Consider the following 139,140-nt stretch of genomic DNA (forward strand, 5'->3'; position numbering starts at 1 on the left):
GAAGATAAAGACACATCCGCCTCATCCAATCCCAAAAAATATAAATCAAAATCTCTTTACTTGATCCTACTCTGCTCAAATCATTCATACGTTGTCTGATATCGTTAGATTTTTTTCATGACTTGCAGATATCTCTCCAGGCACAGCGAAAGAATCATAATAATTGTTTAGCAAACCGGAATTTTATGTCCTCACTTATTTGTGTTGAGGGGTACTATAAATCATGTTAGGTCGTTTTACCATTATCTTAAGATTTTATATGAACTGGTTCTGACGTAAAATTTTGAATCGATTCGTGTTTGGGTTATAAAATCATGTTATGTCCATTCCATGACGACGACTTCCTCGGTTTTATGATGTAGTTTGTTTGATTTTTTTTTTTACATGTACTTTTAAGTCTTTTGATTGTATAATTAAAATTATTATTTTAAAAAAAAAATTCAAATAAAAATATGTGATTAATATTTATAATTCTAAAAAAATTAATAATATTAACTTTTTGGTCAAAAGACTTCTAAATGTGTGTCAAAAAGTCAAGTAAACTATATTTCAAAACGGAGAGAGTACCCCCTCTGTCTGAAATATGAGTCGTTTAACTTTTTGGCACACATTTCTAATTTTTTTGACAGCATAGGTTAAATCATTATTTTTAAAAAGTTTCTTTATTTAAATATAAAAATATATGATTAATATTATATTTTGAAAAAAGAAAATTTAAAAATAATGATATTAGCTATGTAGTCAAATTTTAGAAATATGTGTCAAAAAATCAAACAATTTATATTTCAAAATGGAGGGAGTAAAGTGGAAGGCTGATTTTGACATGAAATATTCGGATAATATTGTTAATAGACAACATTTGTGACTTGTACCGGAAAATCACAAATTTAGACACTATTTATGGGAAGAAAATATTATTGTTTTCAAAGTCCTCTAAATTGCAACAAAGTAGCTAGTGCCTGCATTTCTTTATTTTTGGTTTCCATGTGAACTCACCAACCCACATTGTGAATCTTGATTGTACTGGATAGGAAACAAAGTGAAGTTGCTTGGATTCTGGTAATCTTTAGAGTGGAAAATCTCCGTCATTATGTCCAATTTGCAATGCAGTATCCAAAAGTTGACTTAACATGTTTATGTTCCTCAAACAACTACCACCAGTACATATTATTGTTTCTCCATGCCCTCCTGTTTTCGGCATCGTTTTCATTTATCTTTGGGATTTTTCAACGCTTCTATTCAATTGGGCCCTCATTCTTTTGACCAAGTCTACTGAATCGGTGTACGGTGAACATAACCCTTCCATCCCGCGTAACCTAACCCAGACTAACCTTCATTTGGGCTGAATAAACCGAGCCCAATTTAAATTGATGGTTAAATGGGACGGGTGCTAAGAAACCGGTTAGTGATAGGGATTGAGATAGTTGGATAATTATTTCGTGACCCCTGGACAAGATGGCCCGAACAGTAAAGGCCCAAATACTAAATAAATCTGTAGTGATTCGGTCTTGGCCTAATAAAGGCCCGAACCTCACATATGGATTGCAAGGAAAGACTTAATTGAATCGGAGACCCACTTAAGGGTCCAATTACGAATACAGGTTCTATTATACTTACGATTCTAGCTAATGAACATTCGAGAGTTCGGATGAACATTGACAACGTAAATAAGAGTTATATGTCTCCTGCTCCGAAGCATACTTCGATAAGAAGTCTGATACATGAAATCATACTACCAGCTTCAAACTCCGAAACATCTATATAAAAGGCTCTGCCCCTCTAAACTAAAACTACGTCGAATCCCGAGAAACACGACGCTCCACCATCATTTTTAGATCTATAACAGTTAGAATTGAGTTGAACTAAATTTTAACATATTTTAAATTTTAATCAATCCAACAAAACCCTTTTGTAGTATTTATATTTAAAAATTAGTGATTATATGTTTGGTTATATATAATTAGTTTTAGCACTGTTATATTTGTTGAGAAGAAAGAGTTTGATTATATGCTATTTTTCCAATTGCAACGACTGTGTACTTGATTTTTCTTAGTAATGAAAATAATTTTTAGTTTAGAAAAAAGATTTAAGAATTGAACAATGTGAATATTAAGAATTGACAAAGTTATATTTTTATTATGGATTGTGTCTGAAGAAATTTTAAATTTAACACTCCCTAAACCATCCCAACCAACACTACAACAATTTTCACATACCGTAACAAAATTTTTTGTTGACAATTCATAAATTATTTCGGTATTCAAGAGTAGCAACAGAAGTTGCTGATTCTGCTGCAAAAATCCGTATAAGGAATGTATTGGACCCGTAAGACGTTCAGCCCAGCAAGAGGGAGAAGCCCAAGACAGAAGCCAAGATTAAACACAAACCCAAGATAAATGCTGTTAAATAAAGGGAAAGAGATTTAGAAATGGGCCGGAAAATATGAATTGCATTTCTCTTATAAGTTATAAAACTGTTGTTTTACATTTTGTTTAATTTTAATAAACTAATAAAAACAACTGTTTATATGCGTTTTAGAATAATTTTAACCAACATTATTTTGAAACATCTTTTAAAAATCTGAAATTTTAGGCGTTACTCATAAAATTTTGATGTCGTAGGTTTTGTCTGGTATGTGTCCATAGACACATATTAAGCGCATGATTTGATATGTTTGAGAGGTTTTTACTGGTGTGGTGGTTGTATACTCCATTATTAAGATATGAGATCCAATAAAAATGAGTCATATTTATAAAATTCAGCGCATAGTGCCCATGAACATACACTACAAAAACTGAATTATAAATCACAAAAACCGAATTATAAATCACTAAATTATGCGTTATAAAGATGGTCGGAGTCAAACGAGGCCGGCTGCGGCTGGCCAGCTACGCACAAGTAAGCGAACTTACGCGTGCAAAACATTAAAAATGCAACTTCTCCTCTTCGAATGCACACGTCATGCAATCGGTCAACCGAGTCGCGCCGAGTTGACCCATCCGGTTCGCAAAATAAACAGCCAGTATAAAAATAAAGAATAGAATCTGAAAATATCCAAAACGACATAACAGTTTCCGATTCCCAACGCTCCCCACTCCTCTAGTCAGACCAGAACTTAGAAGAGTATATATAACATAACCCACTTTGTTTGTATTGATCTACACATATTTGCAGTGAGGATAGAATTGGAGTGATGGGTTTTGACATGGAATCAGTGGCAGAAGCAACATCAGGGGCAATAGGAGCTTTGGTTAGCACCACCATTTTATACCCATTAGACACTTGCAAAACCAAGTATCAAGCTGAAGTCACTGGCCCAAATCCTAAATACAGGTACCCCTTTGCTCTTTCTTGATCAGTTTTCTATTAAAAATTGGATCTTTATGGGGTTTTCTTTGTTTTGTTTTTCTGGCTTTTAAGGTTGATTATGGTGAAGGTTTTGTTGTATGTTGTTTTTTATTTTTGGTGGTTGTGTATAAATTGGTTTGTAGGTTTAAGTTATTATGTGATCAGTACATTTTAGACATGATTAGATAATGGAATTTAATAGATAAATAAATGGATTATCAAATATTGAGTACAAGTTTTTTTAGGTAAGAAATCGGTTCTACTGAGATGATAGGGAAAAGAGGACAGGGGGAGACGGTTACGAGATTGGTTTTGTGTGTTTGTCGTTCTGTATTGGAATGCGAAGGCTACTAGTATATATGATTGTGTTTGTAATGAGTTTGCAATAAGGCTATTCGAAGCTACATATGGACAGGGTCTTTTAATTATACTCAGCTCCCCCGCCCTATTTGGGAGCTGCGATCATTTTATGATTAATACTGATAATAAGCTATTATAAATAACAAGTATGTTAAGACAAGCAGATGTCGAGTGTTATCATATTCTTTGATGTGTTTGAGCAAATTTACACACCTCAGTCCCCCAAGTATGTACACACTTAATACATTCCTTCAACTTTTGTCAGTGATGTTAGGTGTTATGTGCATTTGATGTGTGTCGTGGTAGTGCTTGATGTAATTGAAATGTTTGATATATTGACTTTTTTATTTGCTGTTCTCATTGTACTTTATGCTGACTTATGGACTTTGCCAGAAAGCGGTGAGATAATTACCATCTGCATAAGGCTTAACTCTTTTAGGAAGTGTAATGATAAGTCATGACTTTAAAGATGATTCTGTGACAGGCTTGGATGAGCCAAATTGTTGCATCTGAGATGCGAGTAGACTTCTTACAGTTTTAGTTTGTACAAAAAAGCTGCACTTCAGACAAGCAGAATATGCCTTAGATTTGTATTTGGGACTGGCCTAGGAAATCTTATCATCTCTGCGTTTTATGCAGGAATCTTTCTGATGTTCTCTGGGAGGCAATCTCTAAAGGTCAGGTTCTGTCTTTGTACCAAGGGCTTGGGACAAAGAACCTGCAGTCTTTTATCTCACAGTTTGTATACTTCTATGGATACAGCTTCTTTAAGAGGCTGTACCTGGAGAAAACTGGATTTAAATCTGTTGGAACGAGAGCTAATTTGATTGTTGCTGCTGCTGCTGGAGCTTGTACTGTCGTTATAACCCAGGTTTATTTTATTTAATGAAAAGCTTATAGATTGCATTTATTCAATGTGATCTTTGCAGGACATCTTTTTTACTTGTTTGACAGTGCTAAGAAAGTACTAACAATGAATATTTCTAACCTGAATTTATTATTACAGCCCCTCGATACAGCTTCGTCCAGGATGCAAACATGTGCGTTTGGAAAGTCAAAAGGCCTCTGGAAGACTCTTGCAGAGGGAAGTTGGAAAGAGGCATTTGATGGTTTAGGCATCTCTCTTCTTCTAACTGCAAATCCTTCAATTCAGGTATATCCGCGTGCTCACTGGAGATTTATATCTATATTGAGAAAACTATGCTCTAAAGATAATTACAACTGGAACTCTGTCTTACGCAGTACACTGTGTTTGATCAACTGAAACTGAGAGCCCTTAAAGGACAGCAGACCCGCACCCAAGGTATAGAATCATCTCAGCAAGCTCTTTCTGCGTTTTCTGCTTTTGTGTTGGGTGCTGTCTCGAAATGTGTTGCGACTTGCTTAACATACCCGGCAATCAGGTCATTATATTCGCCTCTCTTCCCTTTTCTTTTGAAGTCTACTTTTTTTAACAATAAATCATCTCTAGAACATCTAGAATTACTTTCATACTTTTTTATTTGCTTTCAACATAGATGTTAATATCTGTACATTCTTTCTGTTGTATTGAAAAACTAATTATGTGTTCATCGAATATTCAAAACTTGAACAGATGCAAGGTTATGGTGCAATCTGCTGAATCTGATGACGAAGAAACAGATGAGGGTAAAAAGAAACCCAAGAAAACATTTTTTGGTGCACTTAATACCATATGGAAAACAGAAGGCCTACTAGGATTTTTTAAAGGTCTGGATGCCCAGATCCTGAAGACAGTGCTGAGCTCTGCATTGCTCCTAATGATCAAGGAGAAGATAACGAAAACCACATGGGTCTTGCTACTAGCAGTCCGGAGGACTTTGTTCTTAACCCGGACCAAGTTGAAGAGCTCGTAACATGAAATGTACAAGTATAGCTCATGGATTTACTTATACATAAGGATAACCTACCATAATGTCGGGGAGTTCCTTTTGGTGATGTTTCAATTATTTTGTGAAGGATGGTAGAAGATATTCTTTGTATCATTTATAAACTTCTTACCATATATGTTTTCCCCTTCACAGGGTTGATTTCATTCTTCCCTCCCTGTTGAAGTTTTCGCAGGGTCTAATAAATGACATAAATTTGTTCCCTGGCTGGTTCTTTAATCATTTTCAAGCTCTAGCTTTGATTCATTACTCATTGTGAAGCCGTATCGATTTACTATATATGCAATTACGCATATGATTTGTGCTTGATTTATTGTTTTAATTTCGATACTCATTCAATTACTTATCTTCCATGACATGGAACTAGCAAATCTTAAGCAAGTATGAAGATATGATTAGAGAAAGAGATGTATATACTATACATTAAAAATATGTCAGGCCAGACATCAAATGTATTCAAGAAAGAGGAACCACAAAACAAGAAACAACTCCGTATGGAATTCTGCTGCTTTCGGGTTGGTGGCACTACGAGGCAGACAAAGAGCTCTGAGTTCATATCGCCGCGATAGCCTTATCCTGCTAAATGACTTATTCAGCCGCATCTGGAAACGTATATCACCATAAAGACCATTAGATTTCAGCAATAGTTGGTTTTCTGGCCTCTACTGGAACACTTCAGAACTCCACTCCCTTAGTATGCACCAATAAGGTAGAAGATTCCTATTACTATGCATAGCATTGGTTGAATTGGACTCAGCTTGGCTGCAAAGTTATCAGGAACCGAGGAACCAGTAGCAAAATTCCCAGTTGGTGTTCCTGTGGTCAAGATGACAACGATCCAGTCCTCATCGGAGCCAATCCCAATTCCAGTGTATTTAGTATCATTTAGAAAGGCAGCATACTGAGACTGTGTATAGTTGGAGAGCACGACATCCTGAACAAGGTTAGGAACACAAGCAGGCATGATGGTGCCATCCCTTGTAGTGGTGACATTCAACTTGCATTTGTTTAGAAGGGCTGGGAAGTCTGAAAATTGAGGCTCAGTTCCAGGTACTGTGTTGGCTCCAGTGGTGTTTGAACATGGCGTATTCTTAAACTGCTCTGCAATTTCCTCTGCAAGGCACTCGGCCTTGTCATTGTCAGTTAGTGTTGGCAACTTTAACGTAGCCCTATAGCTGTTGATACCTAGAAGAAGACTCTCTTCCTCATCTGCATAATACAGTAACCATCAATATTTGAATGAAACAGTGAAGAAAAATTAATACCAATCACATAATGAACAATCGTCGAGACCAGACGTTTTCATCACATCTGTCACATAAGTCCTCTTTCGACTTACTTCAATCAGCCTGATCCAAGATGTAGGCACTAGTTTCTTGAGGTAATGGTCAATTACATAAATTAGGCTGCCCTCTTATTATGAGTAGAGGGGTATTTCCCATATCCAGATCAATCTTTCATCATATATCATCTTCAAGATTTTTAATAAACTCAAACTGAATACATTCATTACTAAACAGGAAAAACAGAACTTAAACTCAAATTGAGATGGCTGAAATCCTATAATTAAAACATATAATGCAGATCCAAGTCCAACCAACTATCCCCAGTTAAATCAAAGATCACCCTTTTATAAGTCATTCACAACCTTCATTTATCACATATTTATATTTTAACAGCAATCCCAAGTACGCAAAAGTCTAAAGTAAAGAGAGGCAACCAGTTCATTCATATTATATGAAAACAAAAACATAGTTAATCAACAGCAGTAAAGTGCAAGATGAAGAAAACATAATATCATTACCATCACATTTGGCAGTGTGATGAATGGAGAGATATGAGAAAATAACAAGAGAGAGCAATAGATAATGCTGAAACCACACCATAACTGCTGCTATTGGAAGCTTGAAAATGGAGCTACTACACAAAAGAGTCGGTTGGTAACATGTAATATATACAAGCTCTGTCTTGCAAAAAGGAAAATTGCCTTTCAACAACTGTACTTATGTTATATAAAGTGCAATCCTTTTGTTTGTTTGGTTGCAGGGTGGACAAGTATCTATTTGTCCAAATTTGCATGCCTTATTATTTTTAAAAATTGAAAAAGAACAAATATATAAAAAGAGATGATCTATTTGTAAGCCTGTTTAATAATTATAATAAAACAATTGTTCGTTCAATATAAGTTTTCCTTAACATATATCTTTACTGATCGTAGGTTTATATTTTTTGTTACTACGGATGGTTTACTCATGTAAGATCTAAACGAAATAAGTACGGTATAAATTTTAAAAAAGTGCATATAAATGAAATTTAAAAGTCATAAATGATTCATTTATGTAATCGTGTCACTAATTGAATCATATACAAGTTAGGTAAAAAGGAGCCGTACATGAGTTGTTTATGTAATCATGTCAATAATTGAATCATCTGCAAATTACGTGAAAAGGAATTGTATGAAATTGTCCGTGTGATCGTTAAACATGAACTGAGCGTCCTAAGTTCCAACTTGAAGATTTTATAATACTATGAAACTGTAATAATCTCATATAATGTATTGGATAGTAGCAGTTCCAGATTTTGGATTCTCTTAACTAGCATCATTGCACTTCAGTTTTTTGGACAAAGGATTTGATCAACCACACAACGCAGAGTAGCAGAGTAGCAAAGAGCAGTCCATGTTTCAAATATCATCCAATTATTTATCTTCCATGACATAAAAACCAACAAACCTTAAAAGTATTCATGTAAATTCTATATCCTTCTGCAGAATCATCAAGAAATTTGTTGGTTTTGTTGTTTCTGTTTAAAGAGGTGCATTAGAAACACCATGTTCAGCTTAGAGCGCAGACAGCAATCAGGTTCAGCCTCAAGTGTTTTCGTGATTGATCACATATGACATATTTAAATACAATGTAAATCTATTGGAAATTATCGTTTCAAGTGTCTGCTGTTAGTATTTCACAGACAAAATTGGTGTTAAGATTTGAATGCTTGTGTTAGAATATAGGAGTATATGATTCGGGCCTTCTCCCAACACGCACGTCAAGATTCTAGGGCAATTGGTTATTTTACATGGTATCAGAGCTCAATCTCGCAATATTTCTCATATTTAATTATGAACACGAATGCAAAGTTATGCTCCAAAACATTGGCGCCCATGATCCACTCTCGATAAAATATAATATGATCCAGGCGCCCGTGATCCACTCTCGATAAAATATAATATGATCCTGGTGAAACCTCATCCCAACATCTCGAGTTTTTATGAGAATTGATTGCTTAACAACCAGATTAGTTGAATGTGGCCCCTACTTAAGTTGTTTCCTCCCATAGTTTTCATTAGTCAGTCAACCCCTCCTCATCTTGCCTGAAGTTAATAGTGATCAAGAATTGTTTCTAATAATATTTTCATCTTGCTAGATTTGTTGTCGAATATATTTTTGAAGATTGCTTTACTGAATGAGCTTATCTCTTGTACTGAGGTTAGTTTTTCTGATTTGTACTCTAATCCCAATCAGTTATCCCTCGTTATTAGTCTAGCAGATAAATTAAGAACCGGTTTCTCCATTAATTTCCCTCTGCAATGAAAAAGAATTCGAATGGGGTGGTGATTCTCATCACTTTATTGAATATCTTGGTATATAAGCTCCACAAACTTCAAGAAGCACAGCAAAAAAAGCGCTTACCATTGTCTATTCGAAAATTATGCCGTCATTTTTCCCTTGGAGACATCAAGTCAGCAACTAACAACTTTAAGGAAGAAATGGTGATCGGAAAGGGTGGTTTTGGAATTGTTTATAAAGGTCTCATTGACTCCAAAGAGAGAATTGTGGCCATAAAGCGGGCGAAATCTATGTCCAAGCAAGGAAGCAAGGAGTTTCTTACTGAGATTGAGATGCTTTCGAAGTCTCAGCATAGCCATGTGGTCTCTCTAGTTGGTTATTGCGATGACGATGATGAGATGATACTGGTTTATGAGTACATGCCTTCTGGAACCCTTGCTGATCATCTGTATAAAAGGGTCAGAAAAGGTGAGACTTCATTGCCTTCTTTGACGTGGGTGCAGCGCCTCAAGATTTGCATTGGGACAGCACATGGACTAAATTACCTTCACACGGGCACAAACATTGAGACCAGAGTCATACATAGAGATGTCAAGACTTCAAACATTCTGCTCAATGAAAATTTTGCAGCTAAAATTTCGGACTTTGGATTGTCCAAAACGGGTCCTGCAAATCAGACTTGTACGTATGTAAGCACTCGAGTCAAGGGCACACCTGGTTATCTAGATCCATACTATGTTGAAACACGCAGACTGACTAGGAAATCTGATGTCTATGCATTTGGTGTAGTGTTATTTGAGGTCTTGTGTGGAAGACCAGCAGTGGACAGGAGTCTGGATGAAGAGCAAATAGGTTTAGCTGGATGGGTACAACACTGCTTTAAAGAGGGACACTTGGACCAGATAATTGATCCCAATGTTAAGGCAAACATTTCTTCTGATTCCTTAAATGCATATGTTGATGTTGCTATCAAGTGCTTAGATATTCGACCAAAGCTCCGTCCTACTATGGCTGAGATTGTGGTTGGTCTTGAGTCTGCATTGACATTGCAAGAAAAGAGTACACATTATACTTTACCTGAGATAATACCTGACGATTTTACCCAAGAAGATTTGAAATTCTCAAAACCTGAGGTGGTTTCTACTATCCGCAACCCCAAATTATGCACGGGAGAAGGGAATAAGAAGTCCTCTGATGGAATGACATTCCCAAAAAGGGTTAGTGCCTTTGTGTCTCTTACAACTCGGGTGTTCTCAGGTAAACAAACTCTTCATATATCAACAATATGCACACAGGGTACCTGGAAAAAGCTGTATTACTGGTTTGTGTCAATTAGCCTGTGAACCTATCTTCCATTTGGATTCTTGAATATCTTAAATATGAGGATTTATAGGATATAAATAGTAGAAATTAAATGATTAGCCTCTTTATAGTTACACCTGAAGAGCCATGGATGTTTCAAAAAATCAGTGTGGTTATTAATGGTGAATAAGATGATTTAGAATTTTGAGACTTATCTTGTAACACTCTCCAAACTATTTAAAGCTAGAAACCAAATTTTACATTTTTATGTGTACCTGATCCTAATAACTAAATGGCTCCACAAGTTTTGAAGTCATGAAATTGAGTAATTTTAGCATGAGGAAATTGTTATTAAGAGTATTTACTTCTGTCTATGACAAGAAGTTGGTTCTGGTTTTCTTCTTCTTGTCATTGTAATTTTTCTAGCAGTCATTTGTGATTTTGATTGGGAAATTTAATATTCATCTCTCAGGCAATAGAAATGCAAAGAGATCAAGATACAGTTTTAGTGTACTTTCAGTTAATAGTCATAAAGTACAAGCTGCCGGTAGTCAGACCTTCACACCAGTATATCAACCGGAGCCACCAACACCTAGGAAAGAGGAAGAAGCTCTGAAATCACCAAAATATAAGATTTTTACATTCAATGATCTTGCAGTAGCTACCAGAAAATTCCATCATCACAGTCTTTTAGGGGAAGGTGGTTTTGGTTGTGTTTATAAGGGTTGGATTGATCAAAACACACTTGCTGCTACGAAATGGGGTACTGGTCTGGCTATTGCAGTAAAGAGATTAAATGTAGAAGGATTTCAAGGTTGCGCGGAGTGGATGGTAAGCATCAACTTGTCTCCAAATCTATTACTCTCTCCGTCCCTCCCATTTCTTATCGTTTGGATTGGGCACGGAGGTTAAGAAATATGTATAAAGTAGTGGAAAAGAGAAAGAAAAGTGGGTGAAGTGGTGAGACCCATTGATTTTTAATGTATAAAAAGAAGATAGTGGAGTAAAAGTAGTGTGAAAAGGAAAGAAAAGTGAAGAAGTTGTGGGACCCATTGACTATTTTGGGTAAGTTTTGAAATGTGAAGAATTGGATGGGACATCCAAAAAAGGAAAGTGTAAAGAAATGGGAGGGACGGAGGGAGTACTATTTTTTTCAACTTTCTTTCAAGTTGTTTTAACTTTTCTTGTTAAAAGTTGAGTAAGCTGGCTGAATAACTCTGACACCTCTTTGACTACAGACAGAAATCAATCATCTGGATACACTTTGTCATCCTAATATTATAAAATTGATTGGGTACTGCTCCGAAGAGGAGCATCGGCTTCTAGTATATGAGTTCATGCCTCAGGGCAGCGTGGAAAAGCTTCTATTTAGGAGTGAGTTTCTCAATACTATAAATGTGTAAATGTGAAAGCACAATATGATGTTGCAAAGGAACCACTCTAATTTGCATCCCAGAAGATCTTTTTGTTAGGAAAGTGAAATTTAATCAAGGAAAACCTGTATATCCCAAAGCTTAAGTATTTCTTTTTGTTTATCTTAATCCATCATGCACCAGGGTTACAGTGTGTTTTAAAACTGGGATATATATATCTGGCTAGTTCAAGTTCTTCTCAAGTGCCGTTGTCTTTTATATTTATATCCAGTATGGGAACTGAATTGTATATGCTAATATATGTTTGTGTAGATTACTTGATTAATTATGAGGTTCCTATATGATTCGACTGAAACAGGGGATTCAAACTTTAAACCGCTCACTTGGAAGCTTCGTATGAGTATTGCACTTGGTGTAGCAAAAGGGCTTGCATATCTTCACAGTTCAGAAGCAAGAGTGATCTACCGCGATCTCAAAGCATCCAATATACTGATTGATTCTGTAAGTGTAACAATATGGATGTTAAAATTTATTGTGAACTTGTGTTGCCATTAATTATATACTTTTGCCTTACAAGATTATATGTGACTAAACAGAATTACAATGCAAAGATCTCTGATTCTGAGTTGGCAACAAACGGTCCAGATGCTGGAGAAAGCCATGTCTCCACCAGAGTTATGGGAACATACGGTTATGCAGCTCCGGAATATATAACTACAGGTAAAGTTGATCATGCTTTCTATGTGAGGTAACTAGCAGATAAGAAGAAAGCAAATATGCAACTTATGTATAGATTCTTGATATTATATCTCTGCAAGAATCTATACATATGTTGCATATTTATATATTAATTCATAAAGGATCGGGAACATAGGCATATGTCTTGTCCGCCTACTGTCAGAGGCCTCAAGGTCACCCCTGCATATCAGGAAGCACAGACTCCTTGCTTCTGTGTAAATTAGATGCATTTATATAATTCCATCCTCATATGCAGCTCTTCTAATTGTAAGCTAATTTCTTCTTATGAAGGTCATCTGTATTTGAAAAGCGATGTCTTCAGCTTTGGAGTTCTTCTCCTAGAACTTTTGGCAGGACGAAGAGTAATTGATTTGACCCTTCCAACAACAGAACATAACCTTGTTAATTGGGCTAAGCCTTGCCTTACCAGCAAGCGTAAGATTTTGCATGTCATAGATGCAAGCATGGAAGGCCAATATACAGTTGGAGCAGCTTTAGCAGCTTCTTTACTCGCACTTCAATGCCTCTCAGAGGATCACAACTTAAGACCTGATGCGAACCAGGTTGTAAAAGCACTAGAGCAGCTTCAGGAATTTGTGAACTCAGGATAATATCACAAGTGCAGCCCTTGACAAGGTCTAGAAGCATCCCTGTTCTTGAACTAGAAGCTCACATACAGGTAAAAACACTTCAATCATCGACATCAGGACTTGCAGACGGAGAGTTTATAGAACTGAACGTGTACCAGGGGTACTTCACTTTAAATTTGAAATTGCTCGTAAATTTTATGGTTGGATGGCTACATGGTGTGTAAAAATTACAGTACTTGCTGAATAAATCTATAACATAATGCAATATATGAAAATGAAAGACTACATATTTGATACTCTTTTCCCAAATTTTATTTTATTATTGAAGAGAGAAAATAAAATACTATTTCCCGGTTCCCATATGTTATTTACTTTGGAAGACGGGAACTTGACACTCTTAGAATATAAGATCTTGGAAATGACCATTCTCTAACACCTTAAGATTTTAGAGTAACTGGTTCCTTGACATGGTATCAGAGCCAGGAATATTCTCACAATTTATAGTGGCACGAATGGCAAATTAATGCTCCAAAGATGGGGAATCTTAGAATATAAGATCTTGGAAAAGACCATTCTCTAACTCTCGAGTGAGGAGGAATGTTAGAATATAAGATCTTAAAAAGCGCCATTCTTAAAATCATCTTAGAATATAAGATCTTGGAAAAGACCATTCTCTAACTCTCGAGTGAGGGGGAATGACACATTTCAAGATTCCTATAAAATGCAAAATGCAGTTTCACAAATACCGACAATTTCGTTGACACAAGGTGCTCTTGAAAAAAGGATTATTTTAACTTAAAATAATTTAAATATAAGCTTAGCCAAGTCAACCCGCGATTTTCCAGAAACATAACTAGTCAAGGCATTTGTATTGCATCTGTTCCTTTGATTAAATCCTCTCATCTTGTTATTACTGTTGTTGAATTTGAGTTCTTGTAGATTGCTTTAGTTAGCTTCATCCTAACTCTTACATCAATAGTCTACTTGATAATTTAGTCCAATGACAGAGAACTCCAATGGGGTAGTTATTCTTATCACTTTATTGAATATCTTGCTTTACAAGCTCCAGAAACTCCAAGAAGCTAAGCAAAAAACCCACTTACCCCTGTCTGTTCGACAGATATGTCGGCGTTTTTCGATTGGTGATATGAAATCAGCAACAAACAACTTCAAGGAAGAATTGGTAATCGGAAAAGGTGGGTTTGGAATTGTTTATAAAGGTATCATTGACTTTAAAGACAAGATTGTTGCTATCAAGCGGTCAAAATCTATGTCCCAGCAAGGAAGCAAGGAGTTTCTTACAGAGATTGAGATGCTCTCTCAGTTTCAACACAGCCATTTAGTCTCTCTCGTTGGTTATTGTGATGACGGGGAAGAGATGATCCTAGTTTATGATTATCTGCCTTCTGGAAGTCTATCTGACCATCTGTATAAAAGGGTCAGAAATGGTGATCATCTAGGAAGCATGAGTGCGGGTGCGGGTACGGGGGTGCGCGGTACGGGGATACGGGAATTCGGCAAATTTAAAAATATGGGGATTCGGGTGCGGGGGATTCGGCAAATATTAATATATTAAAAATATATTTTATACATGTATTTGAAGAGTTATACTCATATCTAAACTAAATAACTGAATAAATAAGTTCAATATCCTTAACAATATACAATATAATTATTTAATAACACAATTATCACATTATAAGGTAATTAAGTGATAAGAGTATTCAACTAATCACAAAATTAATCATTAAAAAGAATCCCCAAGAATCCCCGAGTATCGAAGAATCCCCAAGAATCGAGTGCGCAGTGCGGCGGGTGGGTGAAGTATCCCTGCTTTCTAGGTGATCATTCATTGCCTTCTTTGACATGGGTGCAGCGCCTCAAGATTTGCATCGGGGCTGCACATGGACTGAACTACCTTCACACGGGTACGAGCACTAAGACCAGAGTCATACACAGAGATGTCAAGACTTCAAACATTCTGTTGGATGAGAATTTGGCAGCTAAAATTTCAGACTTTGGATTGTCCAAAACAGGTCCTGCAAATCAAACATGTACATATGTGAGCACGCGGGTCAAAGGGACACACGGTTATCTAGATCCTTACTATGTGGCAACTCGTAGACTAACTAGGAAATCTGATGTCTATGCATTTGGTGTGGTGTTATTTGAGGTGTTGTGTGGAAGACCAGCTGTGGATGCAAGTCTTGATGAAGAGCAGATTAGCTTAGCTGGATGGGCACAGCAATGCTTCAAAGAGGGACTCTTGGACCAGATAACAGATTCCTGCATCAAGGAGAGCATATCATCTGATTCCTTAAAAGCTTATGTTGATGTTGCTATCAAGTGTTTAAATAATCAACCCAAGCTCCGTCCTACTATGGCTGAGGTTGTAGTCAGTCTTGAGTCTGCATTGGTATTGCAAGAAAAGAGCACACATTATTCTTTGGTTGAGATAATGCCTGATGATTCTACCCAAGAAGATGCAGATTCTTCTATACTTAAATTGAAAAGCACTATGCCCAACCGTGGACATGAATATACAGGAAAAAGAATTGTGAATGCTTCTAATAGCTCGCATCACAATAAGTAATCTTCTGCTAGGTTGACATTCACCAGAAGGTTCAGTGCTCTACTTTCAGTTACAAGTCGGGTGTTCTCAGGTAAACTTAAACTCTTCATTTATCAATATTTACACATGTTACCTGGACAAATTCGATCCATGAACAATAGTAATCTTAGCGTGAGGATATTTTGCTAGACTGTTTTGTTCTCTCCATTCCTATGACAAGATTTGTTTACAGAAATGGTTTCGTCTTCCTTCTACTTGTCATTCTAATTTCTAGGAATGTAATATCTGATTTATGTCTTAAGAGCTCATTTTCATCTGTCAGTTAATAAAGATGCAAAGAAATTCAAATACAGTAATGGTCTGCTGTCAGTTAATAGTAACAAATCACAGAATCCATCAATGCCACTAAAACCTTGGAGACAGGAAGAAGTTCTGCAGTCATCAAATTTAAAGAGGTTCGATTATGATGATCTTAAAAAAGCTACCAAGAACTTCCGTCCTGACAGTATAGTAGGCGAAGGTGGTTTTGGTTGTGTTTTTAAGGGTTGGATTGATGAGAACACATTTGCTGCTACAAGATATGGTACTGGTCTGGGTATTGCAGTAAAGGAATTAAATCTTCACGGATTGCAAGGACGCCAAGAGTGGTTGGTAAGCATTACTATATATTCATCCGCGTTTCTAGATCATTCTTCTTCCAATTCAAGTAAGCTGGCTCAGTACTCTCTCCCACCTCTTTGACTACAGGCAGAAATCAATTATCTTGGGACGCTCTGTCATCCAAATCTTGTGAAGCTGATTGGGTACTGTGTAAAAGAAGAGCAGCGACTTCTAGTTTACGAGTTCATGTCACAGGGCAGCTTGGAAAACCATCTGTTTAGGAGTAAGTTTCTCTATCCATTCAAATGTACCCTAATTGTATACTGGTGAAATTCGAACTAGGGATATCATATTATGAAACCTGTATCCTTGCAAGTATCGATCTTCTAGACACATTTTCTACTATGTGATTCCAAGTTAGATTATCTATCATGACAGAAGGCTACAGCAAGAATAGGACCAATGTTAACTATCTATTAGGCTAGTTCAAGTTATTCTTGAATAAATATTTTATTTGGCTAGTTCAGGTTATTCTATTTTTGATGTGAATACTTGAATTGAAACAGGGAGATCGTACTCCAAACTGCTTTCTTGGAATCTTCGTATAAGTATTGCTCTTGGTGCGGCAAAGGGGCTTGCATATCTTCACAGTTCAGAACCAATAGTGATATACCGTGATTTCAAAGCATCCAATATATTGATTGATTCCGTATGTTTTGTGGATTTAAATTTTCTGCCACCTACCTACCTTTCCCATGAAGCTCTAATTTTTCCTTACAAACTTCATATTTCTAATTGACAGAATTACAATGCAAAGCTCTCTGATTTCGGGTTGGCAAGATACGGACCAGATTATGGAATGACCCATGTGAGTACAAGAGTTGTGGGAACATATGGTTATGCAGCTCCGGAATATATGGCTACAGGTTATTATTCTACGTACCTGAATGTCAATAGCAGTTCAACATAATGCAAACCGGCATAACTAGTTGGCTAGTTGCACGGCAACCAGAATTTCATTTGAAATTCTGGATTTGATCAAATAACTTGTTTGAGAATTTGGATTTGGATTTCATTTGGATTGAAATGACAACTCAAATCCTGTTATTTGAAATCTATCAATTTGAAATGAAATCTATATTTCCAAACGGCCTCTAATAGACTTTAAGATGAAGCCTATGCTAGAATGCTAGAACGGAATGAAAATGGGTAGGAACGGAATGACAGAAGGTTACAGCAAGCATAGGACCAATTTCTAAATTGAAGCCAATTTCTTGCTATGCAGGTCATCTGACAATCAAAAGCGATATCTACAGCTTTGGAGTCGTTCTCCTGGAAATTTTAGCAGGGCGAAGAGCCTATGACCCTAATCTTCCAGAAACAGAAAAAGACCTTGTTAAATGGGCAGGGCCTTACCTTACCAACAAGCGTAAGATTCTGCATGTCATGGATGAGCGCATCAAAGGCCAATATACAGTCCGAGCAGCATTAAAAGCTTCTTCCCTAGCACTTAAATGCCTGTCAGAAGATCGCAAATCAAGACCTGGCTCAGACCAGTTGGTGATAGAATTAGAGCAGCTACTCAAGATGTGTAAAACACAGTAATATTAGAAGTGAGTGAGGTCTCTCCAGGAGGTCCAGCTCTGTTGACAGAGTGCCTCTCGTCTGCAGCATCCGGGGGTTTATCCACCGAGTTAAATTATTCAACTGGGTTTAAAATTAATTGGTATTTATTTATTTATTTTCAATTTTTTAAGTCCTGTGAAAATAATAAATTAGCAAAATTATTAAACCTATGGAAAATAGTAAACAAGTTAAATAAATCTAGCTGAATCGGTCAATCGGGTCGATTTGAAAGGGATAAATATCACGTAGGTCACTCGTTTCGTTCAAATGTATCAATTGAGTGACTGATTTCCAAATTGACTCAAATGAGACACTCATTAGAAAAATTTGTATCAAAAATATCACTCCATTGTAAGTCGAAATTTTGAAAATATCATATATTGAGTTTCGCACATTTTTTATGAATGGTATTACATCCAAATGAAAGATTCCGAATTCTACTATTTTCGCTAATATTTTTAGATTTTTAAAATTTTATCAACCATTTATTTTTAATTTTTTGGTTGTTTTATTTGATTTAAATAAAAATAAACAGGAGATAAATTTTTAAAAATCTAAAAATATAATCTAAAATACTAGAATTCAGAATCTTTCCTTTAGATGTAATATCATTCATAAAAAAATGTACGAAACTCAATATATAATACTTTCAAAATTTTGACTAACGATAGAGTGATATTTTTGATACATATTTTTCTAATGAGTGTCTCATTTAGTCAATTTGGAATCAGTCACTCAATTGATACATTTGAACGAAACGAGTGACGTACTTGATATTTATCCCGATTTGAAAGTGATATTTAATACTAATGTGTTCTTAGAGAAACTATGCGTAAAAAACTATTGTTGTAGAAATCAAATATTCCTTGATAATTCTTTTCAGAAAGTAAGAGAATATAAAAATATAATATTTTTCATTATGCCTATCATAAAAAAAATAATATTTTTTTATTTAATTTATAAAATATCATAAAACATATATACATACCAATCAGAGTATATTATTTTCTAAAAATATATATTTATTTCGCTTACGAAATATCGTAGAATATAAATACATACCGATCATCAGAGCGTCCCTGTGAACCTACATGGCACAAACACAAATATGGAATGAGTGAGAAACCACCAAACCAAGCCTCCTATCACTGGGTGTCATAGTTGAATCTTATCTCTATCAGTCAAAACAATTTAAGTCAACCCCGCGTATTTCAAGAAGCAAAACTCATCCAAAATTGTCATTCTATTATTTTTGAGTTGGTGTTCTTGTTTTGTTTCTAACTTCTTTCTCACCGTTTCTTAAAAAGTACTTCTTCTTTCTTCACACAAACCGGTGAAAACGGATCAAGAAAAACTGAAGCGAGAACTAATTTCTGCTCCTCTCTTCCAGACAGGGGCATTGTCTTTCTATTATTGTTGAGTTTGTGCTCTGTTTTAGTTCATGAAGTAAGCTTAATTGTCACCCACTCTTTCAAATTGTCAACTAAGCTATCTAATATTCTAATGTCCATAAGCCTAACACCAACTCACAATTGCATTTTTGGCACCATCACAAACTTGTATCTCGATGACAGAGACCTCAAACGGGGTAACCATTCTCATTTTCTTACTGAATTGTCTAGTCTACAAGCTCCAGAAACTCCAAGAAGCTCACCACAAAAAGAGCTTATCACCATTGTCTGCAGTTCCTCAATTATGTCGTCGTTTCTCACTTCTCGACATCAAATCAGCAACAAACAACTTCGATGAGAAACTAGTCATCGGGAAAGGCGGCTTCGGAATTGTTTATAAAGGCATCATCGATTTCGGACAGAGACACGTGGCAATAAAGCGCGCGAAATCCACTTCTAAGCAAAGAAGCAGAGAGTTTCAGACAGAGATTGAGATGCTTTCCAAGTCTCAGCATAGCCATGTTGTCTCTCTAGTTGGTTATTGCGAAGACGAGGAGGAGATGATATTGGTTTATGAGTACATGCCTTCTGGAAGCCTGGCTGATCATCTGCACAAAAGGGTCAGAAAAGGTGATACTTCATTGCCTTGTTTGACGTGGGTGCAGCGCCTCAAGATCTGCATAGGCGCGGCTCATGGACTAGACTACCTTCACACTGGGACGGGGATTGAGAACAGAGTTATACACAGAGATGTCAAGACTTCGAATATTCTGTTGGATGAGAATTTGGCGGCCAAGATTTCAGACTTTGGATTGTCCAAAACAGGTCCTGCAAATCAGACTTGTACTTATGTGAGCACGCGGGTTAGAGGAACTCATGGTTATTTAGATCCCTACTATGTGGCGACTGATAGGGTAACTAGTAAGTCTGATGTCTATGCGTTTGGAGTGGTGTTATTTGAGGCCTTGTGTGGGAGACCTGCAGTTGATGCCAGTCTCGACGAAGAGGAGATTAGTTTAGCTGGATGGGCACAACACTGCTCCAAAGAGGGAGTCTTGGAACGGATAATTGATCACAATATTAAGGAAATCATTTCCTCTGATTCCTTAAACGCGTATGTTGACATTGCTGTAAAGTGTTTGCATAATCAACCCAAACTCCGTCCTACAATGGCTGAGGTTGTTGTTGGTCTTCAGTCTGCATTGGCGTTACAAGAAAAGAGTACACATTATTCTTTAGTTGAGATAATGCCTGATGATTTTACCCAAGAAGATTGGGATCCTACAACAATTGACATGAAAAATACTATTCACAAACGAGAAGATGATTCCAAGACAGACAAGACTTTAAAAGTTTCTAATGACTGGCATCGCAATAATCAGTCTTCTCCTAGAATGACATTCACAAAAAGGTTCAGTGCTCTTCTTTCAGTTACAGCCCGGGCGTTCTCAGGTAGGCCTAAACTCTTTATATATCTATGCATACACATTTTACCTGAATATCGTTTTCTTCTTAAGTATAAGATCTTAAAGGATTTTAACCACGTAAACTACATTGCTTGGCTTCTTATAGTTATAGAGGAGGATAATGTCTGTGTACAGTGATTGTATGCCATGGCTACTTCTGAAAAAGCAATCGCCTTTCCAGTAAATAAGACATTTTATTCATTAGTATTTTAGGACTATACCCTCTTCAACCTATTTATAACCGGAAAATACTTTCTCCTGCTATATTACCCATAGAAAAGACTGAGGAAATTATGCTAGTGTATCTTCATCTCTCTATGATGAGTACTTGTTATATAATGGTTTAGCTCTCCTTCTACTAGTTCTAATATCAAAAAAGCGTGCTGATTTATGTTTTAAATGTTTATTTTCATCTGTCAGTCAATAAAGATGCAAAGACGTCCAGGTACAGTAGTGGTGTACTGCCAGAGAATAGTAACAAATCACAGACCTCCAATCGTCTATCATCAGTACATAAACCTGTGCCACTACCTCATCGGGGAGAGGAACTTCTTCAATCATCAAAGTTGAAGAGGTTTGAATTCAATGATCTTAAACGAGCTACCAGGAACTTCAGATCAGACAGTGTGTTAGGGGAAGGTGGTTTTGGTAGTGTTTTCAAGGGCTATATTGATGAGAACACATTTACTCCTTCCAAATGGGGTACTGGTCTGGTAATTGCAGTGAAGAGATTAAATCTTGATGGATCACAAGGTCACCAGGAGTGGTTGGTAAGCATCAAATTTGTTTAAAGCTGCATTATTCTTTCAGTATAGAGATTACTTCTATTCAAAAAAAAAAAACTTGTTCAAATCATAAACAAGCCTCTAAATAGCTCTTTGCCAAATAATTTCACTACAGGCGGAAATCAATTTTTTGGGGACACTCACTCATCCTAATCTTGTAAAATGTATCGGGTACTGCTTAAAAGAGGAGCACCGGCTTCTGGTCTATGAGTTTGTGCCTCGGGGAAGCTTGGAAGTCCATCTATTCAGGAGTGAGTTTCTCGGTCCTATCCAGTCATAAAATTCCCTACTAGAGGACTATTATGCATTTGTTAAATTCCAAAGCATACTATAATGTAGCAAATATACTGTGATCAGCCCAGAAGATAATGTAAGAGAAGACGCTTAATATAGGATATTACTTTCATGTGGCCCAAATCTTTTTTAGTTGAAATCTTAGATATACAGTTACTCTATTACAACAACAGGGTAACCAAATGACCAATGTTAAATATATCTATGGCTAGTTCAACTTCAAAATTGCATAAAATAATATCTGGATTGTTGATGAACTGATTTGGGCTGTAGCTTACTTGATTCATCTGAAACAGGGGATCCTAAGTGTCCACCGCTCTCTTGGACCTTCCGTATAAGGGTAGCTCTTGGTGCCGCAAGGGGGCTTGCATATCTTCACAGTTCATTAGCAGGAGTGATACATCGTGATTTCAAAACATCCAATATACTGATTGATTCTGTAAGTCGAACAAGGTTTAAGATTTATTGTCAACTATTCCCCTGTAAAGTTATGTATTGGCCTTACAAACTTTCTCTTACTGATTCACAGAACTATGATGCAAAGCTCTCTGATTTTGGGATTGCAAAAGACGGACCAGATCACGGAAATACCCACGTGTCCACAATGATTTTGGGAACACGCGGTTATGCAGCTCCAGAATATGTGGCTACAGGTTATTATCTGCTTATCAAATGCCAATAACAGTTAAACATAGTGCAAATGTGTTGGAATTTTTCATGTGAAAGTTGATCACATTTTATAATCCTGATCCAATGTCTTCTTATATAGGTCATCTAACTTATAAAAGCGATATCTATGGCTTTGGAGTGGTTCTCCTGGAAATTATAACTGGACGACGCATAGTTGACAGAAAACGTCCTCCAGAAGAACGTAGCCTTGTAGATTGGGCTAAGCCTTACCTGACCAGCAAGCACAAGGTTTTGCATGTCATGGATCCAGACATCAAAGGCCAATATACTGTCAAAGAAGCATTCAGAGCCTCTTCCCTTGCTCTTAAATGCCTCTCAGGAGCTACCAGATCAAGACCTGACGCAAACCAGTTGGTAAAAGAATTAGAGCAGCTCCAGGATGTGTAATTTTCGGGGAACAATTGCAAGTGAATCCTTTCGAAACCCCCCCAAAGAACCGCGTTTTTTTTGTAGTTCAATTGTGACAGGTTTTGCAGATTTGAGGTGTAACAGAGTCACCAGACTCACCAGTCAGCAGCCATCATTGTCTATTTTACTGAGAGAGAACATGTACAAGGGTTCAGGTGGACATGCACCTGGAGATTCTGTGTATCCATACTATATTTAGGCCATACTATATTTAGAAAGGATGTGTTACATATGGATACACAGTCGCGGATGTAGGAAATTTTATGTTAGGAGGCACAAAAAATTTTAACATGCAAATTAATGCAAGAAGATGAAATCAAATGTACCCACTCATTAACAAACAAGTGCTCATTAACAAACAAGCAGTTTATATCTTAAACTTTTAGTTATTATAACGAGATATTTTCGAAATATCTAAATAATGGATCTCGACAGGTACACCGAGAAGGAAATAGTAGAGATCAGCCGCTCTTCAAAAATATTTTATGAGATATATCATATATTTATATATAAAAAAAAGTAAAAAAGCCAATTAATATGGGTCCTGTGCCCAGGGGCATCACCTCTGTCGACACGGCTATTGTTTTATTGGAGATGCGGATATAGGATATATATGTTTTGCAGCTAATGGAGTTATAATTCAAATAAATAAAATACATAAATTTTATTGAATTAAAATAAAACATTGATTAAATTTAAATAATTGATAATACAAAATTATTATAAATATATTTATTTTTCATAAATATGTAAGCTTTTTATATTATATATACATAATTTCTGGTAACTCGAATTCAACCAGAAAATAACCCGTTTTTCCATATTAATTTTTGATTAACCCGAATTCGACTTGAACCGGAAATTTTAACCAATATTCAATTTTACGGATCAGTTTCATGTCGAGCTACCGGGTTCCACATTCCCGGTCGGAAACTCATACTTTATACATGTGAGATAAGGATTTCAAATTTTATTTTCCAATCACCGGAAACATTAGATTTTAAATTTTTTTTTTCCGGCCCAATATCATGTATGAGTTTGGAACTAGTAAAATCCTTAATTCAAAAATGTCTGGGACCAAATTACCCTTAACTCTGTGCATATATTATCAAAGTAATAACATGCTACATTCTTGGCAATAAATTCTGGGTAGAAAAATGCTAAATGTCCCGAAAGATGTTTTCAATATTTTTCATAAATTTTTTGCTCACAAAAAAAAATATTTTTAATAAATTTAATGGACAACGTATGGCTTATTTGGAACTTGTTATATGCACATTAACCACTACAATAAGCCATATGTCTGCCGCTTAATTTGAACTACATCATCCTAAATAAATGATAAGATCCAATTATGATCTGAATAAATATTTTAAAGTGATTCCCTAATATGAAATTAGGCTACCTACTAAAAGAATAATTATGAACTTTAAAGTGTGTTTGATTTATGGTTTTGAGTTTGATGGAGCCATGGAGGTGCATGTCGAAACCAAAACACAGTCTTTTTTATGGTGGTGACTGGTGAGTAGTAGGAACAAATCATTCAATCTGCATATTTTGTTTGAAACAATCAATGAAAAATGAGTTTTAGCCTGAAGATATATGAATTGTATGCCATACTCACAATCAGTTTTTTGATTTCACAGAAAATTTGTGTAAAGAATTTGGGTTCTTGATTGCTTCAAAGTAAGAATCCCCACAGAGGTAACTAGGGCTGAGCATTCGGTCGGTTCGGTCCAGAACCGGACCGAACCGAAAGGACCGAAGACCGAAGTTCTTAAATTTTCTGGACCGGACCGGACCGAAGTTTGTATATGGACCGAACCGGAACCGAACCAAAATAATTCGGTCCGGTCCGGCAGAACCGAAATTTTCTGAAGTGTTTGTAATGCAGTAAAATCACACAAGTACATATACGTCTGAAGCCTCTCTCTTGTTATTTCATAATGATTAAACAGTGCAACTACTAGGAAACTGATCACTACTAAACTCCTAGACATTCTCCACTACTTTTATTTGATCCACGATCATGCATAACCGCAAGTCCTTAGCAGGTTTCATGTTCAACTCAAACAACTAATCTACTGCTACTCTCAAAATAAATAGATTAGGAGTCAGGACATTAGGTATAGGAATAGGATAGTGATAGTATAATATTTTATTTAATATATAAAATAAAAATATTAATTATATATATAAAAGTTCGGTCCATTCGGTCCAGAACCGAAATTTTTCAATGGAGACCGGACCGGACCGTATTTTATTTCGGTCCCGACCGAAATACCCGAACGGACCGAAATTTCAGAAAAATAGGACCGAACCGATCCGGTTTTTCGGTTTCGGTTCGGTTTTGCTCAGGTAACCCTGCTTTTGTAGTAGGGTCAGAGCTGAATGTTATCTGTTGTCGTCAATTAATATCAGGTAACCCTACTTTTACTTTATCAATTATTGCCTTTCATTTTTTTTTATTTTTTTTGAGAATGTCCTTTCATCTGTTCTTTACATGATTAATTCCACTCAGGGCCGGCTCCAACATAAGGCGAACTAAGCAGGGGCTTAGGGCCCCCAAACGAAAAAAGGGCTCCCAAATTTTTAAAACTCTTTTATATATATTTGCATACATAAATATTAATATTTGTTTTATCAAAAATTTGTTGAAAACAAACTTTTACCAAATAATTTTAATTTTTTAAATATATTAATTAATATTAAAAAATCTGATTTATTATTTAAAAATGAGAATAATTAAGTAAAGTATCATTCTTTTTGAAAGATTTTTGAAATATAATTTATTTTTATTATGTTTCTATTAATAATATTTATCATATTTATATGAATATTTGTTCAAAATAAATTTAAAAAATATATATATATATATATATATCACGAATAATTATGATGAAATTAGTGTTTGAGCTTGTCTTTTCAGTTTTCACTCTTGTGTGTACATGACTCGCTACTGAATCATTATATATTTTTTTTTTGGTATCTTTCTCATGTTCATCGTTCAACATCCAATATTGAGGTAGGGCCTCATTTTCAACTTTTGCTTAGGCCCCAAATTTGGTTGAGCCGGCCCTGATTCCACTCATCTTGTTACTGAAAGCTAGTCTATCTTTTCTAAATATATTATTTTTGAATTTCACACTAATCTGTTGAAGAAGTTCTTGTATAACATTGATTTAACTCGGGTCCAATGACGGAGAAGTCGAATGGGGTGGTGATTCTCATCACTCTATTGAATATCTTGCTCTATAAGCTCCAGAAACTCCAAGAAGCTCAACAAAAAAGGCGCTTACCGTTGTCTGTTCGACAATTGTGTCGTCGTTTCTCATTTGCAGACATCAAGTCGGCAACAGAGAACTTTAAGGAAGATTTGGTGATTGGAAAAGGTGGATTTGGAATTGTGTATAAAGGTTTTTTGGACTTCAAAGAGAGGATTGTTGCTATAAAGAGATCGAAAGCCATGTCAAAGCAAGGATGCAAGGAGTTTCTTACAGAGATTAAGATGCTTTCACAGTTTCAACACAGTCATTTAGTCTCTCTCATTGGTTATTGTGATGACTTTGAGGAGATGATTCTAGTTTATGATTTTATGCCTTCTGGGAGCCTTGCTGATCATCTGCATAAAAGGACCAGAAAGGGCAATTCTTCTTTGCCTTCTTTGTCGTGGGTGCAGCGCCTCAAGATCTGCATTGGGGCAGCCCATGGACTAGACTACCTTCACACTGGTACAGGCATAGATGATAGAGTTATACACAGAGATGTCAAGACTTCAAACATTCTTCTGGATGACAATTTGGCAGCTAAAATTTCAGACTTTGGATTGTCCAGAACAGGTCCAGCAAATCAGACTTGTACATATGTAAGCACTCGGGTCAAAGGGACACACGGTTATCTAGATCCTTACTATGTTGCAACGCACAGACTAACTAGGAAATCTGATGTCTATGCATTTGGTGTAGTGTTATTTGAGGTCTTGTGTGGAAGACCAGCAGTTGATACAGGTCTGGACGAAGAGCAAATTGGTTTAGCGGGATGGGCACAACACTGCTTCAAAGAGGGACTCTTGGAACAAATTATTGATCCCAGTATTAAGGCGGACATTTCTTCTGATTCCCAAACCACATTTGTTGACATTGCTATCAAGTGTTTACATAATCAACCCAAATTGCGTCCAACTATGGCTGAGGTTGTGGTTGGTCTTGAGTCTGCACTTGCATTGCAAGAAAAGAGTACATATTATATCTTACAGGAGATAATGCCTCCTGATTATGCAACCCAAGAAGATGAAGATTCTTCGACACTTGAGGTTAAAAATACTAATCACAAGCGAGAACATGAATTTGCAGGAGGAGAAGTTGTAAATGTTTCTAAAGATTGGCATCACGATAAGCAGTCTTTTCCTAGAATGAAATTCACAAAAAGATTAAGTGGTCTTCTTTCAGTTACAGCTCGGGTGTTCTCAGGTAAACCCAAACTCTTCACATGTCTAGATGTACACACATTTCGCCTGGAGAAAGCAAAATTAGTGGTTTGTGTCGATTAGCCTGTCAAGCCATCTTCCAGAAATTATATGAGTATAACATAAATATCTTAATTATAAGAATTTGTAGGATTTTAACATGGAAATCAAAGATTCATGTCTTTGTATACCACCAAGTTTTTCGAGAGACCAACATGTCATTAATAGTGACTAAGATGATCGGATTTTCTAGTGTGCGCGCATGGAAACACACTAACAACCACTTTTTAGGTAAGTGGTGGATTTTCTATTGGCTATAATCTACCCCTGCATGCACAAAAATCTCCACCAATACAATTCCTCCACCTAAACAAAAAGTAGTTGTTAGTGTGTGCCCTAAAAAGACCCTAATGTTGTCTTTGGTTGGGGTGAATGGAATGGAACGGAATGGTATGAGTAAAAATAAAAGAAAATAATAGAGTGTGGGAGAGAGGACTTTGAAAAAAAAATGAGCGAGTGCAAATTTTGTATGATATGATTTGGGTAGAAAATAGGTATGATAAAGAATGGAGCATTCCTTCACAAAATGAAGGGTTTGAGCTCTAATTAAGGATGATAGGAATGAAATGGTGGAAGGAATGAAATTATTATACATTGAACTAAATTATAGTTCAAATCTCATTGCATTCCCTCCATTTTCATTCACCCCAACCAAACACAACATAAGATGATTTACTAATCAGCACTATAGCACTATCTTGTATCACTATCCAAACAATTTAAAACCTGTCCAGTTTCTCTTTACTCACGTGTAAATGTATAAATCAAGACTTCAATCCCCTAACATACGTTTTCTTCTCTATATGGTAAGGACTTTTTAAAAATAAAGTTTTCATCCTTATTCCTTGTCATTATAATGTTTCTATCATTTATATATGATTTATGTATTTAGATTTTATTTCTAGGGTATGTGTCAGGCAATAGACCTGCAAAGACATCAAAATACAGGACTGGCATACTATCAGTTGTAAGAAACAAATTTCGGTCCGTCAATACTAAGACCTTTGTGCCAGTATATCCAGCGATGCCACCACCACCTCGGAGAGAGACACAATTTCTGCAATCACTAGAGTTGAAGTGTTTTACTTTCAATGATCTTGAGAAAGCTACTAGGGCTTTCCGTCCTGACAGTATCTTAGGAGAAGGTGGGTTTGGTCGTGTTTATAAGGGTTGGATTGATGAGAACACATTTGCAGCTGCAAATCCCGGTTCTGGTCTGGTCGTTGCAGTAAAGAGATTAAATTCAGAAGGACTTCAAGGTCACCGTGAGTGGTTGGTAAGTATGTTTAACATTCTATCTTGTTTACCTGATACCTGCAAAAAAAAAAAAAAAATCTTGGGTTTTTTTTTTGGTTAAGCTGTTTGAAGAACTCTCTGCCAATTCTTTCACTGCAGGCAGAAATCAATTATCTAGGGTCACTTTGTCATCCTAATCTTACGAAACTGATCGGGTACTGCGTAGAAGATGACCACCGACTTATAGTATATGAGTTCATGCCTAAAGGCAGCTTGGAAAATCATCTATTTAGAAGTGAGTTTCTAAATTGCATCAGCTCTGATCAAGTCAGAAGCTTCCTATTAGAGGACTGTTATGAAATTTGCAAATGAATTACTTTGATCAGCATTCCAGAAGGTCTTTTAATTGAAGCGATAGATATGAATATAGGACACTGATCACATGATACATGTTTGGTTTTAGTTATTTCAAAACTAGATTACTGCATCATGACGGTGACATAGCCATCTTTGTGGGACTAAGGACAAATTACCCCATTTATTAAATCTTGACCCAGCAAAATTCATTTATTGATCACGTTTAGTTTTTTTTAATCCTAACAGCAACAATTTCTGCCAATTAACAACAGGGTAACATATAACCAAAGTTATAGATCTATTTGGCTAGTTCAAACTTATTCTCGAGTGCTATGTCTCATGAATCTCTGAATCGGAATATAAGTTTGTAGGTTACTTTATTTATTTGAAACAGGGGGTCCTCACATACAACCGCTCTCTTGGAATATTCGTTTGAGGATAGCTCTTGATGCAGCAAAGGGACTTGCATATCTTCACAGTCCAGAAGCAAGAGTGATATATCGTGATTTCAAGACATCTAATATATTGCTTGATTCTGTAAGTGAGAACACAAAACTGTTTATAAGATTGCAACTAGTGTTGCCCTTGAGCTTATATTTTAGCCCTTCAAAGTTTCTGTTCCTAAATGACAGGAATACAATGCAAAGCTCTCAGATTTCGGTTTGGCAAAAGACCAACCACAACATGACACCCACGTGTCCACAAGAGTCATGGGAACATATGGTTATGCAGCTCCGGAATATGTGGCTACAGGTTATTTTTCTGCATAACCAAATGTCTGAAAGGGTTGTACATGATGCAACTGTGCTATTATTTTCCTTGATAAATTTGATTAAACTTCGTCTATGGCCGTTGCAAGCGGGAAAAAAGAGTAGTCACTTCTTCCCACTCTTTCTTAAGGATGAGAGGGAAGTCATCATATTTCATAATAGTATTAGGTTTGCTTCCTTGCATCAGTGTCATAGGTTGAGAAATCATAATACGTTTTAAGGATTATTACGGAAATCTCCATGTCCATGATGTACATTTTTCATATTTTCTCAACTTACGACTATTAGAGAGTTGACAAAATAGAAACGATAAATCCTTGCTTTTGTCTAATCTATATGCATCTAGGTGTGCCCATTCTCTTTTTGTAGCTCTTCTAATCCCATTCCAATCTCTTCTTATGAAGGTCATCTATCAACGAAAAGCGATGTATATGGCTTTGGAGTCGTTCTCCTGGAAATTTTGACAGGACGAAGAGTAATAAACAAGAACCTTCCACAACCTCAACATAACCTTGTTGATTGGGCTAAGCCTTATCTTACCAGCAAGGATAAGGTTTTGCATGTCATGGATGCGAAAATTAAAGGCCAATATACTGTTAGTGCAGCTTTAGGTGTTTCTTCCCTCGCATTTAAATGCCTGTGTACAGAGCCTAGGTTCAGACCTGACGCAAACCAGGTGGTGATAGCATTAGAAGAGCAGATTCTGAATCTCAAACTTTCAAAGAGAAGGCCACGAAAAGGTTTATAAGCATGAGTACCGTTCTTTCAAGACTTTTAAAAGCAGCTCTTTGGCTCTATAGGGATTGGGGAGCAAAGGGAGAAAAGGAGAAACAGAAACTGTATTGAATTTTCAGATGAATACATCTGAATGTGAAGCTCTATATGTTACGTGTAAAAATCTGTCAACCGAACACGAAAACAGAGCAATAGACTACTTAATTATAGAGATTCATAGTGCAAGTATATGGACACTGTTCTTAGCTAAAGATTGTGGCAGAATATCCGGAAAATAAAATTTTGAAAAAATATCTGGAATTTTTTCATTTATAGTATTTTAATATATTAATTCTAAAATATTTGAAAATGAAAGACTACATATTAGATACTCTTTTCCCAAACTTTATTTTATTATTAAAGATCTGTCACCTTGGGTTGTTTACTTGGTGGACGGCGACTTGATACATATTTTAGAACTCTTATAAAATGTGATTTCACATATACCAACAATTTCGTTAACACTTGCTTTTTGGGAAAAAAAAGGTCTATTTTAACTTAAAATTGAAAATAATTTTAAGTTTGAATATAAGCTTAGCCCAAGTCAACCCGCGAGATTCCAGAAACATAACTAGTCGAGGCATTTCTCTCATCTTGTTATTATTGTTGTTGAATTTGAGTTCTTGTACATTGCGTAAGTAAGCTTGATCCTAACTCTTACATCAATAGTCTACTTAATAATTTAGTCCAATGACAGAGAACTCAAATGGAGTGGTGATCCTCATCACTTTATTGAATATCTTGGTTTATAAGCTCCAGCTAAGAAGCATGAGTGCGGGTGCGGGTACGGAGGTGCGCGGTACGGGGATACGGGAATTCGGCAAATCTAAAATTATGGGGATTCGGGTGCGGGGGGATTCGGCAAATATTAATATACTAAAAATATATTTTATACATGTATTTGAAGAGTTATATTCATATTTAAACCAAATAATTGAATAAATAAGTTCAATATCCTTAACAATATACAATATAATTATTTAATAATACAATCATCACATTATAATGTAGTTAAGTGATAGATTATTCAACTAATCACAGAATTAATCATATAAAAAGAATCCCCAAGAATCTCCGAGTATCGAAGAATCCCCAAGAATCGAGTGCGCGGTGCGGCGGGTGAGTGAAGTATCTCTGCTTTCTAGAGCTCCAGAAACTCCAAGAAGCTAAGCAAAAAACCCACTTACCCTTGTCTGTTAGACAGTTATGTCGTCGTTTTTCAATTCATGATATAAAATCAGCAACAAACAACTTCAAGGAAGAATGGGTGATCGGAAAAGGCGGGTTTGGAATTGTTTATAAAGGAATGATTGATTTTAAAGAGAAGATGGTTGCTGTAAAGCGGGCAAAATCCATGTCCAAGCAAGGAAGCAAGGAGTTTCTCACAGAAATTAAGATGCTTTCCCAGTTTCAACACAGTCACTTGGTCTCTCTCGTTGGTTATTGCGATGACTGTGAGGAGATGATTCTAGTTTATGATTATCTGCCCTCTGGAACCCTTGCTGATCGCCTGTATAAGAAGATGAGGAATGGTGATTCTTCATTGCCTTGTTTGACATGGGTGCAGCGCCTCAAGATTTGCATTGGCGCAGCACGTGGACTAGACTACCTTCACACGGGTACAGGCATAGATGACAGAGTCATACACAGAGATGTCAAGACTTCAAACATTTTGTTGGATGAGAATTTGGCAGCTAAAATTTCAGACTTTGGATTGTCTAAAACAGGTCCTGCAAATCAGACTTGTACGTATGTAAGCACTCGGGTCAAAGGAACACGCGGTTATCTGGATCCATACTATATGGCAACTCGTAGACTAACTAGGAAATCTGATGTCTATTCGTTTGGTGTGGTGTTATTTGAGGTCTTGTGTGGAAGACCAGCAGTGGATTCGACTCTGGAGGGAGAGCAAATTAGTCTAGCTGAATGGGGACAACACTGCTTCAAAGAGGGAGTCTTGGAACAGATAATTGATCCCAGCATCAAAATGGACCTTTCTTCTGATTCCTTGAACACATATGTTGACGTGGCTATCAAGTGTTTACATATTCAACCCAAGCTCCGTCCTACTATGACTGAGGTTCTAGTTGCTCTCGAGTCAGCATTGGCATTGCAAGAAAAGAGTACATACTATACTCTAGTTGAGATACAACCTAGTGATTATACTACTGAAAAAGATGTAGATTCTTTAACACTCAATGTAAGAAATACTTACTACAAGCAGGAGCATAAACACACAGAAGATTTAATTGTGAATACACCTGATGATTGGCATCACAATAAGAAATATTCTGCGAGGATGACTTTTACAAAAAGGGTCAGTGTTCTTTTTTCCGTTACAGCTCGGGCATTCTCAGGTAAACTTAAACTCTCTTATTTATCAGCACGTACACACATCTCACTTGGAGAAAGCAACATTACTGGCTTATATCTATCAGCTTGTCATGACATCTCCGAGAAATCATATGAGTTTTAAATGCTGATCAGTTTTATAGGACATCAACCACTGAAATTGAATGATCTGGCTCTTCATAATTAAACAAGGAGATGCTATATGCATCAATTTGGTCATGTGGCATTGATATTTTCGAGTAGTTACTGTTAGCTCACTATTTTTTGGGAAAAATGATTTAAGGAACCCTTTTTCCCTTTCAGCGGCTTTCACCATGTATAACTGATCTTAAATCGAGATTTCAGGGAATAGAAGTAATTTTACCATGAGGAAATAGTTCTAGATTATATTCTTCTCTCTATGACAAGAACTTGATACAGTAATAGTTTTGTTCTTTTTGTCATTCTAATGGTATTAACATTTGATTGTGATTTTATTTTAAACTTTTACTCCAATCTTTCAGGCAATAGAGATGCAAAGAAATCAAGACTGAGGAACAGTCTACTCTCAGCTAATATTGTTAAATCACAGGCAGCCAAGACTCAGACCTTCATACCAGTATACACATCGGTGCCAATAAAACCTTGGATACCGGAAGAAGTTCTACAGTCTTCAGCATTAAAGAATTTCAAATTCAATGATCTTAATTTAGCTACCAGGATGTTCCATCCAGAGAGTATTATAGGTCAAGGTGGTTTTGGTCATGTTTACAAGGGTTGGATTGATCAAAACACATTTGCTGCTGCAAAATGGGGTACTGGTCTGGTTATTGCAGTAAAGAGGTTAAGTCCAGAAGCAGCACAAGGTCACCATGAGTGGTTGGTAAATATTTCCTTTAACTCGTTTCTCTCGGAAAACTTTGTCATCCCAATATTATAAAAATGATAGGTTACTGCGCAGAAGAGGAACATCGACTTCTAGTATATGAGTTCATATCTCAGGGCAGCTTGGATAAGCAACTATGGAGCAGTAAGTTTCTCACTTTTATTAGTTCTAATATAATCCAGTCAAATGTTCCCTACTAAAGCACTGTCATGTTTGTGATACATTCGAAAGCGTTCTATGATGCAAATGAAACTCTCATTGATATCATTAATATGAAACCAAATTTTTTTGGGTTCAAATCTTAATTATAGAGTTACATTTTTTGGTTTTGTAATTCCGAAATTAGATTAAATCATGGACATATTATCCATGATGATGCTAATTCTGAAATCAGATTATATCTATCTGGCCACTTCAAAGTTGTTCTCAAGTGCTTGTCTTTTAAGTGCATCTCCAGTACTGGGAATGTAGTTGTATAAAATAATTCAACTGATTTTGAATGTTGCCACTTGATTTAAATTTAAATTGAAACAGAGGATTCATACTTGCAACCGCTATCTTGGAATCTTCGTATAAATATTGCTCTGGGTGCAGCAAAGGGGCTTGCATATCTTCACAGTCCAGAAACAAGTGTGATACATCGTGATTTCAAAGCATCTAACATATTAATTGATTCCGTAAGCAAAACAATCTAATTGTTACATATATCTAGCGTTCCCATTAGGATTATATTTTCACAATATAAATTTTCTACTTGTAATTTACAGGAATACAATGCAAAGCTCTCTGATTTTGGGTTGGCAAAAATCAATGGAGAAAATGAAGACACCCACATATCCACACTTATTGTGGGAACATATGGTTATCTGGCTCCAGAGTATTGTACTACAGGTTATTATTCATTTAATCCACATAATTAATGTCAGAAGTGGTTCAAGATAATGCAAATGTAATTACATTCTGCTTGAGAAGGCTGATCACACTTTTTGTGTGGCTAATTACATTCTGTTCTACCGAAGGTCATCTTTCAACGAAATGTGATGTCTACGGCTTTGGAGTTGTTCTCCTTGAAATGTTGACAGGACGAAGAGCATATGACCAAAGGCGTCCAGAAAATGAATATCACCTTGTTGATTGGGCTAAGCCTTACCTTACCAGCAAGCGGAAGAGTTTGCATGTCATGGATCCGCACATCAAAGGCCAATATATTGTCAAAGCAGCATCAAGTGCTATTTCCCTCGCACTTGAATGCGTCTCAAGTGACCCTAAATTAAGACCTGATGCGAACTATGTGGTAAAAGCATTAGAACAGCTTCAGGATTTGAAAAACTAGAGAAAATGTCAGCAGTGAAGCCTTACAGGTGATCGAGATGCATCACAATACTTGCTCCTATTTGATTTGTGACAACAAAATCAAACAGGAGCAGGCCAGTAGCTTATGAATGTCACTAACTTTGGCGCCAAAACCGGTGATTATGTAGTTGAAAATCGTAGATTTATGAATATTTATCTTGCAAGTTTATTGATCTGCACCAAATTACCAGGTTTAATTTGTTAGAATATAATGATTCCCAATAAAAAATATTTTCCTAAAATCTTAGAAAAATTGATCATTTAATATGATATCAGTTCAAACTTGCGGGAGACTCGAGCTCGACATGAATAATCCATTGATTCATTCTCTAAATAGTCTAATATACTCATTTCCTCGCACACTTGCCTCTATTTCAGCAACGTAATTTCTCCATCCAACTCTCAAAGACAAAGAATAGGTAGTACTTGTGACACTCCCATTCTATTCTATCCAAATGAACTCAGGATTGGAAGATCAGAAACTGCGGGTTACAGCTAGAAGCTGCCAGGTCTACCCTACTTGACTTTGCTCTCCTTTAATACATGGACTTGGTCAGTCAACCCAGGCCGTGGAGAATAGCATGCTCAACGAGTCTAATGTCTCAACGCTCTGTTCTAAAATTCGATGATTAATTATACTCCCTCTGTCCCATTTTAACTGATATTTGACTTTTTAACACGTACATTGAGGTGTAAAAAATCAATATCTACACTCAATAAAATAATTCAATACTTATATCAAATAAAAGTTTAGATTCTGAACTTTTATTTGATATAAATTATATAAAAAAATATTATGTTTAGATGTGATTTTTTTAACACCTTAGAATACGTGTAAAAAAGTCAAAAGCAGTTAAAATGGGACGGAGGGAGTAATTAATTTTTATTTTGAAATTCGTGAAATTGATTAAATATCTGATTATTTTATTAATTATTTGATTAATTTTTGATCAATTCAATTAATACTCGATTAATCCTTGTTCCGTCCGATGTTTGTTTTTTTGCAACATTGAATTATTTAGAGGTCTCTAATTTTTAAACTCATAATATTTATATTTTATGCAATTAATTATATGATGATTAATATTTGTAATTTATATTTTTATGTATTTGATCAATTGTAACTAATATTATCATTAAATTGATATTATATATTATTATGTTAGTATTTTTAAAAACTTATTTATTATTTATTATAAAAATTAGTTATTTATATATATATTTGTCAGGTATTTTTAGTGGATAATTATTATATAATTTAATATTTTATCATAAATTATATATTTTACGTATTTTTTCTATATTATTAATATATTTAAAGTCAATACTTCCTCCGTCACCACCCAAAATTTGGGCACGGAGGTTAAGAAATATGTATAAAATATTGGAAAAAAAAAGTAGGTGAAGTGGCGGGACCCATTGATTTTTAATATATAAGAGAGGTAGTATAATAAAGGAAGTGTTCTAAAAATCGCCGAGTTGACCGAGTACTCGTTTTTAACTGAGTTCCGAGTAATCGGGTTCAAAACCGATTTATCAAAAATTCAGTCAAAACTCGGTTTGACTCCGAGTACTAGAGGTCAAATCCGAGTTTGACTTCTCATATTTTTTATTGTTTTATTTGAATATTATTTCAAAAAAGACTTAACGTAATTTATATATATTTTGGTATTTTTTTCAAAGTATTTACATTAATTAGAAAGTATATATATTTTATCATTAAAACTTGTGAATGATTATTATGTCAAAAATTATCAAACAAGTAACTTTTATTTGAACTTCATTATTTTAAACGTGTTATTAAAATATTAATAATATTAGATAGTTTTATTATTAATAGGTATATAACTATATATGAGAGAGAAAACTAATTTCAAAAAATACCTGATTAGTTATCCGATAACTCGTTCCGAGTACCCTCCCGAATTTCAAGTACTTATTTTTCCAGAACCAAACAGAGTTGAACCGAGTTCCGATTTTTACAACCGTGAATGAATGGGGAAGAATCTGGTGGGGGAGGGAGTAGTTTAATTTTGTACAGGACGTTACACATTATTGAGCCCGCCTGAGTCAACCAAGTCAGTCAAGCCTGCACTCAAGAATGAATTTTGTAAGAATTGGGTATCACCCATTATTTTCATGAACAAATTTAGTTATCTTGTTGTGATCTTTTCGTTGTGAAGATCAGCCAACTGAGAGCGGTTCTCTTCTAAACTCTACTCCAGTTATTTATTTTATACTCAGTCTGCAATGTTATACATCATTTGTCTTATTCACAGACTGCTAGTTTTATAGGTTTTTTCCATTGGCAGTTTTTTTTTTTTTGACAAAAATTGCTCTCTATTAAGCCTGATAGATCGTCTTTGGAGCTGTTAATTTTTTGTCGAAAACTTGGAGCTAGACTTGTGTTATTTTCTGGAAATAATTTGTGCATGTAGTTTTTTGGTGTAGTCACTAGTTCAAGCCCCGGCCGATTCTTGATAGCTCTGTCCCCGTGTAGTTTATCTTGAGAGACGGGGTTTAACAAGCATTTTAAAACTTCTGCAAAATTTAGTTTCATAAATTATTCTAAAAAATAAGTTGCTTAAATTTTTTTTAAAGAAATGAGTCGGCCATAAAGAGGACTTGTTATTTTAATTCCTTTCTCTGAAAATTATTATAACAAACTTAGTGTTGCGTGTTCAAATTAAGACACTACTAAAGGTAGTTAACCTTCTGGTAATCACAACACAGTTACACATAAGTCATGGCGTCCCATCCAACTTTGTAGCATAAGGTCTTCTAGAACATAGATATTTTGGCTGCACTCTTAGTGCAATGATGCAAAATTGGACATTTCAGTTTGGATTTACAGATGTCATAGTAAATGAACTGATTATTCTTATCATAATCTTGAATATCGTTGTTTATAAGTTCCGACAACGCCAAGAGGCTGAACTTGTGGAGCAAAACAACCGGCTCTTATTATTGTCTACTCAAGGGTTGTGTTGTCGCTTCTCACTTCATCAAATGCAGCGAGCGACATCCAATTTCCTGGATGAATTGATTATCGGAAAAGGCGGGTTTGGGAAGGTTTACAAGGGTACTTTTGAACCTGGACCGACTGTAGTTGCTATAAAACGGTTACAATCTATGTCCAGTCAAGGATCAACAGAATTCAAGACAGAGATTGATATGCTTTCAAAAATTCGACACAGCCATCTAGTTTCTTTGATTGGTTACTGTGACGATGGTAAGGAGATGATTCTGGTTTATGAATATATGCGAGGGGGGTCACTAGCTGATCATCTGCATAAAAGGGTTAGACAAGGCTATAAATCTCTGCCAACTTTGTCATGGGTTCAACGGCTCAAGATTTGCATTGGAGCAGCACGTGGACTAGAGTACCTTCACACTGGGACAGGCATTCAGCAAAGAGTTATACATCGTGATGTAAAGACTACTAACATTCTCCTGGACGAGAATTTAGCAGCAAAGATTTCAGACTTTGGATTATCTAAATTAAGTCCAGCAAATCAGGCAACTACATATGTAAGCACTCGTGTCAAAGGTACTCCTGGTTATTTGGATCCACATTATTTCCTAACTCATAGATTGACAAGGAAATCCGATGTGTATTCCTTTGGTATAGTGTTACTTGAGGTCTTGTGTGGAAGACCAGCAGTGGATAGGAGTCTGGATAAAGAGCAAATAGGTTTAGCTGGATGGGCAGAACATTGCTTCAGAGAGGGACTCATGACCCAGATTATTGATGCCGGAATAAAAGGGGAGGTTTTTCCTGATTCCCTAGAGGTTTTCGTGAAAGTTGCAATCCAGTGCTTGCATATTGGACCAAAACGCCGCCCCACTATAGCGGAGGTTGTGGTCTATCTTGAGTCTGCTTTGGCGTTGCAAGAAAAGAGCACAGAATATCATTTAGCTGAGGTAATAACCAGTGATTACTTCCAGGAAGACATAGAATTTTCTAAACCTGAAGTAGAGAATGAAAATTCTGAAGAGGGGGTGGTTGGTGTTTTGAACAGGGTGCATCCCAAAAAGCAGTCCTCTGGTAGAATTACATATATAAAAAGAATTGGTGTTTTTGTATCACTTAAAGCTCAGGCTTTATCAGGTAAACCTAGATATAGTTTCATAAATCTATATGAATGTATTTTGTTTTTTATGCTGGATCTCCAGTAATGTGATATAATCTTTTTTCTTTCCTTTAGTCAGAAGACATGTGAAGACATCGAACAGTAACAGTATCCTGTCAGTGCCTGCAAATTTGAAGAAGATCAAATCAACTGATTTGGCAACAATGTCAGCGACAACAAACTTGAAAATCTTCAAATTAATTGATCTGATAAAAGCAACTAGCAACTTTGAAGAAGTGTTAGGCAAAGGAGGGTCTATAGATGTTTTCAAAGGTTGGGTCCATGAGAAGTCTTATGACCCCTCTACTCCTGATATTGGACTCCCCGTAGCTGTTAAAAGATTCATCCCGGAGCGCGAACCAGGACATAAAAAGTGGCAGGTAATTCCACTTCCATGTTATAAATACCTAATCTTCTATATTCATAGAGATAGACCATTACTGTTTGCCACAATCAAGAAATAATGCCTTGGTTAAAATGATTAGGGTTCCTCAATTGTAATCCTAACCAGACAAATGATAGTTTTGTGATTTTTTTATCAGAATTGCCTACCCAGAGCTCCACAAGTCTTACTAGGCTACTACAATTAATTTATTTCTTTTGTGCGTCCATAATACACGGTATTTCCTGAAAATTGACCAACTTGTGAATTTGTTCTTTGCTTATCATAGATCCTTCAGATATTTGCCTACTCACTGTCTGCAATATTGTCCACTTTCTATGTCATGATAAATATTTTCATATCACACTCGAAAGAAACTTAAGTAATGTTCATCATAGATATGTGTCATATCCGTAGCATCTCTTGGACTATGCCATATAACTTTGTTAGTACTGATGTTTATCTTTTGGTGCAGATGGAGTTGGACCTCTCGAGAGAGTATAGTCATCCTAATTTTGTTAAGCTTGTGGGATATTGCTGTGAAGCCCAAGAACATCTCCTTGTTTACGAGTACATGCAAAATAGTGGCTTGGATACTCATATATTCAGTAAGCAACACTTCCTTAATTTGTCGTAGTATCAATATCATATCAAATGCATCTCTGCCTTTTAAATCACCAGAATAAAATTGATCATTTTTGGCTGAACTCGATTAGAACTTGGATGAATCGGGCAAGTTCTCAACTATATAAATTAAAATAATTTCATGTATGAATTCCTTTTTTTTTTTATTTTAAATGTAATGTAGAATGTAGGAGATATTTCTGCTTTCACCCAATTTTTAATAATACATTATATTGTTCTAATTCTTATCCAATTGAATAAAACTAGGAAAAGGTTATTAAAAAAAATAATTATTTGTACAGTCTTATTTTGTGGAGGTGTTTGTTTATGTACTGTATCTGTATTCAAGGTTTCTCTGCACCCTTTCACATGATTAAACCTCTAAATTTTAACTATGAAAAAATAATTGAAAGGAAAAACTCATGCGAGTCATCACTTAGGCTGGCTTTACGGTGGCTCCGCCCCTAACTCCCAAGGATAAACTCCGATAAGCTATAATTTTAGCTAGATGGTCTTTTATATCTGTTGATTATAAACCTATCATTTAAATACATTTATCTCGTATCTCCTTCAAAATTTCATCTCTCCTCGTATATTTAAATTTAAAGATAATAATAAAATATTATTTTGGACATATAACTAATTCCATTGGAATGGATAAACAAAAAAATACAATTACCATCATTAACACATATTAATATTTAAAAAATCATTTCCATATAGATGATAAAAATATATATTATTTTTTACTATTCATTTATAATATAAAAGAAATATCGTAAAAGTTCAATCTCTAATTGAAAATATAATAATTACTTATTAACATCAGTAATCAAGATTTAATATTTTATCATTGAATTCCTTGCTTAAAGAAAATATGGGACATCTAACAATACTACTATTAATAAAATGATACTAAAAATGTAGACAACCATTATATTTGGACACTATATTGCTTCTTATTTGCATGTCTAAGGAGTACCTATACTATACTATTAATAACTATTTTTAGATAATGATTGTTTTATATTATTTTAACTAATTATTAATAGTTAATTTAAATAATAATTATATTATATTATTTTAACTAATGCACTTGAAGATGCTCTTGTACGTCATTGTGTTGTTTTTGTGTTTTCTCCTTGTGTAAAACACAATAAGATGTTGTCTGTGTTACTGTGGGAATTGTGTTATTGCCTTGATAATGTAGTTGTGGAAGTGCAGAATCGGCAAGTCAGACAATGAAAACTGCGAGAATAGCACTTCCCTTGCAGGCTCGGCTAAAAATTATCATGGGAGCAGCTAGATGCTTAGCTTTCCTCCACACATCAGAACAGAGTGTCATATATGGCGATTTCAAGACATCTCGTATATTACTTGACGGGGTACTTAGCATTGTTTTCGGCTGATTATTGTGCTCCTCTCACATCCACGGTTATTCTGTATTAGTCATCTAATTTCACGTATCTTACCATAATGTATTTTTACAGAAATTTATTGCAAAACTCTCACCCCAAGGATTGACAAGATTAGCCCCATCGGATAGCAATACAGAACGCTATGATGGTGCTCTTCATGATGCAGCTTCCGAATCATCAAAGCCTTGTAAGTAATTTTGAACATCGAATATTTTAAGTTTGCAAGTGCCATTGGTGTCTACTGATACGAGAGGTACACAAAGTGCACCTAGGGCTAGTACATAATGTGAACTGCACGAACTGTCAAACATGTCTTTTTAAACATTTGTCATGTACTTGATCTCAATCTCCTCTCGCCTGGTAGTCAGGGAAGGTTCAGTGAACCTACAGATCCCATTTGTTCAACTGATGGCTCGAAATTATGCAGGAAAGGCTCATGAACCTATAGACCCCAGGTTTTTAGTATCTGATCGGATGACAGGAAAATCAGTTTGCCTTGACAGTTCAGGACAAACTTTCTCTAAACCAGCTTCTATAGTTTAATAGAAGTGTCGTCTTATAATGGTAATACAATAATATATTTTCTATTATCAATGATGACTTCAACATGTCAATCAATTCTCAGGTGATCTCAGCTTAAAGACAGACGTATATGCTTTTGGCATGGTTTTGCTAGAACTAATGACAGGTATACAGGCAAATAGCAAAGAGGAGCTCTTGCTAGATCATGCAAATTTTCTTGATACTACTTATTTGGATCCTTGGTTGGAAGATAGTTTTCCGGGACCACTGCTTCGTACCTTGACTTCACTTATTACTGGATGTATAGACAACGATCCCAACGAACGACCCTCAATGTTACAAGTAGTGGAAAACCTAGAAATTATCTCCAATTCTTGTGAGAAATATTTTAAGAATGTCCAAATACAAGTGTAAGTCTTTAATAGATTGTTCTACCACTCATTAGGCAAACGGAGGATCGTATCCAGTCCACGAGACTCCGTCAGAAGTTTATCTATCCTTATCCATATATAAATAGACTGTTTCGAGGGGTTTATATATTTCTGAGTTGGTTCAAATGTTGAATCAGCGTTTCTGTACAAGAGTTGGTTCTTTAGTTTGATCCTAGGTGAGGGGGAGCCACAAAGCTTTTCCTCTGCATCATTTATAAATTATTGATCAGTCGGTGTTTGAATATCGTACACGTGAACAGCTGTCTGTCCGAGTGACAAAGTACTAATCACATTCATTAATATGTTCACCGTTAATCAAGTAATCAATGTATTCTTATCTTAATCACTGTAAAGCCCAACAGAGGCGATTAGTTGGAAAGTGATTAACTAACGGTTGCATTAGTAAAGTTAAATCTTGTAATCATACTTGTTGGTGATGACATAATGGTGCCCAGTTCATATTACTGTACAACTTTTAGGTTGGCTTACAACTTGCAATTCCCTTCACATGGGATGGGAGCTTTTCTATTTATTCCTGGAAGAAATTTCAATTTTGTTGCCCCTCCAAGTGGAGATTATACATACCAAACTGCTGGCCCAGCCAATAGACACTTTCATCTTCACCTAGAAGAAACATCTTAAAGTTTTCAGACACAAGTACTATGACAGCACTGACAATTTTCTTTAGTGAGTTCATAAATTTTCATTAATTTAAGTCGCATGTTTTCGGATTTCATAGAAACCCGAAAACTTTGTAGATAAATAATTGTTCAGTTTCAATACATTAGGTACCAACGAAATCTTGGTTCGATGATATCTCTCTCGCTCCCTTTACGGGATATTGAGGGTTCAAACCTTAATAGACTCTTGGTTTAATGATATCTCTCTCCGTTTATGGGATGTTAAGGGTTCAGACCTTAACGGACTCTTGGTTCAATGATATCTCCCACGCTCTCTTTACGGGATGTTGAGGGTTCAGACATTCTGATGTCTGCAAAAATTCGAAATATGATTTACATCAATAAAGTAACAAAGGCAGTGGTCAATTGGACAGAGATACTACTTTGGACAATTGCAGATAGATTAAGATAGATAGTCCATGTCAAAAACTTGAAAATTTTGCGGAAAAGAACAGAAGGAAGCTTGAAAGAAACAGGTGTCCACTAATTAATTTACTGAATTAAGGAAATAATGTATCAATGTATTAACATCAAAATTACATAATTAAACAAACTTAATACCATAAATCAATCATACAATGCTATCACAAGAATGAAGCTAGCTCCAAACTTTTTATAAAAACTTCCCACCAAAAACTACTAATTCTATATTCGGCTGGCATTGATCTACTTGATCGCCATGTAATCTCTTACATTTATCCTTTAATGTAGAGAATTATTTGGCTACACACTGCTTGAACATATTTTACACATAGTACTTGAGGCCTTGAATATACAAAATTTATTCAACTTCTTTTGTGGTTAAAGGAATAGTAATTGTTGGAAGCCAAGCCTTGTGGAAGCCTTCTTGAGTTATCATCAGAATGCTTCTGAAACTTGCCGTTTGATGCTGCACTAGTAAACCTTCCTTGCTTGTTCTTTCTTCTTGGTTGAGTGGAAAGAGGGATGAAAACGCCAGTTCCTTTGCTCTGTTCATTTTGGCGAATGTGGTCATGAAACATTTGTGGTTGTGTCGTTGGCCTTGGATGAACAACTCGAGAAAATGGCTGAGCATTATAAAATTCAAATACTTTGTCAGGTGAAATCTTGAACGAGACACTTATATCATGTTAAGTTACCAGTTCTCCCGATGTGAATCATGCTTGCGTATTAGTAACCTTTTACCTCATGCATGAAGTGAAAATGTAAGAGAAATAAAAGACACAGAAAATAGTGTGAACCTGAAAAGAAGCAGAGGGATGTGGATAGCCTGAGACAGGGAGATGAATATCGTCGTCGTCCTCCATTATAAGCAGAGAAATCTGCTTGTTCAGGTCTGCAAAGAAGATATCATCATGATCCAACACTTCCATGGAGACAAACTTTGACAAGTAAAAAGAGAGAAGTGTCTGTATTATTTTTGGCTCTGAGGTTGAGTACTAATCTGTTATTTGGTTGGAATTGATAGATTGGGTATAAATAAGGAAGTAGTCATTATTAAAGAAAGCAGGGATGGGCTGAGGGAGTTGGAGTACATGTGGGGTGGTAGGCCATGTTTGCCAATCTGTCTAACAAAGTCCCCACAAAGATTGAGAATCATGAATTGTGATGTTAAGATTCTATCCAAACTTAAAGAGATGAGGAGGAAACAAACAGCCCCTACTCCCAGATATCTGATCCAAGAATAAGATAGATTGATTCATATCTTCACCATATTATTGGTTGTGACTTATGAGCCTATTCTTCCCTTTTTCTCCACCACAGAAGACTTGTGTGACACTTGCCCACACTCACAAGTTTTAAGCTCACTGCAGGTCCTGGCTTATGGATCATGAATATTATTAACCCGAGCTGTCGTGCAGGACCATTTAAACTTGGAGGATAACTAAAAATAATACTCTCCTTTCTGAATTTAACAAGGGAAGATGTGGTGCTCATGTTTCCAGCAAGCTTTACAAAACCACCACCAGTCCACCACTTAAATTGTAACTGAACAAATGTTTCGAGACATAATGACACATGTATACCCGACCCAATTTTCCGTTTCAGCCAAACTGTTTTCCGACATAGGGTAGCATGCACGGTTTTGTTTTTAAGCACCTCTTAGAAAGTATCATACTATTGGAGACTTGGAGTTATTCTGACTACTTAAAATTTAGCTATCTAACCCTCTCACGATCAATGTGGAGCGACTCTAACAAACAAATGTGCGATGCTACAGCCTACTTGATATCATCGCCCATCAACTTCCCTTCTTAAATATCTAATTTAGCCGCGCTAATTATACGATGTCAATATTTCGATTAGGCTGTGTTGTGTTTAAAAGTAAGCAGATGGGCCTTGGCCTATTTTCACAGTATGTTGCCTCTTCAGGAATGTCGTATTTCTGCATCACACTGACCTAGTGAAATGTGGTAGCTGGTCGACACTCCTCCCTTCAGCATAAATGCAATTGCAGACACAAATTTACGTACTAGTGGCCAGGAGTGGCGACTTGATGCATATATTTCATTTCAGATTTTTATTGCCAAAAATTACAAAACGATACTTCAGCCGTTGTTTTGTAAAAAAACAAACAAACTTACTTCAGCCGCTGCTTGCCTAAATCTAGTGATCTAACAATTTGTGTAGTGTAGTAATCTAATAACTTGTGTAGTGTGTTTTTTAAGAGCTGTTTTTTAAGAGCAAACCAAACATAGAATTTGTCACACACTAAAAACGCATTCAATCGCTAAGAATTGGTTATTCTAATTGGAACCCCGTCACCAAAAAACCGATTCTAATTAACAGGATAGATGATACTGACACCACAACTTAAAATTCATATGTTATTATATTTTTAATTGACTTATAAATTATAAAGATAATTTAAATTAAGAATTTATTACATTAGATTTATATCGACCCGGATTCTTTGTATTTTGCAAGTATGGTTATCATATTTGTGGTCTATTCTCATATTTTCATTTTCTCTTTCAACGTGTTCCATTATCAAAATGGTAATAACACAAACAAATTATGACCATAAGCATAACACATGTGATTGCTTAAAATGTGTGTGTGATCACAAATACAATGAGAAATTCTTATTGTTATAGTTCAATGTATATACGCAAAAAAATCAATAAGGGTCGAAAGGTATAATAAAAGAAAATTGTCTCTTTCTTTTTTTTCTATCTTTTGTGTGCGGCCAAGAATAAGCCTCTAAAACCTACCCAAAGACTTGTTATTTACATTTTACAGATAAATTATATGTTCATATTTCACTTATACAATGTAGATGAATTTGCAGAATGAGCTGCTTGGCGCTTCATAAAGAGCGTATAAAGCAGCTCATTCCAAGTATCTGGAACCCCTGGAAGACACCAATGGCTGCAGTCCTGCCTATTGAGAGCAGACGGAGGATTACTCTGATATATAGATGAATGCCCATCTTTTCTTCTTGATGTCATGCTAGTTATATATAATACCTCTATAGTATTTTCATTTGATGTGTTTGAATGAGCTGATAATGCATCAACAAGCGCGCTGTAGCTGCTATTTATGTCTGATGGATTCAGTGCAGCATCTAGTTCCGGTAATGTCTCCATGTGACAGCCTCCGCCAGTTTTCCAATTCCCACCTCTGTATTTTTACCATAATATGTTTGTTAAAGTTCATTAAATACTAAGTGTCTACAAAGGAAGATTGAACAAACCTGTAATGCACAGGGGCAGATGTGCGAAAAAAGACCTGAGTCTTGGTTGTATTAACTTCATGATGTATATAGTCCACAACAGTGATTAAGGCTTTGTGATAAGCAGTGTCAACTTGCATATCCATTTTCACCTCTGATCCTTCTTGGAAGTAGGAACCTCTGAGATGATAAACAATAAAAGGCGATACATTTAATGAGAGCAAGAGATAACATGAAATAAAACTACAGGACAGCAAATTCTGAATCAATTGAATTCATAACAAATAGATTAAAAATTATGCAAAATCTGCAACTTACGCTCTAATAGTCTTCTCATAATTCCACCAGTGTCCCGTGTTTAGTATCAGAATATCTGCATTTCTCCATTGTAAACAACTCCAATCAACTATGTCTAACTTAAGGGTCATTCTTACACCTGAAGGAGAGTTGGCAGCAGGTCTGCCCTGTGATACAAGAAATGGAGCGCGATAGTACTCCACAGTGCAGTTATAATCGACAAATTTGAAGATCAGAAACCCTTTATGTTTTGTAATGGGGTTGCCATTCACTTCGTATACATTACTCTTGTTGGAAACTGCAGAAGATAGCATGCAAAGAAGGGATTCCCACTGATTTCTTCCAATCGAGTCTCCAACAAAAGCCAGCCTTTTGTTCCGCAGTTTCTCCAACATTAATTTTGCATCAAACCTAGTTTACAATCATTTGAGATATGCACCAAATTAATACATTATATATTCATAATAACCAATTATATAAGAAAATTCAAGATAACTAGGGTATCATCAACTAATCCAAGATAATATTCTGCATATATTTATCTGTAATAGAAGAAAGAAATTTGAGGAATTCCTATGGTAAAGTATTTATATCTGAAAAAATTCTAGACTCGTGAAAATATGTTAATAAACAACAGTAAACTCAATTGCAGTTATTTGCAGCAAGTTTTTTCTTTGTTGTTTGGCATGATACATGATTTTTTCAGGTAAAAACACTTAAAAGAACAAGAAATCTAACAATTGCAAATAGAACCAAAAAGAGAAAACAAAGGCCACCAGGAATGACAGAGGAAAACTTGTGATTATTCTGTTTCTAACATGTGGTAGCAATCAATACATAAGCAGATGAAACAATGCATAGTCCAGACGAATTTCACGAGCCACTACAATCAACCTGAAGAAGCAATTTTACTGGCAGAATATTTTGAAAAACATATCGAAGATATCAAAGATGAAACTCAAGAACACTGAATCCACATATTTCTGTTATCATTTTAAATTATCAGACTCTACAAAAACCGTTCTTGGGAAACCTGATAGCTTAAGATATCAATCCCAAACAGCAAATCACTTCAACTAACTAGAGTAATTGCACCAAGATTGATCAAAACATGGCAAAAAAGTTAGCAGCAAGAAAAATACTAATCTGCAAGTAAATTTACCTGGGCAAGTTACAAGCTTTAGGTTGCCACCGCCATTTTGTGTACGACAAATCAGGCCTTCCATTTTCAGAACACCTAAACCCTCCATCCAAAAAACTACAATCTCTAGACTCATACAATGGATAGCTTTCATCCCATACCCAATCACCTTCGAAAACATCACAAGAACCACCATTTTCACTTAGAAACTCAACCTTCTCTTCAACTCCTCTGCTCGAACCATTAAAGTTTAAGCCCAGAAACGTCCCAGACTGAACCGAAACCCGAAAACCTCTCCCTAAATCTCCATAATCAAAGTAGAGAAAGCTGCATGTAACCAAAATTGTAAGAAACACAAAACCAAGAATCCTGAAAGATGGTTCAAATAGTTGAAGACCCTTTATTTTCTTTATAGTCTCTGCATATGACAGTTTATGTAACTCTACTTGAGATTGATTCTCAGACATTCTTGTCTAGCTATAGCTCATCCACAAAAAATGTACATGTAAATGCAACCAAGCAACTAATGCAGCTAGCTATATTTGTACATATGTTAAATGTACATGTTATGCTTATCCATGACAGCAACATGCAATTAAGTAGTACTAAGATATGTACAATAATTCCAAACAAATCAGAAGCGAAATGAAACGGTCTTAGTATTTAAAAAAATAAACACGGAAAAAATTAAATAAAATATATATCCCGAAGATATGAAGAATATGGTTGAATAATTCCAACAAGAATGATTAAACAGGTGTGAGGTGGAAGCAAAGTCACATAAATGAGAGATGGGGGCTTGGTTTATGTTCTTTACTTGATGAGTGAGTAAACTTTACTGCATTTTTGGACCTTTTTAATGGGTTCTACGTGAGATACAAGAGATGGGTGGTATTCATGAAAGAAGGTTTAAGTCTGTGAAAAGAGAGCAAGCTCTGATTAACAAAAGAAGAGAGATGAGTAATTATTTACCACAGTGTAATATTGTCTAACTTTAAGCAATTTGTATTAGGACACATTTAGCTTAAACAAATTTGTGTTAGAACACAAATGTTCTTTCTACTTATCTGAGATGTTGAACTGAACCGATTCTTAAAAGAGTAATATATGAGATAACGTATGTAATCCTAATTAAATGACAAGATTTGAAGTTAATTTAAATTCTTAACTATTAGTTAGATATTTTAAGATTTTAAAAGATTTTTTAGATCTTAATTTTTTATAATATTATTTAAAATTCAAATTAAATATCCTAGAAATTATAGATTTAGAAAAATTCTTTAATATATACACCCCATATATATAATTTTATATATTATGTAAATATTCATATCTTAAAAATACTTAAATATGTATTTTTCATGAAAATAAATCTTATTTTAGAAAAACAATTTTACTTAGAGATGTTAATCCAATCCACCAAATAATTTTTTAATACTACCAAATAATTTTTATTACTATATAACGGTGAAAATTTTAAAAAATAAAAATAAATAAATTCCTTTCGCCGTAGTATAGGAAGCAACTAAACAATTTTAAAATCATTATTCAACTGAAAAATATTATTAACATATTTTCTCAAATATGATAATCAAATTATAAAAATAGTTATTATCGTGTTTCGAAACAAATCCCATCAGCAATCACACTTACTAATTAGATACTTGTACTTAACAAAATCGGATAATAATTTGTATAAAAAGAATTACGAATGAGTCTAATCCAATAAAAGAATCCTCTCATAGTCTCATATGCTTGAATTATTATATGTATCAAGTAAACTCTCAAAAACTAATCATATTATTACGTAGTCTAATGATAATAAAAAGATAACTTGCACAAATCATCAATATACTTGTATAAAGAGGGCGTGTATGTGGCGCCTCTCACATCGCTCCATTCTATTTTTTTAATTTTCTAATTTTCTGGAATTTTCAGATGAAAAATATTAAAAATAGAACTACCTTTTTTAGTTTTTGGTATATTAGAAGCAAGTTTCAGAATCAGATTTTGTTTCAGATTATTTATGGAATATAGTAGCTTAAAAGTTTTAATCTGATTTTGTTTCAGATTATTTAATTATGGGAAAGAGTAGCACACAAGTCTCTCTGCACCTATAAATACCGCTGTAGATTGTAGGGTTTTTAATCATCTAAACACAACCTCCTTTCTCTCAATACCACAAACCTACCTCTTGGTGGTGCCGTTCTTCTGCAACGATAAGTGAATGCTGTTTATACAATATTAAAAAAACAAAGACTCTCTATGGTGATAGTTCTCTTGCTCGATTTCTAACTCGGTGGTGCCATTCTTCTGCAACGATAAGTGAAGGCTGTTTATACAGTATTAAAAAAAATAAAAGTTGTTGTAAGCAAAAACTGTTAGTGATGTATGTTTGTTGGTTATTATTTTATAATATTTATTTTATTGTTCGGACATGTTTGTTGTTGTTAATTTTTATATGATTTACTTTGTAAACAGGAAAAAAATTATTCATGCATTATTTGTTTACTCCGTTCAAACAATTTTAAGTGAAGGTTGTTTATACAGTATTAAAATATATGAGGTGCTACAAGCAGACCGCTATTATCTCACAGATTTAAGTTAGATGTTTTTGTGCACAATCAATCCAAAAAAATTGGAGTAAGGTGACAATGTAAGAACATGATTACTTTTCAAAAAAAACACAAATAAAATTAAGATTCGTCATGTTTTAAATTGTTAATTATGTGTATAAATTTATTTTTAATTTTTCAGCATGAATTATAGTCCAATTTTGCAATTTTATATATTAGTATTGGTATTACATCAAGATTTTTATAATATAAAATTTATTTTATCCTACAAATATTGATTTTGAAACATTAATATACTTTTTATAGATAGCCACACAATTATTTTATTCTACAAATATCAATATTAAATCATTAATATAATTTTTATAGGCCGCCAACGCGCGGCTTCTCAACTAGTCAATAGATATGATTCTATATTTTTTATATTGTGACGCGTAACAGTTCTCAACCCACAGTAATCAAAAATAAGAATAAAATATTGCTAGAATTAATAGACTGTAATCATGATATCATAAACTAATACTACGTGTTTAAGTTAGCTATGGAAGCCGTGTTCGATACTCGTTGCCTGCACAAGACAACGAAGAGAATGAGAATCCCACTACATCGACATCATTGTTTGAATTCCAGCCTGTTAAATAATTTATATAGAATTTGCTAAATTATTATGGTGGTCAGATGTTAACAACAGTGACGTGCGCTAGCCTGCGCTCACAACTGAGTCAAAATAAATTGATAGCTCAAGAGTCGACTATGTGTGAATTCATTGATCCAATAAACATATTCAATACTTTGTGTGGAAAACATTAAAAATGTTAGAAATTTACAAAAACAATTTTTTTCCTCAGAAACTAAATAATTTTTGACTTGTTCCACTTATATAAATAATAGTGAGACTCCATATATTATCGTAAATCATCCAATTAAAATCAATGAAGCATCAGTGAAGAAAATATATTTTAATTTTTTGAACATTACATTGTAGAAAGCAAAAAAAATAATTTATGATATGTACCTCATGCAATCCAAAATATAACTATTTTGATTTTTAAGAAAGTGAATTTGCAATTGATCTTTTGTCTTTATAGTTGTAATCCCAATTAACTCTAAAATCAATTTCAAAAATATAAAATTAGAGTATATTTGAATTGTGAAAGTTACAAATCATGTATTTCTAAGAAAATAAGTCTGAAAATTTTGAGAAGTAATTATCCATTACATGTATTTTTGAAAAAGAAAAACCTTCACAATTTTCTATACTTAAAAAGTGTTGTATTTTATGGCCCTGTTTGTTTACCAGCTTCTGCTTCTGGGTTTCTGCTTTTCTTGACCCGTTTGTGTAAAGAAGCAGAAACACTTTTAAAAGTTGGGAATCCTAACTTCTCTCTGGTTTCTGCTTTTCTTGACCTGTTTGTGTAAAGAAGCAGAAACACTTTTAAAAGCTGGGAATCCTAACTTCTCTCTCACAGGTTCTGCTTCTTTTCCAAACATTTTATTTACTTATTTACTTCTCACTCCTGCTCCACTTCTTTAGTTTAAGCAAGAAGTCACTTCTTTTAAACTTGTCCAAACGGCCCCTATGTTTACATGCGGTTTAGAATAATTGAGATCTTAAGTCATATTTCATATAAAAGAAACGTATAGACTATAGTTTTATCATTCTTACGTCATTATCAATTGTCAACGAGCATCTGGTAGCAACTACTCTCTTTAAAATTTTGAAAAATATCTATGGTCGTTTTTGGAATTCAGAGGGTTGGACAAAGAAAATTTGTATAATGTCAGAAGTTTGGTCATGCAACTGATTTGAATACTGAAAAAAACTAATTTTAAAAAAACTGATATTTTCTAAAAAAACACTTATAATAACTTTTCCAATTAAAATATGTCTAATTAATTAAAATACTGAAAACTAATCAAGCATTTATTTATTAAATAATATCATACGAAATCGCTAATCCAATCCGCTACCAACTCCTTCGCCTCAATTCAATTAGTCAAAACAGCTAGTTCAATTTGTTAATGGCTAAAACCTACTTCAACTCAATGAGTCAAAACAGCTAATTCAGTCCGTTAACTGCTAGCAGCTACTTCAGCTCAATCAGTTAATCAAAACAGCTAATTCAATTCATTGAATTAGCTAAACATACACGGGCAAAATTATCATTATATGACACCAAAAAAAAAAATTAAAAAAAGAGTTTCTGAAATTGAAACGTATCACAGTGGTTCTTCGGAGTTTAAAATAGAAACGTATCACAGTGGTTCTTCAGAGTTTAATTCCCCACTTGCTTATTACACAAATGATCAAGCAGTTACCATTATTAGCACAAGTCCTAATTCTACGGTGATAAGAAAGCCTTAGTTTGTTAGAGCATCTCCAACCGCGTTGGCTATAATCGTTGGCTAAATTGGACCTGTAAGATATTATGTAAAATTTGCTGAACCTGTAATACATTTTGCTTCAATGGTACTGGCTATATTAGTTGGCTATAATTTAAAAATAGTATGTTATTAATATTTTAAATTGTTAAAATAGAATATATCAGTTCAATATGGTAATAAATAATGTACAATCTTCCTACAGATTTTCTTACAGACCTGCAGATGTTCGACAAATTTAGCCATCCATAGGAGGTTGGCTAAATTTATAGACAACAGGTGAGCATGGTTGGAGTTGAGTTTTTGGAGCTGTTGGCTAAATTTTTTTATTTTAAGTAAGCCAACTCACCTTTTAGCCAAAGGCTTTAGATGGTTGGAGATGCTCTTATAGTTATCTTATCCTGGTTTATTAACCAATTCTGTTGGAGATGATATGTTTGTAAACTACTATAAATATACACAACACCACAACCTGTTTGGTGCGGAAAATCCAAATTTGACTAGCATAACCATCAGCATAAAAAAATATATAGCATAATATTAGTTGAATGAATGAAATACTCATACTTCTACACAAATCCATTAGTATGTCATTCCATCCTCATACGTGACTCGTGAGTTGATCAAAAGATTTAGCTATCTATGAAAATTGAAATCAAAATAAGTACGAAAATATTAAAATTATAAAATAGATGATTATATTTCAAAGTTAGCATCAACACAGGTTTCATAGAAAAGTCATGAGGGTGAAGAAACTGAGTAGTAATCAAATAATAAGTGGACGAAGTAGCATGCATACCAGTAAGATTGTAACAAGCACTAGCTATAGTGCTGAGTTCAAATATTCTACGTCCCCATCATACCTCGTTCCCACTAGTTTATATATGAAATATATCTGTATTATTTATTACATATCTTAAACATATAATTAGATGCTAAATGTTAAACCACTAATTCCTCATCATTACATAACTTATATTTCAGAGTCGACATCACTTGCTATCCAGGTGCTCTCTTATGAACTTAATACAGCAAAAATAGTTGACATTGTAGGTTGTGGCATTTGTCGTAGAACGAAAATGGTCGACATTGTAGGTTGTAGCATTCTGTAGTTTTTGAGTACCACTTATTCCAACTAAATGTCTTAAAGATAGTCATGAGTGTTGGGAAGATCAGAGGATCCAAGTAGTGCAGCCACAGGGATCTCAAAATGCCCGAAACTAAAATGTCTAGTTATAAAAAGTACACTTAATTTTTTTTTGATAGCCGGTATAAGCAATAGATAATTTAGATTTACCTTAGGAGGTCAGGCAGAGCTTAAGACCACCTTGCTCGCAGTTCTTCCCTCGGATTCCTGTCTTTAACTTTGTACTGTATTCGGGGTGTGTGCTGTTATATATTATAAGAGGGACGAGAACACGAGCGGCCAACATGCACATGTATGAATTACTGGCAGAACCGAAATTCCAAAGGACCTGGGGCTAGGATTTTAAATGTTAATACACAAGAAATTAAGTGGGAGCTCAAATTATCTTCCGTTGTTTTTTGAATATCAACGGGGACTAGGATTGTGTCCAGTTCTTCATTGGGTAAAATAAACTGCAAACAGACATTCCTATAGTTCGGTTTGAGAGGTTTGACAAACAAGATAGAGCCGTTAAACAAATCAAAGCAAAATGTTGATCACATGTCCAAAGTTCCACTCGATCTTGGCGATCTGTTGTATCCAGAATCCTAGTAGGAAGACATGACATGGTATAATTAGTTATATAAAACAAGTAAGAACTATATAATCAGTCAGCCAGGCGCCAGCTCTTTGTTCTGAACTAGCCAAGCTTAAGAAGATGCAGTATATTATCCTATAGACCACAGAACAACTTAAATTCTCAATTACTAATACTTGTTACTGTCAGCTTCAGAGGGAAAATGCATGCTAGAATACATGCGAGTTATGCAAGTTCTGCTGGTTTCCAAGTCCACTCCATTATTTTGCAAATGAGTAGAAGGAAACCCACTGGAGATATCGTAGGGCTATTTGATTCCATAAAGATGCAATTTATACATTTTTGTGCCACTACGAAACTATACCCAAGGATTTCAAGTCTACAGGGCAAGTGAGCTCATCTTATTCATGTAAATTAACTTCACATACCACTCTGCCTATTAAGTACACAGTTGATCCACTTATGCCCCATTTGGCTGGGGAAAAACTGAATGATGAAATTGTGAATAAAGCTGTAAGTAAAAGAAATAATAATGAAAGATAGTATAGTGAAAAAAATGGGAGTTCAAATTTTCTATGACGATGATTGTAAAGAAAATAAGTGGGAAGAAGAATAGAGAATCCGTCCATAAATGAGCTCTAGTTTAATTTTGGTAGGAATAATTTAAATTAGGGATTGAGAACCAAAGATGTTAACCCACAAGATAGCACAGATTTCATTCTAATTCCTCCTAATTTCATTCTCTCCAACCTAACAGCGCATCAAATACATGGAGCAACCCTAAGCTATCTTGACCAGAAACACTTTTTCCCTTTGAAGATAGCAGGCTTGCCTCTCTCAGTATTAACTAATCCCCCTTTTTTGTGATTTCAGAACAAATCTCGATCTAAGAAAAATTTCCAAGTTAAATGTCAAAAAATATTATAATAATTATTCCAAGTTCCCCCAAATATAATTTAACCCCTTCTACCTAACAAACAAAAAAAAAACATGGAAGAAGGCCAGCTTATACACCCTCTGTTACAGTGGCACTGCCAGGTTTAGCAGGGCACACCCCGGCCTTGGGCAAGACAATCAGTAACATTTGCAGCTTCTAGGCCTTTTTCTAGAAAGAAATTGATGAATAATGCCCAACAATTCCATACATGAACACAACAAAAAGTTTCAACTGCTTGGGCAAGTCATACTTGATCCAAATATTTAAAGTGATCTCAAAAATTATCTTATTTATATAATCAACAAACACACAGCCCCACCCATATACATCAATCAGAAGTAACTTCTTCGAAGTTTTTGGATAGACAATAAATAATCCAAGTTGTGACAGACTGGCAGTATTGAGATATTTAAAAGACAGCAGTTTGTTGATCTATCATTTTCGATTAATCTTAAAAAGCTTCAAAATTAAAGTCCTACACACTAATAAATATTCATACTGTTGTCGGCGGCAAGGATAGCCACCTCCAATATATCTACTAAAAGAGTGCTAGACCTATGACAATAAGAGATTGTTGTAATTTGTTTTCAACTGTGAGTATATCGAGTTTTATTTTAGTGTAGGTCTAAAAGGTAGACTGATCATAGAAAGTACTGAACAATAAAACCTGCCTACTTAGATCTGTGTGTATAAAAAAAACTACACAATATACACAGCAGAACTTAAGTAGCATAGAACCCAAGAAAAGAAACAAAACCACCATAATCCGCTTCTAATTCACTCTGTATTTTAGCAAGTTAGTCATAACATAACATAACATATCTCCCAGCTGAGGGTCATCAAAAAACCATCAAGGTCAGAGCAACACATATATTAAAATTACTCTGTGCATAAACTAGCTATCACTGTAGACTGTACAACCCCAAGAAACCACTCGGATTGTTCAAAAGTGTTCAGAAGATTAAAGTCCTAAACTTGTTACTCTTTCTTTACCACTACTTTATATCACTTTTATGTCCTTCAGCATATAACTTAAAAATTGTTGCACCAAGATTATAGCGTGCAAATCCTCTATCAGTCAATTCTTTATAAAGATGGCCCTTCACATCAGACATGACTAAAAATTGAAACAGACACCTCCCAATTGGTTCTCTTCTATACACCATATTGACACTAGAACTTCTAACCAACTCATTTCTGACTGACATAAAACCTGTTTACATTCTTTTCTATTGCACTAGGTGAGTTTCTTATAACAAAACTAGCAAACACTCAAGTACATCAGTTACTAATTTTTAACGGCTCAATCCGTTTTCTAATCACCCCTTCCAAAACATTTAGACAATAAAGGGCACCCCAATAGCCAACCAAGGCTAACACAAGAAGTTTAAAGCAGCTAGAAAAAGAAATGGTGTTCGATACCAACAGGGGCGAACACATTAAGCATGCTATGATCGACCCTGTTGAGGGTGAACACGAACACAGCAACAAAAAACAACCACAAAATTTTGAGCATGTGTTCGACTCGAACACAGGCGAACACATAAGAGTAAGAGGGTAACGCATGTCCAACATGCGCAACAGTGTTTGCCTATATAAAAAACCCACCCAACACACCCGACATTGCAGCTAAACAAAAAAACAAACAACCCTAAAAAGTAAAAGTTGCCGCACCTCACTCCCATCTCCTCCCTTTCCCCATATTGTGAAGAGATGTATCTCAAAATGAGGAAAAGGAGATGGGAGGTGAGGCTGATTTTAGTTTTCAGGGTTGATTTCTGTAGTGTCGAGTGTGTTGGGTGGGGTTTTCTTAAATAAACAAAGTTGCACATGTTGGACATGTGTTACCCCACAAATTTGTGTTTGTTTTTTTTGCTGTGCCCTCAACAGAATCGAACATAGCATGATCAATGTGTTCACCCCTATTGGGATCGGGATGGAAGACCTTTTTTTTTCCTAGCATCTATGAACTTCTTGTGTGCACCTTGGTTGGCTCTTAGAGCATATCCAATAGCTTCTTTATAGTGCCTCTTAAATTGAAATTTGATGAGAATGTCATTTTTGCTTGCTCCAATAGACTCTTAGTTGCTCTTAAATTTACTAAATTTCTACTCTCTCTCCTCACTTTTAAGAGCTACTAGTCACTCTTAACTATTATCTTATAATAATAAACTTGTAAGCACACATTCTCTCTCCATCCACTTTCTTTTGTACTTTTATGTACATAACTTACTTTTAATAATATAAAACAAAGGAGCGAATATAAGGAGTATTGTTAGAGTTGAACCCACTTTAAATCATTAAGAGCCAATAATTTATATTATATTTAAGAGTGTGGTAGGAGACTATCGGAGATGCTCTTAGGGTGCCCTTCTTTCGTCCAAAACAAAAGAGGGTGCCCTGTTTTGTCTAAATGTTTTGGAAGGTGATTAGAATATGGACACAGCCAATTTTTAACAATCATTTTCTAGGCTCAGTGCCCTGCGCGTCTCCTCCCTCATAATCATAAAAGACAAGCTTAAAATTCATATTCTGTCTAAGCACCAACAATTCATTTCACTTCCTTGATAGAACAAACAAGACACATGATTAAGATCTTTATAGTCTCCAACAAAAAAGATGCCTTCACAAAACTCATATTCCAAACCCTAAAATGTCCCTATTTCTAAATTGACTAGCATTACTCAAACCCTCCCAACCACAAACTCTTGAATACCTCAAATCTGACTCAATATACACAGATACATAATTAACTACAAACATAAGTAAACTAAAAAGATTCAAACTTTAAAGAAACAACACAAAAGGAACATTAGTACACATTATTGTATAAAACACGTACTTGGGTAGTCAAGAATCATCAAGATTAGTGAAACCCTCATCAGACATTAGTATATGGGTATCATCAAACTGCTCATCATTTGACTCGGATGATTCAGATGACTGGGGTTCTTGATTTTGCAGAGCTTCCATTTGTTGTTGTGTTTTTTCAAGATAAGGCTTAAAAGCAAGCTGTAAAGTCAAGTGACCAAAAGCTAAAGCTCCAATAACCACTACTGCTGATCTCAAAGCATTTTTCACTGATTCTTTCATTCTCCTCTTCTCTGCCCCTTTTTTCTCCTCACCTTTCTTTATGCCCTGTTTGGCAAAATGACCAGCTACTTAAAATTTAGGAAATTTATAGTAAATACTAAATATTTCTTCTTTTCTTTTTGTAATATTACTATTTTTATTTTTTCAATAATATATTTAAAAATATTATACGCAACTAATAATACTATATATAATTTTTATTTTTTTATATTTGCAATCAAATATAATCCTTATTATTTCGGATGGGAATAAGTTGATTAAATTTTTTTGCAGCTTTATATTAAAAAGATAGTTATAATTTGTATTGAATGTGGTTCAGTGGTTCAATTTAGTTGCTGCACAATAAATTTGCAAAAACATTTCAAAATAATATTTTACCACAATTTTTTAAGAAATTTAAGTATTTCTATATATTGAAAAAAAGATCGAAAATATTTTTCGGAAAAACTCTACTCCCTCCGTCCCAGCCATTTGTATACAAATGGTTGGGACACGGAGACCAAAAAATTGTGTAAAAAATGAGTAAAGTTAGATGAAAAGTGGGTATAGTGGTGGATCCATTTATATTTAATAATAGATTTGAGATAGTGAAGAAAAGTAGTAGGTGTAAGAGCAAGTCCAATGGTGAGCTAAAAATAGATGTAGTTATTGGCTATTGCTATAATATAGCACCAAAAAGTGGTTTTTGGTGCTAAAATAATATCATATCTCTAATGGTTGGTGCTATATCTTGTGCCAAATTCAACTACCCTTGTGCCAAAAAATGGTTGGAGCATTCATGTACTTGAATAGGTTGAGATATCAATCTATTTTTTATTCATTTCTCTCCACTTTTTTACTTTTTGATGAGGTGACAATTATAACTATTGTTATAGTTTGTGATAAATATAGCACCAACTATAACAATATGCTATTTTAGCACCAAGTTCAGCACACTATTGGAGTTGAAATTTTTTGATTTTGAGCTATAATATAGATATAGCACAAGATATAACTCACCGTTGGACTTGCTCTAATAGTGTTTATATTATTATAGAATGGAGATAGTGGAAGAATGTAGTTGGTGTAATGAAATTTTATATTACAACTTTTGGAATGTATACAATTGATGGGACGTCAAAAAGAAAACTGTATACAATTTATTGGGAGGGAGGGACTGAGGGAGTACAATATATCGGGTATTGGGGACAGATAAATTCTTCTTTTTATACGTGGCGGGTTAAATGGTTTGACACGTCTACAACTAAATAGACACGTCAGATAGGTAAAATTACAGTGCACCTCAGAGCAGCAGATTGGAAACTTCAAGATTGAAGGGCATTCTTAAACACAGCTAAACTACACCTTTTCAACATCTGTTATAGTTTCTTTCTCATCAAGTTCAACTGTAAGTACCCTTTTCAGCAGTATATATGTGTGTTTAGTTGTGTTTAATAATAATTGAGATTTTATGCAATTGTTAATATTTATGTATGATTATTAGTACATATAGACTATAGTAAATGGGATTAAATAAAGTTTGAGACTTTGTGAAAATTTCAGAGAATTGAATGGATGCTGGGTTTTTCATCTGTAACTAGAAGGCAACAACACTTGATTAGGTGTTTGGGAGGTTGTAATAACCACTATAGATACACAACAATTCTACATAATCACAATCAGCAGCAGAAAAAAATGCAGTCTGTGACACCTATTTTAGAAGCTGATGCTGTCAGTATAATTAAGTCAATTACTCCAGCTCTTGATCATTCTAGGCACAAGGGCCAAGCAGGTTAGCTTTCGGATCGAAGACCCTTTTACGTTGTCCCTGGATTTCATTTTTTATTGTTTGAATATTGTATGGTTCTTGATTAATGGTGTATGCAATGTCAGTTTATTAAGTTTAATGTTTTAGATGTTTTAACAAAAAATTGTAATATGATAAGAAGATTCAAATTAGGTTTGCATATATATACACATATATATATATACATTAACTATGTTTGTGTAAATCAATGTGTGAATGAAGGTTTCACTGAATGTTTAAGACTTTCTTGACTGTAGGATTTCTGATCATGTAAATTGAAGAAAACATATATTTAAATAAATGCATATTCTTATGCTAATAGCTACTTTGTACTCATGCTTCTATTTTTTAGGTTGGGCCTAAAAATAATTGATGTTTGAGGTCTGTTAGTTGACATTTTAACTTGACAGCTGACACCAGTGTTGAGTTAGAGTTCTCCTACTCATTTTTTTTCACGAATATAAATGTAAACTGTTTGGAAATTCAATGGTGGTTTGTAATTTGTACTAAACCATACTTTAGCAATATGACTAAACTATTTCGTGTTTCATGTGTTCTATTCACATATAGTCAATTGCAAGAATAGCTGATAATCACTTGCTATACAAACTTATTATTGTGTCCCTCAAAATTAGTAGTAAACTCCCTATTAAGTGGATTACTTTGTACGTGTTTTCAACATAGTAATTTTGATTCCTTTGTAAGCAATTAATAATGGTTTCAAATATCTTCACCTTGATACGTGATTACTTTATCTATCAGGAAAGATAGCTGTTGTAGGTGGATGCCGCGAATATACAGGTGCCCCATACTTCTCTGCTATTTCGGCTCTGAAAATTGTTAGTTCTCTCACTTCCATGTGTTCTTACTTGAATTTATAATTTGTTTAGATTTCTCATCAATTTATTTGTACTTCTCTTACAAGGATAACCTTCTTTTTTTTCACATTAATAACTACCTAGTTCAAGTGCATATATGGAGGCACTGAATTCATAATTATTTTTCACTCTACCTTAGGGTGCAGATTTGTCACACGTCTTCTGTACTAAAGATGCAGCCCCTGTTATAAAATGTTACAGCCCTGAGTTGATAGTACACCCTGTTTTAGAAGAATCATACAGTGTCAGGTCACAACACTCTTTATCTTCATATTATGGATTCCAGTTTTTCTAAGATGCTTAATTATGTGAGAATATGATTTCAGTGATGATGAAAAAAGCTCAAGAGCAGACAAGGTTCTCGCTGAGGTTGATAAGTGGATGGAAAGGTTTGACTGCCTTGTTATTGGCCCGGGTCTTGGAAGAGATCCATATCTTCTGGTGTGTATTTTTACTTTCTAGTCCTGTTGCTTGTACCGATTAACTTAAAAATACTTTCAGATGCCTTAACATTAAAAGACTGTTCCAGATTCTTTTCCATTTAAAGCTACTTCCTCCATCCCTCAGCCGCTAACTGGAAAGTGAAAAAATATATAAGTTGTGTATTATCTGCAGGATTGTGTTAGTGATATCATTAAGCATGCAAGGCAGTCCAAAGTTCCAATGGTCATAGATGGGGTATGCAACCACATAATAAAAAAATCATTATTTTTCTGCACATTTATGTCATTTTGCGACTGATCATTTGATATTTTGTTCCCAGGACGGACTATTTCTTGTTACAAACTGTCCTGATCTTGTAAGTGGGTATCCCTTAGCAGTCCTGACTCCAAACGTGAATGAATACAAACGACTGGTTCAGAAAGTACTAAATGGTGAAGTAAATGATCAAAATGGACCTCAACAGTTAATTAATCTTTCCAAGGGGTAATTCTCTATGCTGTTCACTCATCAGTAATATTATATGATAGTATTTTATGAAAAAGAAAAGAACTGGAAGCATCTTGATCATCAGATTGCATCATCAATAATTTAGTGTTACCACAATATAAAACCCTTACTTCTGATAAAACTCGGTCTTTCTTAGCTGGGGCATTCGGTTCGTGACGGGTGATTGGAAGCACTACCAAGTCTGTAGTGGGTACAGTAAGATAGCAGTTGGTGCCTGTGATTTTAGGTGGATTAGTGCTGTCATATAGAGTTTTCAGTGCTATAACCTCGTATAAATCAGTAAAAATATTTTTTTTTTTTGGTGCAGCAAAAGATGCATATCATAATACAAATAGATCGGTAGGGTTAGTAGAGAGTAGGCTCTCAAATGTGAAATGTGAGCAATCTGTTTCACTCGTGATGCGTCTCCGAGTAGTTGGGTGACGAATATGACATTGTCAAAAGCTGTTTCTTCTTTTTGTTTAATAAAGGATGACATGTGAAGAATTCTTTTTCTCAACTTTAGTACTTTAGCCCAGTCTTAGGCACGTAAACTTGTAAAAACATTTGTAATTATTGGTGACCATGTTTTATAAGACTATATGCTATTAATAACCAGTTTATCCAACAAAATCTTTGTATACAATATCAAAGCATCATGTTATTTACAAGACAGGTCTGTTACAAGGACATGGATATATTCATCATTGTAGTCACCGCTAAATTATCTTTTATATTAAAATGCATCGTCCGGATGCATAGTTACATGTCTGCATGTATCCCAGCATTCTTGCTGCAGTGTAGTGCATAACACTAAGTTTTCTTGATCAGCATGGGTGGTGTAACTATACTAAGGAAAGGAAAATCTGATCTCATCAGTGATGGTGAAACAGGTATCTTTAAATTTATTTCATTATTATTTGTCTTGTGTGTAAAACTTAAAAGTTTTGTTTGTGAAGAATTTTGGTACATGACTTCATTATGAATTTATTATATTAAAAAAAAATGAATTATACTGCTAAGTGGCATCCTATTAATATTCTTTAATATTTTGCATTTACATTAATTTCTACAATTTTATCCTGAGGTGTTTCATGTTTGTTTGTGCATCCAACTCCAATTGGTGATGATTAATATATTTGGCAAGCTTTCATGATGTAGGAATGTGGAAGAATGACAGAAGTTCTATCAACTAGATAGCATAAATAGCATCCATTCTGTATTTTGTTCATCATTATGCAATGGTTTAATTTTATGCAATCTATCTTCTAACATTCCGAACATATTATAATTTTGTTAACTCCAGAGAGTGAACTTCACTAATTGTTTACTGCCATTTCAGCTTAAATTAAGCCCAGCAATACACCCTTTCATGCAATCACTTCGAACCTCGTCTAATTACTGGATCATTGAACTTGAAGTTCATTTGATGATCGCATTTGGTGCATTTTATCAAATGTGCCTTGCCAGTTCTGTGTGACTATACTAAAACTAATTTACTTCTTTCTGGTGTATGCAGTGAGATCAGTAAGCATCTATGGTTCTCCAAGGCGATGTGGTGGTCAGGGTGATATACTTTCTGGAAGGTAGCAATAAAGTTTTATATGTTTTTATTAGTTTCTTTTTGTAATGTGTTAAAAATGTTTTTTTGAAACTGAATCATTTCCATTTACCATGACTTCTAATATATCCCAAAAAGCAAGATTAAAACAAAACACAAAAATGCATATCCAGTTTGTATTAATTAAATTGAAATGTAGTACCTTGTTATCGTTTTCTTGTTGAAATTAAAACATAAAGGTTCCTTGATGGATATCTCGGTAGAAGTAGAAGTTAAACAAGATGGAAAAGATTAACTAAAACAAATTCACTACTATCTTATCCTGAGTGGTTCAATAGGTCTAAGAATCTGGGTTTTGAATCTGGCAAGTATGAGGCCAATCTTTGCTTTAAAAGTGTGAGCATGCTTCCTTTTGTTTGTTTTGCCCAGTTCTAATTTGGGTGAATGGTCAATATGTATTTTTGCGTAAAGAAACTCCGCCTCCCTAAATTTAATGATTTTTTTTCATTAATATGTAGTGTTGCATTATTTCTTTCCTGGGCTCGTCAACAAGATGGGGAATCTAAACTAAACATGAATCCTACAATGTTGGGTTGCATTGCTGGGTCAATCTTAATGCGGAAGGCAGCATCATTTGCTTTTGAACACAAAAAAAGGTCAACACTTACCAGTGATATCATTGAGTGCTTAGGAAGAAGGTAAATAATATCTCCCTTTTTAATAGTCTTCATCCGAAAATACACATATACTAACAACACTTGTCTTACTTATTTGCAGTATGGAAGATATTTCCCCAGTTAACTGATCGTTCAGCAGCGTAACAGTACTAGTTAAACCACTGCTCTATATGTCATTACCTTCTACAGTTATAATTTCTTTTGCTGTATGTGCTTCTTTCTCCTTTGGTATGTGTTGTTTTAGACCTTAAATGTTCGAAAGCTTAAAAGATTATACATCTTGAGCAATGTTACACACACCAGATGGATTTATATGTCTTTACTTTTTGACAGTAAAGTTTGGATGTTGGGAAAATCCACTTTTTCATAATACGAAGTACTTTGAACTTACAAAAGTGCAAGCTCTATAAAATTCACGAAACAATGATTAAGACTGATCACGAATGAAGACAGACAGAATACTTTGCACCGTCTAAGCTTCGGACATGAGCCTGTAGTTTGAGCATGTTGTTTGTCTAAACAGAAGTGAAGAACTGAACCCAAGCTTTGATTTCACAAGATCAAACGTCAATAGATTATCCTCAAGTTGATGTCCTCCGATCACTATGGAGGTAATAAAAGTAGGTTCACCTCCGTCCACAAACCCTAAACATAAAACATCCTTGTTTACCCTCACCATTGTATTCGCACCAAACATCCTCCACACAACATCCTTCTCCAGCACAAGATCAATACTCGGCACGGCCGGACCGACGCGACTACTGCCAATGTTCTTTGAATTGAAGCATGCTCCGAAAGGTGCCACAGCCGGAACTCTAGTCACATTTTTAAGCTCAGTCACGAAAGCTTTAATCACCGCATTATAGATGGAAGTTTCCAAGACCGTGTACGGATTCACAGTACTAAGTCTAGTTCCACCGAATCCTCTATTGTCGATCTGCAACAATGTGGTGTTGAGATTCACAATTTTGTTGTTGATCTTTATTGATTTTACTCCAATGAAGTACTCGGGCGAAGCTTCGCCTCGAAGAACTTGAACTTGAGTGTTCACTTTGTTGACGATGAGTGATGTGTACTTGAGTATGTTAGAGTCATCAAAATTATACGGTCCATCTCCAAAGATCACGACACCGTTTGTTGTTGTCGAAGAACTCAGACAAAGTCCAAAGTTTCGTTTAAGGTTTAAAGCAGAGGCTAACTGAACAGGAAGCGATATCTTCGTCCTTCCGAGGCCAGCCATGCCAGTAACTCCCTCAGCAAGACCATCAGCATTCATTGTCCTCGCGCAAAAAAACACGAACTGAGGCACATTGAACACCTTGCCACGGCCTTTTCCATCTGTGGAATTGATCGCGATAACATCAGTAGCTACCTCAGCGCCAGCAGCGAGGCGTATGACGGTGTTCTCAGCAAATCTCCAACATGTGTCTGATTGAGTGCAGCCAGGCCCGTACAGCGTCCAGGAGCAGGGTTCGCAGCTTTTAGAGGCCTGCGCGAGCTGGCATTGAGTGGTGTTGCAGCCGCCTGAGCGAATGGTGGTAGAAATGTAACCAGTTTCGCAGACGGTCCATAAGGCCCGGCCTCCGAGATCGATAGTTAGGTGAACCGGAACCAGGGGAGTTCTCTGTTTTATTTGAATGAGGTATTGGAGAGTAGATGAGTCTTTGTATATTGGAAGAACAATTTGATTGGGCTCGGCAGAAGAGGATAATAGAGGGAGCGAGCAGAGTAGAAATAAAAGCAATGAACTAGGTAAAGCCATGGTGAGACTTCAAGATCTTTGGTGTTGATTCTTATTTATAGAACTGGGAAATGTAATTTGATTCTACGGATTTTCTAATATGTGCTTATGGACATACTAACAATTATTTTTTAGTTAGGCGTCAAATTTTTATCGACTTCAATTCCATCAATAATAATCATCCCTGCATACATAAAATTTGCACTATTAAAAAAATTTCACCTAAATAAAAATAATTATTAATGTGTGTTTATAGACATGCACTAACACAGGTTCGGCTACACACACTAACACGGTTCAGTTTATCTAAGTCAATTCATTTAAAGCATCTCCAAAGATAAGAATGACGGGTGTGAGAGCAATCCCAGTGAAAACGGAGTTTTGCGTTGATCCAAAGGATTACTGGCTCGAATTCACCAGCTTCCGGGCTTTTGCAGTTCGAACCCTAGTTGAACTAGGTCTTATCGATGGGTTGGCTATGCAGTTAGTCAACAGGTTTTCAGGGAAATACGCCTTTTGAAGAAGATAAGAATGATTATTTTTTTTAAGTTTAACTTGACTGCACTACTGTGCTAAATGATCAAGTCAAGAACAGCGTACAAAAACACCGACTGGGCTAATAAATTTAATTCAACTTGCACCTGGCACACATTCAGAGAACAGCATCCGATGTGCAGCAGATCTTTCAGCATTTAGCCCACGTTTCTCTGTCCAGCGGTTTTCAAATTATTCAAACTTACCTCAGCTTTGATAACCCAAGTCCTGCCGAGACTGGGCACGTTTCGGTTTGGTTCGTTTCCATTATAACTGTAATAGTTAGTTATTCACCGGCATGATTAAACTAAGATAATGAAAATTCTAGAAATCAAATCAAATCAAGCTGCACCAAGATGATGAAAATAGCAGTCCTTTATTAAACACAAATAAGATAAGCATACAAAAAACTTGGTCATGGCTTAGGCCTATACTTCGAGCATGTCGTTCTTTTAGACAAAAGCGAAGAACTAAACCCAAGCCTCAACTTCTCCAGATCAAAGCTCAACAAATTTTCCTCAACTTGGTGTCCTCCGATCAGTATCGACGCAATAAAAGTAGGTTCACCTCCATCCACAAACCCTAAACACAAAACATCCTTGTTCACCTTCACCATTGAGTTCGCACCAAACACCCTCCACACCACACCATTCTTCATCACAAGATCAATAGTCGGAACAGCCGGACCAACCCGAGTAATGCCTATGTTTTTTGAGCTAAAGCATGCCCCGAAAGGCGCCACAGGCGCAACTCTAGTCACATTCTTGAGCTCATTCACGAAAGCTTTGATCACCGCTTTGTAGATGGAAGTTTCCAGAAGCGTGTATGGATGCACGGTGCTTATCTTGGTTCCGCCGAATCCTCTGTCGTTGAGCTGCAACAATGTGGAATTGAGTTCAACAGTTTTGTTGTTGATTTTAATTGACTTCACTTCAATGAAATATTCGGCTGAGGATTCGGTTCGAAGAACTTCGTCTTCGGTGTTCTGTTTATTCAAAATAAGCGGTGTGTACTTAAGTGAGCTCGAGATGTTGCCTTGTAGATCATACTCATACGGTTCTTCACCGAATATAACAACGCCATCATTTTTCGATGACGTTGAGGAACTCAAACAAAGTGCGAAACTTCTTTTGAGATTCAGTGTTGAGGCTAATTGAGCGGGTAATGATATTCGAGTCCTTCCTAGACCGGCCATACCAGCCACTCCCTTAGCAAGACCGCCCACATTTGCGGTACTTGCACAAATAAAAACAAATTGAGGCACGGTGACAATTTTGCCTGCACGGCCTTCTGGGCCGACGGCATTGATTGCAACAATATCCGAAGCTAGCTCGCTAGGGGCAGTGCCGCGAGTCACGCTGTTGAGAGGAAATCTCCAGCATGTTGGCGCATTGGTGCACCCGGGTCCGAACGGACCCCAGGAGCACGTTAAGCAGTTGCTAGACGCCTCGGCTAAGCGGCATTGTGTGGTGTTACAGCCGGCTGTGCGGATGGTGGAGGAAATGTAGCCGTGTTCGCAGACGGTCCATAAGGCCCGGCCTCCGAGATCAAGGACTAGGCGGATGGGGACGAGGGGAGTTCTTTGTTTAATTTGTGTGACATATTGAAGTGTAGATGCGTCTTTGTGGATTGGGAGGAAAAATTGTTTGGGGGGTGATGTGGTTTTGGCTAATGAGGAGGATTGGAAAAGGACTAGGCAGAGTAGAAACAGAAGCTTAGAGCTACAAGGGAAAGCCATGAAAGTTTAGTTGGTCAGAAAATATGTTGAGGTGTGAGCTTGGATGTATTGGTGTCCGGTTTTTAAAGACTTCAAATTTAACACTGCACATGCTTCATAAATCATACATTAACAAAAGTCATGTGGTTCATATAATAATTCCATGTGCCAAATGCATGTTAATTTATTTTATTTTTGGTCGGGAAAATGCATGTTAATTTGGAAATATTAAAAAAGGTAAATGAATCTCGCATAGCATAGCTTATACGAATTGGAATTGCTGTGAGGGTTTCGTTAATTGAACCCCTGGCACGTGATAATTAATGAGAATCCCTAGCTCCTCGACATCGTTAAATCTCTTATATATGCTCCCACCTTCATCACTGACATCACATCTTATATTTGCATCAACGTCCTGCTACCAAATTCAATAATTTAATGGCATTCGTTTTATTTCGTAAACTTGTAACGCCATCCTTACAATTTTACAAGTCGTCTTTCTTAGCCTGAAGCTTTAAATATGATTTTTGAATTAACCTGCTGATTGCTAAGTGTTAAGTTCGTTACAACAAATACTTGTTCTAATTTTTTGGCAGAACAGCCACAGTCTAATTTGTTCATTCAAGTAATCGCAATCACATCATTGTGTACAAACGGATATTCAATCTCTCTGAACTTCTGTCCAAACTCTTCTAAATTTGGTGTAAGACTGTAGGAGCATTCACAGGGCCATCCTATTTACTGTATCCAGATCATTTCTTTGTTCCAGCGCTGCACCAATTGATAGAATCCGGCCATATTACCAACTTTCCCAGTGATAGTATACGAATATCTGAATCCTCCGGTCTTTTGGAAGGAGTCGCTTTCAGGCTCCGGACAGCTCGCCTCCGGGCCTGTAATTTTCAAGCCCTTCGGCCCCCTCTGAAGGACCGGTGAGCCGTTACAAAAATATAAGATGACAATTGTTCGCTTGTCCATGACATGTCTTAAAATAACTAGATACGTGCAACTCCTCCTATCCCTTGTCATCTCAAGAAATTGGGATCAGCCTATCCCCTGTCATCTCATGAAATTGTGATCACGTCATATTTAGACCCAATATCCTATCCTCGCACCGGCATCTCATGAAATCGGGATCACGACACATCTATACCCAATATCCAATCCACCCACCAACGGGCCTAGCTTAGACTAACATGCACCCAAAAAGTCTGTCTGTACAAACGATCTATAGAGACTGGTCATGTATTAAAAAGAAAAAAATAATGAGGCCGTTTGGGTTAGCTTAAAAGAAGTGACTTCTAGCTTATAGTAAAGTGGAGTAGAAGTTAGAAGTAAATAAGTTAATAAAGTGTTTGGAAAAAAAGCAGAAGTTGTGAGAGAGAAGCTAGCATTCCCAGCTTCTTAAAAATACTTCTACTTTTTTAGACAAACGAGTCAAGAGAAGTAGAAGCCACAAGCAGCTTCTGCTTCTCTCAACCAAACACGCCCTATATAAAGAGTTCATTCAGGAATAATCTCATACGGGAGACAGAGAAAAGATCACCATGATAGTTACGGATCATAACTAAGATCCCTACCACCATCACTCGGACTAAATCTATTTTTGCTATTTGTCTTTTCTTATTCTTGATTTCTATTTTCCTTTGACCCAGTTCAATAACAAAGAGTGGTACTGGTATATACTCCTCCGTCCCAATTCTTTTGGCTTGTTTAACTTTTTATGGTCAAATTGACCAAACTTTGACTGAAATTTACATTTATTAAATAATTGAAAAAGATTATAAAAAATATATTATTAAAATCTACATTTGTTCTACTTTAAGATGTATGTTTCGGATTTTAAAAATCATGTAAGAACAATTAGTTATTACCGGTCAAATCACAAAAAGTCAAACAAGACAAAAAAATTGGAACGGAGGGGAGTATAAAACAGGAGGGCGTAAAGTATTTTTATATTATCTGTGTGTTGGAGCACTTTAGTCCAAGTCCGATTTTTACTTAGTTGGTACAAACGTGAAGAGTCAGATAAATTAGAAAATGACTCTTGCACTGTTGATGCTCCAAGAACACGCGGAAGGAATATGATCAAATTTGAACTAATTATGGATGATCGTCAACCGCAGTCTTTGGTCCTATGTTACTACCCTGAAACATCTTGATATTTCTCTCCATCCAAATAGTCCTTGATAGCATCCAAAAATGTCCACTAGTTTTTATCAGTGTGCTCACACATGAGTGATTTACACCAATTCCATAAAAAGTATTCATATATATGAGTTGTATCAATGTGTAGGATATACCAGGGGACTCAGATCATTGGTGTATGATCACTGATTCTATTTAAGATAAACAGGGGACTCGTATCTGTTACTTTATTCATAACTCAGAAAAAACGTGTACAACCATGTGCTCAAGCACTGATACCAAACGAAAGATTACAAAGCTGTATCAAGTACAATCTAAACATTAGAAACATTAAACCTTATAATTTGAGCATCTCGTTTCTTTAGCCAAAAGTGAAGAACTAAACCCCAGCCTTGATTTCTCAAGATCAAAGCTCAACAAATTTTCCTCAATCTGGTGTCCTCCGATCACAATCGCATTAATGAAAGGAGGTTCCCCTCCATCCACAAAAGCTAAACACAAAACATCCCCGTTTATTTTCACCATAGAGTTCGCGCCAAGCATCCTCCACGACACACCATTCCTCATCACAAGATCAATACTTGGCACAGCCGGACCAGCCCGAGTACTGCCTATGTTCTTTGAGCTGAAGCATGCCTTGAAAGGCGCCACGGCTGGAACTCTAGTCACATTCTTAAGCTCAGTGACAAATGCTTTAATCACCGCGTTATAGATGGAACTTTCCATTAAGGTGTATGGATGCACCGTACTAATCTTAGTCCCGCCATATCCTCCCTTGGTGATCTTCAAAAATGTAGAGTTGATTTTCACAGTATTTTCGTTGATTTTTATTGACTTCACTCCAATGAAGTAATCAGCAGAAATTTCAGATTTAATAATTCGTTCTTCTCCCGTGAGCACTTTGTTCAAAATAAGCGGTGTGTACTCAAGTAAGACCGAGCTGTTGCCTTTTAAATTATAAGGTCCATCGCCAAAGATCACAACGCCACCATCTTTAGAAGTTGTGGAAGAACTCAAACAAAGGCCGAACCTCTTTTTCAGATTGAGAGCAGAGGCTAATTGAGCTGGAAATGATATTTTGGTCCTTCCAAGTCCAGCCATACCAGTAACTCCCTTAGCAAGACCAGCAATAATTTTTTTACTTGCACAAACAAAAATAAATCCAGGCACCGTGACTTCATTGCCTGCACGACCTTCTCCGTGTGTAGAACTAATTGCAATAACATCTGTAGCTACCTCACCGAGGACGGTTTTGTCTGTCACGGTATTTAGAGGATATCTCCAACATGTTGGTGCATCAGTGCACCCGGGTCCGAATGGACCGGGGATGCAGTAGAAACAATATTTAGACGTCTCAGCCAGGCGGCATTGAGTGGTGCCACAGCCAGCTGTGCGGATGGAGGAGGAATTGTAGCCGCTTAGGCAGACGGTCCACAGATACCGGCCTCCCAGATCAACGGTTAGGCGGACCGGGACAAGGGGAGTTCTCTGTTTTATTGTTGTAATGTATTGAAGTGTGGATGGATCTTTGTGGATTGGGAGGAAAACTTGTTTGGAGTGTGTGGGAGTTTTTGCTAGTGAAGAGGAGAGGAGTGAGCAGAGTAGGATTAAAAGAATGGAACAAGGGAAAGCCATGATTAATATGATTCAGGTGGTGAGTTTGGAAGTATTCGGTTTTGATATTTATAGAGAGACTTGGATATGTGATGCTACTAAAGCTGGTGTTTGGTTTATGTAGGGCTGTCAAAAAAGTCCGAAAAATCCGATATCCGTCCGAAAAATCCGCATTCGTATCCGAGATAAAGCGGATATTATCCGTATCCGAGACAAAGCGGATATTATCCGCATCCGAATCCGACAATTCCGGATACGGATACGGATATAGGCATATTCGTATCCGATAATATCCGCATCCGAAATTAAATATATATGATATTAAATATTATATATTATTCATATTATTCAATAACTATATAATGTGTGTATTTATATATGTATATATAAAATAATATATTTATATAAATTTTGTATAATTTTAAAATATTATAGACATATATCATAATTTTATTTGAGTTTAATATTTTAAAGACAACAAATTTATATTGAAAGATTAATAAGAATTAAATTTTGAATTAATATAAACCTTCTTTAATGATTTTAAATTTTTTACTCAGTTTTTAAAAATTATTTTTTTTGTTTTTACTATTTTTTTATGATTTTTTAGAAATTTTAATAGAAAAATAAAAATTCTGATTAAAAATCAGATTCGGATCCGGATATTATCCGAATCCGGATAGTATCCGTCGGATCCGGATTCGGATATCATCCTTTAAAAAATTTCGGATTCGGATACGGATACGGATATGAATTTTCGGATTCGGATCCGGATCCGGATACAGGCAGATCCATATCCGAATTATCCGTTTGACACCCCTAGTTTATGTGTTAGTCCTCCATTCCCACTCTGCATGTGCTTCGCAGTACCATCCGGTCATCAACCTTTGTGATTTGTATAATTCCCATGTGTGGATTAATATATTGTAATTTATTCTTTTCGTTATTATAATTTGTAAGGTCATGGAACTTAAAAATTGGTTGCAAAATCTCTATGATCATAGTTCATAGTATTCTTTTCAGAGTATTTTTATTATGATTGATGAATGTTGAAATCTATTTTGATCACAGTTTGTAAGGTAAACGGTGTCTATATAACCGGAGAAACCTCACAGCGAGAGGGTGGTCACACCACCAGATGTCTTCCCAAAAATAACATTTTTTTCCATTACAATCTTCCCAAAAATAATATTTACTATAATTTATTGTGATAGATGAATGTTGAAACTTAAGACAAATATAAGTCGTTTGGTTTTGTCACTAGCTCAAAAATCTGTTCCTTTTCTTTTGAATTTTCCTTCATATTAGTGAAACATAAACCATGTTTATAATATAAAATAAAAAGGCCAGGGCCATCTTTCTGGAAGGACGCTGATAAGGCGTAACCTTAGAATTAATGAACAGCATATAAAGTTTTCGAGATGGGGGGCATGGGGCTATATTTTTTATATTATGCGCTAGAATTTAACATCAGCTTAAGCGGAAAAACGTGGTACGTCCATATTCGATTAATGGCCCGCACCCAAGAGGGGCTATTCTTCGTGCATCCAAGAGTCTTATTAACTTTATTAAAAAAAAAGTTGCCGGAATAAAGTATTACTAGTATAATGGGTTACAAACGATATTACTCAACTGAATTTAGTTTAAATTTTCTGGTTGCAAATCTAATATTTACTTATTTAGTATCTGCATTATCTTGTAAATAGAAGATTTGGATATGTTACAAGAGGCTTTGTATTTACGTCAGTATTTAATATTCATGAAATTATTTATATATTTTATTTTTGGTATGTCGACTCATTTTGTAGTTAAGGATTTTTTATTATTAGAATTGCTTCGACGGTTGCATACACATTATTAAAAAAAATAGAAACTTTGATATAAGAAGTGACCTACCATTAGGAAATTACTCCAAAATACACAAAGTTGACTGGGATTTTATCTTGCTTATAAAGAAGGAAACTATGCTCAAGGCCTCAAACACAAGATGAAACTTAAAAGCCACAAGTTTTTACATGCCAATTGACAATCACTTTATTCGACGGAAACCAGCAGAAACGAAACATTATTACACAAAAAGAACTTGGTCACCATTTTATCGTTGGACTTTAATCAGCTTTAAGCATGGGCAAGAACCCTATAGTTCTCGCATGTTATCTGTCTCAACAAAAGTGAAGAACTAAACCCAAGCCTCGATTTATCTAGATCAAACGTCAACAAATTTTCCTCAACTTGATGTCCTCCGATCACTATGGAAGTAATAAAAGTAGCTTCACCTCCATCCACAAATCCTAAACACATAACATTCTTGGTTACCCTCACCATTGAGTTTGCACCAAACATCCTCCAAAACACACCACTCTCTTCCATCACAAGATCAATAGTTGGCACAGCCGGACCAACCCGAGTACTGCCTATGTTCTTTGAGCTAAAACACGCTCCAAAAGGCGCCACGGCTGGGACTCTGGTCACATTTTTTAGCTCACTGACAAAGGCCTTGATCACTGCATTATAGATGGAAGTTTCCAGGACAGTGTAAGGATTCACAGTACTAATCTTCGTTCCACCGTATCCGCTACTGTTGATCTGCAACAATGTGGTGTTGAGTTTGACGGGTTTGTTATTGATCCTGATTGACTTGACGCCAATGAAGTATTCTGCCGAAGCTTCCCCACGAAGGACTCGAACCTCGGTGTTCACTTTGTTGAGGATTAGTGATGTGTATGTAAGAAAGGTGGAGTCATTCGAATTAGTAGGGAAATTGTAGGGGCCTTCACCGAAGATTACAACACCGTTTGATGTTGCTGAGGAACTCAAACAAAGGGCGAATTTTCGTTTGAGCTTTAAAGCAGAGGCTAATTGTACCGGAAATGATATTTTAGTCCTTCCGAGACCAGCCATTCCAGTGACTCCCTTAGCAAGACCGTCGACAATTGTTGTCAATCCGCAGAAGAAGAGGAATTGAGGCACAATCACAACGTCTCCTCGGCTTTTTCCATCAGTGGAATTGATTGTGATGATATCTGAAGCTAGCTCGCCTCCTGAAGCGCTGCGTGTGACAGTGTTCTGAGGAAATCTCCAGCATGTGGGGGAGTTAGTGCACCCAGGCCCAACTGGAAAAGTGGGTTGACAGGGCTCACACTCTTTAGATGCCTGAGCCAGGCGGCATTGAGTCGTGCCACAGCCACCTGGCTGAATGCTAGTTGAAATGTAACCGTGTTCACAGTCAGTCCATAAGGATCGGCCTCCGAGATCAATGGTTAAGTGAACGGGGACAAGGGGAGTTCTCTGTTTAATCTGTGTGAGATATTGAAGTGTGGATGCATCTTTGTATATCGGGAGGACTAATTGCTTAGGCCCGGATTTCGTTTTTGCGAGAGAGGAGGACGTATAAAGAAACAAGCAGAGCAGAGAAAAAAGCAAAGAGGAAGGGAAAGCCATTAGAGGTTGATCAATATAATTGAGCTGCTGATTTTGGAAAGATTTGTTCCATATATATAGAAAGTCTTGAAAGATGGATCCGAAGCTGATGGGCTAAGATAGCTATACGGTGACTTTCACAAAGTCAACACGAAATTCAGGAAGGCAAGAGTGATGCTTCTCTTTTCTCTTGATAGTGTACGAAGTCTAACTTCACGGCAGACATAATAGTACTAAGTATTTGATGGTTTCTCATGTTACCATCAAACTTGCCATGAAAACCGTGTAATGTTAGTGGCTTGTCATGAGAATGGAAAGGCAATATCAGTATAGTTGCGAAGACTTCAATTTGTATCAACTAGCAAGAAGGCCTAGCAGTTTGATCTTATCTTGCTTGAATCTAGTAATGACATGTTATGGTTGGATATGGTCAACCATATCTTATGGAACAGAGTCGAGTCGAGTTTTGTTTTGTCCAATTGGGACAAGACTTTGCATTTAATAACATTGAGGCAAATTTGAATAGAATCAATCAGCAGACTAATAACATATTTGGAAGCATAATGCTTGTTTGTTTGACAGAACACCAGTAACAATTACATGATTTGGTTTAAGAACAACAGCCATTTATTCATAGGTTGGCCGCGTGTGGACTGTAATTAGGTAGTAACATCCTTGTTTCAAGCAGTTGTAAAATTGAAATTTCCACATGTTGTTTGACGGAAGAGGAGCGAAGAGCTGAACCCGAGTCTTGATGCTGCAAGATCAAAATGCAACAGATTGTCCTCAATTTGATGCCCGCCTATCACAATTGAAGTCCGGGGATTCACACCTCCATCCACAAAGCCTAGACACATCACATCATTGCTCACTTGCACCATTGAGTTCGCGCCAAAGATCCTCCAATACACACTCTGGCTCTGCAGAATGAGATCAATCTGAGGCACAGCAGGTCCCACACGTGTGCTACCGATGTTCTTTGAGCTGAAACATGCACTAAAAGGCGCCACAGACGCGACTCTGGGTACACCAGAAATCACCTGCACAAATGCGTTGGTGACAGCATTGTAGATTGAAGTTTCCAAGACGGTGTACGGGTTGACACTGCTAATTTTTGTTCCACCGTATCCTTCTTTGTCTATAGAAAGCAGAGTTGAATTTATGGGGACAACTTTTTCGTTAATCTTGATGGATTTTACCCCAATGAAGTACTCAGTAGAAGGGTCACCTTCAAAGTAAGATGACGCGGTACTCACAGGGTTTATGAAAAGAGGGGTATAAATGAGAGAGTCTGAAGCATCCACGTTTGGAAGGAACACATAAGGTTCATTTCCAAATATTACAACACCTTTTGAGGATGTTGAGGCACTTAGGCAAACTGCGAATTTCCTGTTGAAACTAAAAGCAGCTGAGAATTGAGAAGGGAGTGAAATTCGAGCCCTTCCAAGGCCTGCCATTCCCTTAACACCATTGGCAAGGCCACCTAAGAGAAACTCTGAGCCACAAACAAAGAGCAACTGAGGCACCGAAACAAATGGACCAGGGTTCTTGCCGTTTGTGGATTGGACTGAGACGACATCTGAACCGACGTCTCCAAATGTCGCGAGTTGGCCTATAGGGTTGCCTGGAAGGAGACCACATGTGTTATTGTTACACCCTGGTGAAGGAGGAGAATTGCATTCTGTGACACAGCTTGTTGCCCTGGCAAGGGAGCATTGAGCTGAGCGACAACGAGCAGGGCGATACGTGGAGGAGACGTAGCTTGTGTAGCATTCGACCCACAAGAATTGGCCTCCAAGATCAAGAGTCAAGCTGATGGGAACCAGGGGAGTTCTTTGATTGATTGTAGTAAGGTACTGGAGTGTTGCAGGGTCTTTAGTTACTGGAAGAATCAGGGCTTTCGGACGAAAAGAAGGTTGTGCATTAGCTACGGAGATTAAGAAAAGTGTACAAAAGAAAATGACATGACAGTAATGAGAAGCCATGAAAATGTATTAAGATGTGCAGATTGTAGTTGTGTTTTTATACATGAAGAAAGGAAGGTTGATGAATTAAGATATTGATTACAAGTTACATCTTAAAGATTTGACTTACAAAAAAGTTCTTTAAATTTTGGCCTTTGACTCTTCGTACAAGTTGGCACACAAGATTGTCCGGATCAAAATGTCTTCCAAATATTAAATTAGACTGGACAGCTAAATATATAAAATAATATAACGTGTTAGGAACCCATATCGATTTAAGTCGACCTTATACTAAACTGATTTATTTCTGAACGATATATTCGAAGATAAATTTATTAATTCATCCATGTTATTGACTATGTAGCATAGGTTCAAGTCTAATCTTCAAAGTCTCACGTCTGAACCCAACGGGGTACAAGTACATCTAAACCCAGAATTTGACTTTGCACTTAAAAATTATTAACTTGTAAATATATCATTATATAGTTATATAGTGTATTTTATTTGTAAATCTCTGATCCGATGAGAAGGATAAGATCTTTGTATTATTTTATGGAGTGAATACTTGAGTGTGACTGAACTACATCCGTTTTTCTATTTTAATAGTCAGAATTCTAAATTTACTTAATTCATAAGATATTGTTCTTATATTTCAAAGAAAATGGTTAACAACCACTCATTTGAGAAAAAATTTAAATTTTCTTCTAAAAAATGGTCATCCATCATCATTTTGATGAATTACGACAGTATACTATTACAAATTTAAAATTCAATCAACAAAATGAAAAATTGAAAAAATTCCGGCCATCAATATATGCTTTACTCTTTTTATTCATCTCTTCTATATGTGATTCCTTTTCCTATATGTATTTAATATTAACTTCTTTATTATTTTAATTTTATAATATAGAGATTTTAAATTTTTAAAAGCATATATATACAAGACTATCGGGGACTCATGTATAGTAGTCATTCAACAAATAATGAAAATTCTCGGGGTTTTAAAGTTTTGTGTTTAATGCATTTTTGACTTTAAAATAAAATAAACATTTTTATATAATGATTTAATATCAAAATAAATCAGAAACTGAATTATAATTAAAAGGTGGTAGGATTAATTTTTTGACAACTTTTCAAAATTTGGGGGAATGTGTGGTGTTAAACAAATTCCCGATTCTTTGAAAAAATCTTGACTAATTTTTAAAAAATATTTTACTGATTTATTAATTACACTCTGATTTGACTATGATTTGACTAGTAATTTTTATTTTATTAAAAATAGTCTCCTAGGAATGTTTATTAGTAGCTCAACTCATTAATTCCGATTCATGATTAACGAAGACACTAATAAAATATATTATCCTAGTGACTTAAGACATCATCTTGATATATCAATTCCAACAACATACCTCATTATTGTGCCTTATTATTAAAATAATAATATATTTGAATTGTTATTGGAGGGAAATGAAAAGAAAAGAGTAAAGAGATGAAAGAAAACTAATTTTTTATTAATTGAAATGATATAGTGCGTGACCTCATAAATAGGGCATTTGTTAAATGTCCTAGTAAACCACTAGAATATTGTTGGAACACTCAAATGCCCTAAATTTTGATTTAGGACATCAATTTAGGGCATCCGATTATAATCTATACGATTATAATCTAAACGAGAGCATCAAAGTAAAGTTGCAGGGGTAAAAGATAGTAGCAATGAAGGTGGTGGTTTGGTTTAAATGTTATTGGGGGTCGGCCTTTTAGATATGCCAGTAACAGGGAACCCAGGACCACAAACACGAGTTCTGCGCTGGCCGTGTTTGTTAGGTTTTTCTTCTTTCATTTTCCTTTACAAAAATTAAGGGATTAACTATACTATCCGTGCAGCCAATTTCGGTTAATTTTATCGAGGAACATTTTTAATTTTTTTTTCATCAATTGCTTTTGCATTATGGATAGAATTTGTAAAATTATGTGAGGCCATCGCTTTAAATGAAGAAAATAACATACCAACTTTGTAAGAAAGAAAATAGTGAAGCCAAAATTCATTCTCTGTATACATATTGCTGAAATGAAGTCAGATCTCATACATCCCATCCGTTTCATAAACCTTGAAGTACCTATACAATCCTATGAACAATTATAAGGATCTTAATCCTCTTCGTTTTCTATAACAGTATTTAAGTGATTACTCTACATGATTAGTATACAAATTAAGTCTAGAGCAACTAGTTTGCCTCAAAGAAGAACTAAATCCAAGCATGGAAGTAGCCAAATCAAACTCCAATAGATTATCCTCTAATTGATAACCCCCTATCACTATTTCCCTCTTAGCACTAAACCCTCCATCCAAAATTCCCAAACAAACAACTTCTTCACTTATCTTCACCATTAAATTTCTCCCATCAATCCTCCACTTTACCAACTCACTTTGTAACACTAGCTCTATTGTTGGCACTCCATCGGAAAATCCCCGGGAACCTGATACGGGAGTATTGTATACTGAATACGAGTTTTGTGTGCTGAAGCACACCCCCAATGTTGTTGCGGCAGGTGCAGCCACCCTAGTCATGTTCATATGTCTCGCAGCCACGACAAAAGCGTTCACGAAAATGTCGTACGTTGTTGTGTCCATAGTTGTGTACGGAACAACTGTACTTATTTTCGTGTCTATGGAATTTGTACCCAGGGCTAATCTTTTGTTACTCACTTTAACTGACTTGACGTTGATGTAATAACCATCTGATGTAGTCTTAGAAACAAGTGGAGTGTACATCAACGACTTATAAATGTCTGACGTCATTTCGCCGGAGAACATGACGCCATCAGATTCCGACAAGCAAATCGAGAATTTCCGGCGTGTACCCAAACTGTTTGACATCTGTGATGGTAATGATATTTTAGACCTGCCCAGGCCTAATATACCACTGGCCCCACTAGCTAGACCATGTAATAAAACAGTGGGTGCGCATGAAAATAACAAGTTTTGGACGGTCGAGATGGTTTTGAAGTTGTGATGGTTTATGGAATCAACGGTGATGATTTGTTCTGCAAGATGGCCTGGTTCGGTTGTTTTAGTGATGGTGTTTTGTGGGTTTAAGTTACATGAGTTGGCTAATAAGCATTTTAGTGAGCCAGATCCAATGGGCTTATGAGAAGAAGAGGATGAACAATCAGCCCAAAGAAATGGACCATTAAGATCAAGAACAAGCTTGTTGAGAACTCCGGGAGAGCCCATCTGAATCTGGGTAGTGTACTGAAGAGTTGACGCATCTTTGGCCACCGGAAAGATCAAGGCAGAGTTGGGCAAGATGGGTTGTTGAGAAATTGAAGAAGCCTTGTGGAGAGTGAAGAAAATGAGAAAGAGAAATTGAGCAAAGAGAAAAGCCATGGAGAGAGAGCGAGAGAGATAGAGGGGAGAGAGATTTGTTAAGGTTAGAGTTAGTGAGAAGCGGAGAGGCGACGCAGGAGGTTAAGAATGGAAGAAGTGGATAAGAAGATGAATAAGAGGTGACTAGATATTGGAAGTGTCAAGTCAATGTTTAATATTATCTTGATGGTGGGGAATATGATAATCCGTTTGATAATAGAAAAAAGTAGGAATGTGATAAGTGTGTATATAATATACGTACAATAATGCAGAGATCTGGGCAACGGCATCACCTTCGATTTTCCACAAACTTTAGGTTACATGTATGGTAAAGATGCACAACATGTGTGAGGGGCTGGACACTAGTGGCAGCACATGGCATATTCTTTTCCCTAAACTATGTTCTCCTCTTGTTCCCGCATATCTTTTCGTGTGAAAACAGGATATCCTTTCTTATCATTTTCAAGAGGTCCGGTCCTGCCCATCTTCCTGGGAAAGGGTCGAGTATTCGGTCGGTTCGGTTCAAACCGAATTGAATTGAAAAAACTGAAAATTGGATTGGATTTTTTTTTTAAAAATCGAACCGGATTGTATTACTATTATTTTAAATTGAATCGAACTAAGCAAATTATTTTGGTTCAGTTTCGATTTTAAACCAAAAATTTTAAAAATCTATATTATTATAAATATAAGTTAAGTAGCTATCTATCCCCTACCTGAAAATCAAACTCAACCGCCGGCTACCTGAAAAGAAGGTGCTGATGAACAAATTACTCCCTCCGTCCCATCCAATTCTTATCATTTGAAATGGAGTGTTGGACACGCATTTTAAGACTCATAAATAATATAGTTTCATAATTTATTTTTAAAATATTCTTTTTGTGAATAAATACTTAAATATTAAACTTTTATTCAAAAAAAATATTTTAAAAATAAATTAAAGAACTATATTTTTCATGAGCTCTAAAATGTGTGTCGAACACTCCCCTCTAAATGATAAGAATTGGAGGGGACGGAGGAAGTAGTAACTAAATCGAGGACAAACCTGAACCTTATGTTGTGTTTGGTTGGAGAGAATGGAATGGAATGGAAGGAGTAAAAATTACTTGAAACTAATAGAGATAGGAGGGAAGTTTTGGAATAAATGTAAGTGAGAGCAAAATTGCTATGATGAGATTTGAGAAGAAATTGGGGGTAGCAGAGAATGGAGCATTCCATCTCAAATTGAAGGTATGATCTCTAGCACGTTATGTAAGGAATGGAATGGATGAAAGAATGAATTTTGTTAACAATTGCTTATAATATAGTTCATTTTTCATTTCATTCCTTCTGGAATCATTCACCCCAACCAAACACAACATTAGAGTTGGCGAGTTGCTCATGAAGTAAGTACTAGAGCATCTCCAAAAGCCTCCTTGTTGGCTCCTAAATATAATATAAAAAATGTGGCTCTTAGCAATTTAGGACAAAGTTAAAAGTGTAAACTCCAACAATACTCTATACATCTCTTCTCTATTTCATATTTTATTCATATATTGGGCTCCACTATAACAAAAGAGATGAAAAGATGGAAGTGAATTGGAGGGAAGGATTTTTTTATTGTGAAAAAATAAGTTAGAAGCAATGTGGTGGCTCTTAACTTTGAGGAGAGAGGAGAGAGAAACAAGAGGCTCTTAGTGATTTAAAGAGCCACTAAGAGTCTCTTGGAGCAACATTTTTCCTCTCCCTCCTCAAATCTCAAGTTAGGAGCCTAAATGAAGAGTCTCTTGGAGATGCTCTAACTTACTGGCAATCAATATTTTCAAAAAAAAAAAGCCAAACTTACTGGCAATCAATAATAATGTATATAAAATAATTATATGTAATAAAAATTAAAATTACAACTTATAAGACTCAACTCAATCTCAACTTACACTTACATTACTAAATTTATAAAAACTTATAACAAAATACACTGAGATAATAATAAACACAAAGCCAGAAGTCTATTCGATTTTGCAAGTTTGGTGATAGTTGGGTGATATTTCAGCCTATCAATCCGCATAAAGTGAAGCCCAACTGACAGGCCCAAAGAATGAAAATATTCACTTGGTGTGTAATCATTAAAAAAACGCTAGAAGGAGGGGTCGAACCTCCGACCTTGTGGTTAACAGCCACACGCTCTAACCAACTGAGCTATTCCAGCTGATGCGTACTACTGTGCTTTTCTCCTTTGATAATAATTCGAATATGTTAACATCTCACATTCTCCCTAATTTCTTTGCAATTTCCATTGTTTGTTTGTGGGTCTGAACTGACGATCAAAGAAGTGATCTACACGGTAATCTCACTTTCTTCTCACAAATACATATATCTAATGATCACCCATTTAGACCCTATTGATTTTGATCATATCTTTTATATTTTCTGTTCTTGATTTTGATTGATTCTTTGATGTTCATATCTTTGCTGAATCACCCAGATCATAATTTAGCTAAAAACAGTTTTTGTGCTAGGAAAAGTATTCAAGCTTGTTGCTTTATATTACTAGCTGCTTGTGAAACAATGGTGTTTTAGTTCTGTAATGATGAAATGATTTGGTAATGTAATATTCTAACAGCGTCCACATATCCTATTTAGGCTAATATGATACTCTTGCACTTTCTTTCTTTGAATTGCATTCCTTACAATGCTTATTAAATAAGGAATATAAGGAACAATTTCACTGTAAAACTTTTAGAGGACTTGCAATGGATCAGCTCGATGAAGCCTATAGGGGACGAATTAACACTCTCCTGAGAGCAATGTCTGTGGCGAAGGGTGTAAGAAATGATGATGTTCCATGCCAAATTGAAGAGGTAAAGAGATGTAAAAATTGATAATTTGTATCATGGTTACTCTTGTTAACTGATTTAGCATTTGTCACCGATTGTTGGAATTTTAGGGTCTTTACTTGGGTTCCATCGGAGCTGCAAATAATAAGAGTGCATTGAGAAGCTTAAATATCACACATGTTTTAACTGTGGCCAGCTTAAAGCCTCCGTATCCAAACGAGTTCAAATACAAAATTGTTGATGGTAGGCACTGTTTACTTGATTCGTAATGTATTTCTTGTATACAAGCTATTTAAATCTGTTAATAATTAATAATGCCTAATTGCTACTGGTGATAAGAGTCTGTACCAGTAAATTTAGAAGAACAAAGATGACGAGCCATTTAATATTCTATGCAATATTCTGAAGTTAAGATGTCGTCAAGAAACTTGCTACATTATATTTGTACTGAATAAAATAATTATATAATCAGCATTGTTGAGCTCTCTTTTTGCTATCATACCTAGGATCGGCGTGTCATGTATTGCTGTCGTCCTGGTAATTGTTGTGTAGGACCAACTCTAACTCATCTAATATACATGCTCACTGTCTCCCTCTTCTCCAAATTACTGACTGATTTTCTTTTTATTTAATGACAGGAGTTGTCTAATTTGGGTAGGGGGCATCATTTATATAAGTTGAATTAAATGAATAAAGTTATGCAGCAATTTCAAACATCTTCAAATTTGTTACCACGTGGAACAATAGTTATGACCATGTAGTTAACTAGAGAAGGCTTGTAATACTATTTCTCTGTCTCTCTTTACTGTACCCATGATGAGAATATATAGTAAGAACAATTAAAAATTGTTTGGTATTAGTAGGCCAGCAGAATTTATAGCTATAAAATAAAAACTTTCTGACACTTCTTCATACTTGCTGTTACTCCCCTAATTTATAAAAACCAATGTGCTACAACTTTCCACTTAAATGCAACACATGAATTTGAACTAAATATTTTGTTTTATTTCTTCTGTTTGTTAACACAGTCCAGGACCAACCTGATGTAAGCATCTCTCGATATTTTGATGATTGCTTTGGTTTTATTGACGAAGCTAGAGAAATGGGTGGTAAAATTTTGGTTCATTGCTTTGCAGGAATATCTAGAAGGTGATATTCATGCCTTAAAGCCTAATCTATCATATTCCTTGTAGTATCTAGTTCTGAGATATATGGCATAGAAGAGGTTTAAACTTCATTTCTCACTGATAAACTGCAGTTTAATATCATCTCAAATTGAGGTTGTTGTATATCCTCTATTCAAGCCGTAGAATGCAGAACATATAGCTAGTGCTATATTATGATATTACGCCTTTACGGTTCATCTTTTAATTCCTTTTCTTTCCATTCTTTTTAATAATATACTATTATTGAAGAAATTATCAGCTTAATTAGTCAGATTATTATTAAATCAAGTACACTGCCGTATTGCCTACATATGCTTGCAATATGGTTGGAAGGAATGGGATGGGAGCAAAATGAAATCTATGCATGTGTTTGTCAACATGGCATTCATTTCTTACACCATTTCTTACTGCAAGTTTGAAGTAAAATCATTTCTCCCACTTAATGTGAAATCCTTTTTCCCACTCACATATCATATATATACTCCATATTTTTCAAAATCACTCTTGCTTTCTCGATCCTTTAGACCCTTTATTTGTTTCACATTGTTTAAATCTCTTCCAATCTCCATTTCCTTGGAACCAGCCACGTATGTGTTCTTAATAGCTGATTCACAAGTTCTGCTGGCTTAAAACTGGCATGACTGGAAGTAGTAGGGAAGCCAATGACCATGCAAAATTTGAAATAGGAAGAGCATGTTATTTTCTTTTCTTTTAAGGCCTGTTAACTACATGTTGCATTTGAAATATTACTTCAGTTTAATATCTCTTGTCTCCCTTTACCATTATAAACTCAATGCTGCAGTGTGACTATCATTGTTGCGTATCTAATAAAGACTCACAAACTTAGCTGTTCGGAAGCTTTGGAACATGTGAAGAGTAAACGATCTGTAGCATCTCCGAATCCTGGTTTCTTATTGCAGTTGCAGAAGTTTGAAAAATCTCTCAGAGGTATATAGGAAATATTTTTGAGATTCCTGATTATCTTACTTTGTCTTGGGTGTCTTTAAATTTTCACATTCTGAAATTTGAATAGGTATATATGGCGTGCTGGTTATTAGGAATTTCATCTCCTTTTGAAAGATATTGTTTAAATAAAATTGAAATATCTTGAACTGGTTTGGTTTTCTGAATATCTTCAGCTGGTGCACTTGGATTTAAATTAATCTTAACTAAAAGACTTAACGAAGCTTGAAATCTGTATTTATAGAGAACCCTTTTATCTTTTTACTGGTTGATGTTATTCCTCTAAGATAATTCTGGTTTGAACAATCTGTACATGACATTTCACTCTTCCTGACCATTGTTAATGGTATCTCGTTTAATCATTTCTGAAGTCTCTTTTCTCGAGCTTAAGTATCTTAGCTATACCTTAATGCGCCTGTTATCAAAATCCAAAAGTTCTAATGTAACTTTACCTAGTCCTACCTAATAATTCCTAGCCAGTTTAAAGATCATCCTTCTTATTGCTATTTTCTATGATATTAAACTGTAGTTGATACATGAAAGCTCTTCCTACTCATAATTATACTGCCAGCTGTCATAGCTTCACTTTGTTAGAGCACCTAATTTCATTGTCTACATTTTTTCAGAACTAATTTATTCAGCTACATGCATCTTTAGATGCAAATTAGGTTGTTTTTAAAATTAACTTTTACCTTAAAGTTTGTTTTATTTTGTCTTCCTCCTTTGACACTCCCATATCTTATGGTCATTCATTTATCTACAGTTCTTACTTTTAATATTATGGTCTTGTGAAGTCATCCGTGAACAAAGATATTACTCTTGATAAATTTTTACGAATCGTACAAATGTTGCCCATTCAATTTGTTTCACACTACATTGTTTTACATGTAATTGCAAGTTGATCAAATATACAAATAGGAGACTCTGCTCCATTTTTCTCCGTGATCGAAATAGATGCACAAACTGTCACTTAAATGGGATGTGGTAGTGTATTTCATTTTATTTTTTTTGCTGATTACAATTTTTTTACGTAATGATTATCGTCTCTGTTGGTGTTTATACCTATTATTTGTTCCTGTTTATCTTTAGGACAGAAGGTCATTATACTACTCTGTAAACTATTACTTTCATTGTTGTTACCTAAATATAATTAGCATAAGGGACTTAATGTGGTGGTTTGGTATTATTAAGTATTATTTTTTGTGAAGTGATTAAAGTTCGAGTCCTCCTTCCTCCAGTATATAACTTAATTTTGTATGGACACTAAGGCATATAATCGCCCCAAAGATGGGCTTTTATATGGACACTAAGGCATATTTCTTCCCTAACATGGACTTTTGTGTGAGGGGATAGGTAAAGATAATGTACTATCCTATTAAGACCTTCCCCAGTTTTAGGAGAAGTGGTAGCTTAAACCTTGAGATTTAAGGCAATGAAGTTCAACACAACGAGTCATGTATCCTTCTGAAAGAAAAATTCAAGTATATTAAAGCACTTCTGGAGCGATGTGGCATGACTAATGCAAGCACTTACAAATGATTCAGACACTTAGAGGAAAATACTTTGGTTGTCATCAATACCTTACAATCATGGATATATCTTCTGTGGTTAACGAGTTATGCCACTTCAATGCTTTTGTGCATTGAGATTCCTCAAGGGAACAACCATCCCTGGGCGGGTCTTTTCAAATATTCGTGATTCAGTCTTCAGTGCTATACATATAGTGATTGGGCGCAGGGGTGGGGGTTAGATCGGAAGGATCGTCGGTCCACCAGTGGGTATGATATTTTCCTTGGCAAGTCAGTAGTCTCCTGGATGTCGAAGAAGCAGACTACCGTTGCTCGTTCTTCAAGAGAGGGTGAATACAAGGCCTAGCCGATGCTTGGATTTCTCTTTAAAGAACTAGGTACCCTATAGCTTCTTATGTTTAACGGTGTGACAATATTGGTCCTACATATCTTTATTGTAATCCGGTCTACCATTCTCAGATGCAACATATTGAATTTCACTATCATTTTGTTTGGAACAAGCTGCTGCTGGCTTCATCGTTGTAAAATTTATCCCTTGTGCTCATCAAATTGTGGATGTCTTAATTGAACTGTTAATTTGGACAACTTCGTGATCTGTTTAGGTTTGAAGGGGGGTGTTAGGATAATGCTTATAGATAATGTTTGTTATGATGATTATCCTCTCTGGTGGTATTTATACCTATCACTTGGTCACGTTTATCACCGGAATATGTTACACTCCTCTGTATATAACTATTACTTTCATTATCCAACTTGTAATGTCAAGTTTTCTCTGTACAGGGCCGAGTAGAGAAAGTTCATCTAGTTTTGAGCAATAAAGACTTTGCCTGTTGATATTAATCACGTGAAGCAGGACAATGGTACATTGTAACTACAATATTACAAAACTTATAGACTTGATTTATGTTTAGAGTATTCTTCTAAGGGTGCCACTCCCTGGCAGTCGACTGCCAGGGACGGTTTAGCTGGCATGTGATTTGTGAGCCGTGAGATGAATATCCAGCGGCCAAGATTATAACAAAAGTTTAATACATCCAGCGTTTTTTACCACTGGACGGGGTCATTTTACCCCATCTAGCGGTTAAAAAGCACTGGACGAGCCCCGTCTAGTGCTTAAAAAACGCTGGACATACAGAAAAAATATGTTATAATCTGGGCCACTGGATATTCATCAAACGGCCCAGAAAAGTGATGCTGTCTAAACCGTCCCCGGCAGTCGAGTGCCAGGGACCAGCACCCTTCTTCTAAATGGCCAACGAAATATTGCAAGTTCTGTTAATTTAAACAGAAATGCATCAAACATTTTTATTTTTTTGCGGACTATTCTGTTTTTTTGTCAAGTAGCCAAAATTGATCACTCGTTATTGTGCTCAAGTGCAATATACATAGCAGATGTTTAATTGCTACTGCAATATAATCCTTTCATGTGAATTATTCTTAAAGATGAACGACAATGATGGTTTGCCATAATCTCCCGTTGTGATCTGGTATTTACTCCGATGCCCTGCTTGATTTATGCATTGTGCAGGACTTGAAGATTCGCAAGCAACTAATCGCCTCTTTCTTACAACTCCCTGCAACAACATGGCTATGTAATTGTTGCAAGTACACAAACATTAAAAGTGAAACTGGAGACATCAGGTGCATGAATAGCAACACTTATGTAGTATGTATCGCGTAAATTGTCTCTCACACTCGCATGTATTATGTCTACTTCCCTATACTTGACGAGGAAATGATATTTCAAAAGGTGGTGTATATATCTGTAGAGTGTGTGTGTGATATTTACATTTGACGTTGTAAGACGAAGAATAACCAAAACATAATACTGTATTGTCCAAAACTGGAGTTGTTTTGGAACAATACGAACATCTCCAAGTTTCAACATCAATCGGGGATCCATCTGTCTTCCGAATATAAAACGAACCTCTTTGTAGCTTTACATTAAAGGGGTTCGTCAATATTGTACTAAATTATCTTTAGTAGTACCAACGAGTGCGGAAAAGATGGATCATGTTAAACCGAAAAATACCAACACAACAGCTGAATTATATAGAATCATTTGATGGGACATTACGCTGATGGGTTCACAGTTACTGCTTACTGGATCTATTCTTTACTCAACTGGGCTCTTCCTCAATTATTTTCTATGGCCTCCCTAACTAAATTGACTCCCCCGCACTCTCTGTACAATTATATATTTTTATATATAATAAGCGTAAGGGAGATCATTTGGTATCCTCTGGTACAAAAGCTTATCATTCGTTGGATCTTATATTGAACAAATAAGCACCGTTAGATTGGAAAATTAACTTCTGTTCTACAAGGCAACTGATATCACCTTGCATGTTTATAATTCCTTTTCTGAATCCAAAACAAATTTTGTCTTTCACGTGTATATGATTTTTTTAATACCAAATAAATATTTCCTACCAGTTTTATTCGTAGAATCATATAAATCTCACCGTCACAATTTTTTTATAATATATTCTAAAATTAATAAGCCGGATTTATGTGATTAGCAAATACAAAAACTTTTTCTTAATCCAAAATAGATTCTACCTTCTTATTGCATGTTTATGATTCCTTTTCTTAATTCAAAAACAAATTATGTTTATCACTTTTAATTTAGAATCATATAAATTTTTTGAAAAATATTTAAATCACATTATATTTTTTTATTTATTTTTTTAACCTAGGAACCCGCAGCCGCTACCCTTCGGGTGCGCAAGAGGATCCATGTCCTCTCTTTAACCACCTAAACCAACCCTTGCGGGCTATTTAAATCACACTATAATAATTCTAATATAAAATACATTTATAAATATAATCTAATAAGAGTTGGCAATAACGTATTCCACTCAAAATATATTAAAATTTGATAGAATGAATTTAATACTTTGGCAGGGTACATACGAGAAAAGGAATGGCTTCATTACAATAGTTTATTTGAAGCCATTAATGGTTGTGATGATGTATTTACCACAGTTCTAACTTACAAACAAATTATAATTTCCAATTTTATTTTATTGAAAATTTTAATTTATTATTTATAAATTAAATTTCTTCACACCATTTAAAATATATTTAAAAAGTTTATAAATAATTAAAAAGCTCCCCTGCCTTGCACGGCTATAAGCTAGTAAAAATAAAATAAATAGGAGTACTAGTCACCTGCCATCGGCCTATCTTTTTGCGTAACTTTCTATTCTGCAGTTCATGTACAAAAGTTTTGAATCCCATTACAGATATGAACACATGGCTTGACATGATTCCATTGCGTATAATAGTGTTTCCGCGGACTTGGTAACATGCTGAAATGTATCATTTTCAACCAAATGCGACTCAGATGCTTGTGTTTTTGTATGCTTAAACTGTAACACAATCTCGTTGCAGTAGCCAAAGATAAGGAATAATGAGGAAGATGTCTTTTATTCTTGAAAATGTGCATTCTTTGTTCTGACACTTTACACACATTGTCAATGTGCATGAGTAGTACTCCCCCTGTTTTTTTTATATGTCAAACTTTTGACTTGGGCACGTATGTTTGGGTGGGTTGACCGGCTAGTAAAAATTATTACTTTTAATTGATTTTTTTGTGAATTAAAATTTTGATTATATATTTTTATTCAGAAAATGAAAACTTTAAAAATAATATTTTTAACTATCCGGTCAAAACACTTAAAATGTGTGCCAAAAAGTCAAACGTCATATATTAAAAAACAGAGGGAGTATATAATACTCCATCCATCTCATATTAGATGAGCTCGTTGACTTTGAACACACAATTACAAAAGAAAAATTAAAAAATAAATTTTAAAACTAGATGGTCAATATATCTTAAGTTACGTGCCCAAAGCAGTAACACTGTGATGTGCGAATCAAAGCTTCTCATATGTATGCTACCGGCCTAACTCACACTTCTCTTTTTGCTGAAATTGACACTTCTCTTTTTGCTGAAATTGTTTCCGGGTCTTGGAAACTTTTGAAGAAATCACGCTGCATGTTCCTCATTTTTATACGCACACGTGAATATTTAAGACTTAAATGCACCTCAAGTGTCATGGTGCAGGTTGTATACTCAAACTATCATACACCCTCCGTTTTAAAATGTACGAAGATTTTTTACACACATTTTAAAGTGTTTTGACCAAGCACCTAGAATCATCATTTTTTCTAAAAAAAAAATTATACTTTAAAATTTTGACTATATATTTTTATTTAAAAAAATAAAATTTTAAAAATAATAAATATAAGTACATGGTCAAAATATTTTAAACTACGTGTAAAAAGTCAAAGCGTCATACATGAAACGGAGGGAGTATATAGCAAATTGTATGTTGAAGATCAAGAGATGATGCAGAACACATACTTCAGTTAACACGTATAAGATAAAAATGCAGGGCATATATGTTTTTTAATATGGATTGTAGGTTAACACGGTTGGAATAATTAGAATAACTGTAAGAGTTATTGGTCTCGTAAATAATGGTGACTGACGAAAAAAAAGTAAGCGGCAGAGGTGACGGAGCAGAAATCAGGTTTAAGGATGTGATGATGTGAATGAAGTAACTGTTCTTTCTATAATTTAAAAGCCTAATGCTCTCGTGTTTAAGGATGTGATAATGACCTTAAAAAAAAGGATGTGATAATGTGAATGGAGTAACTTTTCTTTCGATGGCTTAAAAGTCTAACACTCTCATTCAAAACTAGTAACGGGATGTAATAAAAGGATTATACTCCCATTCGAAACTAGTAACGGAATGTAATAAAAAGATTAACATAGAATGCATTTTAAATATTTTCAGATGTATAACTAAATTCAAGGATAAAACAAAAATATATATTGAATATTATTGAAGAAGTAGCTCGATTGGTAGAGCATTATTGTGATAGTAAACTATCATATTCTAGTAGTATTAATGGGGAAGTAGCTCAACTAGCAGAACATTATGTAGTGAATTAATCATATTCAGAACCTTTCTTGCTAAAGTTCGAGATTCGAATCCTCGCTTATCTCATTTATGGGAACCGGTGTTTAAACGTTTTCTACTTTTCAAGAAATAGTTAACAACTCATGATCTTGAAATTATTTACATTCTCCACTGAGCTTTATTGCATACTCAATTCATATTTAGTTAGAGAACTTTGTTTGAGTTGTAAACACTCTCTTATATTGTTATCAAAGTTGTAATTAGCCGTTACAATTACTTTCATTCTCCACTGAGCTTTATTGCATACTCTTTTATCTACTTAGAGAACTTAGTTTGAGTCGTAAACACTCTCCTATATTGTTATCAAAGTTGTAATTAGCCGTTATATTCTTCAATATATATACGGCTAGACCTGGCAGTTTGCTACACGACACGAAAACACGACACGAAAAGTTCGGGTTTGGTTTTCCATATTCGGTACACGAACACGAAAGTACACGAAAACGAAAATACACGTTGAGTTTATTGTCGGGTTCGGGTTTTTATTTCATATACACGAAAGTACACGAATGTACACGATATAAATATATTTTAAAAAAATTAAGTATATTTTAATGTAAAAAATATATATTTATATATGTAATATATATACATGTATAAATTTGTACACAATTGTATACATATATAAAGATTTAATATATATTTTTTTATATAATACATAAAAAATGTATATATTTTATTATATAATATATAAAAATGTACTTTTTTAAATATTTAAATTATATTTAATTATTATATTTATAATAACTGTACACGAAAACTACACACGTTTCGAAACCGGTATGAGTTTGAGATTAGGTACACGAATCCGAAACATGTCGGATATGTGTTTCACCTTCAAGTACACGAAACGTGAAAGTACACGACACGGCACGATTGCCACGTCTATATACGGCTGAATGTTTTCAAGAAATAGTTAACAACTCACGATCTTGAAAATACTTACAAATTATGCCGGGTTCTTGGATAAGAACAAGAGGGAGTTTGATAGTATTAGTCACACTAAGTCTGAGCTGCATAGGGTTCGAGGAACAAAAGGAATTCAAGGAGGAAAGCTTAAGGAATTCAGAGGTACGAGAACAGGTTGCAAAAAAGACAATAGTGTCGAGCTAGTGTCTAGTCAAGATTTAGACCATGAATATAGGGGTTGAACCTGGCTCTAATTGATTGTGTCTGATTTACATTTCCGAACCTTACTGTTTTTGTTACTGCTTGCATAACAGCCGATTATAATTACTGTACTGCGTAATTGAAAACAGTAAGTTATAATACTTGATAAAAGTTTAAAATTGATATGGTTAGCCATTATATACCTATTCATTCCGAGTTTAATTTCATAATATTGTATGTTGTAGTCTAGTCATTGTAGGCACCTTAGTACAAATGTCACCAGTATTAGAGCATCTTCAATGCAACACCAAAACACCAAAAATGGTGTCATTTTTGATGTAAAAGTTGCTTCAATGCAACACCAAAATGGTGTAAAAGTTACACCAAAGAAATTGGTTGACACCAAATTAGTGTTGATTTGGTATAATTTTTACACAAAATTTAGAGTTTTTTTTATTATGTCCACTATACTCTCACACTTATTAAACAAAACAATTCTATTCCGTCTATTAAACTTGTTTTATCTTATATTTTTTATTTTTCAATCATAATCGTTTTCAATTTTCTTCCTTTACTATTTAATTCATATTTGTTATTTATTTCAAAATATCAATAAATTTATATTATTATATAGAACATTTGTCTTTTAAATAAATTTGTTCAAAAATAAAATAAACAATATAATGATTAGAAACATATAATTAAGTTGTCATCTTGAATTGGTTGATGAAAAAAATTCTTTTTGACGTAGATATAATGTTGATAGGTTGGAGTAAATTTGTGAGATAATGTAGTTTTCACATCAAAATGATGTTAAAATTCTACCATTTCTGTGTTGGAGATGGTGTGATATCACGCACCCCACCGGTCATACCCTTTTGATTACACAGATACGTCTATTCTCCCTTTTTACATTCTAGAAAAGGACTCTCTTGCATAGATGGTACACTCATGTGCATACACTAGACGTAGACGTGGCAATCGTGCCGTGTCGTATACTTTCGTACCTTTACGTTTCGTGTACTTGAAGGTAAAACCCATATCCGACCTGTTTCGGATTCGTATACCTAATCTCAAACTCATACCCGTTTCGAAATGTATCGTGTACTTTTCGTGTACATTTAATATAAATATAATAATTAAATTTAAATAAAATATTTAAAAAAAGTACATTTTTATATATTATATAATAAAATATATACATTTTTTATGTATTATATAATGAAATATATATTAAATCTTTATATATGTATACAATTGTGTACAAATTTGTACATGTATATATATTACATATATAAATATATATATATTTACATTAAAATATACTTAATTTTTTTAAAAATATATTTATATCGTGTACATTTGTGTGTATGAAATAAAAACCCGAACCCGACACTAAACTCAACGTGTACTTTCGTGTTCGTGTACCGAATATGAAAAATCAAACCTGAACTTTTCGTGTCGTGTACCAAACTGCCAGATCTAGCATACACGAATTTTTATACTCCGTTCGCCCCTCTGAATTCTATACATTCACTATTTGACCCGCCTTCTACATAAGATGATTCTATAACTTATTTTTAAGATTTTCTTCTCTGAATAAAAATTTATTAGTTAAATTTTTATTCAGAAAAGAAAATTTTAAAAATAAATTATAAAACTATATTTTAGAAAAGTATTAAAGTGCGTGCCGCTACCCCTGCTTATATACAACTCAGGGGCATGACGGGAGTATAAAATACTACAGTATTATTTTCTAGGAGGACATTTATTTATTGATTTTTAGATAAATTTTTGTTTTTTATTAGTACAGATTTTGTTTCGAGTACAATCTTCCATTTTAGAATATTTGTTTTTCATAATTAAATATAAGATTTTTCGAAATATATTCCTATATTTCAGTTTAAACTTTGAAGTTATAAATGATATTATAATCCTGAATATGTTCTTATAATAAGAGTAATAAATTATAGTAGTTGGACGTTGGTAGATGATTTGATCAAAAGGATAGTTTTATAAAACCATTTAATTCTGACTATGTTCTTATAATAAGATAATAAATTTTGGACGTTGGTAGATGATTTAATCAAAAAAGATAGTTTTATAAAAAATATTTATTACATCAATATTAAATGAGTAAATTAATAATTTATGTTCTAACAATCTTTAAAAACAAATACTAAGGGAGATAATATAGTAGCAATAAATTGAATGCAGTATCCATTGGATTATGCTAGGATCTTTTTAAAAGCTGAATCCATCAGATTGACCAGTTATGGACCCACTCTGAAATATTTCTCCAAAATTATGAATATGTGGGCCCTGGGAATATGCAGGGTGTGCAAAAATAGTAGTACTATAATGTCAAGGAATTGCAGATTTGCAGTTACACATGAGTCATGACAACAGTTACCAACTCCAAACGTAGAATCCAAAAGATTAAGGTAGTTGATAGTTAAGGAATTAAACACTAGGAGTTAACCAAGGAAGAGAGATGGGGGAGTTTTTCCCTTTAAAACCCCCAGCTCTTTCTTTCATTCATTCATCACAAACTTTCTTGTAGCTTACACAGAAACAGAACTACAAGAACATTCATCAGTTCAGATAAAAAACACCCACATCTTCTCCCCTAGCTCAAAAAAAAAACATCCCATGAAATAGTTTATAAAAAAGACACCTCTAGATGGTCCTACAGGATTTAAGATCCTTACAGTTTAGAGGTGTAACTGAAAATCTAGAATAAGAAAAGAACAAAACAGGAGCATAATATAACAGGAACCAAAGGCATCACAGGAAGCCAGCACTCTCCGGGTGACTCACATGATGCTGCAGCTGGCCGGGTTCTCCTCGCTGAAGTAATTGTTGTACGGCCCTAGCTGCTGCGGTATCTGGTGGTAGGGGTAGGGTGGCATGTAGTTGACGTCCGGGGGAGCCTGAGCATGCACCATTGGCTGGAACCTTTCATTGTAGTCTCTTGGCTGGTTCATCATCATTCCAGCCATTTGGTGGTGCTGCTGCTGGTGGTACGGGTTCAGCTGCGTTGCCTCAGCGCCGGATCCAGGAAAGTAGTTGCCACCCGGCACGGTGGCAGGAACTCCCTGAATTGCTGTCGGTGGACCCATCCCCATTGGGCCCATCTGACCAGTCGGCCTGAGATTGTGCATTTGGCCTGCTAAACCACCAGCTCCTCCCCTCATCCCCATCATGCTTGGCATGACATGAACTTCATTCCTTTGTTCATGGCCAGCATTGCCACCACCAGCTCCCCCGCCACTCGCGTTCTTCTGCGGCCCTCCATCACCGCCGTTCTTGTTTGGGCCTCCACCGCTGACATTGGCTGGCCCGCCTCCGGTTCCTGAATTCTGATTGGCGCCAGCTTCTGCGCCTGCTCCTGTACCATCTCCTTTCTTTCCTCCGCTGCCATCACCAGCACTTCCGGCATTCATCTGCAGAGGAATGTTCCCAACTCCACTCGCTCCTGGAATCTGATTGCTACCGCCCAGACTGCCACCACCGCCGGTCCTTCCTCCAAGTCCATTGTTGGAGCTGCCAGCATTCACCGCAACAGGAATGATATTCCCCCCTCCATTGGCTCCAATTGAGGCCCCATTTCCTCCATTGGGAGCGCCATTTCCAGAGGGGCCAGCTCTCATCATCTGCGGTGGAAGCTGCTGGCCAAGATTCATCCCCGGGTTCATCCTCAGACTTGGAGGCATTTGACCGCTACCTTGAGCATTGCCCATCACGGGCTTCATCTTGTTAAGCTGCGGTAGCGGTGGCAGAACATCCTCCTCCTCAGATTCCTCCTCCTCATCATATTCCTCGGAATCATCATCGCTGCTCTCATCCCCCTTAGGCCCATCCAATCTCGCAGCCTGCTGATTCGGGTTCGGGCCTGGCACCTTCACATCCTGCAAGCCTATCATCTGTGGCAACTGCTGGAGCGGCTGCCTTTGTTGCTGATTGGAACCCTCTTGCTGCACTCCCTGCAATTGCCGAAGCTGCTGAATCTGCTGCTGACTCAGAGCTTGCTGCTGTGGCTGCTGAGTCGCAACTTGCTGCTGATTGGGATTCAGCAGCTTCGGCAATTGCTGAGGTGGCTGATTAGGAGTCCTCTGGATTTGTTGCTGCGCAGGACGCTCCATCGGTTGCTGAGTAGGAGCTTGCAGCATCCGTTGCTGATTCGGAATTTGCTGCTGTCCACCCCTCTGAGGCTGCTGCTGCTGGATAGTTTCGCCATTCGGGCCCGAACCCGAACCGTTCTTTCCTTCTTTGCCATTGTCAAGTTGCATGTCCTTGACAATGGGCTGCTGAGTCTGTTCCCCATTAGTGTTTGGCTTTGGAGCATCCCATAGCTCTGCTCTCTTTCCGTGTTTTTTAAGCTTCTTGATTAGTATCTCTGGATCAAAATCACCAGAGACTGTAACTTTCCCTTGTTCTGAATCAATAGAAACTTTATAAACACCTGTCAAGATTTAAACTTTATCATTAATAAGATCAAAAAATATAAAAATTGATCATCAAAATAATTAAACTTTATAAAAAGTATTTTTGAAGAAGAGATAATCTACAAAACTCAATTTTTTTAATAAAAATATAAAATCTGGATAATTTCGAATGAGTATTATACCTTCGATCTTTTGCAGAACTTTCTTCACTTTCTTCTGGCACCCATCACAATGAATGCTCACTCTCAAAGCACAAACCTGCATGCAAAAATTCACACACCCAAAAAAACATTAAGACAAAGACAATAATAAGAGGATGCAATAAATAAATATGCACCCAATTATTTTAAAAGTATTTTTAAATTCAAAAATAAATTCTCCATCTCTCTTTTAACACACACATGTCTACACACACATGTGAAAGAGTGACAGAGAATGAGAATAAAAATGAATGAGCATGAGTGATGATGACCTTGATCTTGACAATTTCTTGGGTACTCATTTTCTTGGACCCTGTAAAAACAAGCCCAAAAACAGAGTTAACAATGATTAAAAGTGGTCATTACTGGTAGATCTAATTAAACAAAAAGAAGCTCTCGCATAACTGGCTTCGAAAATGAACCAAAAAAAATAAAGAGGTTATAGTATTCCCTCTTTCTTCTTTTATCAACTTTTAATACAGACGCGAATACTGAGAGAAAACAAAAGAAAACAAGTGTGTATATGTGTTTGTGTTGGTACAAGAAAGGTGGATGAGTCATAAACCTGTGTTTCTTCTGTGAGAGAGAGAGGGAGAGAGAGAGAGAGAGAGATTTTTTTAGCAAAGAAAGGCAAACAGTAAGAACTGAAAACTGAGAAGACAGAGGAGTGATGCCTAAAATGGTGCCCCCCTGCACTCTTTATATAGTGGTTTTTCTCGTGTAATCGGAGCTCCTATTAATTGACATTTACCCCCCAATCTCCCAACTCCCTCTTTCGAGATTTTTTTGGATTCTTTCTATATTGATATTGCCAGGACAACGGTTACTATCTGCAACTCTCTAGCAATGTTATCGGAATTTCTTTTTGTGGAATTTGAAAATGAAATTGATTTCATGAATTTCTTTTGTAGGATTTGAAAATGATTTGTTTTGATAGTGCAAAATGAGAGATATATGTGCTTAAAAAAAATTGATGCAAAATTATGTAGATAGTTTAGATGTTAAAAAGCAGACATGATCCTATAATAATGTTATTTTTTTTTTATATTTTGAGATAATCGGACTGATCATAAAAATTTTAATAGCTCGAGTCGGTGTTACCTGTAAAATTAGACGATTCCGGCGCTGGAGTTGATATGACCTGTGAAATTAGGCGATTATGTGATATCAGTATAGTAGATCGATGTATTTATAAAATACTGATACAGATCATTTGAGCATACCGTGATTTGACGATAGCTGATATCTTCACGAAAGAGATGATCCCGACGTATCAGAATCCAAACCCTAAATTGATACAGAATAGATGAAAGAGACGATCCCGGCACATCGGAATTCGATTCCAGAATTGAAACAAAATTTACAGGTACGTCTAATTCTATCATTTCATCGCCTTTCATCTATCAATTGTTATTTAGATAAAATATGATAATTAACTTGATAGATATCCGGAGAAAGTTTCGGTACGAGCCGGATAAACTCATAGTACATGATCGATCGTAATGATCGATGAGTAAAGTTTGATCAAGAAATCGGTTTTTATAGCGAACGATGAAGGTTCTCGAACGTAAATTTAATTTAATAATAATTAAATAAATTTTATATTTACATTTATATTTTTATTAGTAATGTATTACTCCCTCAGTGACTCACTCCCCTCGAATAGTATCCATTTAGGACAGCCGTTCGACATGTATTTTAAGACTCGTGTAAAATAAAATTTCATAAATTATCTTAAAAAGTTAACGTTTAAATTTTTATTCAAAAATAAAATAACATTGAAAATAATTTATAGCTCTAAGGTCATGTTCCTCTCAGAACCCTTAGAACTTCTAGTTTTAATAAGTGCTTAACAGTAGAATTGCATATGCAAAAGTGTCGTTTTTATGTATTATATTTTAAAATTATTTTTGAACACATAAAACGGTAAAAAAACATGCATTTAGATTTAAATCTCAAAAATTTATTAAAATTTAGAGTTCTGCACAACAGGATCTTAGTGGTTATGTGGTTCTATTTTAACGATTGGTTCTCTCTTGAGCGCAACTTATAACACTATACTATATACATAGGTGTCTTAAAATACGGGCTAAGCAAAGTAAAATTATATATGTAAATAAGTGGGACTGAGAGAGTATTTATTATTAATGATATATCTATAAATAATCGAATTTTCGTCTTTAAAATAAAATCAAAAAATTCATTCACCATAATTAATTATTCATGATTATATTATTTATAATTAGATTTTTAGTACGGAGTACAAAATTAATTATTAAAAATAAATTACATAAATTACTAATTCAAAAAATTCAATTATTAGTTATTTACTCTCAATTTTGTGATAAACTTGAAAAACGATACTTATCCATCTAAAAATATTTAAAAAAATCACGGTGAGACGAGATATCACATAACATTTTTTATATTTTTATCAGGAGATATCACATAACATTTATTATAATATTTATTAGATCATGTGTGACAAAATCTAACAGATGCCAAAATAGTAACGTATGGAGAATACAAAGAGAAATTGTTTAGAAAATCTTATCTCTAAGTTTTTTAAGAATTAATTACACAACCACCTGAATAAAAATCCGCTGTCAGATTTTCCCTGCTTAAAGAGGAAGAAAGATGGTACTCCCTCCGTCCCACCCAATTGTTTACATTGGGTTTGGGCACGGAGGTTAAGAAATATGTATAAAGTAGTGAAAAAGAGGAAGAAAAGTGGGTGAAGTGGTGGGACCCATCGATTTTTAATATATAAAAGAGAGATAGTGGAGTAAAAGTAGTGTGAAAAGGAAAGAAAAGTGATAAAGTGGTGGGACCCATTAACTATTTTGGGAAAGTTTTGTAATGTAAAGAAATGGATGGGACGTCCAAAAGAGGTAACTGTAAAGAACCTGGTGGGACTGAGGGAGTAATAAATTTGATTTATTATTTAATGTTATATCTCTTCTTATTGACATATACAGCTTGACTGTTTTGAGTATAGAGCAGGAAGCTTGTTGAACTTTACAGATAAATCCCCAAAGTTTAATTTTATTATTTTTTAGATTTCATAAAATATAATATCTCAATTTATAGTATCCAACTAAGCATTAAACCAGAGATAATTATTGCATATCTCTCATATCTCAACTAATTGTTTAGTTTAAAAATACACAAACGTTATGAACATATAACACTCGAAACCGCCGAATGTTTCTTGTCTATACTAATCACATTTTGCAAAGCACTCTAGAGGGTCCCACGACTTGTTTTCTCAAGGGTCCCTCATTTTTTAACCTCTGCCCAAGAAACTGCCAGTAACATTAAAAAATAAAAGCGTTTCGACCTGTAACATCCTTGAGTTTCATGTATTAAGCGCTTAATCTTGTATGTATTAGCATGTTTAAAGTAAATAATCACATTATAATCCCACCACCTAATTGATCACATTATTATTGTTGTTGTTTGGTCATATGTAACGCTGCACTGCATGAAATCTAGACTATATAATGTGTCACCAGGTTCATCTCATATGCCTCAGAATGTGACTCACTCGTGGGTTTCAAAAAATAACGCAGTTTATATGTTATAACTTGTAACTTTTAAGATTGACTTTTATAGTCTGCAACAACTCATAATCTACTCACAAGTCACATGCTCTTTTGCACTTTATACTATATACAATTCTTTGTCATTTTTGTTTTGCCATGTAACTGTAAAAGAATTGTTGGTGAAAAGTCTGATTATTGCAGATTGTGCGTGACAATTCTGTAACGTACACACATGTATAGAATGAATTAGTTTCGAAACAGAAACTATAATCTGCACTAATGCTTACCTTCTGCGAGCTAAAATATTGATTTCCTTTTTCAATTTATTTGTATATATCTCTCTGAAGAGGGCCTTGCAATAACTTACACATATATTGAATTACAGCGAAAAGAAGAGCTTAAACAAACATTACGAAAATAAAGGCTGCAGTGTAAATTTTGGGAAAAATGGCTACAACTATTTAATGTGATCAGCGATCAATAATCCTATAGTCTGTGAAAATTATGTACTGCCATATGATCTAATGAGAATCAATATTATTTTGCACTCATTTTGCTGACAATTTCTTTATGCAAGCATTAGGCAATCTCGATCTGGGCTTATGAGCCGTGTTCGTTGTGTTAAACGGATCGAAAAATATAAGACTAATCTGATCTGATAGATAGTTCGATCCTCTAACCCATTCGTCATTGAGGAAGATCGTTTGTTTTATTTATAACATAACTTTTTAAATTTGCTTTATACATAATAAATGTTGATGAAGCTTTAGCTAATTTTATTTTTATTATGTAATGATAATTTGTTTGATTTGTGAAATAATTTGTTCATGTAACAATATATAATTTAGGTTGGATAACTATATGTATTTAAACAATAAAATGGTTCGGTTAAACTAGTTGACTGTAACATGTCTTCTCTTTCGGTCCAGATTAGAACTTTATAACTCAACCCAATCCCAATCCTTAAATGTTGATGAAGCTGTAACTAATTTTATTTATATTATGTGTTCGTTATGTTAAACGGATCGAGAAATATGAGACTAATCTGACCCGCTAATTAAAATTGTTAAAAATCTAATCCAGCGGGTCAATTGAATGGATAGTTTGATCCGCTTACCCATTTGTGATTAGTGAAACAATTTATTTTATTTACAACATAATTTTTTGAATATTTATTTGTATTCAATTACATAAAAATGTTGCTAATGAAATGATGTAGCTAATTTTGTCTATATTACATAAATTGATAAAATTTGTTTAATTGTGAAATAGTTTATTCATGCAACAATATACAATTTAGATTGGATAATTATATATATATATATATATATATATATATATATATAATGATAAAATGGTTCGGGTTAAACTGATTGGGCAACTCAATTCACGCTAATCCAAATTCTAAAATTTGTATGTCTTCCCGGTTATGACTTATTTTGACTGTCTTATCACGACATATTAACATCAAAGACACATTTTAATTTAAAAATTTGTGTTCGAAATGCTAATATACTTCTAAGAAAGAATCGATAATGTAATTTTCAAGATCATATAATTTTAATCCGCACATAAAATTTGTTACACAAAATCGTTACCTACAGAATCCAATAAATAATTATTTCTTATAACATGAAATTCACGTGAATTAGGCCCAATAAACCAATTCAAGATTGGTAGATTTTATTAACCATTTTTTGTAATATAAAACTCATTGTATCGGTGAATTAGACCCAATCAATGAATTCTAGAAGTTTATATTGTAGGTATGATATCAACAATTTCATTCACATCTTATTGAACATAACAACAGTATCAATTATATTAGGCTCAAAACTCTATTTATTAGTAATATTTAAATATAAATATCTAATCAAAATTTATTATTTGTAAGAGTGTCATACAAGACAGTAAGACACCAAACTTATAAGAAATCTAATACTGAAAGAAAATTTCTAAAATTCAGCCAAAAAGATATACCTTTCCCATTTGAACAATTTTATAATTAATACAATTCTAGAATTATATTCTCTTTATTCCTTCCACTAGTAATGATATGTAGACATTCTGTATGACCTAAACATGTTCAAAATATGAAAATTTGAATCATTATATAAACAATATATAACCCTATATAACTCTCAAATCACTTTTTATTTTATGTAGACATTCTGTATTCATGATAAGTCATAAATTTTTGTTTAATCATAAATAATATATTTGATTATTCAAATTTATATATAATTTATTATCTATAAATAACTAAAAATATATTTATCAATTAATCATTAATATTTTTTAACTTTTAATAATCATATTTTATTTCCTTGATCACGGAGTGTTTATCTTCTAATTTATATTTCGGCATACTCAATCATTTTTCTGATTCAATTTTCCAGAACAGGGGAGGCACCAGAGAAGGCATCTCCAAACAATAAAGGGCACTAGATAAGTCAACAGGACTGAGAGTTCTGACTCTCGGCTGTTTGGCTGAGTTTAAAAGAAGTGATTTATTATTTAAAGTAAAAAAGTAGATTATTATAAGTGAAAAGTTGAATTGAACTTATAAGTTATTAAAAGTGTTTAGATACTTAATTATTTTGTTATAATAAGCTCCAAACCTAAAAAAAGTTGAGTTTCCTAGCTTTTTTTTTCCGGAACTTTTAAGTCTCATTTTAAGCACTTCTCTTAAGTTGCCAAACGTTACATAAATAAATTGAAACAACTTCTCTTTAAGCAATAAATTAAGTTTGCCAAACACCTCCTCTGTATTAAGACTGCAAGAATTTGGCGCAGATGCACTAATGCAGATTTGCATGCATATCACCTCTCAGTTCTCACTATACTGTATCAGTGAGTGATGGTCCCCATCATGCTAATCAATAAATTTGCAGTAATGCCTGTATAAATTTACAATTATACATAACTCAATTAAACACGGTCGAATTTTATGGAGATCATTTCTTTATCGGACACGATCGAGTTTGATGGACCTTAGAGAAATATCTGACAACATTGTAAAATATATTATCACACAGAACATGTTCCAACTGAAATACATATATGATCTCCGATAACTACAGTAAAATAGTGGTGTCCATACAATTTTTCTCGCATATCCACAAGTAACAAACTTCACAGAGGACCTATAGCCCAAGCTTAAGGTGCTCAGTTGCTGCAAACTTGTACCAAATATTCTTTTCCAGACACTCTTTTTGGCATCTAGTAACATACTTTCACAAAATAGTAGATACTACAAACTTGCACCTAGAATGTTCATTATGTATTGCAACCCTACATCTCTCTTTTTGAATCTTCTTGATGTTCTATCTTACAAAAAGGTGAAAAGTGCATGTAAACTGAATTGCAAGCAAAGGGTTACCAAAAACAGATAAGGGGACACAAGTAAAGGAAAAGCAAATAGTTCAGCAACTTTAATCAGATTATCAACTATTCATCTATATGAAACACTGATTAGTCAATAAAAACAGAAAGGTGAAGAAAGATATACACAGTTTCGAACACCTGAAAAAATATGAAAACCAAATGTCAACTCAACTAACTGTAAGAGCAAACAAAGAGTGTCATGCCCAGAGAGGAAAGGAAAGTGTTCCATGACTAGGAGCAAGACTTGTACAATAGACCAAGGATAATAGACATGCAACAGGCTAAAACGAAATGAGGTATATGAAACCAAAACAAACGTACCAAGTATATCCCGTTCCTGACACCTGTGGCTTCTGGTTTTCGATATAATATAAACTACCTGTTGGGGATGATTACCTGCAAAACACAGAACTAGTGAATGAAAATACCTTAGGCTGAGTCGCGTACTAGGTCGCTCTCTTTAAGACGTTTCGCGGCTCTGCCCTAGGTGCAAGCAGTGTATAGCAGCGGCGTCCCCAGGATAAAACAGCCTTTCTTTCTATTCATCAACCAAGTCTTGCACCAGAATTGATTGGACTACACACTCATCTTTCTTATGCTCAAGACTATTTGTTTTTCTTCTTGTTAAAAATAGTGATCATTTCATGATCTATTTATATTGAGGTGAGAAGAACATCACTGATAGAATGAAAACTGAAGTCTTAAAAAGCTTTAAAAGGATATCAAAAATATTGCAAAACTGATGCCTTAATTTACTCCTAATAGACACAAACGGCTATAGAATTAACTAAGACCATCTCCAACCATACAGAGCCTTTGGCTAAAATATGAGTTGGCATTCTAAAATTAAAAAATATAGCCAACCACCTGGAAAAATAGCACTCAAACCACACTAATTTGTTATCTATAATTTTAGCCAACCTTCTATGGATGGCTATATTTGTCGAACCTCTACAGGTCTGTAGGAATCCTGTAGGAAGATTATACATCATTTATTACCATATTAAACTGATATATTCTATTTTAACAATCTAAAATATTAATAACATACTATTTTTAAATTATAGCCAACCAGTATAGCCAATACCATTGAAGCAAAATGTCTTACAGGTTCAGCAAATTTTACATAATGTCTTAGAGCATCTCCAACGGCGTTGGCTATAATCGTTGGTTAAATTAGACCTGTAAGACATTATGTAAAATTTGCTGAACCTGTAAGACATTTTGCTTCAATGGTAGTGGCTATATTGGTTGGCTATAATTTAAAAATAGTATGTTATTAATATTTTAAATTATTAAAATAGAATATATCAGTTCAATATGGTAATAAATGATGTACAATCTTCCTACAGATTTTCTTACAGACCTGTAGAGGTTCGACAAATTTAGCCATCCATAGGAGGTTGGCTAAATTTATAGACAACAGCTGAGCATGGTTGGAGTTGGGTTTTTAGAGCTGTTGGCTAAATTTTTTTATTTTAGGTATGCCACCTCACTTTATAGCCAAGGGCTTTAGATGGTTGGAGATGCTCTTGCAGGTCCAATTTAGCCAACGATTATAGCCAATACCGGAGATGCTCTAAGGCCATCAAAATTCAGACTTCTCTGTTTATGGGAAGATTTTCTATTTTTTAAATATATACCAACACTACCCTCTGCTATGAAGTGGAGTGGCTTATTAGCCCCACCTTCGTATTCCTCCCATATCAAAACAAACTACAAAATCAAGGAAGAACTGAACAAAGTTCAAGCGGAATCAAAAAAATGTGTTCTTACTTTGCACGGAGACATTGGTGACTCCATGAGTCATGAAAGGGATCTCCCGGGAAAAATTTCAAATTACCAAAAAACAGGATTTCAGCAAAGTGCCCCTCTATCTAAAAATACATGTATAATATGATGGTGTAACTATACAGGATTATGGATAATAACGAACTAGTAAAGACAGTATGTACATCCTAACAATTGGTTAGAAGAATCTACTTGAGCATCAATTTCCATATTCACGATTGTCTATGTCTCGACTACTAGTGGCTGCCGGATATCTGCAGGGGAATCAATGAAGGTGGAAAAGTTGTGGATGTCCTCGTTTTCGGCTAAAGCTTTCTCCAACGCAGACTTTGCAACTTTAGTAACCCAGAATATTAGAACCACTACAATCAAAGACAAGGTAGATTGCAAGGAGTTAGTATAAATTAGTTGAACGGCAACACTATGCAGAAAGGAGGCACAAGAGGACATCTGTTACCGCACATATTATGATTGTCCTAGAGAAATTTATTAGTTAACCATTAAGATAGACAATGTTATGTTAATTATGCGAGTTTTATTTCAAAATTGCTTATCATAATTAAAAACTGAAAGAAACTAGTAAACTACACATGATACAACTTATGAACAACCATAGCACATAGATTGAGCCATTAAAGGATATGAGTGCAGTATTTTTTTTTTTTTTGCTTAGTAAATATATGAATTTTTGTATGCAGTAGTACTTTAAATATGTTCCATATGCAGCATAATTCAAGAACGTGCTGCAGCTTTCTGTTTCGAGAAGCTACAAAATATGGAATCGGAGTTTCTTTAACTTACTAGCGTCTCATATGAGCTTTGTATACTAAAGTACAGGCAGAGATAAAAACTCACCCGACACCAAGAGACTGAAAATTATAAGCGCCTGCATCAACAACAAAAAGCAAAATGCATCACTTGCACAAACAAGACAAACCCACATAAAATTGGTGAATTCTGCTACATTTTCTAGTAGCTTGAATGACTTAATATGAAATTGTTTAACAGACATTTATCTATTCAGAAGGCACCCGTATAATTACGTTTTTGTCAGTGTCAAGGATCTCGGATATAAGAAAACTAAATGAACTTTGACAAATAAAGTTAAAACAAGGACATAATCAATAACACTCTTACCCATCGACTTTTTGAAAGTTCATGCCATCCATTAGTTACATCAGAAAGATCTTTGAGAGTTGTTCCAGCATATACCAGTACAAGAGTGAGTGGCTGTACAGGAAAGCTGCTAAATTAATATGACTTGAGGCTTAGCTTAATAGTTCCTTACGATTACTGTGACATGCGAAAGAAGAGGCTCATGTCGAATAGAGGGCATGTTCGGGTAATATACAGTAATATATTCTTGACTTGGAATTTATTTGCATAAAAAGGTAGTTGAAAGAAGATGAAGATACCATCATTCCCAACCATGTAGCCAGGATGTATTCCACCGTTGAGGTTGGTGTCATACACAAAAGGTAATTTAACATGCTGAATGGAAGTATAGGAACAAGCCGAAGCAGCAACATAATCTGTCAAAGTGAAAATTATCAACATTCAAAGAAGATATTCACAAGCCAGACAGAACACACATTGCATTAAGCAAGATCTTCTCAGGTCGACCCATTTCTTTGCTACTTTGCCCGACCGCCTACCTTTTCTTACTTCGGGTTGTCTACAGATAATGATATTTGCCAGTGGATCGATATCTTGACCAACACTTCTTTCCAAATTAATGAACAATTACCCTTTTAGACACCTAAGATGAACTGTCATTTATATTTGGAGGATTCGTAATATTCTACAGTGTAGAACCATTCCACAGTTTTATCTGAGGACACTTGGAGATTCATGTCAGCAGCATGCTTATATATGGAACATAACCAAATAATATTTCTCCAACTTGAGTTTTCTCTTAGGGGAGGTAGATTATATGTTTGAATACACTCAATATAACAATGCAACTATGCAGTATGCACCATGTGCACATGAAAGGATATGGGCTTATGATGTTAATAATAATGTGTGCTCATATACATTCACAAGGGAAAAAACCAACCTTGAATCCAGATTTCTGAACGGCTATAGCAACTGCCTGGAACTGTGGATAATCTTTCACCTTGGAAATAACAAATGACCTAGCAATCTGAAAGGATTCCATAAACAACTTTACAAATACAAAGTATTCAAGTGACATTTGGAAATAAGTTCATAAGAAAAAGTAATCAAAGGCCAAAGAAAAAGAGATACTGGAGGAAACGAATGCCTTTAATGAATCTTGTCAATTCAAGAAAAAAATTGCTTATTAACTTGCTAATATTTAGTGCTGCTGCTTTGTGCAGAAAGAAGAGTGTCATTATATTTTTGAGGTGTTGCAATGATGCTATATACCCAAAATTTATACCAAAGAGAATGTGCTTTTCAACACTTACTGTTCTTCCAAGAAGAAACACCGCAGCTGCACCAGCAGTAGCACCAGCAGAATCCGCAAGAAAACCCACAGGTAAGCCAAAGAGATAACCGCCACCCAGCTGAAAGAGAGACGCTAGTCGTTATAATCACATACATGCCACTAAGAAGATAGTGGTAAATAATAAAGTTAAAAAGGTTAAATGACAAAGTACAATAAGACCATTACACACGCACACAAAAGGGGGAAAAACATCTAATCAGAAAATAGAATGAACTTAGAATATTTGCAAGGGCCAAATATATAGCAAAATTTCCCCAAGTATTACAACACTTTAGCCACTGTATCTCTAGTTACTCAATGTTATCATATTCTAAACTAATTACTCAAACACGATTTTTTCTAAATGCGGCATAATTATCTTGTCTTTTGCATTAAATACTAAAAATATGAGATTTGAATTTCATAATATACAATGCATCAATTGTATTTTTATCTCGAAATGTCAATTTTGTTATTAGAATCATAGTTGGTTTCATTCTAAAATTAGATTAATACACTGCAATCTACTAATAAAAGGTAACCTACTTACGATACTTGCATAAACATGAAGAAATATATGGGGACAGATGATAAACATTAGCACACAGGAACACGCTCACACACACACAAATATAAGGGAAGGAATAATTATGACATGAAGCACTGAACAGTTTTGTATGCAATTATAAATCAGAATTTAACATTGAACGTGATGATCCACAACTTCTATGTAGATGGCTGTTCAGCTACTAATGATGAATTGTAAAGATTGCAGTTTGTTATGCCTTAAACAGAACAAATCCATGTAGCTGAAGAGGAACAGATCTTACAGTAAGTACTGATGCTGGAACAGCTAAGATCGTTAGAGGAATGTATGCAACAGCCCTGCATATTTCAACCAGAACTTACTTAAATACGAAGACAAAATGTTAAACAATATACACCATTTTTTTACTATGAATCAATCTTGTTGGGTTGCTCTGGAAGCACACATTGTCCTCATAATGTTGTTATGGTTTTGCTATCATGGCATCACTCTGGGACAAACTAATCACTATATGCTTAATATTTTCAGATATCTTAAATGATGAGCTTTCATTGTGTTAGACCAGCTAGGCTGGGAAGAATGCAAGTTTCAGAAGACTTTTACCCCAAATAGCCAATTATCTTGGCAGGAAATAACTTACAGAAAGATCAATGCCACATACCCAAGAAAACTGAGATGTCTGAAAAAAAATATTTAATAGATAAAACCATGTTGAATGCCTTTTACATCTTCTTTCCCCTTATAAATATGGAATTATCAGAAATTGCCAAGAGGAGAGGGATAATCTGTAATAATAACCTGTACTTGGGGTAGAATATTGGGGATGTCAGCATCCCCTCGTATAAGAAGGATGCGCGTGACAGATAGAAGTCTTAGAAAATGATATGCGCATTAATGAAAAATGAGCAATTGGTTCAATTTTGGTGCTTCATGATTCATGAAAAATGAGCATTTTGTTTAGTTCTGGTGCTTCATGCACTTCGAAAGAAAATTGTAGTTTCTTTGTTAAAAGTTATACAGCAATATGAGACTAGTCCGACCACAATTTTCTTCAGAATGACAAACTCAAGAAAACATATATATTCAACCACACACATAGTGAGTTGCATAATATTAAAGCTCCACTTACAATACTAGAGGCCCCCAACGCCCAAGATCTTTGTCAACCCAAATCAAGAAATCCTTCAATATCTGCAAAACAATAAGTCGTCCAGAAAGAGTTGCATCATACAGCTTATATTTCTTTCTCTATTTTTATCTACTGCGTAGTTTCGGATCAAATTATAAGGAATAGAACCAACATTCTTGAGTTTTATATTTCAAGTCCTCTACATATTATCACCCCTTAAGCCAATTTCATGATACATATGACAGAAAAATATGTGATGACCATAGTCTACTGTGATGACAGCTAGCTTGGACTCTATCAACACAGAACCATGATACACATATCAAATCCTCCTCTTAACATCCTATACTTCTGGCCTCTAAAGCTCGTAATTCATAACTTAACATGGTATTACAACTCTGTTGACCCGGCGGTCTCAAGTCCAAAATTACGTGAACCGGGTGAGAGTTGTATCACCACATAAGCATGATTTACGTATTAATCATATCAGCATATTCAATATCATGAATACCCACAAAATGTATTCCAATAAAAAGACACAAAAAGTAGCAAACAGCCATTAAAAAGCTTCATAAAGCAAACCCATGATTAAAAATCAAACCTTTTCAACTGGGAGAGTGATGAATGCTGTAGCAGTGGCAGCAACGAATAAAACAACAAGGGTATATCTCAAAAAAGAAAACCAATTAAAAGCCATTGAAACAAATGTTGAGGTGTTGATCAAGACCCCCTTACACAAACATGGACAAAGCGTAGCTAGAAGCCTAAACTTATCCAAAGAGTATCAAGATTTTTGTGGGCAACAAAAAAATATTGTTATGTGTTTGATGGAAATTGAATTTGCTAATAATGCAGACAAGAACACGAGAACACGACAGAGTCCAGTTCAGTACAGACTTTTTACCAATTTGTGTTTCTAATTTCTATGAGTATTATATATTTACAAATAAAATACTAAAAATAAAAAATATATTTTCGTTATTATGAAATAGAAAACAATTTATTTGCAAATTTGTATAGTCATCAAAAAATTAGAACAGTGTAATTGGGCCGACCAATTTTTGGTTTGTTTTCTCAATATACTTGGCGGGAATAAATCTTTGAATCTGTAATTCCATGAGCTGTTGGCAAGTGGATCATGATTAATTATCGTTGGAGCTTGACTAATGTACTCCACTGTCCAAATCTCTCATTTTTTAATTTAAAATTTCAAACATTTTACTGCATTTACCATTACTCTCTAGTGTTACAGAAATCGGGAATCGGACCTAATAGGTTGAGTTACCGATTCAAGGATTAATCAGAAATCGGGGATTGATCGGAAGGATTAATCAGAGTGAAAATCGGATTTATTTTAATATTAAAATATTATTTAATATTTTAGTTATTATTATATTAGCTATTTAGTAACTAATATATTTATTATATTTATAAACTCTATAATTATTCACATTTAAAGTAATATATTATTTTTATTTTAATAATTTATCATGTATACTTCGATTAAGAAATATATATAAAGATTAATCGGATTTTAAAAATCGAATCGGTGGCCGACTTTGCAGGGGATTAATCAGTTAAATGGAGGTTTTTTAGAACAATGGTTACAACTGAAGCAATGTGTTACTATTTTTTTTTTGAATCAGAGCACTAATAAAAATAATTAAAATCCCTCTTCGATGTTTGAGCAGCAGAGCATAGAACACAAGAGTGATTTTTGTTGTTTGTTTAATATATATATAATGAATAGCTGGCCTGGAGCCCTGGACCTAATAACCCGCTTTAACCCGAATTTTGACCGCGTTTGACCCGATATTATATAAAAAGTGTAATGAAAGGATTCAGGCTAATAAGATCGTGTGCGTGAGTTTTGCCTATATATCGGTCGATTTATCGGCTGCACAACCGATTTCCACAACACAATACTCCTTCTTTCTCCTTGTTGTTTATCTTGGAACGGAAAATTGACACGTGTTTTAAGTCTCTTGTAAAATGTAATTTCATAGATTATTTTAAATATAATTTAATAATTAACATTTATATAAAAAATTAAAACAACTTACGAAATCATATTTTATATATATCTTAAAATACGTGTCAAGCAATAACAAAAAAATTGTAAAAAATGAGAGAGACCAAGAGAATAATTATTTTTCATATTTTTGTCTTTAGGTGGGATTTTTTTTTTTTTTTTTTTTTGAAAATGAGAATAAATCTCAACGAGAATCGGCAAATCACCGTGATAATTCTTTCATTCAAGAAAGCTTATTATCTAACCGTCGGACATGCAAGATGACCGGGGAAATTTAGACAATAAAACTTTAATGTCCGAAAAGAAAATCGGCCTTCTTCCAAGAATCCTGAAAATAAAACAATAGAAACAAAAAGAATAATATAAGTCGATATATTTAACATATTACATCAAAATATTCCCACAATCATGATAACTCATGATTGAGACAATTAAGCTCTTAATTAAGGCATAATAATAAAATATTAATATCCTTAATTAAGACACAATTAACGCCCTCAAATAAGGCCCAATTAACGCCCTCAATAAAGAGGCATAATTTACGCCCTCAATAATTGAGGCACAATTTATGCCCTCAATAAAGAGGCATAATTAACGAGGCACAATTACCGCCCTCAATTAAGGCACAATTAGCGCGCTTTCCTTTCTGAAACCGGATCCCGTCCTGAAACCGCCGTCACCGCCACCATCGGCTACCACCGCTATGCTATCGATCAAGTTGTCTCGTCGTATGCGAAGCGAACAACGAAACGTATCACATATAACATGAAAATCGCCCAAAACACCAAAAACCAAATTTCATCAACTAAAATATATTTTCACCAAATTTCTAAACAACATTAAGATGTTTGTAAAATGTATGTATGGGGTCACACAAAATACACACACGGAGAGAGAGAAGGGTGGGAGAGACGGAAACACAGACAGAGAGAGGGAGAGAGTGAGGGAGGGAGAGAGAGAAGGAGAGAGAGAGAGGGAGGGAGGGAGGGAGGGAGGGAGGGAGGGAGGGAGGGAGGGAGGGAGGGGGGGAGGGAGGGGGGGAGGGAGGGGGAGAGAGAGAGAGAGGGAGGGAGGGGGAGAGAGAGAGAGAGAGAGAGAGAGAGAGACCTTGTGAATTGGGGGAGCAGTGGCAGTGGAAGAAGAGGAGGAGAGATTGCGTTGAGCAATCTGTTGGTAAGCATCTCTAGAAGCTGATCGGATTTGAGTAAGCATACATGACTTCATATACGTACAAAGCACGTAACATCTTCGTACTCAATAATCAACAAACTCGGTTATTTGTTCTCCCAGAAGATGAATCAAATTATCCCTCACATTCTTCTTGGGTCATTTTAATCGTAGCATCTTGCTAGAAATAAAACTCATTTGCTTGTTTTTTTGAAACTTAAGTATTTATACTTGTCTTTAAGTAAGTTGATTATGACCTCTGTGTGTGGAAAAAACTAGGGGTGTGCACGGGTCGGTTCGGCTCGGTTTTTACCAAAAACCGTTACCAAACCGTGTATGTCGGTTCGGTTCGGTTTCTAGGTATTGACCGTAACCGAACCGTTCGGAACGGTTTTTCTCGGTTCGGTTAACCGTTTGTCGGTTTCGGTTTTTTTCGGTTTTCAAATTTAATAATTTATTCTCTTTAATATCGTGCTAATAAAATATTACAAAAATCATATTAACATTGCGATAAAAATTATAAAAATCATATTAACAGTGCAAAAATTAATTAAAGGTAGTGGACATATTGATATTAAAGCATTAAAAGGATGGCAAAATTGAACAAACTATTAAATAAAATAGTTTAAAATAAAATATAATATAAATGTATATAGTCAGTAGCACATAAATCTATTAAATAAAATATAAATGCATATAGTCAGTAGCACATAAATATGTATGGAATAAATAAATATATATATTAAATATTTTAAAATAATATTAGCGGTTCGGTTTTTCGGTTTTTCGGCTCGGTTTCGGTTTTTTTTCTCACCCCTAGAAAAAACACTTCATTATAAACCATGGCAATAACACTCCAAAATTGAATTATTACTAGGTAGACAAAGGGTCTGTTCGGGAACCAAAAGCAGCTGGCTTTGCTTTTCTTAACCCGTTTGTGTAAAGAAGTAGAAACACTTTTAAGAAGCTGAGAATGCTAACTTACCTCTCACAGCTTTTGCTTCTTTTCCAAACACTTTATTAACTTATTTACTTCTCACTTCTACTCCACTTATTTACTTTAAACAAAAAATCACTTTTTTAATCTTGGCCAAACAGCTCCAAAATATAAGAATTGACACCTCTACACATAGTAGGTACATTACATATTGTTGTGTTAAGTGGGGCATTACATATGCCATTTGATCACCACAAGCTTTGATTCTAAATTCTAGTGGTAAAAATCCAAAACATGAATATACAAACAAATCATAGTACAGAATCTATGATAACATTCTATGGTATGTGGCATACTTAGGCCACCAGATGTATCTATCCTCAGATTTCAACCTCCTTTAGCTGGCAATACAACACATCTCAGCTTGAGGTATCCCATTGCTGCTGTAAATTTCCGAGCAATGCAATTTCTGAGCTGCAAGCATACTAGTTTACAATTTGGACTCCTGCAAAATTCGAGTAAAAACAAGTTAACCTATTGTTGACAAAGGGCGTTTAGCAGCACATGACATAACATGAGGTCCACAAAGTACTGGTGCCCAATCTGACCATCACGCCACTGCTTTTTAGCTGGAGCTCGGCCATAGTGTACCCCGTCACTGCATCGATTGTCAAAATGCCACGGATACGTCAAGTCAAAGTCATCAATCACCTTACTAACCAAACCAAATTGCCTTAGTTTGTCCAATAGAATCCCATTAAATGCCTCCATTTTGCTAGGATTGAAGGCCATTCTTCTTGCATAACCAGCAGTTGCAATTGTGCTCCTGAATATAATCTCTGGCAACACCAACCCTTTCTGGCGGACACCCTCAATCACTTCTGACCAAAAAGCTGCTGCATCTTCTGCCCCCCTCGTGAATCTCCTAATCGTAGGCCAGAAAACTCCGTCGTGTAAACCGGAATTAATGATTATGGTGTCCGGGACAATTTCTTGTGAGAAGTAGTTCTTCAACAATTCTCTGTATGTTACATTGTACAGTGAACTCAAACCCTGATAGTTCCCACCAACATTCGAATTGCCATTGAAAATGCTAGTAATTCGAACCGTCTGCATTGGATTGTCTGGGTTGCTGATATTCATATCAAAATGTCTAGGGACATTCTCGTAATCCAGGTCTAGGATAAATTTAAAGATGTTCCGGATAGTATCACAGTGATTTGAATCACCCCAGAAGAAAATCCAGCGGTTACTTAAACAATTCCAAGCTGCTTCACCTGAAAATAGCTTGAACGAACAATGAGTCGAGTATGTCCAACCATTACTCTCTAGCGAGCCTAAGGAACCATCACACCATGGCCGTTGACACGGAAAGTCTGGTTCTTGGCACCTAAATCTACCATCATCACTAATTCCACAGCTATCATTATTGGCATGCCGCGTCCATCTACCCGACCAGATGTCTCTAGTGAAATCAGACTTCATGCATTGTTGTATTGCTGGTAATTGTGCGGAAGACTTGACAAATTTAATTGGAATTGTTCGAAGCACATTATCAATTGCAAATCTTTCAGGGGAATTTTTCAATCCCTGATAGTGCCGAAACAAAAAGATTATAGTAAGATTGTAGTCTCCAGAAAAATCTGGGTGGACTTGAAGGGAAAACGTGTAGGTACCATTGCCTAAATCTTTCACTGGGGGCCTAGACTTCCACAACTCACCCGAAATATCAGTCTCAAAATAATCACCACCAAGACAATGAAGATTTCCCACTTCATCTACTGCTTGGAAAACAAATTCATGAATCTTCCCAGTAGGTAACTCAATGTACTCGCGACCGTCCAACTCAGGGATTGTGATTCCCACCGTCTGAGAGTCACTACACTGCCCAACACCTCCATCTACCCAAGCAGCTAAAAGATTCGATGTAAAGTTTTGCTCTACTTCTGCTGAAATCCATTCCAAACTTAGTGGCTCTCCAAAACTAGAATTAGTGGCATCAAGCTGATCTCGGGTGCCAATTAAGGGCATTGGTTCAGAATCTGCTTGAACATCTTCACCGCGCAGTGTCAAATTTTCTTGGAAACTTAACCTAGACTGACCAGATTCATTATACTGATCCATAATTTCATGGGTATGTGTCAAATGTTGATGAGCATTATTGAGCTTAATAGCAACAAAATCATTATGAAAACTACTAGAATCCCAACAATCAAACCCATAAATAATTAACAGACCAAGAAAAGATGCAAACATTAGTACCTTGAATGACCAATTAATCATAGGATTAATCTGATATCCCCATGAACAATCCTTAAACAAAGACTTCTGAGGCATCTTATAAACCAAAGCAACACAAACCCAACAACAATAAAAGCTCAAAGAACTAAAAACTAAACTACCCAGAAAACAAAAGCTAGTAAGAATCAAATTGCAACAAAAAAGACTTAAGCTTTGCAACTCAAATAGTATAATAAATTGAAACTTACAGCAGCCAAGAATGTGAGAGGTAGGTGGTGGGCAATGCTAATAAGCTGGTTATGAAGAATGTGAATGTGTAAGAATAGTTGAATATATAAACACAGGAGAAATTAGAGTGGGAAAAGTAGAAGTGAAGGATGGAAGATTGTGTGGTGTTTCAGATTTTAGAATGGACTAGTAAACTAGTAAAACCTCCGAAACAACCTAGGAAACTTAACTTAAGCTTCATGTTATACATGTTATACATCCTTGATCCGTGTGTGTTTAGTCATTAATGACCTCGGATTTGCAATTCATATTTTCTAAGTCCAATCTCCGTCCCTTTTTACATGTCCTTTTTGAAAAAAAAATTTGTCCTAAATTACTTGTCCACTTCTCTTTTCAAAGCAACTTTTTGTATGCTTTTTCAAAATGTAACAACTTCCAATGTTTGACTAGCATATATATATACACAATTCTATCTACTCCCTCCGTCCCTTTTTATTTGTCCCTTTTGAAAAAATAACGCATCTTAAGAAAATGTTAGGTGGATATCTTGTTTTCATACATATCCCTAATAAATGTAATGAATTAGATAGAATTGTGTATATATATATGCTAGTCAAACATTGGAAGTTGTTACATTTTGAAAAAGCATACAAAAAGTTGCTTTGAAAAGAGAAGTGGACAAGTAATTTGGGACAAAAATTTTTTTCAAAAGGGACATGTAAAAAGGGACGGAGGGAGTAATTCATTACATTTATTAGGGATATGTATGAAAACAAGATATCCACCTAACATTTTCTTAAGATGCGTTATTTTTTCAAAAGGGACAAGTAAAAAGGGACGGAGGGAGTATTTTCTTTACTCAAAAAGTTCAATATTTTTTTTAAAATATTGAGATAAGATATTTAATATACTTTTGACATAAAATAAAGGGATGAGCAAAATCGAACCGAAATCAAAAAATTGGATCAAAATGCATGAATTTGGTTCGGTCTTAATTTTGTAAAATTCGGTTCATTCGGTCCAAACCGAATAAATTGAAATACGATTCGATCTGGTCCGGTTCTTAAAAAAAATATCTAAATCAAATAAACCAAATAGTCCATATATTATATAATAATATTTATACTTATATATGTTATATATGTAAGCTATAATTATAATATCAATTATAACTTAATTATATTTATCTTTGGTGAAGATGTGGTAATTTATTGATATTATTTTTTAATGAATCCTAAATTTTAATTTTATTTATAATATAAGTTTTATTATTTAAAAAAATTCGGTTTTTTTGTCCGGATCGAATAGAGTTATTTCGGTTCGGTACGATACGGTCGATGATAAAATTTTGGTTTGGTCCGATCCGATCGGGAGATAATATAATTTTGATTTTCGCTCGATTTGACTTCTTTAAACCGAACCAAACGAATACTCACCCAAATAAAATATTTAAATACATACTTCCTAGTCCACTTTATCATTGTCATTATTTAGTTAATTTACTAGTTCTTTCAATATACTATGGTGTTTACTTCGTTTCTTAGTTTATAAGATAAGGTTGTATTGCATAAAATAAAAATAATTTGAGTTTATGTACGATTGTTTAACTTTAAATATTAGAGGATGTTAATATTTTTTGTACAATTAAATAAATTTATTGATCTTCTTAAAAGACATATTCTTAAATATCTGTTGACATAAAATTATATAAATTTATTAAATGACATGCCAAAATGAAAATAATAGATTTGACACATGGTTGACATCTCTCTCTTGCTTCAATTTAAATCAAAATTACATTATGGAGTAGGTTTAAATAATATGTACTGTTTATATTAATATTATGGATATATTATTATTATTATTGTTACAAATTTTAAATTTTTTAGCAAGAATCATAAGGAAACTACTGGACATTGCTTGTAATAAAATTCAATCAAGTGAATATATTTTTTTTATCAACACTTGCTAGAATTCTAAGATTATAATTTCTTTATTTGTAATTTTCATACTTAAGTATCACTAAAACTAATAATTCACAATTATAATAACTATAAATGATTAATATATCCTGTTACATATATGATAAAGCACAGACAGCTCTGGTTGACGAGTGAAAAATATTTCAGATCTCATTTAGAAAATACAAAACATGGAGAAGTTGCTTGAGAAAAGCCAACTATTCCGTTCTAAAAAAAATCCATCAAATTTGACACTAAAATGGGTTGCGTCTTTGAGTGGTGCAAGTGAGGACACCTATCATTCTTATTTGCAGTAAACTCCAAAATATCTATTCTTTTATATGTATGCAAATATTAATTTCTTCTGTCAAAATAAATAAAATACAAATATTACTTTCTCTCTAATATTACAATAATGATAGTACACAATTGTATCTGTTAGTACACAATTGTATCTGTTTGAAGTAAATATTATGAAACGCGCCATGGCTCATGAGAATCCATCTATCTGTGTAGGCTTAAAGTAGATGTTTAAATATGTTTCTTAGCTTTAAGCTCTGATTTAAAATTATTCCCAGATCATTTTTATTTTGTTATTATATTGTTTATTAACTTATAAATCAGACTGCACATCAAGTCACGTCCATAATTCACATACTCCTGGCATATATTACTTATATGCAACACATTTTATATACAACACATCAAGCCACGTCCATAATTCACATATTCCGGGCATATGTTACTTATATGCAACACATCAAGTCACGTCCATAATTCACATACTCCGGGCATATGTTACTTATGCAACGCAAGATGAGAATCCGTACACACTTGATCACATTCTTCCAACAAGCTGCAATGGATTTATTTCACTTCACCGTTTGGCTTATGAGCTATCTCCATCCTCACACCACACATGTGACATGTCTTCACTTAAATGTTCAAATTCTAAACACCACCAAATATAAACCGTCCATCTCAAATTTACACGTGAGAATATTTATATTTGTAAACTTTATTATTATCAAACAAAGAAAATACAAATTCTTTTAAGTCAGATAATGGAACTTCACTTCATGCCAAGAGTATTAAGCAATTAGATACAATCTGAATAAATTGCAGTACAACTTTGCCTGTAATGCTAAAGAAATTATAAATTCGGATCCATTATTACTACATTAGAGAGAGTGGTAGCACCAGCACCGACAGAAATAAGTCAAATGCAAGAGAGAATCATGCCACATGCCTTCATGCTTACTGCCAACCTTGCCTTGCTACATTTTTGAATGGATTGAGAACCGATGCGTAAGGGTTTAGCAACCAATGACGATTCTCAGTCTGACAATTTATTTATATATACATACACGTCGAAAGGATTATTATATGCCTTGCTTAAGATATAATGCCAAATGTCTCTGCTAAACATAACAGACAGCCTAACCGATGTATTAGTATAACATTCCTAGACTGACAGAGCAATAACAGTAATGCGGAAGGTCCCAAAATATTTACCATGAAGATGCCGCGTAAATATTTTGCCACATTACGAGTGCTGTTTAAATGCATGCATATGAATACTCCGGATTTTCTGGCTATTTGAAGTGCCAAAATCAATATCTTACTATTTAATAATTCATAGAAGCTCTGCTGAAATTAGACAAAAACTGCAGCTAGAACTAACCTACAGAAAAAATCAACTAAATTTGTATGGATCGCAACTTAAATGCTATGAGCAAGAGAAGATTAAAAAATGGCTTGAGGTACAAGAAGTGACCACATGAGTTTAGCTCCAGGGGTCGTCCCACCCACTGGGTCCTTCTTTCTTTAGAAATCCAATTATTGCTTGAACAGCTTCTTCAACTCTGTTAGACAGCGAGTGGTTTCCATATTCAATCTCGACTTTCTCTGCACCACCCATTGCTCTACACAATCTGCAAAAATATGATGGTCATTGCGAAACACAAGCACATAACTATTCATGCAAAGGTGTACACCTAGTGCAAGACACAGAAATTTGGTTGAAATATATTGGAACATTGGTCACCCATGCGTCAATGACTCAATAATGTATGTACAAATGATAGAGGACTTTCGCACTAGCCTGTCAGCCAAAGCTTTCTTGTCTACATAATCTGGTATGTATTCATCACCCATAGAGAACAAAACCTGCCAAAAGAACCAGCTTAAGTCTCCAGGCTCAAACTGTCAATAATAAAGATGAGATGGCAACCGTAACCTGGCACGGTGTGTTTGACATGTGTCCTAATCTCTGTTTCAGCTGGTCATCGCTAAGGTCAGAGCTGAACAGGTCATCGTCACCCATGTATGCACAAAGAGAATGATATCTGCACAGTTACTAATTTCAGCTAAACAGAAAACAGATAAACAATTAAGTAGTGAAAACTACAAAGATGACAAGCAATAGTTTCAAACTTGTGTCTTGAGAACGAAAAGCAAGGACATGCAAGTAAAAAAAATAAAATCTACAAATATGAAACATAACATATAATTTCAGACTTCTATTACCAACACAATAGAATATCTTTGCCACATCTTCGAGCTGAATTCTTTAAAGATAGGCAATAGGCACATAGACTAATGAGCTTGTCTTTATTGATTACACAAGTGTACAAATCAAATTAAGGATACGTGAAGTAGCATTTTTTATGAGATTAAAGGTGAAACAGTCCACAGCAGTGTTCTTGCTTGATATTGTGATAGCTGAACAGGTACACAATAAACGTAGACCACAAGAATGACTTTTAAGCAAAAAAAATATCAAGCTAATACATATATATTTTGTACCCTAAATTATATGAGTAGTTACAGTTTGGGTTCACATAAAACACAATCAACACCTACTTTGTGATTGGCATAATGTTCAATTTGGAGTTAAACTTAAACATTGAAGATATAAACAACCATGTTCCCTCAACATTAGCTCAGTTTACTGGAAGCTCGTGAGCTTTATATCAATACATTACAAGTCCTAATAAAGTAGCGAGGATAGTTTGCAACTTGGTACAATAAAAAGTAGATACAAGAATAATTAGCGGATCTAAGGTGGCATGGCATTAATGAACTTCCCATCAAAGCATGAGGATGAAGAAAGTTAAAAAAAATGCGGAACGATTGGAATTCACTTTCTTTTAATTAGACATGCCTAATAGTACATTCTCTCAATAATACATGCTTAATAATACCATTGGGTAATTTCAGACTTCGAAGCACCAATGCTTGATTCACCTACCTATAAGCAGTTATTGGTGAATCAGGATTTGCTTCCCTGGGCATTAACTCAGACCCCCGGCCTTCACTAATCATCTTAGAGGCCAAATCAATCATAGGAGCTGTTTCAGGGAGAGTTGCTTTATATTCTCGATCACTGACTGGAGCCTGAAAAATCCAAAGGAAATCACGATTTGATACATAATGCATAACATTAAGGGTCTACAAGGCCACGTATATTTAAAGACTATATGTGAGACTATACCATATCCTGTAGAGAAAGAAAAGGCTGGGAAATTTTAGGAATCTGCAAGGGTCACAAAATAGCTTGCCAGCATAACAACTCTTCCATGAGTATGCCAGTAATATACCCATATTATAATTTATAGGCAATACATACATATAAGCACACGGGGTGACGAGATGTGACAACCACTTAAAGTTCTTTTTCTTAAAGAGTTGGGTTCATCCCCAAACAAAGGCAGAGTGCAGGGCAACACTAGAAACAAAAGATAGTTGAAATGCTTGACAATAAGGGAAACAAGTCCTCTTACAGTGGCTGAGGTCAGCAAGCCAAGCCTCTCCACCACCAATTCCTTCTGTGACCACCTATTTCCCAGAATCCATATTTAACGTAAAATTCAGAACATTTAACCAGACACTGGTATAAATTTATAAATCAAACACCCCCAAGCCCTAACGAGTTTTTCTTAACTAATTAGCTCATTGGTTCCTGAAAGGATTCTTGCAAAACCATTCTCTTATTTGTGTTTGCATATAATGATATAAATGCTTTTTTTCTTCAAATTGCACTGTATTATTCCCAGGATAATAAATTGCACTGTTTTGCTATTAAACGGTCATGCTAATAAAGAAAATAAATACCCACAAGAAAGGGTTTCCATGCATGTCCACCTGTCCCCCCCAAGTGCAACGTGTTGCTATGCATGCTGCTGTATAACATATCTCATAGCCTATATATATCTCTTTTCTCTAATTATTCTTTCAGTAATAGGTTAGTAATTTAAGGTTCAGTCATCTAGTCTTACTATGGAAAATATCATTGCCAAGCTCTCTTCTTACAAGCCAATGATCTCCCAAACACACATCACCACCATCCACCGCAACCCTAAGGCTTTGATAACCCGAATGAACCAATCTGACACACAGGCTGACTTTCCAGAAACGCCTCAAACGAAGCCACATACCTCAAAACAACTTCCAATAACTCCAAATTACCCAGACTTTGGTCCAGTCCCACCTGAAGAGTTTCCTAAATCAAATCGTGAGAACTCAGGCCCAAACTTTCCGGTCCCACCAAAAAAAAATCAGCAAGTCCCTGACGCTCCTAAACCACCTATGCCATCGCCTACTGGATCTGGAATTCTGCCGTCGCCCAATGGATCTGAAATTCCGCCGTCGCCTACTGTGTCTGAGATTTCGCCACCGAGTGTGTTTCCACCTAATGACCCTGATGCTATACCCATGGGGCTGCTGGCTGTGGAACCTCCCCGGAGGCTCCCCAAGTTTTCCCAGAAACAGATCAGAAATGATTGTGTAAGATTTTAACTGTTTCCAAGCTATTTAATGTAGTAGCTTCCCTTATGCATACCATTACAACCAACTGAACTTCGTCAAATAATTATTCGGGAAAAGCTTTGGGACCCTTGTTCGATATATGTCTGAATGAAAATGAAAAATCTCCTTTTTAGCTAACTACTATTATTATTTTAATTCCTATTTTATGGCATTACTAACTTGCAACATAACCAAGCTAGTATCAGTATTCTACTATATCCCCTCCCCTAATCCCTTTGTGGCCACCCACTTTTTGTGTTAACTATTGACGAATTTCTTCTTTGATTATCTCCAATGCTTAGTCTAGTAAATATCTTTTGTCCTTGTTACCAAAGGTCAAGGATATGAGCCTCAGTTGAGGCAATTGTTTGCATAAGTAATATTTTTTAGTCATTCACCTTGCCACTTCAAAAAAAAGAAGTAAAAATGTTATGCCGACTTAAATTATACTCCATGATATGTAAGATGAGATCAAGCGTCAACTAATAAGATCTTAATCACCATAAATATATTTACAACTACAAAATTATAAGAATCTGCATTATTCATTTTCTCCAGCTTACATTGGTCTAGACTCTAGAGAGCAGCAATTAAGGAGCAGGATATCATATGACAGCTTGAAAAGAGATAAAATATGGCTAAGAAGTTGCTTCAAGAATAGAATCCTGTGTATATAAATATATAGGTGCATACCTGCAAAATAGCTCCACGGACCGCTCTGGAGCATGCGAAATTTGTACGCAGATAATATACAATATCCTATATATAACCAACAAACAATGATAAAATTTAATCTTTCCAATAGCAATAGTTGATATGTACCCCATAAAGATAATTTACTTACTTGACAGCCAGTACTGTGTCCGATCAAGATCACGCCCTCAGAATCTTCTTTATTAATGAAGTAACTAATCAACTGATCAAGCTCCATGGCATCCTTAAGTACACGCACAGAATTTAACTCAGCTCTAGATGCACTTAATAATAATGAACCTTGTAGCAAAATGTTGCTACTAGCATGTTGCTCATACATACTAGTATACTACTATTAGACACTAAATGTCTAAATCACATATATAATACTTGATATTTAGACATATATAGAACAAGGAGTAGAGAATCAACAGAAGATCATGGTCAAGAAAAAGAGTGCTTACTTCTTTCAAACTTGAGATGCCATACCCACTATAAGAAGATGAAAGCAAAAATTGGACTAGGGTCCACTTCTCTTTGTCAAGAGCAACCGCAAGAGGTTCTAAGTATCTGCGCAATGTAAGCTCACTTAAGTTCCCAGCACAAATTGTAGAAAGAATCTCACTTAAGTTCCCAGCAAAAAGACAATTCATTTATTTATGATGAAAATCTACTCTAATTTTTATTCAAATGGGTTAATCATTTTTTTCCCAAATATTTCTTATTAGTTGTGATCTTTGGCTTTGAACCTCGCCTTATTCATTCTTCATCTCTATTTTTCATCATTATCAAATATGTTGGATGCAGCAAGGTTCTAGTCTAAGCAATATTCTCATCCAATGTTCACCATGAAATTTTTATTGTTCAATTGCTACTATAATATAACATGCAAATTTCGGGCCATCTATGCCCCTTTGTAAAACATTTGATAACCCTCCCATTCACCAATAGATCCATTTATATTTTAGAGAAAGCTTACGTGCAGCGAATTTGTGGTTTCAGGCAATTGCAGATGCGCAATCTATCACACTTGAAAATAAGGTTTAGGTCCAACCCATGTCATATTATAACTCAATACTTAAAAATTAAAGCTCGGTATGTTTCATGTCCACTACTAGCAGCATGTATAATGAACTGTATGTGTGTTCTACCCAAGATGAGGATGGTGATATGAATATGATGGGAGTATCACAGAAAATTAAGAGGGGTTGAGAATAATACAACAGAAGGATAAATGGATGATAATAATAAAAATAAAAGATTAAAATTAACTGAGCAAGAAGGATAAACAAATGATAACTTATTGAAGCATGTATATTGACATACTCAGTAGCCAAAAATCCATCTGTCAGACCGCCAATAAATATGACTTGTTGTTTATAGTCGCCTGTTTTAAATGCAACCTGCATGATGCATTGAACTCAGATTTCGGGAAATCAAATAGATTAAATATTATTACATAGAATGGCTAGTAATGCAAAGAACCAAGTCAATCTTTTGATACATTGCAGAGGAATATATTCAGGGTAGTTTAGCCACCAAATAAGGAAACAGAGGAACCAGCATAATCTGCCATTATATTCTAAATTTGAGTCTCCCAGAACTTAAGTGGTCAACATTCAACAATAGTAGTTCAATAGACACATCATCTTTATTTGGAAGACATGTTAGTCATCAAGGTTTCAGTTAATCACAGTAGAAAAGATATGCACCACCGATACAAAGCAAGAAAGACAATTAGAAGCGCAGATACAAAACAATACAAGGAAAACCTACACCGAACCACATATTAATTTGACTTTTCAGGGAGTCCTAAGCTATAAAACACAAGAAAAAGTTACCGCAATAGAATCCATACACTATCCTAATTTTCATCCATACACCAGCATTCCACCATTCCAAAGTATCAAAATTTGAATATAGAAAACTCAAACACAAGTATGAAATGGCTAATTCCTTTCATTTTGTAACAAAATCACAAATGGGCTATCAAAAATTTCACATCCATCAAACATAAACACAAGTATCATCAACAAAACTTATCAGATCAAAACATATAAGCACAAAACAATTGAGTAAGAAAATAGAGTTAACATGAAATAAACATGAAGATGATACCTGTATTGGTTTGGGACCGTACTTAAACAAAACCCCCTGAAACTGCTTCTTTTTGTTAACTGGGCCAACATAATTTCCGGCGAGTTCAACCGGATCATTGGGAATTTTAGGAGTTTTTGGAGTATCCACACGGCCAGAAAAAAGGCCGGAAAACCAAGAACCGGTGCCGGTGGAATCAGGGCTACGAGGTGTGGATGATTTATTGTTACTCATTACAATTTGTAGCAGTATAATTTATATGCAGCTCGATCCATACTGAATCTATGTTATTTGATCCAAATATCTGTAGTAGCATTTAGTGTAAATCAATTACACTACTTACAATTTACAAAGGGATTTTTATTTTATTTTTTAAAGGAAAGAACGTTTTAATTTTTATTTACTTTTACCAAAATTAAATTTAAAATAAATGATATCTCTGAATATATATTTTCGGGGATATTATTTATTCATTTGGAATATAAAAAAATATATAGTTATGTATAAGATTATGTTAAATTTATATGATATCATAATTTGTTTTAGAATAAGATTTTTTGCGTATCGGATAATGAACCATTTAAATAAAAGATTATTTTAGATCATACTAACAATTTGATCTAAAATAATGATGGATTTATTAATTTTTATGAAATATTATTATGATACGCTATTTCATGATAACGATACATTAAGTTATTTCAGGTGTATATATGTAATAGTCTCACTTGTAAATGTAATGGATAATTTTGATATCGTGTGTTATATATATCGCCCTATGTGGAGAACATGAACACTAAGAACACTATTGTTCTGTTGTAAAACAATACAACATTAAAAAAATAAAAAAAATGCTGAACAATTATATTTATTGTTCACACAACCAAACTGTTCTCGCATGCCTGAACCATTGCCTATATATGTGTGTACGTATGTGTGTGTGTATATAGGTGATATCATACTTATTTGATATAATGACTAATTTAATTAAAAAACCGCTAAATAATTGAAATAAGATTTAATCAAATAATCCATAAATAGCGAGCACAACACGTATAAGTAGTTTAATTCTTATAATTTTATAATGTTATAATGCGCTTAAGATATCACTACTTTTATTTTTTTAGATTTATATTATTAGGTCATTTAAGCTCCAACAATCTACTCTAATGAAAGTATTATCTATAGAATAAATCACTACAAAGTTAGCACCGACAGTTTAACTTATAATAAATATATGCAAATTAAGTTAAATTAAGAAAACGTTATTGATATAAAATATAATAAATATATATTATAACATCCCCAAACTCATGATATTATTGTAATAAGTACTAAACATTTATGGGATAAGAACAAAAAACACAAAATGAAGTGAATTGAAGTGCGAAATCTAGTAAATCTAATAAATTTATGTTTTGAGACGCTACTGCTGTTAAAAACTGTTGTACTGTTAAAACAAATACTGTAAAAAATATTGTTCTAAGAAATTAGATAATTGTGTGGCATTATAAGTTGAATAAATGTTTTTGTTGAGATTCGATGGTCAAATCTATTTCAGTTTCGTGAAAATTGGGGGGAGGGGGGAAAAAACTTCTTTCAAAAGAATGGGAGATCTCCAAACAATTTTTTTCAAAAAGAATGGGAATCTTGCTTTTCCTAAAGACAGATTACGTTATTTTTCACCTGATTTCACATAGCCTAAATTACAAATGCAACCGAGCTGAGTTTAGGTTATATATAAAAAAGATAGCAATTAAGGTTACATAAGAATTTACGAAAATGATGAAAAGCGGATGAAGCTGAGGCTGAGCAAACAATGTTGTGTGTACTTAGTTAGAGTTGTCCCAACAAAGAAGCATAACAATGCAAAGCCTGATTATGTAAACCTTTGCTCTCACTTGTCTCCCAATCTTCTTCCACCTTGCAAATCTCTCTGCTGACCTTCCTCCCATGCCTCCTCTGTCATGCAAGCCGACACCCTCCTTATCCTCAACTACAACTATCTGTGATATGTCTATACACTGTACTCTTGTACCAAACTGCTCATTCATCACTCATATACAACAGGTTTAGATATATATGTGCACATTAATAGATTGTTGTGACCAGCCGTATCAGATCACAAGTGACTTATGGTACCTGTGGCGTAGGGTCCAGATTTATGTACTCTCACTAAGCACCAAGTCACCTACTAACTAAACGCGTACTCTATGGTGCAAATTACTCAATCACCTTGCGGCCTTTCATGCCCTTGTGATTATTTTTTCTTCAATAATTAAATGTCTGATCTTATCTTTGCTGACCGACCCTACATCATTCTGTTTAAGCCAACACTTAGAATAACGACTTCATGTTATCTCCTCTTCGCATATGTCCAACATCTCGTTAGCTCGAACCGTGGTATTGGCCACTACACTGTAAAGACGATTTTAGTTATGTTATTTTTAATAAGTAGTTGTTTTTGTTGTAATGGTAAGCGCTATGGTCCTAAAAATTGATATTAAAATAGGATCGTAAAAGTTGATATCAGAAACCTAACATCTCCTTAGCCATCTCCAATAAGTAGCTGATGAATGGAAGACATAATTAATATTTAAAAAATTTCAAAGGTCGATATCTTTAACTTTAGTCTTATTTTTTTTGGCGGGGGTGCTCAAGCCCCGAGCATCCGCCACCATCTCCACTCATATAAATTCGTGTCATACCATTGTACTCGCAAGTGCTAGCTAATTAGTAGCTTGGAATATTGTTGTCGAGTATTTTCAAGAGTATCGTTCGCAGAGAAGGACTAATATCAATACCAATTTCGAGTCTTTTATCTCTTGTAATTCAGAAGTGTGGAGAAGAATTTGGTGGGTTTTTCTATCAACTAATTAATATAATAAATAAATAAATATAATAAATATGAGAGAAAACAACCCAAAAATTAGAGTTCTTCAATGGCTATCATGAATGTCTAATTTATGTCTCTTGATTGCTAAAAACAATCCTTCTAATATTTATAAACTCCTCTCCCAAGGTAGATTATAATGCCTACAATTATCCATTAAAAGCCACTCCCATGGTCAATTAAAGAACACTTGTAAACTATTAAGAACCAAGGATTTTAAGTCTCACAATTCTCATATCAATCTCCCGATCTAATACTCAAATTGTGTCCATCATATCATGTACTAGAATTATAACTCCTCTCCCGATTCGTTATAACTCCTAGAGATTCAATTACAAGTTAGCTACTCCTGTAATTGTATAAAGCGCTCAATGACAGATTAACAAATCAAGAGAAAACACAATCCAACTAAACAAACATAACAAGCCAAAGAATACTACCTAACTCTTGGATCAAAGGATTAGCTACTCATGATAAGATGAAACAAATATATATTTATACCACAAACCATGAGCGTAAGAATTTAAGTACGAAGAATACAACTTGACGAAAGTGCTTGACGTCCGGATGAATCCCTTCACTCCTTCTTCCAATCTCTCTCTCTCTCACAAGTGTTTCTCTCCCTTTTCTCTCTAAAAGGCTATCTCTATATTATTCTATATGATACAAGTTAGTTGTCTCTAATCTCTATCAAAACCCTAATATATATATGAGTTTTCTTAATTTAGAAAATAAAATAATATCCTAAATCTAGTTGGATTCTGATGCTGAAATTCGCAGGCTTCTGTTCAGGCCTGATTCTGGGCTGATCCAGTTGGATTTTGACATCTGGACCACCTTAAACTTGTAGAGAATTTCAATATCTTCGCGTGGGCTGTTGAATCGCCCAATTCTGACGTCCGGAACTTAAGTTATGGCCCAAACAAGATTTGCTACGCTGGCTATGCATAAAGTCCGAATTTCCATCTGATTAAGCTCAAATAAGCTTGATTTAATCCAACTTTAGGAATATTTATTTTCCTGAAATTAAACACTTAAAATCAATTAGTAACATCCCGATTATTTACAAAATACTAAAATTATGGGAATAAAATCATATAAAAACATATATAAATATATGATCTATCAAATATCCCCACACTTAGTCTTTTGGACGTCCTCGGGCAAATAAAATAAATAAAACTAACACCTAATACATATATACCACTTCCGTAGGTGATCACGATTGCATTTGGCATATGCAACAAGCCCTTTAAACCCCTAGGCAGCCCTAGTGGACGAGTAAGGTCTCGTGAGGGCCTATAGTGAATGTACCCACAAAATTCATCTAGCTCATGTAATAATAATATAGATGACCACAAGAACACAAGCATGGAGTGAAACTACATGAATGCAACTAATAAATGGAAATGTATTGATCCCAATAATAATAGTATATTCCAAGTTAGTGATAACCATCAGAATATGCAACAAGTTTAGACACATCAAGCTCACACCGCAATAAAACCACTTAGTGAACACAAGTACAGAGTGTGCGTGTGTGCCTAGCTTAACAACGTGCTCTTCTTTGAATCGAGAACAGAGACACACAAGTTTCAACATGACTAGTCATGCGAGTTAATAGCTCCCAAGTTGAGTACTAGAATAAATCTTAAACACTTCGTTACTTAGAACTAGCTATCATTCAAGTTTACATGGGATTTCCATGTCTTCTTTTTATTTCTATAATACTACTATATATAATTCTTTTTTTTTCCACATGATCGGTCTAAGGTCGGGACGCTCCTTAGTGTAAGTAAGTTACGACCACCAAAAGACTTCACAAGCTCTTTTTTTTTTCTTTTTTTTAAGTCAAGTAATTCTCCAGTAATCAAGGATAATGAAAAGTTACCAAGAAATTTATATTTCCAGTACAATTGCACTTAATACCAGCACAAGTACATGGGTCGTCCCTTTCATTTTCGCCACCCATTGATCTCAAAGGAGTACTTGATACTTTATTTCTTTTTTTCTTTTTCTTTTTGAAGAAAACATTTGCACCCCACAATCATCTCAAACTCAAGCATTTACGTACTAAGCTCAAAAGGGAATAGTCAAAATTCTAATCATCAACAAGCGGCTACCCCTCAAGAAGCAAGTATATCTAAGTCTCAATTCGATATTTAAGCGCATAATAAGCTTGTGTCAATAAATAAATTCTGCACTAGTGACACTGCACATGTAACATCGCTAATATGTGATCATAGCAAGAATCAATCAAAAACAAGCTACACATAGTATCATCATAGGTTACTAACTTGGACTATTACATGGGATCATGCTATGTTATGTCATGCAATGAAACTAACATGTAATGCAATTATATGAACTAATGTATGCAATGTATGAGTGTTTATCCTAGCATGATATGATCATCTAACTATTTTACAAGGCTAGAATTATTTTTGATTTTTATATTTATTATTTTTTTTGTTTTTTTAATAACATAACACACTATTGAGAACACATCCCCACACTTAAATGAGTCAATGTCCTCAGTGACACACTAATACTCCTCCTATAAATAAAAGAAAATTAAGAATACTCCCCTATGCATATGCATGAAGTGCCGTTCGAAAAATAAGTGAAGTGTGTTGCCTCTAAGTCGATGCACCGCGGGCACCTTAACCATGCCCATGGTGCAAATCATTCTGCCCGGACTTCATAAACTGACCTTCTGGACCTCAAAATCCAATCTCCACCGTTCAGAATTTAGATAATGGAGTCAGGAAGATGCTGTCCAAAATTGAGGACGATCCGACCGTTGGAACTCCGGGAAACGCAAAAACAAGGCAGCTGATGTAACCAGAAAAATTGCTGCGAATTTTTTATTTTCAGCACCTGTAATAACCACTTCAAACAAACACATCAAGGTAACTTGTAGGAGTAAAAACAAATCAAAATCTACCTAATATAATAATCATGGGTTGACTCCCAAGAAGCGCTTGTTTATTGTCATTAGCTCGACTTATTCACACACAGGTAACAAAATTAATGTGGTGAAAAAGCAAATAAATGCACATACCTACGAATCAATAATATGATTATGATGTGCAAATATATCATTGATCCACAAACATATAGGAAAATTTGTATGGACCACACTTGCTCAAGAGACCTCGAAAAATCAAAGTAGCTAGAAAAGTCGTCAGAATAATCATCATAAGTATGACTCATAAACTCCACCCAAATTGGATCCTTATATTCTAAAGCAAAATCATCAATTAACACATCCTTCTCAATTAGAATTGGATACTCATCAATTTTTATCTCGTCTACCAATTCATTAAGCACAACATTATCTACTAAATCTGGCAGAATTTCAATTGTATCCAATTTTTCATTATCAAGCACGTGACAATTATAATCTAAGCAAGTAGATTCATAAGACACAAAATTTTCATCAATTGCTAAATAAGTATCATGACAAAGTGGGAAGTCGACACAAGGAGGAATCCTAAAACAACCATTATGCATCACAAGTTGAACGTCCATAATAAACGTATTTCTTTTAGCATTCTCCTCGTACCAACTTATCGAATCTTGACATATTATATCAGTCTTATTAGCAACCTCAAATTTTGGTTGATCAATATGTGCAAAAAGTCCCATAGACATTAAAGAAGAATTGTAATGAATTAAGCTTCTATCAACATCATAACATGGATAAGGATCATAAAATTGATTTTCAGATGCATATGAAAAATCAGTGTTAGGTGGGTATGGAGGATAATATGAGTTGCAACAATCAAACGATTTCACCTGATACGCATTAAAATTCTGAAAAGAATTATAATCTTGATATCGTTCTTGATTATTGTTGAAATTTTGAGCGTTATTCAGACCAAAATTGTAATCCATGATGTCTCTTTAGCTCGCACTCTTTTTGTATCTACCTCAAAGAACCTGTAGACACACCAAAAACAACAAAAGAAGGAAAAATAATAATATACAACAATAAAATCTAAACCACAAGAAACAATTAACCTAAAATCAGTATTGCTGCCTTCCCCGGCAGCGGCGCCAATTTGTTGTCGAGTATTTTCAAGAGTATCGTTCGCAGAGAAGGACTAATATCAATACCAATTTCGAGTCTTTTATCTCTTGTAATTCAGAAGTGTGGAGAAGAATTTGGTGGGTTTTTCTATCAACTAATTAATATAATAAATAAATAAATATAATAAATATGAGAGAAAACAACCCAAAAATTAGAGTTCTTCAATGGCTATCATGAATGTCTAATTTATGTCTCTTGATTGCTAAAAACAATCCTTCTAATATTTATAAACTCCTCTCCCAAGGTAGATTATAATGCCTACAATTATCCATTAAAAGCCACTCCCATGGTCAATTAAAGAACACTTGTAAACTATTAAGAACCAAGGATTTTAAGTCTCACAATTCTCATATCAATCTCCCGATCTAATACTCAAATTGTGTCCATCATATCATGTACTAGAATTATAACTCCTCTCCCGATTCGTTATAACTCCTAGAGATTCAATTACAAGTTAGCTACTCCTGTAATTGTATAAAGCGCTCAATGACAGATTAACAAATCAAGAGAAAACACAATCCAACTAAACAAACATAACAAGCCAAAGAATACTACCTAACTCTTGGATCAAAGGATTAGCTACTCATGATAAGATGAAACAAATATATATTTATACCACAAACCATGAGCGTAAGAATTTAAGTACGAAGAATACAACTTGACGAAAGTGCTTGACGTCCGGATGAATCCCTTCACTCCTTCTTCCAATCTCTCTCTCTCTCACAAGTGTTTCTCTCCCTTTTCTCTCTAAAAGGCTATCTCTATATTATTCTATACTAGCTTATAGCCCGTGCAAGGCACGGGAACTTTTTAATTATTTATAAACTTTTTAAATATATTGTAAGTGGTGTGAAAAAATTTAATTTATAAATAATAAATTAAAATTTTCATTTAAATAAAATTTATAATTATGATTTGTTTGTAAGTCAGAACTATTGTAAAAATATATAGTTTCTACTTGTTTATGTAAAAAAAACTGGTTACACATGTTGGATCATCCGACGATGCGGTATAAAATACACCGTCACACTCATTAATGGCTTCAGGTAAACTATTGTAATCAAGTCATCACTTTTCTCTTATGTATCATGTCAAAGTATTATATTTTTTCTATCAAATTTTAATATATATTGAGAAGAATATGTGACATCAACTTCCATTAGACTATATTTATAAATGTATTTTATATAAGAATTATTATAATATGATTGGCTTACTAATTTTAAAATATATTTGATAAAAATAATTTTGTGACAGTGCGATTTATATGATTCTACAATTAAAACTGGCAGGAAATATTTATTTTGAATTAAAATATCCGGCTTATTAATTTTAAAATATATTAGATAAAAATAATTTTGTGACGGTGCAATTTATATGATTCTACAATTAAAGCTCATAGAAAATATTTATCTTGGATTAAAAAAAATCATAAACATGTGAAAGACAGAATTTGTTTTGGATTCAGAAAAGGAATTATAAATATGCATATCAGTTGCCTTATAGAAATAGAAGTTAATTTTGTTCTAATCTAACGGTACTTATTTGTTTAATTTTCGATCCAACGGATGATAAGCTTTTGGACCATGTGACCATGCGACCAAATTATCTCCCTTACGCTTATTATATATAAGTATATAATGATACAAGTTAGTTGTCTCTAATCTCTATCAAAACCCTAATATATATATGAGTTTTCTTAATTTAGAAAATAAAATAATATCCTAAAACTAGTTGGATTCTGATGCTGAAATTCGCAGGCTTCTGTTCAGGCCTGATTCTGGGCTGATCCAGTTGGATTTTGACATCTGGACCACCTTAAACTTGTAGAGAATTTCAATATCTTCGCGTGGGCTGTTGAATCGCCCAATTCTGACGTCCGGAACTTAAGTTATGGCCCAAACAAGATTTGCTACGCTGGCTATGCATAAAGTCCGAATTTCCATCTGATTAAGCTCAAATAAGCTTGATTTAATCCAACTTTAGGAATATTTATTTTCCTGAAATTAAACACTTAAAATCAATTAGTAACATCCCGATTATTTACAAAATACTAAAATTATGGGAATAAAATCATATAAAAACATATATAAATAAATATATACTATAAATATGATTTTTTTTTTAATAATTAAACAAACTCAATAAAGTCTTTGATGTCGAGCATGATAGCGATAACATACGACAAATTTTACGTAACCATTATATGAGTCAGTTATTTCACAACAAAAAAGATGATCCTAAAAGAATATTAACTAAAAAAGAAGTAAAGATAATATTAAGACCTATTTACTAGACTGCAGTGTTAAGACCTACGAGTGTCTATATAAGCAATGAAGTAGTACTAGTTGATAATGTTAAATCATACTCATGAATGTCAATCTCAAGTTAGGTCTATTGAAGATTAGAATAGCGCAGTTTGAGAAGCAACATTATTTTATACATGAAGAAGCAACACGATCCTATTCATAACATGGCATGAATCAAACATAAGATCTTGGGTGATATCTAAGGACCTCAAATTATGTAGGACATTTGTAAAGTCCAGCTAATGTAGTAGATCAAATCTTGTGGCTAAGAGCAAGACAGTACTAATCACGGTCCATGTACAGGGGATTATTTAATGGCCGAGAGGATTTGGAGGAGTTAAGTTGAGAAGTGGTAGACCATGTTAAAAACAGTTTCGATGGATGAGAAGTCCCAGGGACATTAGTTTGGAATTATTGCTATTTTTTCAAAGAATAGGTTTGTCTTGTGTTTGTCGATGAGTTTATGCTAAGCATCAAATTTTATACATTGCATTCATTCTAATTGGTGTGGTTGTTATATTTGCGGAGATCCATCCTTATTAATAAATAGGAGTTAATCAAAATCAGTCAAAATTTTAAATTTTAATTCTTAACATGTGTCCACACACCCACCATAGAAAAACCGTGTGTATGGGAGTTCACTCACCCGTGGATTTGACTGACAGATTTTTTTTCAATAAAGCAAAAGTGGCTTAAGAGAATTTTAAAATAAATTTCAGTTATTTTAAGTAAAATATATTATATTAATATGATAATATTTGATTTGAAATCTTGTTACAGATTTGTTTGATCAAATATAATTAATCATTTCATCTTTTCTATAATTTTTATTAGAGGGAGTCCTGCATTAGATTACACATATTTTTTTTGTATAATATATATTTGTTGTTTATGACATCACACTTGTACATTCTGTTATAAGATTTTTGAAGTTAGAGATGTTCTAACCGAGCTCATATATTTCAACTATATATTTCGATTTCGAAAAGACTAGGCCATATTTGTCATTGTTAGCTATATATATGTACCTTTTCTAAAACCAATATTTTCCTATACTCATAAGCTTGGGGATACATTTAATCCGGATTTTAATAGATCAATAATAATCTAAAACTTTTAATGAATTGTACGTGATTTTGATTATTCGGAATCTAGCATATTTGAGGGGAAAATATCGGAGAGTTGATAACAATTGTGAGTTTATCCCAAGTTGCTAATCCACACCATGAACCATATCCATTATTTCCAAATAAGCCCATTCCACATCCCATAGATGAGAGACCTAGCTGAGAAAGAGAACAGAACCTACTGGCTACTACCCAGAAATGATGTATCCATATAGACCCGAGACCGAGAATCCGGAGTTTATAAATTTTGGGCTTTAAGTATGCATGTCTCAACTTTAACTGTTTCATTTTAGTCATAGCCATAAATATAAAACTTTATTTAATTGGCTCCATACAAACACTGGACATTGGACGACAAACGCCTTGATTCTAATTATTTTTGTTATATGTAACTTTCACAAATTTTCGTTATAATCTATAAATTCAGGTTTTCTTTTCCAAAAATGAATATCTTTTACTTAAAACTTTAATTACTTAATATTACTCACATATTAATATGATGAGGACTTTAGAAGTACTCCCTCCGTTTTAATTTACATGTTTACTTTTTTTTTAAAAAAAATTATTTCAAATTGGTTGTCCACTTTAACTTTCAATGCAAAATCATATTTTCAAAATCAATTCTACTCAAAATATCTCTTATTTTATATTTCCTAGATAATCCCATTTCACATATTATGATTATTAAATATAATTAATTTATGAACATTCATTTTTCATAAACTATGTAATTTTTTAAAAATGGACATCTAATTTAAAACGAAGAAAGTATTTCCGAAATGTGGCATTTTCTTTAGTTTACGCTGGTGATTGTTTTGAGTAAAGAAACCAGGCATGAAGGTCTTCGTGCCAGCATTAGTTGCAGCTGGCTTGAGTGGCCAACTAATGATTGACGC

General features: G+C 34.8%; 21 protein-coding genes, 2 long non-coding RNA genes and 2 other non-coding genes across 32 annotated transcripts; 10 read left to right on the plus strand and 15 right to left on the minus strand.

The window, feature by feature from the left end:
* The first annotated feature begins 2,968 nt into the window (after positions 1-2,968).
* LOC108192436 (peroxisomal adenine nucleotide carrier 1) lies at positions 2,969-5,819 on the plus strand. The gene is made up of 5 exons (XM_017372796.2): positions 2,969-3,333; positions 4,348-4,579; positions 4,715-4,861; positions 4,951-5,111; positions 5,303-5,819. The coding sequence occupies exons 1-5, from the start codon at positions 3,194-3,196 to the stop codon at positions 5,580-5,582; spliced, it is 960 nt and encodes a 319-aa protein (XP_017228285.1). The 5' UTR covers positions 2,969-3,193; the 3' UTR covers positions 5,583-5,819.
* Positions 5,820-5,994: 175 nt separating this feature from the next.
* Positions 5,995-8,661, minus strand: LOC108192555 (uncharacterized GPI-anchored protein At5g19250). Its single transcript, XM_017372798.2, has 2 exons — positions 7,420-8,661; positions 5,995-6,824 (listed from the first exon to the last, which is right to left on the minus strand). The coding sequence occupies exons 1-2, from the start codon at positions 7,499-7,501 to the stop codon at positions 6,307-6,309; spliced, it is 600 nt and encodes a 199-aa protein (XP_017228287.1). The 5' UTR covers positions 7,502-8,661; the 3' UTR covers positions 5,995-6,306.
* Positions 8,662-8,964: 303 nt separating this feature from the next.
* On the plus strand, positions 8,965-13,493 carry LOC108225672 (probable receptor-like protein kinase At5g18500). Its single transcript, XM_017400602.2, has 6 exons — positions 8,965-10,438; positions 10,956-11,314; positions 11,722-11,857; positions 12,215-12,357; positions 12,453-12,576; positions 12,886-13,493. The coding sequence occupies exons 1-6, from the start codon at positions 9,202-9,204 to the stop codon at positions 13,203-13,205; spliced, it is 2,319 nt and encodes a 772-aa protein (XP_017256091.1). The 5' UTR covers positions 8,965-9,201; the 3' UTR covers positions 13,206-13,493.
* Positions 13,494-14,014: 521 nt separating this feature from the next.
* On the plus strand, positions 14,015-18,044 carry LOC108226517 (probable serine/threonine-protein kinase PBL11). Of its 2 annotated transcripts, XM_017401489.2 has the most exons (6): positions 15,707-15,847; positions 16,079-16,407; positions 16,504-16,639; positions 16,923-17,065; positions 17,159-17,282; positions 17,642-18,044. In XM_017401489.2, the coding sequence occupies exons 2-6, from the start codon at positions 16,156-16,158 to the stop codon at positions 17,959-17,961; spliced, it is 975 nt and encodes a 324-aa protein (XP_017256978.1). In that variant the 5' UTR covers positions 15,707-15,847; positions 16,079-16,155; the 3' UTR covers positions 17,962-18,044. The 2 variants fall into 2 exon arrangements, 1 of the variants encoding a protein (XP_017256978.1); XR_010285602.1 differs by lacking the exons at positions 16,504-16,639; positions 16,923-17,065; positions 17,159-17,282; positions 17,642-18,044 and adding an exon at positions 14,015-14,632 and having other exon boundaries at positions 15,026-15,847; positions 16,079-16,216.
* Positions 18,045-19,227: 1,183 nt separating this feature from the next.
* LOC108225653 (serine/threonine-protein kinase PBL35-like) lies at positions 19,228-23,252 on the plus strand. Its single transcript, XM_017400581.2, has 6 exons — positions 19,228-20,825; positions 21,260-21,609; positions 21,740-21,875; positions 22,215-22,357; positions 22,448-22,571; positions 22,688-23,252. Exons 1-6 carry the CDS (start codon positions 19,550-19,552, stop codon positions 22,993-22,995), a joined length of 2,337 nt encoding a protein of 778 aa, XP_017256070.1. The 5' UTR covers positions 19,228-19,549; the 3' UTR covers positions 22,996-23,252.
* Positions 23,253-24,305: 1,053 nt separating this feature from the next.
* On the plus strand, positions 24,306-25,530 carry LOC135150866 (uncharacterized). The gene is made up of 3 exons (XR_010289298.1): positions 24,306-24,537; positions 24,663-24,720; positions 25,375-25,530. It is a non-coding gene; the product is annotated as an uncharacterized LOC135150866 (long non-coding RNA).
* Positions 25,531-26,018: 488 nt separating this feature from the next.
* LOC108225633 (uncharacterized) lies at positions 26,019-30,953 on the plus strand. The gene is made up of 6 exons (XM_017400564.2): positions 26,019-27,485; positions 28,447-28,817; positions 28,937-29,072; positions 29,529-29,671; positions 29,767-29,887; positions 30,309-30,953. Exons 1-6 carry the CDS (start codon positions 26,213-26,215, stop codon positions 30,650-30,652), a joined length of 2,388 nt encoding a protein of 795 aa, XP_017256053.1. The 5' UTR covers positions 26,019-26,212; the 3' UTR covers positions 30,653-30,953.
* A 566-nt stretch (positions 30,954-31,519) lies between these two features.
* Positions 31,520-35,649, plus strand: LOC108221561 (uncharacterized). The gene is given in 6 exon segments (XM_064081328.1): positions 31,520-33,035; positions 33,534-33,907; positions 33,910-34,039; positions 34,430-34,572; positions 34,663-34,786; positions 34,915-35,649. Coding segments are annotated over 6 exon segments (2,136 nt in total). The 5' UTR covers positions 31,520-31,984; the 3' UTR covers positions 35,229-35,649.
* A 1,651-nt stretch (positions 35,650-37,300) lies between these two features.
* LOC108225660 (probable receptor-like protein kinase At1g49730) lies at positions 37,301-43,003 on the plus strand. Of its 3 annotated transcripts, none has more exons than XM_017400593.2 (7): positions 37,306-37,449; positions 38,162-39,359; positions 39,457-39,761; positions 40,239-40,371; positions 41,612-41,772; positions 41,878-41,992; positions 42,431-43,003. In XM_017400593.2, exons 2-7 carry the CDS (start codon positions 38,258-38,260, stop codon positions 42,739-42,741), a joined length of 2,127 nt encoding a protein of 708 aa, XP_017256082.1. In that variant the 5' UTR covers positions 37,306-37,449; positions 38,162-38,257; the 3' UTR covers positions 42,742-43,003. The 3 variants fall into 3 exon arrangements, with proteins under 3 accessions (XP_017256076.1, XP_017256082.1, XP_063937402.1); XM_064081332.1 differs by having other exon boundaries at positions 37,335-37,358; XM_017400587.2 differs by having other exon boundaries at positions 37,301-39,359.
* Positions 43,004-43,938: 935 nt separating this feature from the next.
* On the minus strand, positions 43,939-45,907 carry LOC108226579 (uncharacterized). The gene is made up of 2 exons (XR_010285608.1): positions 44,659-45,907; positions 43,939-44,484 (listed from the first exon to the last, which is right to left on the minus strand). It is a non-coding gene; the product is annotated as an uncharacterized LOC108226579 (transcript).
* Positions 45,908-46,558: 651 nt separating this feature from the next.
* Positions 46,559-49,121, minus strand: LOC108225873 (protein trichome birefringence-like 10). The gene is made up of 4 exons (XM_017400830.2): positions 48,553-49,121; positions 47,412-47,801; positions 47,115-47,273; positions 46,559-47,041 (listed from the first exon to the last, which is right to left on the minus strand). Exons 1-4 carry the CDS (start codon positions 48,996-48,998, stop codon positions 46,681-46,683), a joined length of 1,356 nt encoding a protein of 451 aa, XP_017256319.1. The 5' UTR covers positions 48,999-49,121; the 3' UTR covers positions 46,559-46,680.
* A 5,855-nt stretch (positions 49,122-54,976) lies between these two features.
* Positions 54,977-59,285, minus strand: LOC135147787 (uncharacterized). The gene is made up of 2 exons (XR_010285610.1): positions 58,993-59,285; positions 54,977-55,223 (listed from the first exon to the last, which is right to left on the minus strand). It is a non-coding gene; the product is annotated as an uncharacterized LOC135147787 (long non-coding RNA).
* A 1,205-nt stretch (positions 59,286-60,490) lies between these two features.
* On the plus strand, positions 60,491-65,374 carry LOC108226051 (ATP-dependent (S)-NAD(P)H-hydrate dehydratase). Its single transcript, XM_017401008.2, has 11 exons — positions 60,491-60,630; positions 60,786-61,014; positions 61,792-61,868; positions 62,047-62,156; positions 62,234-62,348; positions 62,523-62,585; positions 62,671-62,834; positions 63,669-63,730; positions 64,357-64,423; positions 64,917-65,096; positions 65,176-65,374. The coding sequence occupies exons 2-11, from the start codon at positions 60,798-60,800 to the stop codon at positions 65,201-65,203; spliced, it is 1,083 nt and encodes a 360-aa protein (XP_017256497.1). The 5' UTR covers positions 60,491-60,630; positions 60,786-60,797; the 3' UTR covers positions 65,204-65,374.
* A 39-nt stretch (positions 65,375-65,413) lies between these two features.
* On the minus strand, positions 65,414-66,894 carry LOC108225947 (probable aspartic proteinase GIP2). The gene has a single exon (XM_017400899.2). It carries the CDS (start codon positions 66,835-66,837, stop codon positions 65,548-65,550), a length of 1,290 nt encoding a protein of 429 aa, XP_017256388.1. The 5' UTR covers positions 66,838-66,894; the 3' UTR covers positions 65,414-65,547.
* Positions 66,895-67,707: 813 nt separating this feature from the next.
* LOC108225900 (probable aspartic proteinase GIP2) lies at positions 67,708-69,145 on the minus strand. Its single transcript, XM_017400857.2, has one exon. It carries the CDS (start codon positions 69,086-69,088, stop codon positions 67,766-67,768), a length of 1,323 nt encoding a protein of 440 aa, XP_017256346.1. The 5' UTR covers positions 69,089-69,145; the 3' UTR covers positions 67,708-67,765.
* Positions 69,146-71,383: 2,238 nt separating this feature from the next.
* On the minus strand, positions 71,384-73,141 carry LOC108225936 (probable aspartic proteinase GIP2). The gene has a single exon (XM_017400889.2). The coding sequence runs from the start codon at positions 72,848-72,850 to the stop codon at positions 71,546-71,548; it is 1,305 nt and encodes a 434-aa protein (XP_017256378.1). The 5' UTR covers positions 72,851-73,141; the 3' UTR covers positions 71,384-71,545.
* Positions 73,142-74,746: 1,605 nt separating this feature from the next.
* LOC108225893 (probable aspartic proteinase GIP2) lies at positions 74,747-76,466 on the minus strand. Its single transcript, XM_017400849.2, has one exon. The coding sequence runs from the start codon at positions 76,268-76,270 to the stop codon at positions 74,948-74,950; it is 1,323 nt and encodes a 440-aa protein (XP_017256338.1). The 5' UTR covers positions 76,271-76,466; the 3' UTR covers positions 74,747-74,947.
* A 274-nt stretch (positions 76,467-76,740) lies between these two features.
* Positions 76,741-78,289, minus strand: LOC108225927 (probable aspartic proteinase GIP2). Its single transcript, XM_017400879.2, has one exon. It carries the CDS (start codon positions 78,232-78,234, stop codon positions 76,930-76,932), a length of 1,305 nt encoding a protein of 434 aa, XP_017256368.1. The 5' UTR covers positions 78,235-78,289; the 3' UTR covers positions 76,741-76,929.
* A 1,954-nt stretch (positions 78,290-80,243) lies between these two features.
* LOC108225993 (probable aspartic proteinase GIP2) lies at positions 80,244-81,742 on the minus strand. Its single transcript, XM_017400949.2, has one exon. The coding sequence runs from the start codon at positions 81,599-81,601 to the stop codon at positions 80,399-80,401; it is 1,203 nt and encodes a 400-aa protein (XP_017256438.1). The 5' UTR covers positions 81,602-81,742; the 3' UTR covers positions 80,244-80,398.
* A 1,949-nt stretch (positions 81,743-83,691) lies between these two features.
* TRNAN-GUU (transfer RNA asparagine (anticodon GUU)) lies at positions 83,692-83,765 on the minus strand. Its single transcript has one exon. It is a non-coding gene; the product is annotated as a tRNA-Asn (tRNA).
* LOC108226429 (dual specificity protein phosphatase 1) lies at positions 83,749-89,916 on the plus strand. Of its 4 annotated transcripts, XR_010285614.1 has the most exons (8): positions 83,749-83,900; positions 84,300-84,417; positions 84,504-84,636; positions 85,422-85,542; positions 86,362-86,507; positions 87,876-88,428; positions 88,832-88,911; positions 89,580-89,622. XR_010285614.1 is itself a non-coding variant. In XM_017401390.2 (7 exons), the coding sequence occupies exons 2-6, from the start codon at positions 84,310-84,312 to the stop codon at positions 88,867-88,869; spliced, it is 546 nt and encodes a 181-aa protein (XP_017256879.1). In that variant the 5' UTR covers positions 83,750-83,900; positions 84,300-84,309; the 3' UTR covers positions 88,870-88,911; positions 89,580-89,916. The 4 variants fall into 4 exon arrangements, 3 of the variants coding, with proteins under 3 accessions (XP_063937428.1, XP_017256879.1, XP_063937430.1); XM_017401390.2 differs by lacking the exon at positions 87,876-88,428 and having other exon boundaries at positions 83,750-83,900; positions 89,580-89,916; XM_064081358.1 differs by lacking the exons at positions 87,876-88,428; positions 88,832-88,911 and having other exon boundaries at positions 89,580-89,916.
* A 6,838-nt stretch (positions 89,917-96,754) lies between these two features.
* Positions 96,755-100,296, minus strand: LOC108225710 (heavy metal-associated isoprenylated plant protein 33). 2 transcript variants are annotated; one of them, XM_017400643.1, is made up of 5 exons: positions 100,027-100,296; positions 99,905-99,944; positions 99,076-99,116; positions 98,786-98,861; positions 96,755-98,620 (listed from the first exon to the last, which is right to left on the minus strand). In XM_017400643.1, the coding sequence occupies exons 1-5, from the start codon at positions 100,201-100,203 to the stop codon at positions 96,972-96,974; spliced, it is 1,983 nt and encodes a 660-aa protein (XP_017256132.1). In that variant the 5' UTR covers positions 100,204-100,296; the 3' UTR covers positions 96,755-96,971. The 2 variants fall into 2 exon arrangements, with proteins under 2 accessions (XP_017256132.1, XP_017256141.1); XM_017400652.2 differs by lacking the exons at positions 99,905-99,944; positions 100,027-100,296 and adding an exon at positions 99,369-99,506.
* Positions 100,297-105,413: 5,117 nt separating this feature from the next.
* On the minus strand, positions 105,414-112,578 carry LOC108226286 (uncharacterized). Its single transcript, XM_017401234.2, has 10 exons — positions 112,256-112,578; positions 111,655-111,716; positions 110,809-110,863; positions 109,959-110,057; positions 109,586-109,672; positions 108,942-109,058; positions 108,664-108,756; positions 108,382-108,412; positions 107,388-107,888; positions 105,414-106,114 (listed from the first exon to the last, which is right to left on the minus strand). Exons 1-9 carry the CDS (start codon positions 112,349-112,351, stop codon positions 107,749-107,751), a joined length of 780 nt encoding a protein of 259 aa, XP_017256723.1. The 5' UTR covers positions 112,352-112,578; the 3' UTR covers positions 105,414-106,114; positions 107,388-107,748.
* A 3,361-nt stretch (positions 112,579-115,939) lies between these two features.
* On the minus strand, positions 115,940-118,488 carry LOC108225743 (uncharacterized). The gene has a single exon (XM_017400686.2). It carries the CDS (start codon positions 118,125-118,127, stop codon positions 116,325-116,327), a length of 1,803 nt encoding a protein of 600 aa, XP_017256175.1. The 5' UTR covers positions 118,128-118,488; the 3' UTR covers positions 115,940-116,324.
* A 3,108-nt stretch (positions 118,489-121,596) lies between these two features.
* LOC108226112 (UPF0613 protein PB24D3.06c) lies at positions 121,597-128,128 on the minus strand. Its single transcript, XM_017401064.2, has 9 exons — positions 127,841-128,128; positions 127,049-127,125; positions 126,187-126,292; positions 125,874-125,966; positions 125,723-125,788; positions 123,474-123,619; positions 122,460-122,568; positions 122,325-122,389; positions 121,597-122,154 (listed from the first exon to the last, which is right to left on the minus strand). The coding sequence occupies exons 1-9, from the start codon at positions 128,051-128,053 to the stop codon at positions 122,007-122,009; spliced, it is 1,023 nt and encodes a 340-aa protein (XP_017256553.1). The 5' UTR covers positions 128,054-128,128; the 3' UTR covers positions 121,597-122,006.
* Positions 128,129-139,140: the final 11,012 nt, after the last annotated feature.

Source organism: Daucus carota, chromosome 1, assembly GCF_001625215.2.
Source record: "Daucus carota subsp. sativus chromosome 1, DH1 v3.0, whole genome shotgun sequence".
Lineage (NCBI taxonomy): Eukaryota > Viridiplantae > Streptophyta > Magnoliopsida > Apiales > Apiaceae > Daucus > Daucus carota.

Excerpts from the sequence above, each read along its gene's own strand:
- LOC108225947 (XM_017400899.2), bottom strand. The coding sequence starts at position 66,837 with ATGGCTTTACCTAGTTCATTGCTTTTATTTCTACTCTGCTCGCTCCCT.
- LOC108192555 (XM_017372798.2), bottom strand. The coding sequence starts at position 7,501 with ATGGTGTGGTTTCAGCATTATCTATTGCTCTCTCTTGTTATTTTCTCA. Across the intron at positions 6,825-7,419 it reads TCACACTGCCAAATGTGATG|ATGAGGAAGAGAGTCTTCTT; the intron begins GTAATGATATTA and ends TGTATTATGCAG.
- LOC108192436 (XM_017372796.2), top strand. The coding sequence starts at position 3,194 with ATGGGTTTTGACATGGAATCAGTGGCAGAAGCAACATCAGGGGCAATA. Across the intron at positions 4,862-4,950 it reads CTGCAAATCCTTCAATTCAG|TACACTGTGTTTGATCAACT; the intron begins GTATATCCGCGT and ends TGTCTTACGCAG. Across the intron at positions 5,112-5,302 it reads TTAACATACCCGGCAATCAG|ATGCAAGGTTATGGTGCAAT; the intron begins GTCATTATATTC and ends AAACTTGAACAG.
- LOC108225993 (XM_017400949.2), bottom strand. The coding sequence starts at position 81,601 with ATGGCTTTTCTCTTTGCTCAATTTCTCTTTCTCATTTTCTTCACTCTC.
- LOC108225743 (XM_017400686.2), bottom strand. The coding sequence starts at position 118,127 with ATGCCTCAGAAGTCTTTGTTTAAGGATTGTTCATGGGGATATCAGATT.
- LOC108225873 (XM_017400830.2), bottom strand. The coding sequence starts at position 48,998 with ATGTCTGAGAATCAATCTCAAGTAGAGTTACATAAACTGTCATATGCA. Across the intron at positions 47,274-47,411 it reads TATGAGAAGACTATTAGAGC|AGGTTCCTACTTCCAAGAAG; the intron begins GTAAGTTGCAGA and ends TTATCATCTCAG. Across the intron at positions 47,042-47,114 it reads TCTGCCCCTGTGCATTACAG|AGGTGGGAATTGGAAAACTG; the intron begins GTTTGTTCAATC and ends GTAAAAATACAG.
- LOC108226112 (XM_017401064.2), bottom strand. The coding sequence starts at position 128,053 with ATGAGTAACAATAAATCATCCACACCTCGTAGCCCTGATTCCACCGGC. Across the intron at positions 126,293-127,048 it reads GATGGATTTTTGGCTACTGA|ATACTTAGAACCTCTTGCGG; the intron begins GTATGTCAATAT and ends TACATTGCGCAG. Across the intron at positions 125,967-126,186 it reads GCATCTCAAGTTTGAAAGAA|GATGCCATGGAGCTTGATCA; the intron begins GTAAGCACTCTT and ends CGTGTACTTAAG.
- LOC108225672 (XM_017400602.2), top strand. The coding sequence starts at position 9,202 with ATGAAAAAGAATTCGAATGGGGTGGTGATTCTCATCACTTTATTGAAT. Across the intron at positions 11,315-11,721 it reads AAGGTTGCGCGGAGTGGATG|ACAGAAATCAATCATCTGGA; the intron begins GTAAGCATCAAC and ends CTTTGACTACAG. Across the intron at positions 11,858-12,214 it reads GGAAAAGCTTCTATTTAGGA|GGGATTCAAACTTTAAACCG; the intron begins GTGAGTTTCTCA and ends CGACTGAAACAG.
- LOC108226051 (XM_017401008.2), top strand. The coding sequence starts at position 60,798 with ATGCTGGGTTTTTCATCTGTAACTAGAAGGCAACAACACTTGATTAGG. Across the intron at positions 61,015-61,791 it reads TAGGCACAAGGGCCAAGCAG|GAAAGATAGCTGTTGTAGGT; the intron begins GTTAGCTTTCGG and ends TTTATCTATCAG. Across the intron at positions 65,097-65,175 it reads ATTGAGTGCTTAGGAAGAAG|TATGGAAGATATTTCCCCAG; the intron begins GTAAATAATATC and ends ACTTATTTGCAG.
- LOC108225653 (XM_017400581.2), top strand. The coding sequence starts at position 19,550 with ATGACAGAGACCTCAAACGGGGTAACCATTCTCATTTTCTTACTGAAT. Across the intron at positions 21,876-22,214 it reads GGAAGTCCATCTATTCAGGA|GGGATCCTAAGTGTCCACCG; the intron begins GTGAGTTTCTCG and ends CATCTGAAACAG. Across the intron at positions 22,572-22,687 it reads TCCAGAATATGTGGCTACAG|GTCATCTAACTTATAAAAGC; the intron begins GTTATTATCTGC and ends CTTCTTATATAG.
- LOC108226429 (XM_064081358.1), top strand. The coding sequence starts at position 84,310 with ATGGATCAGCTCGATGAAGCCTATAGGGGACGAATTAACACTCTCCTG. Across the intron at positions 84,418-84,503 it reads TTCCATGCCAAATTGAAGAG|GGTCTTTACTTGGGTTCCAT; the intron begins GTAAAGAGATGT and ends TTGGAATTTTAG. Across the intron at positions 84,637-85,421 it reads CAAATACAAAATTGTTGATG|TCCAGGACCAACCTGATGTA; the intron begins GTAGGCACTGTT and ends TTGTTAACACAG.
- LOC108225900 (XM_017400857.2), bottom strand. The coding sequence starts at position 69,088 with ATGGCTTTCCCTTGTAGCTCTAAGCTTCTGTTTCTACTCTGCCTAGTC.
- LOC108225893 (XM_017400849.2), bottom strand. The coding sequence starts at position 76,270 with ATGGCTTTCCCTTCCTCTTTGCTTTTTTCTCTGCTCTGCTTGTTTCTT.
- LOC108225936 (XM_017400889.2), bottom strand. The coding sequence starts at position 72,850 with ATGGCTTTCCCTTGTTCCATTCTTTTAATCCTACTCTGCTCACTCCTC.
- LOC108225633 (XM_017400564.2), top strand. The coding sequence starts at position 26,213 with ATGACGGAGAAGTCGAATGGGGTGGTGATTCTCATCACTCTATTGAAT. Across the intron at positions 27,486-28,446 it reads TACAGCTCGGGTGTTCTCAG|GGTATGTGTCAGGCAATAGA; the intron begins GTAAACCCAAAC and ends TTTTATTTCTAG. Across the intron at positions 29,672-29,766 it reads CTAATATATTGCTTGATTCT|GAATACAATGCAAAGCTCTC; the intron begins GTAAGTGAGAAC and ends CCTAAATGACAG.
- LOC108226286 (XM_017401234.2), bottom strand. The coding sequence starts at position 112,351 with ATGGCTTTTAATTGGTTTTCTTTTTTGAGATATACCCTTGTTGTTTTA. Across the intron at positions 109,673-109,958 it reads TGTTTCTTCTTGGAAGAACA|ATTGCTAGGTCATTTGTTAT; the intron begins GTAAGTGTTGAA and ends GAATCCTTTCAG. Across the intron at positions 109,059-109,585 it reads TTCAGAAATCTGGATTCAAG|ATTATGTTGCTGCTTCGGCT; the intron begins GTTGGTTTTTTC and ends TCACTTTGACAG.
- LOC108225660 (XM_017400587.2), top strand. The coding sequence starts at position 38,066 with ATGATGCAAAATTGGACATTTCAGTTTGGATTTACAGATGTCATAGTA. Across the intron at positions 39,360-39,456 it reads TAAAGCTCAGGCTTTATCAG|TCAGAAGACATGTGAAGACA; the intron begins GTAAACCTAGAT and ends TCTTTCCTTTAG. Across the intron at positions 40,372-41,611 it reads CTTGGATACTCATATATTCA|AATCGGCAAGTCAGACAATG; the intron begins GTAAGCAACACT and ends GTGGAAGTGCAG.
- LOC108225927 (XM_017400879.2), bottom strand. The coding sequence starts at position 78,234 with ATGGCTTCTCATTACTGTCATGTCATTTTCTTTTGTACACTTTTCTTA.
- LOC108225710 (XM_017400643.1), bottom strand. The coding sequence starts at position 100,203 with ATGAAAGGCGATGAAATGATAGAATTAGACGTACCTGTAAATTTTGTT. Across the intron at positions 99,945-100,026 it reads TCAGCTATCGTCAAATCACG|GTCATATCAACTCCAGCGCC; the intron begins GTATGCTCAAAT and ends CTAATTTCACAG. Across the intron at positions 98,862-99,075 it reads AAGAAATTGTCAAGATCAAG|GTTTGTGCTTTGAGAGTGAG; the intron begins GTCATCATCACT and ends TTTTGCATGCAG.
- LOC108226517 (XM_017401489.2), top strand. The coding sequence starts at position 16,156 with ATGCCACTAAAACCTTGGAGACAGGAAGAAGTTCTGCAGTCATCAAAT. Across the intron at positions 17,066-17,158 it reads CCAATATATTGATTGATTCC|AATTACAATGCAAAGCTCTC; the intron begins GTATGTTTTGTG and ends TCTAATTGACAG. Across the intron at positions 17,283-17,641 it reads TCCGGAATATATGGCTACAG|GTCATCTGACAATCAAAAGC; the intron begins GTTATTATTCTA and ends CTTGCTATGCAG.